Raw genomic sequence first — 144,179 nt, 5'->3', positions numbered from 1 at the left:
AGCGAATACCCTGTTCAAGAATTATAAGAGGAGGAGGTATACTTGGTAAAGGCCGGAAGAACGGGAAGATTTCAATTAGATTACATCATGGTCAGACAGAGATTCCGAAATCAGATACTGGATTGTAAGGCGTACCCAGGAGCAGATATAGACTCAGATCACAATATAGTAGTGATGAAGAGTAGGCTGAAGTTCAAGACATTAGTCAGGAAGAATCAATACGCAAAGAAGCGGGATACGGAGGTACTAAGGAATGACGAGATACGTTTGAAGTTCTCTAACGCTTTAGATACAGCAATAAGGAATAGCGCAGTAGGCAGTACAGTTGAAGAGGAATGGACATCTCTAAAAAGGGTCATCACAGAAGTTGGGAAGGAAAACACAGGTACAAAGAAGGTAGCTGCGAAGAAACCATGGGTAACAGAAGAAATACCTCAGCTGATTGATGAAAGGAGGAAGTACAAACATGTTCCGGGAAAATCAGGAATACAGAAATACAAGTCGCTGAGGAATGAAATAAACAGGAAGTGCAGGGAAGCTAAGAATAAATGGCTGCAGGAAAAATGTGACGACATCGAAAAAGATATGATTGTCGGAAGGACAGACTCAGCATACAGGAAAGTCAAAACAACCTTTGGTGACATTAAAAGCAACGGTGGTAACATTAAGAGGGCAACGGGAATCCACTGTTAAATGCGGAGGAGAGAGCAGATAGGTGGAAAGAATACATTGAAAGCCTCTATGTGGGTGAAGATTTGTGTGATGTGATAGAAGAAGAAACAGGAGTCGATTTAGAAGAGATAAGGGATCCAGTATTAGAATCGGAATTTAAAAGAGCTTTGGAGGACTAACGGTCAAATACGGTAGAAGGGATAGATAACATTCCATCAGAATTTCTAAAATCATTGGGGGAAGTGGCAACAAAACGACTATTCACGTTGGTGTGTAGAATTTATGAGTCTGGCGATATACCATCTGACTTTCGGAAAAGCATAATCCACACAATTCCCAAGACGGCAAGAGCTGACAAGTGTGAGAATTATCGCACAATCAGTTTAACAGCTCATGCATCGAAGCTGCTTACAAGAATAATATACAGAAGAATGGAAAAGAAAATTGAGAATGCGCTAGGTGACGATGAGTTTGGCTTTAGGAAAAGTAAAGGGACGAGATAGACAATTCTAACGTTACGGCTAATAATGGAAGCAAGGCTAAAGATAAATCAAGACACTTTCAGGATTTGTCGACCTGGAAAAAGCGTTCGACAATATAAAATGGTGCAAGCTGTTCGAGATTCTGAAAAAGGTACGGGGAAGCTATAGGGAGGGACGGGTCATATACAATATGTACAACAACCAAGAGAAAATAATAAGAGTGGACGATCAAGAACGAAGTGCTCGTATTAAGAAAGGTGTAAGAGAAGGCTGTAGCCTTTCGCCCCTACTCTTCAATCTGTACATCGAGGAAGCAATGATGGAAATAAAAGAAAGGTTCAGGAGTGGAATAAAAATTCAAGGTGAAAGGATATCAATGATACGATTCGCTGATGACATTGCTATCCTCAGTGAAAGTGAAGAAGAATTAAATGATTTGCTGAACGGAATGAATAGTCTAAAGAGTACGCAGTATGGTTTGAGAGTAAATCGGAGAAAGACGAAGGTAATGAGAAGTAGTAGAAATGAGAACAGCGAGAAACTTAACATCAGGATTGATGGTCACGAAGTCAATGAAGTTAAAGAATTCTGCTACCTAGGCAGTGAAATAACCAATGACGGTCGGAGCAAGGAGGACATCAAAAGCAGACTCGCTATGGCAAAAAAGGCATTTCTGGCCAAGAGAAGTCTACTAATATCAAATACCGGCCTTAATTTGAGGAAAAAATTTCTGAGGATGTACGTCTGGAGTACAGCATTGTATGGTAGTGAAACATGGACTGTGGGAAAACCGGAACAGAAGAGAATCGAAGCATTTGAGATGTGGTGCTATAGACGAATGTTGAAAATTAGGTGGATTGTTAAGGTAATAAATGAGGAGGTTCTACGCAGAATCGGAGAGGAAAGGAATATGTGGGAAACAATGATAAGGAGAAGGGACAGGATGATAGGACATCTGCTGAGACATGAAGGTATGACTTCCATGGTACTAGAGGGATCTGTAGAGGGCAAGAACTGTAGAGGAAGACAGTGATTGGAATACGTCAAGCAAATATTTGAGGACATAGATTGCAAGTGCTACTCTCAGATGAAGAGGTTAGCGCAGGAAAGGAATTCGTGGCGGGCCGCATCAAACCAGTCAGTAGACTGATGACCCAAAAGAAATAAGAATTGGATTGAGAAGAACAGCTTCATGCTTGGGAGTGTGGCACAAGCATATATCAAGCTGGCACCAACCAACCAAATGGAACTCGGCCCGAAATTAGTCACTGAATGAAAAATAAAATATTTGCAACTATGAATGTTTTTTTCGTTCTACTGGAAGAAACAGTAAGAGCAGCTACCATTGGTTAATATAAATTAATTATCGAGTGGGAGAATGGAGTTCCACTGTGCATGCGTGTAAGAACCCTTATTGGCTGGAGCATCCAATATAACAGAGAGTGGGAATCAGGTGCTACTTGTTTCTAGGCTCCAGCACTACAATTCCACACTGCTGGTTCTCCACATCAAAACTGAGTGTGAAAGGGAGAATCTTGCTTTATTAGGATGTATGTTATTGATCGGCACTTAGAGGAATCACCGTCGATGGAGGTTACAATCATGCACAAGGCTCACACTCACGAAGAAAGGGTAAAAGCTCATTTACTGTTGGGATTACCCTGTAGTGCGTTCTTTCACCCGATACTCGACAGCGGACAGTACATCCAGCAGATTTACTTAACCCCCAGACCATGCAAGACAACAGCTCTCTATGCGGTACAGATGACTTTAAGTTTTGCTTTCACCACAACAATCACTCGTGGCCACAGATTGATCTTAAATATAGTAAGCAATAGCAGCTTTCGCAAACTCAGTTGCAGGAGGTAAGAAGTCTTCAAAAGAACGTTAGGACCTGCACATTTTAAGTTTATGATTGCTTATTAGTAACAGCAGGCGCAGCATCGCTTGATTAAGGCAATAAGCGCATGAGTGATTCTTTCTGTTGTTCTTTCCTTCCTTCTTGGCTAACAGACTTACTATCTGACCTTCAACAAGGTGCAGCCAATATGGGTTATTCTGATGTCCACAGGGGTAGGCTTCATTCTCAGCCACAATTTCACATTTACTACGCTTTGACGTTTATATGCAGCAATGATACGTCTTAACCCAGAGTATCACATCCACATAACACACAGTGATACAAAACTTTTGTTCATTATAGAAGAAATTGTGGGCCAATAATACACTAAAACTGGGGATTACTGAGCCATTGCTGAAGCCATTTGTATAACGTGCCGCTCAGAAGTTACCCCATCCCTCCACTCTCCGCCGAAAGCGAACGATCATCACAGAACGTTGCTCTCGGCGCTGATAGTTACTTCGGAGAGTGGTCGTAACCTGTTGCCTGTTTTCCAGAGAAGTATTGTGGTCGTTGTTACAGCGAAGGACTAGAGCATATTAGATAACTAGAAATCTGAGTTTTTTGAATTTTTAAGGAAAGTAATACGCATATGAATCAAAGGTAGATAATTTGGCTTGTGGCGATTTTGTCTTCAGAAATGCACATTCTGGGACGACGCTTAATAAAATTACTGAGTTGAGTAATATACTCTTACGAGAGCCGTTTGAGTATCGTAAATATGGACGACCGTGGAAGAACGGAGAAAGACTCCACCTACTATATTACTACGTTGAAGAAACACTTTATAAATTTCAAAACAATTCTCTTTTGCTCGTATTTACATTACGAGGTAAAAAGGAGTGCCTAAAGCGTGGTGGTAGTTTTATGTACAGAGTGATGTAATCAGTTATTTATAGACATTTGTTGGACTATGTTCCTATGAAATTATGCTCTATAATGAGGGGATAGAAAGGAAAATTCAGCACACGTACGGTATCAGATACAGATGCTAAGGTTCGTCTTAAGGGGCGAAATTAATTCACAAAGCCAAACGAGTTTTGCAAATACCGTACGTTATGTTCAACTTAGGTTTGGACTTCTTTCTGGTCTGGTGTTCGAAACACCGCTTACCTTTCTTCTTGCCGATCCATGAGTGACGTGCCCCTAAACCCGTACCGTGGTCCTCCACTGCAAGTGGCATTATGAAAGAGTGAAGAAGATATTGCTTGTATGCTATGTACCATGAATGCACAATTTTAACATATTTTAACCATAGTTTGCATCCTTTGTGGAATCATATTTTAAAATGCACCTGAAGATGAAAGATATGTTCTGAAACCGGTAAGTTGTTTCCTTTTTAAAAGCAAATATCTTTTACGAGTGTAGCGGATATTATCATTGAAAACTGTAGCGGATTTTATCATTGACAATGAATAACAGTTGTCGATGTTCCGTCAAGAGATACGTGTGTTTTCATAAAATGACGAGACGTATTTAGAACGTAGCAGAAAACTGGGTGCACGGTTAAGTCTTACTGGTAGTATCAGCCAAGTAATGGAGGTACGCTCTCTGTGCTTCTCGTTAAGTAGTAATAATCCCTCTTGTATCTTAAGAGTGTCCTATAATGATAAAATCTTTGTCTCTTATCTAAGAATGCGGCTAGTGCTCACGTAGTGTGTTGGATTTATACGTGCTTCTGCAGGGTCCAATGGAAGGCACTGCTGCAGTTAGGAACAAGTGCCGCGAGGCTTACGAGAACCATTGCCCGTGAGATAAGCAGAAGACCATCACCTCTGCTGGCGACTGCTCGTTATCTGTGTCTGGCTAACCTCTCCGTGGGGAGATGGCTGGTTTTATGTTTGGTACACGCTGGATTCTGCGGTTAGTGCTTGGTCAAGGTCCTCAGTCTCATTACGACAGTTTTTTTAAGTGAAGTGAGCTTCGGTGATCGAGTATCTGCGACGCTGTAACACGGTACTCGAAATGATATACTAATCCGTAAGCCTCCTACAGATTTTAATAACTTCACAGTTACGTAAGTTACGTAACTGACTCCTAATGTCTTGTTACAACTCACAGATCCCATTGTTGATCCGGTTCTGATAATTGTATTTACTCTACTTTGACGAATTACATATACGAAAAGCGAAGGATTTTCGCCATCCCACAGACGATTCATCCATTTGTCTCTAATCCTTCATTGGACCGCAGCTGTGTTTGTGTATACTATAGGGAAACCACTTACTCTTTGAGTTAGCTTCGTTACGTATCATTGTTATACATGCAGCATCGTTTTTTTCTGTAAGCTTATACTTTTTTGTCTCGTTACATTGTACGTTCTCTACTTTGCTCTTCATATGAAATCGGAAATAATGCAAATGTACATCAGCGTGTAACTAGTGTACCTACATTTTTTCTTTCTTCATCATCAATATTTATTATGGCATTTCATATCTACGATTTGTGTGTCTCTAACTCATCAGTCTTCTTGGTACTTATTATTTCCTTATTTCTTACATAGTGTCCGTCTTCCCATTTTAATTACTATAGTTTATATTTTCTACAAAAATTATCAAGTTTTTTCGTTTGTTCTATCTTGCCTTTGCCTCATTTCTTTTTCTGCCAATTCGGAGAGCCATCCTTCCCTTCCTTGCTATGTGGCTACCATGCGAAAATACGTAGGTTTCATAGTGTCCGTTAAAGCTCAGTTTTGATGTTTTTAAACTTTGTCTATGCGTACCTTTCTATTCGAAGTATACTTTGTTTTCTTTTCGTGAAACTAGTAAATACTGTAGTGCTCAAAACATCTTTCTCGTGTATTATGATTCTTTCCGCTGGCCTTATTGCCGGTCTTCGTGGCTTCATGGAGTAAGTCGTTCGTATACTCCAATTCTACTTCATTATAAATGTCATTTATATATGTTAAAAAGTCACTATTTTATCACCAACTTTGAGTAGTAGAGATGAAATTTGCTATAATAGCTGCTTACATTATTTGCACCTTAATCCCGAAAATAGAGCACTCACTTCTTAGAAACTCGGTGTTTTAGGAAACCGTACTCTCAGCTATGTCGAGAAGCATTGTATACATCGCAGATGTTGATATGTTTCTGTCCTCCTACCATTACACTTCACTAGCGCTGGCACGGAAGGAATTGAGAGAAGAAATTTCATCTAAGCATTATACGTTAACGAAATATGTAGTAAGGATAAGTAATAGAACAATGGTAAGTTATTAACCCAAGTAAATTCAGTGGGGCTTGAGCAGTAGGGTTGTAGAGAGGGTGATATTTTATCCCAACTTTTCTAAATATCGTAATGTAGTCGTGTATTGTACACTAGGGTTGGAACTTTTAATGTGTCAATCATGTATATATAATTTAGACAAATAGATACATATTTCAAAGCTTCACTATCCTTAACTGTAGTCACCTGCGTTGTTTATAATCAGTTGTCAGTGGTGTGAAAGTACTAGGATACCTTTAGCAGTGCCATTTCTGTTGATAGTTCGAATGGAGCGGTCTTCTGGTCGACAAATCTCTATAGTAGTTCCAAGTGAATGTCATATATGCATCCTTCAATTCGGGAATCCACAATGATTAGTCATTAATCCACAATGATCCAGCCTAATGAATCCCAGAACTGGTAAATGTGATGAACTGTGATTATTCCACCATCGTGCAATGTTTGTATATAATGGGGAAGGTTCAAAATCTACGCATTTATGCACCAACCCAATATCTTCAAAGAGAGTATACCACATTCTTTTGTCTGCGTACTGGTAGGATTAAATTTGGATTGTATTGTGGTATTCTAATCGTAAGCCGATAAGCCGTAAAAACATCTTTCCTGTGTTCTCGTAAAGGCGACAGCGAGACAGTAAACAAACCAGCACATTGTCGTGTATACAAGTTTTGTACCAAATTATATATAAGGAGAATAAATACACTACATTGGAGAAACAGTTTGTCTAATTGTTTATAGGCCCTGTCATAACTTAAAACTGAGTGCGAGAAATAAAACAAAACAGTTTATTTTTCATAACACAGCACTGCACTTTCTTCCTCGCAGTTTGTTTTAACGGAAAATCTGTAGATTATTTTTAAAAAATGTGCAGCTTATATCCACGTGAATGTTTACTGGATTATCAGATAAAAACTTGAGAAGTCGGTCCAGAACGTTTCAGCATAATTGCTTTATATATATGTGATCTTTTACCGATTTTATTTGACGTGTCCCCTTTATATATATTTAAAAAAATAGCTCATGTTCATCCCAACGATTGTTAGAGTATCACGTAAAAATATGAGGTACATCATCCTTCCCGTTATTTTGGTGATGTTAAAAGTCTACTTGGAATAAAATAGCTGTACAGTATACAGATGTACAATTCCTATGGGACCAAACAGCTGATGTCATTGGTCCCTAGGCATACGCACTACTTACTCTAGCTTAAACTAACTTGTTCTAAGGAGAACACACACATCCATGCCCGCGGGCGGACTCAATCCCCGGCGGGGGATAGCCACGCGAACCGTGCAAGGCGCCCCGACCACGCGGCTACCCCGCACGGCACAGACATACAATGGCTATTCGGAAAGTAAGGGACGATCAGCTGCAAAATGGAATCACAATGAAAATCAGAACCGTTTTACTTTCATCAGTTAACGACACATTCCGGTCACTTCTCTACATATTCGCCGCTCCAATTGAGCCACCTTTCAGAGTTGTACCAACCGTTCGATACCCTCCCCATAGAATGCAGCCTCCTATGCTCTGAGACAATTTTCTACGCTGAGAATGAAATGTCGTGTGACTAGAACCTCCCGTTGGGTAGACCGTTCGCCGGCTGCAAGTCTTTCGATTTGACGATACTTCGGCGACTTGCGCGTCGATGGGGATGAAATGATGATGATTAAGAAAACACCCAATCCATGAGTGGACAAAAATCACCGACACAGCCGGTAATCGAACCCAGGCCCTTAGGATTGACATTTTGTCATGCCGACCACTCAGCTAAGTGGGGGGGGGGGGGGGGCATTTTCTACGCTAAACTGTACAACGTCTGTGTCATCTATACATCTATATCTACATCTACATGGATACACTGCAAATCACATTTAAGTGCCGGGCAGACGCTTCATCGAACCACCTTCACATTTCTCTATTATTCCAATCTCGTAAAGCGCGCGGAGAGAATCATCACCTGTATCTTTCCGTACGAGCTCTGATTTCCCTTATTTTATCTTTGTGATCGTTCCTCCCTATGTAAGTCGGTGTCAACAAAATATTTTTGCATTCGGAGGAGAAAGTTGGTGATTGGAATTTCGTGAGAAGTTCCGTCGCAACGAAAAACGTCTTTCTTTCAATGATGTCCATCCCAAAGTTGCGATGTATACAATGCTTCTCGACATAGCTGAGAGTACGGTTTCCTAAAACACCTTCTAAGAAGAAGTGAGTGCTCTATTTTCGGTATTAAGGTGCAAATGATGTAAGCAAATTTCATCTCTATTACTCAAAGTTGGTGATAAAATAGTGACTTTTTCAAATATATAAATGGCATTTATAATGAAGTAGAATTAGAGTATACGGACGACTAACTCCACGAAGCCACGAAGACCGGCAATAAGGCCAGCGGAAAGAACCATAATACACGAGAAAGATGTTTTGAGCACTACAGTATTTACTAGTTTCATGAAAAGAAAACAAAGTATACTTCGAATAGAAAGGTACGCATAGACAAAATTTAAAAACATCAAAACTGAGCTTCAGCGGACACCATGAAACCTATGTATTTTCGCATGGTAGCCACATAGCAAGGAAGGGAAGGATGGCTCTCCGAATTGACAGAAAAAGAAATGAGGCAAAGGCAAGATAGAACAAACGAAAAAACTTGATAATTTTTGTAGAAAATATAAACTATAGTAATTAAAATGGGAAGACGGACACTACGTGAGAAATAAGGACATAATAAGTACCACGAAGATTGATGAGTTAGAGACACACAAATCGTAGATATGAAATGCCACAATAAATATTGATGATGAAGAAAGAAAAAATGAACGTACACTAGTTACACGCTGATGTACATTTGCATTATTTCCGATTTCATATGAAGAGCAAAGTAGAGAACGTACAACGTAACGAGACAGATAGGTATAAGCTTAAAGAAAAAAACGATGCTGTATGTATAACAATGATAAGTAACGAAGCTACCTCAAAGAGTAAGTTGTTACCCTATTGTATACACAAACACAGCTGCGGTCCAATGAAGTATTAGAGACAAAGAGATGGATCGTCTGTGGAATGGCTTTTAGATTAGACTGATTTATCGTGTAACCGAAGTTTAACGCGTTCCTTTCAGCACTCATGTGGATGACCTCACACTTTTCGTTATTTAAGGCCAACTGCTACTTTTCTCACCATTCAGATATTTCTTCTATATCGTTTTTCAGTTTGTTTTGGTCTTCTGACAACTTTATTCGTAGACAAACGACAGTGTCATCTGCAAACAACCGAAGACGGCTGCTCAAATTGTCTCCCAAATCGTATATATCGATAAGGAACAGCGAAGGGCCTATAACACTACCTTGGGGAACGCTAGAAATCACTTCTGTTTTACTTGATGACTTTGAGTCAATTATAACGAACTGTGACCTCTCTGACAGGAAATCACAGATCCAGTCACATAACTGAGACGATATTCCATAAGCTCGCAATTTCACTACGATCCGCTTGTGTGGTACAGTGTCAAAAGCCTTCCGGAAATCCAGAAATACGGAATCGATCTGAAATCCCTTGTCAATAGTAGTCAGCACTTCATGTGAATAAAGAGCTAGTTGCGTTTCACAGGAACGATGTTTTCTAAACCCATGTTGACTGTGTGTCAATAGACCGTTTTCTTCGGGGTAATTCATTACCGTCGAACAAAATATATGTTCTAAAATACTGCTGCATATCGACGTTAACGATATGGGCCTGTAATTTAGTGGATTACTCCTACTTACAAAACTTTTTTTTCGTAGCTAGTGGTTTATCTGAGCAAAGACGAAAATCAGAGGGAGCCAAGTTGGGGCTGTATGATGAGTAATCATACACATCACATCGAAAACGCTGTAGGAACGTCCTCATTGCCCCCGCAGTGTGCGACCGAGAGCTGTCATGAAGAAGGAACTGCATGAATGTCACGTCATTGAGGACTGCATGAAATCACCCAAAATTTCACAGAATGCACCTATACTAGGCGGGGACACTGTTTTTGAGGCATCTTTACGCCCTCACTGTGTGTTCAGGAGTGAGAAGACCTATGTGACACTGCCCAGCACATTTGTGCAAAGATTCTTCGGATTTTCAAGGTAGTTTCCGTTTTGCGACCAATCGTTCCTTACTTGCCAAATAGCCCCCGTACATATTTGTATATTAAATATACTAAAAATATAAAGCCTATTACAAATTTGTTTACGTGGCCATTCTCCGCAGCAAGCAAAAAACAAGTATATAGCCTATGTCTATCCGAAAATTTATTAAAGTATTGTTTAAAAATATGGAGAAAACCAGTGAGAAACTTTTCGAGAATTTTGATAATGACGCTAAACGATGACTTGTCTTAATATAATATTGTATATTAAGAGACTTAGGTAGCGTAATTTAGTGTGGAGACCCGCTTCAAACCAGTCTCGGGACTGAAATTCACAATAACAGAGAAAGACAACACGAAACAGAGAAACGACTGTTATCAAATGACTTCGAAGAGATGAAGAAGATAGTGCTTTGCTTGCAGAATAGGCGGTTCGTTACTTGAGTGGATCGCGGGTTCAGGAATCAGATATGGAAAGGCGAAGGGAATGAGGAGGGTGTTGTTGCCAGCGAAAGAGCCGCTGGTAGCAGACAAAGCGCGTGGCGGCGGGAGAGATTGTGATCCGGGACAGGCCGTGCTGTGGGTGATGGAGGGGACGGTGGTGGGTGGCGCGTTGTGGCTGCCGCTCCCCCCTCCCCCTTCCCCTGGGCTGCTGCGGCTGCCACTGCCTGATTGCAGCCACACTGGCGGCCGCACGCGCTCGTTATCTGCGAGGCCAGCAGCGGACGGGAGGGCGGTCGCTAGGCTGCACGCGGCTGCATGGGTCGCATGCCCGCTACTGAAAGGCTGCTGCATCTACTCCAGTCCTCAGCGGCGCATTGGCACTATTTCGGACGTGACCTCACCTCAGTGGAACTGTGCTACCTCTGTCCTCCTGTGCCTCACTATCATGTTGAAACAATTTCTAGGTATTTGTCGCAAACTAATCTCTCATTCCTAACACATCACGTCATAAATGTGAAGCGCCCATAAGCAGAGGAGGTGAAGAAATGAAACTTCATAGATTGAGAGATTATGTGATGTTGCACTCCCGCTGGCATGGATTCATCCACCGTTTCCGTAGAAAAAGATATCGTAAAACCAAGCCCGCTGCCCGCTGTAACAGGTCCTTGTTATCCTTGATCCTGGCAATGACACCCAACTGGCATCCCACATCATCCCGAAACATGATCTATCGTAGACAGATCTGGTGATGTTACTGACCATGGGAAAACCTCAACACCACACACATATTATACTGGGTGTTCAGAAATTCCTCTTACAATCTTCTATGGCTTGTCGAGGGGGATGAGTACATAATATTTTGAAAAGCAGTCCACGTCCTGAAACCTACCGTTTACGTTCTACGACGTGATTGCAGTATTCTGAAACAAAAAAGAATCCGGCATACTGTACATACAGAACAGTAATGATGCATTGCCACGGCGGCCACATTTGGCAACCACCAACGTTATTACAGCCTTTGTACCTACGAAACATGTTCTCAGTCACACTCTATACCCCAGCTGGTGTCTCTTGAGTTTCTTGTGCCGCCAGCAGATCTTTCTCTGTCTCTCGTAAATTTGCATACGATCCAACAAGAAGCAGTCCGTAATAACGGCCACAAGGTTCCATCACCTCGGCCTATCCATCTGTCACCATACCATCCACTGAGATGCCTCCGAACCGCATATGAGAAGTGCACGATGAAACCACATTTCCTCACGGAAATTCGGTGGCACAGCTTCCAACAAGGAGTCCAATACGTTTTGCGGGAAGATCAAGTATGCAGGATCAGTTTGCTTCTGTGAAAGGCGGTATGGCCCAGTCACATGACTGCCCAGAATGCCTGCTCGCTTTTTAATACCAAACCGACACTGAAATCTTTGAACATGCATGTCAGAAGGCTTTCGTCTGCCTTATTGCATGCAAGGACAAACTACTTTTCTCTTTCGCTCATCAGAGATCAATGCGTTACACATCTGAATTAAAAGTGTTGTAGAACAGACACAGTACGTTTCCCGACATGGGTTGCCATTCAAAATATTATCTACTCTCTCCCCTCTGCAAGTACTAGCAGTTTATAAAAGGAATTCCAGAACACCCTGAATAGAGACACATGGCCTGTGTGGGGTAACAATGTCGTCCTGAAAAATAGCATCTCTATACATTCACATTAGAGGTAACACATGAGCATGTTAGACGTCGGTGATGTAGCATTGTCCTGCTTGAGTTCTAATAATTCATATCAGCCGTGTCCCGCTGTCATAGAACATGGAGCAAGAAGTAACACCAACATACCTTTCCAAAACATTGGAAGAGTAGGTCCTCTCCCCAGATCACCACCATAATCGCCGACGGTGGTCATCCGGGGAGTTGCAGAAACAAACGACCAAGATTTATCGACAAATTTAATGTGACGCCTGGTCTGGGTGGCACTGCAAACGCAGCTGTCTGAGTTGTGATCTTGACACCAGTCTATGCATGGGATGGTAGTTCCATAGACCGCATGAAACTAGCGTCCAACCAAAGGTGGCTGATCACACAGGTTATTTTAGGGAGTTTGTTACTTGTTTTTGGCTGGCAGGTGCAAATGTGAACGGGTTACGACGTGCCTGGTGCACAGTACAGTGCATCCTCCCTTATGGTGCAAGAAGTGGTCAACCGAAGCTATGACGGCGATTGTGCCTGCCCTCACGTTTCCATGCACTCTAACATCAGGCCACCTCCGAATGCCCCACGAATCTGAATATTTCACAGTTCGAACTTCCACTGAAATGGCAGTAAAGATTTTTATATATTTAAAATGTCCTACATAGTGAGGTGCCTAGAGTCATGGGATAGCGATATGCACATATACAGATGGAGGGAGTATCGCATACATAGTGTATAAAACGGCAATGCATTGGTGAAGATGTCATTTGCAGTCGGATGATTCATGTGAAAAGCTTTCCGACGTCATTATGGCCGCACGACGGGAATTAACTGACTTTGAAAGCGGTATGATAGTTGGAACTAGACGCTCGGGACAATGCTTCGGAAATTATTTGGGAATTCAGTATTATGTGATTCACACGGTGAACAACGTGAGGAGAATACCAAATTTCAGGCATTACCTATTACGACGTGCTGGGAAATTTGGTATTAACAGGCTATGGCAGTAAATGACCTTCGTTAGTCCCTTTGGTAACAGCACGACATAGTCGGCAGCGCCTCTCGTCGACTAGTGAACATATTGGTTGGACCCCACTATAATCGTATGGGGTGTGTTTACTTGGAACGGACTGCATTCTGGTTACGTTCAGCTCCGTGAAGGCCATTACTGGACTTGTGGTTCCCAAACAACGACCAAATTTTTATGGAATACAATGTACCGTGTCACCAGGCCACAACTGTTCGCATTTCGTTCTAACAAGGGAACCTCCCCATCGCACCCCCCTCAGATTTAGTTCTAAGTTGGCACAGTGGATAGACCTTGAAAAACTGAACACAGATCAATCGAGAAAACAGGAAGAAGTTGTGTGGAACTATGAAAAAAATTAGTAAAATATACAAACTGAGTAGTCCATGCGAAGATAGGCAACATCAGGGACAGTGGAAGGCAAGCTGCTCCGTGGTCTCTTGGTCAGCTAGAGCAGCTACAGAACGAGAGGTCCTAGGTTCCAGTCTTCCTTCGAGTGAAAATTTTAATTTTTTATTTTCAGTTTTTATGACAAACCCTTACGGTTTCATCACTACTTTGGGAGTGATTATCACATCTACAAGAAAACCTAAATCGGGCAAGGTAGAAGAATCTTTTTACCCATTCGCTAAGTGTACAAGTTAGGTGGGTCGACAACATATTCCTGTCATGTGACGCACATGCCGTCACCAGTGTCGTGTAGCATGTATCAGACGTGTTTTCCCGTGGAGGAATCGATTGACCTATGACCTTGCGATCAAATGTTTTCGGTTCCCATTGGAGAGGCACGTCCTTTCGTCTACTAATCGCACGGTTTTGCGGTGCGGTCGCAAAACACAGACGCTAAACTTATTGCAGTGAACAGAAACGTCAATGAACGAACGGACAGATCATAACTTTGCGAAAATAAAGCAAGTAAAATTTTCAGTCGAGGGAAGACTTGAACCAAAGACCTCTCGGTCTGCAGCTACTCACGCTGACCACGGGACCACGGCGCTGCTGAGCTAGCACTTTCCTTGATGTTGCCTATCTTGCCTATGGACTACTCAGTTTGTGTATTTTACTAATTTTTTTCACGGTTCCACATAACTTCTTCCTGTTTTCTCGATTGATCTGTGTTCAGTTTTTCAAGGCCTATCCACTGTGACAACTTATAACTATATCTGAGGAGGGTGCGATGGGGAGGTTCCCTTGTAAGAGTATTGTGGATAGTTCCAGCGAATGATCTAGCCCATCAGGTCGCCCAAAATAAATCCCATCGGCCATTCACGCGACACAATCGAGAGGTCAATTCGTGTACAAAATCCCGCACCCTCAACACCTTCGCAATTATGGACGGCTTTAGAGGCAGCATGGCTCAGTATTTAAGCCCCGCCACGTCGAGTTGCTACACAACGCCGGGAAAAAGAAGGTCCGACTCGATATGAAGTCTGGAATTTAGTCCAAGACATTCCGGAGAAACACGGGTGATTAGGAATTTTGCACCACCACCTTCCCACCTTCCCACCTTCCCCCCCCCCCCCCCCCCTTTTCCAGATAAATGATGTCGTTGAAAACTTTATCCTTCAGCAAGATTCGAAGCGGTTTACCTCCGAACGTAATGCCACCGCAGAAGCCTGCATTAGGGCCACGGCTCCGAACTTAAGTCGAAGCAAATAATTCAGCTTCAAATTCTGGTAACGACGTCCCTCACGAGTACACAGCACCTCCGAATCTTCACTATGCTCACCAGACACGTAACGCTGTTATACCCGTAATATAATCTAGAAGGTCTGGTAATAACACTAAACTCCACTAAACAACACTAATTCATTATAGTTGCGGTTCTACCTATCACTGCGTATACGGACTTACATTAACTTTCGGCTCCATCCTCTGATTGCATCACTTTTTTTCTTATACAGTGTATTTCTACACTCAGCATGTTCTTCACCTGCTTAATATCGTCCATTGTGGTATGTGAGGTAGTTATTGTTATACTTTATCAGTAATAACCAGTCACACATCGCACAATTCAACAACGCATTTCTCGAGTCAGTACATTCATCCTAGCGTTTGCAACCCTCGATCCATACGGGCAAGATGCCAAAAACTCCAGTTACCCAAATTTGTTGGGTTCATAACATAAAATAAAATAAAAATGCACTGGGCTCATCTCAGAATCGTACCTTCATTTCCTCAAAAGTCGCATCACACCCCAGAACCGCGCAACAGACCATGTCGTAGCATATGGTTATAAAGTTCGTTCCACGATCGGGGAGAACATTTTCGTTCATGGATGAGGAGCACAACGGCACTTACCGACTGAGGAAATACGACAGCTTAGCAGCAGCTATGAATAGGTTACTCCTTAACGGGACTAAAAGACGACTTACAATTACTGCACAAGAAAATTTAAGAAAGAAAACGTCACTTGCTGGAAAAGTTGAAAAAAGCTTATCGCGAGAAGTACTAAGGCAATAACATTATGTGGAAATAAATGACTATGAAATTAGATTTTTAAGCAGCTTTTCGGCTTAATTTCCGTGCAGATGGTTAATTGTGTGGTACTTTGTTCATGTAATAGTAGTACTTCGTTCAAATAATAGCTAGAGGTTGGCGATTGTAGACGTTAACATGCAAGTATGATCTCTGTAAGTAAAGGGAAAACAGGTGGCCTTGTGGCACAGTCAGTGGCTACGCCTACATTGTACAAACTCTGAACCTACAGCTGGTGAAGAGGACACGGCATGTTGTTTTGGTTGCAGTGTGTGCTGGGCTGTGATGTGACGGTTAAGAGCCGAGATGGACGATTTTACAACATGAGAAAAACCTATACGTCACACTGCTTTTATTTCAGTTTAGAGCCGTGTAACACTACTTAGTTACAGAACAAGCCAGCGTACGGAAGGCAGCTGCTGAGACGTCAAGCAAACGCCGTCGGTATTACCACTGTAGTATAAGTGGTAGTATGAACAAGAAAACAGGGTGTCAGGTACTGCTGATTCCTCACGGTTATGCTACATAACGATAATGTGTAAGCGTACTCTTAAGCTGATATTTCGCTTATTAATAAAGAATATAGTTTGTCAAGCATCATAACATACGATGGAGGTACTAGGGTTGTTGCAGTCTTACTAAGGTTTCGGTTCGCATTCACCCTACACGTTCCCGTTTAATCCACCATGTCCCGTTTATTCCACAGTGTTTTATTTAACTCCCTCAATACCCTGTTATTAATGCTCAAATTACCTGAGAATGGCGGTACATTTAGCCAACCTCCAGTAACATGGATTACTTATGCCAAGTGAAAGTATATTTACGCGCTATCGAATGATGTCTATACAGTCACTGTGAATCCGGAGGTATTAGTTGTCCAGATTTATCCACTGACGAGTTTCGAAGGTTCCCTTAGGTTACCCTATATTACCATACATTCTTACTATGTGTAAACTGAACTCGTGATAATGGTATTGGCCGCTCGTTCGCTTCCATCTGATCTCGATGCCTTCCATTATACGGGGAAATCTTTCGGATGTAGGAGAAGATCTGATCCACCTTTCTAAACTAAACCACCCATCTCAACCACGCCTGTCCGGAGGAGAGGCTGTGAAACTGTAATTAGTGTCAAATCCAAATAAAGGACGAAAGATGAGTGCCCTGGGAAAGGCAACAGTGCGCCATTAAGACCACTCCGCAGCCCCTTATTTGGATACTGTGTCAATGAGCTGGGTCGTTTTCAACAAATGGAATATCTTTTAAAGTTTCGCCAGGAGTTCCGGTCATCTCAGTGATCCCTGTTGAGTGGTCTGTTTCCGCAATCTGAGCCTTGGATTTAACGTGGCGACATACAGGTCTGTTTCGGAGGTGATGTGAGAGTTCAAACGTGAAGCAAACTGTAATTATTGTAATGTAATTTTTGTGCGATTGAGAAAGTAGAAACTACAGTATCACCGATGATGACCAGTCACGTAATGAACTTCACCAGATGACTAAACGCAGTGGCCGGCCGCTGTGGCCGAGCGGTTCTAGGCCCTTTATTCCGGAACCGCGCTGCTGCTACGGTCACAGGTTCGAATCCTGCCTCGGGTATGGATGTGTGCGATGTCCTTGGTTAGTTAGGTTTGAGTAGTTCTAAGTCTACAACTACATCTATACTCCGCGAGCCACCTTACGGTGTGTGGCGGAGGGTACTTATTGTACCACTATCTGATCCCCCCTTCCCTGTTCCATTCACGAATTGTGCGTGGAAAGAACGACTGCTTGTAAGTCTCCGTATTTGCTCTAATTTCTCGGATCTTTTCGTTGTGATCATTACGCGAGATATATGTGGGCGGTAGTAATATGTTGCCCATCTCTTCCCGGAATGTGCTCTCTCGTAATTTCGATAATAAACCTCTCCGTATTGCGTAACGCCTTTCTTGAAGTGTCCGCCACTGGAGCTTGTTCAGCATCTCCGTAACGCTCTCGCGCTGACTAAATGTCCCCATGATGAATCGCGCTGCTTTTCGCTGGATCATGTCTATCTCTTCTATTAATCCAACCTGGTAAGGGTCCCATACTGATGAGCAATACTCAAGAATCGGACGAACAAGCGTTTTGTAAGCTACTTCTTTCGTCGATGAGTCACATTTTCTTAGAATTCTTCCTATGAATCTCAACCTGGCGCCTGCTTTTCCCACTATTTGTTTTATGTGATCATTCCACTTCAGATCGCTCCGGATAGTAACTCCTAAGTATTTTACGGTCGTTACCGCTTCCAATGATTTACCACCTATGGCATAATCGTACTGGAATGGATTTCTGCCCCTATGTATGCGCATTATATTACATTTATCTACGTTTAGGGAAAGCTGCCAGCTGTCGCACCATGCATTAATCCTCTGCAGGTCCTCCTGGAGTACGTACGAGTCTTCTGATGTTGCTACTTTCTTGTAGACAACCGTGTCATCTGCAAATAGCCTCATGGAGCTACCGATGTTGTCAACTAAGTCATTTATGTATATTGTAAACAATAAAGGTCCTATCACGCTTCCCTGCGGTACTCCCGAAATTACCTCTACATCTGCAGATTTTGAACCGTTAAGAATGACATGTTGTGTTCTTTCTTCTAGGAAATCCTGAATCCAATCACAAACCTGGTCCGATATTCCGTAAGCTCGTATTTTTTTCACTAAACGTAAGTGCGGAACCGTATCAAATGCCTTCCTGAAGTCCAGGAATACGGCATCAATCTGCTCGCCAGTGTCTACGGCACTGTGAATTTCTTGGGCAAATAGGGCGAGCTGAGTTTCACATGATCTCTGTTTGCGGAATCCATGTTGGTTATGATGAAGGAGATTTGTATTATCTAAGAACGTCATAATACGAGAACACAAAACATGTTCCATTATTCTACAACAGATTGACGTAAGCGAAATAGGCCTATAATTATTCGCATCTGATTTATGACCCTTCTTGAAAATGGGAACGACCTGCGCTTTCTTCCAGTCGCTAGGTACTTTACGTTCTTCCAGCGATCTACGATAAATTGCTGATAGAAAGGGGGCAAGTTCTTTAGCATAATCACTGTAGAATCTTAAGGGTATCTCGTCTGGTCCGGATGCTTTTCCGCTACTAAGTGATAGCAGTTGTTTTTCAATTCCGATATCGTTTATTTCAATATTTTCCATTTTGGCGTCCGTGCGACGGCTGAAGTCAGGGACCGTGTTACGATTTTCCGCAGTGAAACAGTTTCGGAACACTGAATTCAGTATTTCTGCCTTTCTTCGGTCGTCCTCTGTTTCGGTTCCATCGTGGTCAACGAGTGACTGAATAGGGGATTTAGATCCGCTTACCGATTTTACATATGACCAAAACTTTTTAGGATTCTTGTTTAGATTGTTTGCCAATGTTTTATGTTCGAATTCGTTGAATGCTTCTCTCATTGCTCTCTTTACGCTCTTTTTCGCTTCGTTCAGCTTTTCCTTATCAGCTATGATTCGACTACTCTTAAACCTATGATGAAGCTTTCTTTGTTTCCGTAGTACCTTTCGTACATGATTGTTATACCACGGTGGATATTTCCCCTCACTTTGGACCTTAGTCGGTACGAACTTATCTAAGGCGTACTGGACGATGTTTCTGAATTTTTTCCATTTTTGTTCCACATCCTCTTGCTCAGAAATGAACGTTTGATGGTGGTCACTCAGATATTCTGCGATTTGTGCCCTATCACTCTTGTTAAGCAAATATATTTTCCTTCCTTTCTTGGCATTTCTTATTACACTTGTAGTCATTGATGCAACCACTGACTTATGATCACTGATACCCTCTTCTACATTCACGGAGTCGAAAAGTTCCGGTCTATTTGTTGCTATGAGGTCTAAAACGTTAGCTTCACGAGTTGGTTCTCTAACTATCTGCTCGAAGTAATTCTCGGACAAGGCAGTCAGGATAATGTCACAAGAGTCTCTGTCCAGTTCTGATTGTGTGACTATCCCATTCTATACCTGGTAGATTGAAGTCTCCCCCTATTACAATAGTATGATCACGAAACTTCTTCACGACGTTCTGCAGGTTCTCTCTGAGGCGCTCAACTACTACGGTTGCTGATGCAGGTGGTCTATAGAAGCATCCGACTATCATATCTGACCCACCTTTGATACTTAACTTAACCCAGATTATTTCACATTCGCATTCGCTAATAACTTCACTGGATATTATTGAATTCTTTACTGCTATAAATACTCCTCCACCATTGGCGTTTATCCTATCCTTGCGGTATATATTCCATTCTGTGTCTAGGATTTCGTTACTGTTCACTTCCGGTTTTAACCAACTTTCCGTTCCTAATACTATATGCGCACTATTTCCTTCAATAAGAGATACTAATTCAGGAACCTTGCCCTGGATACTCCTGCAGTTTACCAATATTACGTTAACTTTTCCTGTTTTTGGTCTCTGAGGACGAACATTCTTTATCAACGATGATAATGTCCTCTCTGGTAAGCCGTGAGGTATTTTATCGTTTCGCCCAAGGGGTGGTCCCTCTAACCTAAAAAACCCCGTGTGCACGCCACACGTACTCTGCTACCCTAGTAGCTGCTTCCGGTGTGTAGTGCACGCCTGACCTGTCTAGGGGGGCCCTACAGTTCTCCACCCAATAACGGAGGTCGATGAATTTGCAACCATTATAGTCGCAGAGTCGTCTGAGCCTCTGGTTTAGACCCTCCACACGGCTCCAAACCAGAGGACCGCGATCGACTCTGGGCACTATGCTGCAGATATTAAGCTCAGCTTGCACTCCGCGTGCGATGCTGGTTGTCTTCACCAAATCAGCCAGCCGCCGGAAGGAACCAAGGATGGCCTCAGAACCCAAGCGGCAGGCGTCATTCGTTCCGACATGGTGACTGATGACCTCAGATGTTAAGTTCCATAGTTCTTAGAGCCGTTTCAACAACTAAACGCTGTGGCAACTACAGCTTCACCTACTTCGCCATAGTTTTGAACGTGACGTAACTAAAACAGTTTTGCTTACAAGACTTAAGTATATTAGAAAAAAATTTTCGAGTTACAGCTGCAATTCTCAATCACATATTAATAAAATAACCATTTATAGGAAAGAAAACAAATCGGACATCGTAAAAAAAGCTCCCAAACTGTAGTGCAAACGAATTAAAAACAGTTGTATATAAACGAAAGTAGTATCTCAAAATAGCTATATAGTTGAATGGTAAACTATGATAAGCAGTTACGAATTTTTCTGCATATTAGGAGTAATGGTAAATAGCTAAAATTCTCAAAAATAAATTCCGTTATTCATTAAAAAGGAATAAACTCCATTATTCATTAAAAAGAAAAAAGGCGAATCGAGTGTCATCAAGGTAGTTCTAAAGCTGCAGGGGAGCCAAATGTTCATTGTGTGAATTCGTAAGAAAATCTTAGTATGAGAATATTGATATATCGACTATGTATTATAATTCACTAAGGAGCAGTGGCGATAGTACTTCGTTTCTCATTACAGCACAGACGAAAACAGTAATCTCTCTGTAATTCAAAGAATGTGTATGACACCAAGACACGCAACAAGAAGTGATTTCTCAGCAGCCATTACCATTACGCCACTGTTCAGGTTGTGTTGACCCCTTGGCCCTGTGCAGCGACGGTTGGCTCCGAAAACACATAGTGCAGTAGTCCGCATCAGCTACTTGTGGGTAGGCTTGAAGCATGTGGAATCCTGTACCTTAATATGAGAAATGATGGATTTGAAAACAAAAGGAAGGATACTGAACAACTTTACGAGGGGGATTATTCACTTCAGAGCCAAAGACATTCCATTTTCTCAATAAATTATTTTTTAATTTGTTTATTTCAGTCGAAGCCAAGTGTAATCCTTGGGACTACAATTTGCTTTCGCTGGAAAAACATTCCGTTTTGCAAGTAAAATTAATTACGAGGGCAATTCAATAAGTAATGCAACACATTTTTTTTCTCGACCAATTTTGGTTGAAAAAACCGGAAATTTCTTGTGGAATATTTTCAATCATTCCCGCTTCGTCTCGTATAGTTTCATTGACTTCCGACAGGTGGCAGCGCTGTACAGAGCTGTTAAAATGGCGTCTGTAACGGATGTGCGTTGCAAACAACGGGCAGTGATCGAGTTTCTTTTGGCGGAAAACCAGGGCATCTCAGATATTCATAGGCGCTTGCAGAATGTCTACGGTGATCTGGCAGTGGACAATAGCACGGTGAGTCGTTGGGCAAAGCGTGTGTCATCATCGCCGCAAGGTCAAGCAAGACTGATCTCCCGCGTGCGGGCCGGCCGTGCACAGCTGTGACTTCTGCAATGGCGGAGCGTGCGAACACACTCATTCGAGATGATCGACGGATCACCATCAAACAACTCAGTGCTCAACTTGACATCTCTGTTGGTAGTGCTGTCACAATTGTTCACCAGTTGGGATATTCAAAGGTTTGTTCCCGCTGGGTCCCTCGTTGTCTAACCGAACACCATAAAGAGCAAAGGAGAACCATCTGTGCGGAATTGCTTGCTCGTCATGTGGCTGAGGGTGACAATTTCTTGTCAAAGATTGTTACAGGCGATGAAACATGGGTTCATCACTTCGAACCTGAAACAAAACGGCAATCAATGAAGTGGCGCCACACCCACTCCCCTACCAAGAAAAAGTTTAAAGCCATACCCTCAGTCGGTAAAGTCATGGTTACAGTCTTCTGGGACGCTGAAGGGGTTATTCTGTTCGATGTCCTTCCCCATGGTCAAACAATCAACTCTGAAGTGTATTGTGCTACTCTTCAGAAATTGAAGAAACGACTTCAGCGTGTTCGTAGGCACAAAAATCTGAACGAACTTCTCCTTCTTCATGACAACGCAAGACCTCACACAAGTCTTCGCACCTGAGTGGAGCTCACAAAACTTCAGTGGACTGTTCTTCCTCATGCACCCTACAGCCCCGATGTCGCACCGTCGGATTTCCATAAGTTTGGCTCAATGAAGGACGCAATCCGTGGGAGGCACTACGCGGATGATGAAGAAGTTATTGATGCAGTACGACGTTGGCTCCGACATCGACCAGTGGAATGGTACCGTGCAGCCATACAGGCCCTCATTTCAAGATGGCGTAAGGCCGTAGCATTGAATGGAGATTACGTTGAAAAATAGTGTTGTGTAGCTAAAAGATTGGTGAATAACATGATGTATTTCAATGCTGAATGAAACAACCCCTTTTTCAGAAAAAAAATGTGTTGCATTACTTATTGAACTGCCCTCGTATATTATTTTATAAATTTTTTTAATCTGACAAATATTTAAATCCTCTAGCGCCACCTGCCTTTCGAATAGGTTATATTTCATCTGAGTGGCATGTTAAAGTACCTAGATTGCTGTTAACATTTATCAATATGGCACAGTTACATGATTCACGTGTCATAAGCTTTGTAACAGTTATAAACGAGTACCAAATTGGAGGTAAGTGTATTTCTGGATGGCAAAATACGTAAGTTTTGTTTCGTAAAGAGGACAAGTGTGTAAGATATCGATGCTGTATACTTAAATTTGGATACCGCCATCTGTAAAACATATTTGAACATTATTTGAGTTTAGCACAAGTGACAGAAACTTTCACTCAGAGTACGTTATATCCCACACCGAACATAAATCGGGAGTTTATTCTCTTTACCTCATGCCACTTACAAACAATTAAAATTGGACAGTAAAGTACATGATACTTTGTCTTATGGACAATAGTTTTGAATTTCGTTTGAGTATGCATCCCGTACTCATTTTCACAGCAAGATGGCAGCTACATGGAAGTTAGATCTGATAAAAGCTGAATTATTTTCATATGGAGTGCGGAAACAACAAACGGAATCTTCAAACTGACATTGTACAAGCCGGGACATGGTATCGAAGATCCCGGCTGCAGTCGAATATTGTGGATACTGGAAGGTCACCAAAAAGGAGGTGCTTCACGTACGCACATCGACTGCACAGAAAAAGTGGCCAAGTAATCTGCAACTGGACGAAAAATGGCCACAAAGAACGTAGTGAAATCGGATTACTTGTAACGAATTAAATTTCTGGTGTGGATCAGTAAAACTGAGATTCAGTTATTCAACTCAAGGAAATTGTAATGTAGTTTATAACATTGTGTTTCATATCAAATTAAATTAAGATCACAGTGTCATAATAAATACTTTCTTATTCATTCTGAGACAGCAAATCCTTCAAAATTTGGTAATATCACTTTTATTATCCACATTTACTGATTGTTTTAAGACAGAACGGTTACTAACTTCTCTCATACATTATTCAAGACCAGTCACTTATGAATCCCATGGTTAGAGTATGTTAATGTAGATATAAGACCGGAATTGCTTCTGTGCCACGGGGGCTCGTTTCACTGTCCCCTATCGATAGCTTCTACCTGGCATCCCACCAGGTGGCGCGGATCAATCCCTTGTACAATCATCGCTACCCCGCCTAGGCTTCAAAAGCGACCGCTGGAGTGGCGTCCAGGGGCTTTCGAACAGCACAGTGCAGGCAGGTTACGTAGAGTCTTCGGCGCAGTCTGGAGCTGGAGTCAGTGGCAGTGCTTTGGGCAAAGGACACGCGATGCGGATCGGCACTACGTCTTTTCCGGGTCCCCGTTCAATCTTCTTCGCCAGGCAGTGACTTCCCATTCAACACGGTTTTTGAGCAGATGTTCGTGTGTTTCATTGAATCGTCATGCACAGCTTTGTTATTTGATTCTGTATGATTCTAGGACCAGTTTATTGTTATGTCTGCTCTGTGTGATTTCGAAGTAACTTGTAGTAGTCTGCTGTCCTGCATGCTCGCTTGAATTTTGCTACGAGTAATGTTGGTATGGCTATGTAACGTGCGCAGTTTTCCGGTATAATTATTGTCAGGGGCCTATGAATTAAAGAGATTTTAAAAATTTTGTTTCTGTTTTTTAATTGTCTTATGCGGGAGAACAAATTGTTTCTTAATTTTAGTATTTGTTTTCACTATATTTTAGAAGCTGGTGGGTTCTCTGGTATTAGTATTATCGAGCCCTTCCTGGAATAACTGACAACTCCCTGTGAGCAGTTCTCTTTTAACCTAACATTCTTAGCGAAGCTTATTTCCTAGGGAGTATGACCTTATGGAAAGCGCTCTATAAGTGCAGTTTTGGTTAAATAATAACTTTCACTTGTAGAGTAATCCAGTGAGACATTAATGTTCGGTGTTTCTTAACAGCACCTACTAAGTTGGCGGGAGAGGTTCCCTGTGGGCGGCTTCTCGCGATGTGGACCTGCCTTACTTGCGGCCGTTATGACCGCTCTCGAGCGTTTCCTAGCACGGTTTGCTGTTTCTTTGCAGTCACGTCTCCTGACTGTCTGCACCTATCCTGAGTATCTTGTGTTATCTGACTTATACTATAAATGAAATTTTGCTGTCGGGAAACATACCTTTGAATAACTGGCTTCACACCGGAAATTTTCCTTTAAATTTTATTGTTTGTTTAATACATATTGTATGCTTGTACTAAATTTTATTGTAAATTATTCAGTGTAATCCCTTTGGGTAATGCGTAAAGACTTCAACCCACCTGAATAAATTAATCTATAACTCAATTTTCATTATTTTTATTGGCAGGTTAGATGAATTTTTTTTAATTTAAATTTTTTAAAGACCATTATTGTTAAAGTCTTTATTTCTTGAACTTTGTTTAAGGCCATTATTATTGTAATTCAATGACTGTGTCAATTACCATTTTGAACGCCTTAATGTCTGTAAACTGAACATGGAAAATAACTAAGAATTTTATTACTGGTTTGTCGAAACGATAAATGACTTAGTTAAAGGAGCCTAGTCCTTCCATGTCATTCCCCTGATCCTGGTAACTCCCGATTTAAGCTTCATTTTTTACTTACCAGGTATTTACGAAATAACACATTACCTGGAGTTGTAGATAATACTTAAATCACTGATGAATTACAGCGTGTGCTCCAGGGAATTAGAAGAATAAAAACTTTATGCCTGTTGGGATGTGCGTCTTAAATAATTATAAGTATAAAAATATTTGTGTGAACGTAATAGTGTGAATGTGTGCGTATGAAAAGACTACATGACGTCACACGTTATAAAAGTTAAATTGAGGTCTCGTACTAACACATCAATAGATGTCCGATCACATACTTTAATTTGCTGGTAAGTGCGCCAAGAGCGTGTGTTCGTTGTGCGTTTGCACATGCATACGAACTGCCCGAACATTGTCTAGCAGCTGTTCACTGACACAATCTTCGTAGTTGCAAGAGGGATAATCGTAGTGAAAAAGATATAGGTCACAAACACTGAAGGACAATCTCTGCACGTATTTTCAAACAATTGATGTTGAAGACTTGTGTAACACGGTACTGTACTGTCAGAATTTACCAGCAGGTATTAAACGCTAAATAAGGGAGTTAATACAAAAACGAGCAAATGTTCACGAAGAATGTACTCAGTGGTTGTCTTATACATAAACAAAGGACTTTAGCAGCAGACTAAACTGAATGCTTCTTCCATTCCATGTAAACATTCCTGTAGACTAGTAGATTTGCAAGGGGCCTAGCTAAATGTAACTGTGTTGGCTTATTCCGATTTACATGCCATGAAGTAATCTTCTCTTCAGCATCTGGAATGGCAGACGCTCGCGTCAGATAGGATGTATGAACGGAGGTTTATGCACATCATTTGAAACTTATGTACACGTATTGTCCTGTTAATACTGAAAGATGAAACTTAATTTTGCTTGATTAATGTCTTAAGTAAAGGAAAACTTTGAATAATCTCTTACGTAAAGGAGCCCTACGTGAATACGAAACTTAAAAATAGCAATTCCTCATAATGAATATATAAAATAAAAGGTATCGACCTTGAACTAAAGGCTGTAAAATGTTGTAAACTCGTAATGTAATGCTGAAAACGTCGGTGGGACGCAGAGGGTACAAATGAATGTATATAGTAGTGGTAGTTTATAGTGGTGCTAGTATGGAAAGAAATGTAAAACACACAAATTTATCGAAAATCTAGCGAGTAAACCCGGCTTGTCAGTGAGTCTATAAATGTAAATCCTTATATACCTCGCTTAAGACAATAATGATCCTTTGTAAAACTGATTTGTATGTATTCCATTGTACGACCAGGATCTCAAAACAGAACTGTGAAGTTATACGAACGCTTAACAAATGCAGCAAAGTGTTACAACCTTGCGTCAAATGCCGGCCGGTGTGGTCGAGCGGTTCTAGGCGCTACAGTCTGGAAACGCTCGACCGCTACGGTCGCTGGTTCAAATCCTGCCTCGGGAATGGATGTGTGTGATGTCCTTAGGTTAGTTAGGTTTAAGTAGTTATAAGTTATAGGGGACTGATGACCTCATATATTAAGTCCCCTTGTGCTCAGAGCCTTGCGTCGAAGTGCGGGTACTTACCAGAAACAAGACATTTCGACCTTCGCTAGAGTCGTGGGACGACAGACGTTTTACAAAAGAGAGGGTTCGGATTAAAGGAGAAAACATTTTAAATATACCTTGACCTCGCCTAAGAGTCGAAGTGGTGCTGAATGCACGAGTGTCAGATATTTCGCTGACAGTACAGATAGAACATGCAGAATGCTCAGCGGCCCTTCTCCATACTTCGTTGATGTTAAAAGTCGGAGGTTTCAAGAGGTTGTACAGTCCACCAAGGTGGTTTTCTTGACTTCAGACGCTGATGTTCTACTATTAATACATCGCTGTGTAGGGGTAGGTTACTCGCGTGCGTGACGTACCCTAAGTCACACGTACCTCCTGGGTGGTGCTAAAAAAGTAACAACAACTGGATGAGACCGGACTGCCCAGAAAGGCCTCCCGGTAATAGAATGCAGAGCAAACAACCAAAAAGTCCTTCTCAGGACGCACAAGTTCGTAAAATTGGACCATCTATTCGCATATGCCAATTTAACATCGAAGGAATAAGTAGGTCGAAATGAGTCTGTCCATCCAAACTATCGAAAAACGATGCAGTCGATGTCATTGCACTCCAAGAAACACACACAGCAGATGATCAACAGGTTGTAATCTCCCCACGGAAAATTACCCTCTACCACGCAATAATTAATAATGGTCAACCAAATCATCCACATGTATTTACGTTTGAAAAGTATCTGATCAGATTTTCTAGTAATATATGCGCCGACAGCTCGTCGACGCCAAGGTATTTTTCTAGTACGTTTATTCTTTGGAACAACAGAGGTACAGAAATGTATGCTCCATGGTTATTATAGAGAGAGAGAGAGAGGAACAGCTTCGGAAGTATCGGTTGGAAGATTGTCGGATTGCTAAAGGAGATTTATTTACTCTTCTTCGCGCTAAAGCGAGCTAGGAAAGTTTGTGCCGCTAGCGTGATAGATAAAGAGAAAGAAAAACCTGTAAAAGAAAATTACATGAGACTTGGAACCAACAGAAAACGGAACATGTACGGAAATGGATTCAATATACAATTTTCCTCAGAAATAAGGTTTGTGACCATTTTATTCTAGAGTGAATGACGAATGAGTTCTCTGTCTGAACCATTGATGATTGTCTGGGCCCTGTAATTAATTGGGAAGTTTCAGCTGTGACGAAGAGAGCCTGCAATCTCTGAGTTTTTTTGAAATCGTCCAAAAAGGCTTCGTCCACATCTGAAATTTTAGATCTCTCGTAAACTGAACGAATTGTTCAAACGATCGATTTTCCCAACTGAATGCAGCGCTTAATAATAACAACAAATGTAAAGATCTTTTCTAGCAAGCCAGCCGCTGAATATTAAGACGAAGGGCTCCACCAGATATTCTACTAGGCTGATTTCACGTAAATAATATATTTAAACTGTACATAGGTAAAGGACAGAGAGAGAGAGAGAGAGAGAGAGAGAGAGAGAGAGAGAGAGAGAGAATCCTCCATTAGCATAATTGTTTCTCTGTCTTTTCACGGATCAGCCTAACTAGAAAACACGAAGCCCTGACTTTATTGTACCGATTTGTGTGTGAGAGGGAAAGAGCGATAAAGGCGACAGATACACTTCTGTACAGACAAAACATTACACCAAGTTAGCGGCAAGCTGCATTCACATAGACTTTCATCATTATTTACAAAAGCAGAGTAGAGTTCATTATAAGGTAAGGAGCAGAGAGAAAATACCACGTTGGGAGTTGACCGTTCAAGAAACGGCAACATCAGTTTTTGGCGTACACCCATAGATCAACACCTAGAAGAGGAAGCGGATAGTTGTAGATGCTACAAGGTGGTCCGCATCATGTCAGTGACTGGCATGGCGCTGTTCTCGGCACGGTCAGTAGAAGATGCACAGTACTGCTAGGCTGGAGCGGCCAATGTTTATACTCACTCGACGAGACTTTATTATTATGAGAGGGTGCCACTTCTGGGAAAGCGGGGAGCTAAGACAGTGCTCCATCAGATAGCCCCATACACCACTGCGCCGAGATGATGTCTTTTACTGTGCGTACTCATCCCCCTGTAGGCTCTGACAACTGCTACAGAAGGCTGGTTTGCCTTCGCACCGACTGCGTAATCTGCCAGGAATAGTGTTGCGCAACGCTATTTAAACCATTCTGCATTTATTTATCTATTGATATGGCTACACTTTTGGAGTTAAGTGGCCCCACTCTGAGAAATATTTTGTGTATTGTTGAATAAGATGGCACCTTCTTCGGGGCACACGTTTCCATTCAACATTCACGATCTTGAAGGATAGGTTAGGTAAATGATATTCAATGGGTAATTCACCATGGAACAATTAATTTATGTACTGTTACACACTTCTGTATTAAAGGTTGTAACGTCACACAGACTTTAGAACTGATGCATATCATTAAGGAAGTATCTGCTGAGACTAGTCAGAAAACTTCTGGAATCTTAACAAGTGCTGCACAGTAGAGCTAATAGATATAGCCAAACAATCTGTATATTCACCTAAAGGATTTTGTCAGTACGAGTATTAACAGCATCGTTCCAAGTAATTGACCTATACTTATGGTCGAACATATCTTCGTGATATAGAGACATACTAGAAGAAACATGACCTACAAAAAATACGATCATATGGCTCAGGGATCAGCATACAAAATGTCTTGACACAAAACCGTATAGTATATGCCACCAAATATCAGTGTAACGGATAACGCGTGAAGCACGGCAATTATCTTCGTGAGTAAAGTTAAAGAGGATGGAGGTCTGTTTACTCAGTGTCTCTCTTTAGTGTATAAAGTCATTCACTCTACGTAATTTCTGTTTTCCATTCCCCCTAAATGGTCAGAGCGAATTGATGAGTTTGCTAAACGACACTCTCGTATTAAGAGGCGTTTCCTCACTGCAGCGATGACATCTGCTGCAATTATACAGCGACGCTGATGGCCAAAGTTGTTTCGTCATGCCAGCCGACAGAGACAGCTTTGAGGTGAGGCGTCGTGCCAGCAGTGTGTGGTTAATAGCGGAACCCTGCCTGGTCCGGATGAGGCCGGTACTTAACTGAAACCTCATTAAGGACAGATTTTAATTAAGATACCGAGGACATCAGCCACAGGTATACACTAAAAGCGGTTGCTTCATCCTCACCGTGTCTCGATGCGTGGCTGCTCGCTAAAACTGCAAGTTACTGTGAGGGCCTCTACACGGCAGCGAGCAAAGCGACGTCCCTTCAACTTTTACTGCATCTGCCTTAGCTGAGTCATCCGGGTCACTTTTAACGAAGAGGTGGATCCCATCGAATCTTTCGTGTGGTGGATACATACAGCTCTTCTGATAGTGTCCTTACTAGAGAGTGAAACAAAGTCTTCAGAGTTAATCAGAGGATCAAGTTAATCGTTTTGTCTCGTTGTTCCATTTTGATTCCCTGACACCCATAAAAACAGAGATTATGGCTACCGATCAGTCAATCTAGCTGACATTAACAATAATAACAATCTTCTGCAACGAAAAACAGAGTACTTCCTTGCCTATTATTGTAAAAAAGAGCAACCTGAAATATCCTGACTCGAGTGAGCGTTCTTCAGGCATCTTAGCCCTCTAATCTGATCTGTTTTAAATTTTAGAGGAACAGTTCTTATAGTGGTGATGGTTCTTATTTTTATTTAATTTAATTTCATTTTTATTTATTTACTAAAATTTTTTGGAGGGGTTGGAAATTTGAAGTATCCTGAATCGAACTTTTATAAATTTATTTTTAATTATGTAACGAATCACAAATACGACAGTGGCGATTTAAATGCACCTAGATTCAAAATTTTTGTAAAGTTGTATATAAATCAATGGAAACGTCCTACCTATTTTTCTCACAACTTCTCTCTCTGCAAGAGAACCTTTTATTAAGTATAACTGTGCTAATTTCTCTCTGTGCTCTTGGAATATACTCGTGTCATGTAGTAGGATTGGATTGGATTCACTAACATGCATTTCCTTGGAGAATTAGTGAAACCTTTAGGTGTAAAATTTATTAGATGTCTTTCTTACGGATAGAGCTTAGACCATTGTCGAGTCCAGTTTGGATAGCCATCTTGTTTAAACCTGGAGTCTACGAATGACTGTAACTGAAACAGTTTTGCTTAAAATCTCTAACACTGCTACAGATTTCTCCAATGACAGTTCTTTGTTGTGGATTTACATGTCAATACTTATGCATAAAAACTTCTTGTGTAAACGTCAGATGACATATACAACTTCCAAGGAAGCCTTAGTTTAAGGTAAGAGTTAATGTTTTGAGGATATCATCTAAATATCCGTCATACTGTGCGGAAATGAGATTAGTGAACCTCAGAATCAGCGGTCCCCACTTTCTGAAGTAATTTCCTCTTTCGGTCACTAAATTTCCGTGAACAACACCAGGCTATCAGGTAAGGCAGTGTAACTACTCGTAGCTTACAAGCAGAAGTCATAATTTTGAACAACAAGGGGCAGTCAAATGAAAACAAAACAGATGGAAAACAATAAGTAAACTACATTATTTCAAAAGTAGTCGCCGTATCTCATAATACATTTATTCCACTGTGAAACCTGACGTTCAATGCCAACAGGCAAAAAAATGTTAGCGTTTGCCTAAGGAACCATAATTGATCTCTGGTGAGCACCATTTCGTTCGAAGCAACTCGATGTCCATGATAATGTCTTTTTTTCAGAGCTCTAAAAATACAGAAATCACATGGGGGTGGGGGGTGGGGGGAATCGGGACTGTACAGAGGATATCTAAGGGCTTCACAGCGAAACTTTTGCATCGTAAACAGATTTCCGGTTTCTGGTTTTTGGGACGCATTTTTTTGCCCCAAAAACCAGTAACCGGAAATCTGTGGAAGACCCCGAGACGAGTGTAATCAGGCAACGCGCGAAAATGTAAAACTTTTAATTAATACGGATAGGAATCATCTTCGATTGCATGTTCTCCGATCTTTGGCATCTACCCTGGACTGTTCCCCGGTAACACATGGCCGAGAGACAATCATTTTTTGTAACTTCCTGGCAGATTAAAACTGTGTGCCCCACCGAGACTCTAACTCGAGACCTTTGCCTTTCGCGGGCAAGTGCTCTACCATCCGAGCAACCGAAGCACGACTCGCGCCCGGTACTCACAGCTTTACTTCTGCCAGTATCTCGTCTCCTCCCTTGCAAACTTTACAGAAACTCTCCTGCGAACCTTGCAGAACTAGTACTTCTGAAAGAAAGGGTATTGCGGAGACATGGCTTAGCCACAGCCTGTGGGATGTTTCCAGAATGAGATTTTCACTCTGCAGCGGAGTGTGCGCTGATATGAAACTTCCTGGCAGATTAAAACTGCGTGCCCGACCGAGACTCGAACTCGGGACCTTTGCTTTTCGCGGGAAAGTGCTCTACCATCTGAGCTACCGAAGCACGACTCACGCCCGGTACTCACAGCTCTACTGCTGCCAGTATCTCGTCTCCTACCTTCCAAGTACCGGACGTGAGTCGTGCCTCGGTAGCTCAGATGGTAGAGCACTTGCCCGCGAAAGGCAAAGGTCCCGAGTTCGAGTCTCGGTCGGGCACATGGTTCGAATCTGCCAGGAAGTTTCATATCAGCGCGCACTCCGCAGCAGAGTGAAAATCTCATTCTGGAAAGATCCCCTAGGCTGTGTCTAAGCCATGTCTCCGCAATATCCTTCCTTTCAGGAGTGCTAGTTCTGCAAGGTTCGCAGGAGAGCTTCTGTAAAGTTTGGAAGGTAGGAGACGAAATACTGGCAGAAGTACAGCTGTGTGTACCGGGCGTGAGTCTTGCTTCGGTAGCTCAGATGGTAGAGCACTTGCCCGCGAAAAGCAAAGGTCCCGAGTTCGAGTCTCGGTCTGGTACACAGTTTTAATCTGCCAGGAAGTTTCATATCAGCGCACAATCCGCTGCAGAGTGAAAATCTCATTCTGGAATCATTTTTTGTGTTGGAGTTCGTTTTTATTAATATTGAAGTTAAATATTCAGCTGCGGAGCTGCTTAGCATCGTTCTGTACACTGTGATAACACTATTTTTTAAAAAATCTCTTTAAGACTTTATAAACATTATTAAAATCCCTAGGTCAATAAAATTCACAATCCCCCAAAATACAAGAAAAGCTGGGAAGTCATACGATTTAAACGTGACTTCCAACTGGTACGCACCAGCATAAACATTAATAATTATGCTTAAACAAATGTAAATTCCCTCAAAATACAAGAAAGATGACAAATTACAGCAACCGATTATGGCACCAAACTGGCAGGAACCACAAAGGTTTCACAGTGACTGCAAACAAACAAACAAACAAAAACAAAAAAAATTGGCTCTGAGCGCTATGGGACTTAAAAAAAAATTGGCTCTGAGCGCTATGGGACTTATCTTCTGAGGTCATTAGTTCAAAAAAATGATTCAAATGGCTCTGAGCATAATGGGACTTAACATCTGAGGTCATCAGTCCCCTAGAACTTAGAACTACTTAAATCCAACTAACCTAAGGACATCACACACACATCCATGCACAAGACAGGGCTCGAACCTGCGACCGTAGAGGTCGTGCGGTTCGAGACTGTAGACCTTACCCAAATACATCAACTCAATTTGAAACACAGAGTATTCATACACTTGCATTGAATATGATCTGGAACAAACAGACTAAAATCATTTATACTAATACTGACCGGTGACCATCCACACAATCACTCGGAATTGTAATGAACATGACGAGTCAAATTCAACATTGACACACACGTAAGCTTCCGATAACAAGTAGCAGTAAAAGATAAACACTTAACTCCACTCAAGTGCGAAGGAACCATGACCTCCAGGATTGAAAGCAGGGGTGTTATTGCCTCCAGTCCGTGGAGATAATCTACACTGAGGTAATGAATGTTTAAGCCCCTAGATATGTCCTGGTGCTTGCTGACCAGGTTGCACGCGGCGTTAGCTGCCATTTCCGCAACTCACCCTATCAGTACTTTATCTAGCCGGAAAACTTTGGCTGCGACCAACTTAACAACTCGCGGCTTCACGAGGTGCACGCCCGGGCAGCAACAGTGCCACAAAAAGCAACTCGCCAGCCACGTGGTCTCCCGCTAACTGCCGGTACCATGACATGCCGAAACTAACATTACATTCCTCGATCAAAGACCCTAGCCCTGGCGAATGACAGGGATCGATACCGATTGTAGAAGTTCCTAGTGGCGCCAGTGAAGTGGGATGCCCGCCAAAATTAAAGCCACCGCGGCTCAATAGGATATGGATGTACTGAGTACTTACCGCCAGAAACCATTACTGCGGCTTCCAAAGATTAGTTGTAGACGTACACTGAGGTGCCAAAAGACATGGGATATCGATATGCACATATGCGAATGGCGGTGGTATCGAGTACGCAAGATGTAATATTTCAGTGCATTGTCGAAGCTGTGATATGTACTCAGGTGATTCGTGTGAAGAGGTTTCCGACGTGAGTATAGCCGCACGACAAAATTAAAAGACTTTCAACGCAGAGTGGTAGTTGGAGATAGATACATGGAACATTCCATTTCGGAAATCGTTAGGGAATTCAATATTCCGCGAGCCACAGTGTCAAGGGTGTGCTGTGAGAACACCACATATCAGACATTGACTCTCACCACGGACCACGCAGTAGCCGACACCCTTCATTTAAGGCAACACTATGTGAAATAACTGCAGATATCAATGTGGGACGAACGACGAACGTATCCATCAGGGCAATGTGGCGAACTTTGGCGTGAGTGGGCAATGGTAGCAGACGACGAACGAGAGTGCCTTTGCTAACAGCACGGTATCACCTGCAGCATCTCTCCTGGGCTCGTGATCACCTCGGTTGTAACCTAGACTATTGGAAAATCGTGAACTGGTCGGATGACTTCCTATTTCAGTTGATAGGAACTGTTGGTAGGTTTGGAATGTGGCGCAGTTCCTATGAAGCCGAGGTACTGTCAACAAAGTACTGTATAAACTTGTGGTCTCTGTTTAAATGGGTCCATCGGTCCGAGTGAACCGATTGATAACTGGGAAATATTATGTTCCGCTACTTGGAGACCATCTGCAGTCATTCATGAATTTCATTTTCCCAACTAACGGTGGAATTTTCATGAATGACAATGCACCCTGTCAGCTGACCACTGTTGTTCTCAACTTCAGTTCGTGCACAGAATCCAGCACCGAAGACCCTTCCACAATTTGGACGGCTATAGACGCTGCATGCCCTAATATTTCTGCTTTGCAGTTTCGACTTGCTGAGTCCATTCCACGTCGAGTTGCTGCACTACGTCGGGCAAAAGGAGGTCCGACACGATATTAGGAGGTATTTCATGATTTTTTAACTTCAGTGTAACTATGTGGAGACTAAGAACGGAGGTATCTCTCTGTTCAATGGACAGTTCTGACATGGCAAGCTTTATGTGTATTAGATCAGTCCTGGAAAGAAGGATTCATGTTTCCTGGTGGACTTTTGGGTCTCTTGTAATATGTTCGTGAACGAGATCTCGTCGTTTTCATTTATCGGAGTTTAGTTAGGATGTTTACGATTATAAGAAGAAATATTAGTGCAGAACTTTACGTTGACGGTGAACAACCATGTAAAGCGGAAATCTTTCATGAATTCAACCTCTGTAGATATTTGAATAATCGATGAATCTATTTCGTTAATATGAGTGCAAATCAAATATTTCAAACGTTTAGTCTCTATATGACCTCTTTCATATTTGTTGTAAAAGTAAACATTGTGAATATTGCTTATTACCCAACAGCGAAATTTTGATGTCTGCCGAATTTCAACAACTTTTACAACACTGTCGGAAATAAAATGCAGTATCCTCAAGGACTGTGTTCCGTGGCACCTGGGTAACATGTGATTCCTGAGTGATTCATTTGTTACGGTCATCGTCGATAAGATGGCGCTCAAGAAACCTGTCGGTGCTGCCTCTGTTTTGACGTAGGCTGTAACTGTACTGAGCTGTTAAAAGGAATTTGAAACATTCATTGTAGGATACAACGATGACCCGTCAACGTTGCTACTCCTACTGAAGAGCTTCAGCCATTTGAATGGGGTCACAATATAGACCAGCAGGGAAGTGGATAGAGGTATCGACTGAATGTTGCATATGTTTGGCTTAAGGTATCGGTCGTGTGTCACTGCTTTCAACAGTGGGTCTTGGAACAACCCCACACCAGCAGACCAGGTTCTGGACGTCCGTGTAGTTCAGGTGTACGTGAAGATCGACGCATTATGTAAGTAGTGGTGACCAACCTAACTTCATCCATGGACGAAATTCAGGCATATACAGCACCAGCTGTGTTACGAGGGATCATCGAGAGTCGTTTGCTTAGAGCGGGACTGAGATCACTTGTGTCTCTGGCCGTGATACCACTGAGACCACAACTCCCCAAGCATGGCTACTCTGGTATCGTGAAAGAGTTCGCTGTGTTAATGTCGGTGATGAGTGTAGGTTCTGTATTAATGCATGCGATGGATGTACACGTGTATAGTGTAGACCCGGTGAGCTGCTTTTAACGGAGTGTTTTTGCCCACAACAGGTCGCATCTCTGGTTTCATGGTGTGGTGGACCATCAACTATAACTCCTGATTACATCTGGTGTTTTTGCTGAGTAAAGTAACAAATGTCCGTTACATTACCCATGTTGTTATCCCCATGCTATTGCCATTTCTTGGACAGAAAAGTGATGTGCTTTTCCAGCAGGACAATGCACCTACACATACAGCTGCTGCGACGAAACGTGCTCTTCTAGCGTAAAATAACTGCTCTGGCTAGCAAGATCACCAGATCTCTCGCCAACTGAACACTTATGGGATATGATCAAGTGGGAACTTATTGAACACCAATGCCACAAAGAAGCATTGCCGAATTGCTGATAAAGGAGCAAGGTTTGAGGACAGTTTATCTCAGGATGCCATTCGGTCCCTTAATATCATTTGCTTGTGAGAATAAACGCCTGCTTATCCGCCAGAGGGGATACTCTGAGTTTTGATGCGACTGTTTGGACACGTTTTACTGCGGCATGCGTGTTTCATTTGGTCTATTTGTTATCGTATACCGCCAGCCAGTGTGGCCGAGCGGTTCTAGGCGCTTCAGTCAGGAACTGCGCTACCGCTACGGTCGCAGGCTCGAATCCTGCCTCGGGCATGGATGTGTGTAATGTCCTTAGGTTAGATAGGTTTAAGTAGTTTTAAGTTATAGGGGACTGATGACCTCAGATGTTAAGTCCCTTAGTGCTCAGAGCCATTTGAAGCATTTTATCCTATACCTCTACAATGATGGTATGCCTTCAGGAACGACATAAAGCCGTGCGAGAAGCCGGCAGCGATGACGTGAACTTGTGGATACTTCAGCACTGGTGTAAGTATCCTCATGAACCGGCTGGCACATTACTGTCAATAAAATGAACTCGTCATTTAGGGTGTTGCACTTTTTTTCTGTGCAGCGTACGTGTGCTGTCACACTGAAATACCGCTCCAGTTTTTAGTCAATATTCCCACTCTAGCGACTCTTTCCGATTGATCAGATTAAAGTGTGATCTCCTGTGTCCATATATCAGGGTAAATGCAAAGCGGTCCAGTAATAAAAAGAGACAGCGCTTGAAGCAATTGCTTTTTTTGCGTTTACAAATATACGCTCAGGAAATTTGTTGGTGCTGGAAATGCGAAACAAAAACTGTAAAAGGAAGGCGAGATTGCCTGTTCAACGATTGTAACTTCGTTACGTACGTGTATTTGCATCGGAGCGGCAGATATTGAGAAGTGGACGCGTTTTTAACAAAAAGGTACACTTTAGCTATACATTTCATCACTGAGCCCTCAAAGAAACAAATATGAAAACGATATTAAAGAGCGCATTGTTATATTGAGTACGAAATATTCTTCGAGAATATGCAATTTATAAATCAGACTTTATTCCTACATTGCACTCTCTGCAATAGTTTTCAATTTCTTAATTGGCATTACACCACATGTAACTTAAAACAAAGCAGTAAGACATTCAAAAGACATCCTTCGTTGTCTTATAGATCGCGTTAACTGTACTTGGGCTGCATGAACGAACTAAGTACTTGACGTACTGAGCAAAAAGTAAATTTTAGAATGACTCACTCACTTAATTGTGATATGAACATTCGAAACTTAACGCTCTGCCTTATAAAACGAATACGACCAGCTGGACGACGATTTGCGATTAAATCTTCTGTCTCACAGTATAGCCCTTTCTATTCAACTAGCTGTTAACCAGTTAATTTCCAAATTTGTAACTGTTCCGGCGTAACATCAGGCGTCGGCACGTTGACGTAGAACGTCACCGCAGAGAAGGTAGCGAGACGACGTCAGCAAATAGTACGCTGACTAGGGCCTCACGACGACAGGAGCACCACCTATAGGAAGAGAATTGCTTCAGACGCACTATAAGAGAGACTAGAAAACGAGCACTAGAAGATCCGCACTAGAAGACGAACTGTGACTTGTGATCTGCGTATTTACTTGCATGGAAGTTGTATACATTGAAGGACATTGATTATTTGCATGTCGCCAATTGCTTGTGACACGTCATTGTGTCAAGCTAAGTATTGTCAATTTAATTACTGTAATAAACTCAATTACTTTTATTTGCTTGTATGTTGGCTAGCTATCGGAGGAAAAAGCCTCCGGGGCACCCTATATTACATGAGTGGGCAGGATCCCACACTTATGATGATGGCACCTTGGTTTCAAATGCGTTTCATGTCTGGCCCTAAAATAACGGTAAGTATCAGGTACTTTATGTTCACTATCTTTTGTCGGGAACCTAGTTGAGTATATTCATGAAGTACACACACGGCAACCACGGCCTTTGATCTCGAGTTGGTTAAGCATGAAATTGTTGCCATCATTTTGCAAGGGATTAAACTGGAGAACCAATCCAGGCTCTCGTTTGTCGACAGGCCGACTACCTATAGCGATTTGGATAATTTAGTCACTCTTGTTGAGGGGGTCACGCCAAACCCACCGGGGCCGCGGTTTCAGCTACTAACATGTGGTTCTCCCAAGGTAGGTTTAATCGCTGTGGTCGGCAGGAGCATTGTGCTCGAAAGTGCGAGATCTCCACAGAAAGATGTTTGGCAGCTGATGCCATAGGCAGGGAAGGTGTGGCATCTCCTTCACGTTGCCGAGTGTATGTAATAAAGTAAAGAGTTTGACCCGTAATCCCCTTCCTTTTATGTGTACGTACGTCAGTCACGAGCCATCTGTGCACTGATAGACACCCGCTGCCGTCTTTTGAAAAGTATATGAGGTTTTCTGACACCAATTTAAAATGTATATGATCCCACTTCTGGTACTAATTGTAAATGTGTACAGGGTTTGGCAAAGTGGGGGAGGCTATTGTTGCATATGCCTCGTGACGACAGGGTGCAGGAGGTCGAGCGTTCAGGGTTAGAGAGTGGGCATACAGGACTACCGTTGAATGACAAAACAGGAACCTAGGTACAATAAAGAGGATCTATTTCAATGTACGGTGTACAATGGGTGCACCTAGGGTCGGAAGTTACCAGGTTTAGGCCAGTCTAGGAGGTCGGACAATTAACTGAAATGGGCAACGGAAGGGGAAGCGGTTCATGTTAACTTACGTTGGTGGCCGGTCACGAAGAGCAGAGCCAGAGGCTCTGACTTCCAAAAAGACGTCTGTGCTACTCAAAGTCTGGATTCAAAGAGAGAGAAGCAACTTTGTTCTGCACTGCAGAACCCTACAACGTCCACACACGTGATCGGTATCCCGTGCACGTTATGGGCTAAAACCAATGGCGTGAATTCGCTAGCAGATTCAGCAGAGGGCTGAAGGAGTCTCATGTCAGCAGCTTTAACTAGACAGAACTTCCTCGGTTTTGAAAGACAAGCGACTTGTGTCACATAGAACGGCGTAAGTTACTCGGGTAGAACACTTGTAAAGGTTTGACTGTGCCTTTGAAAAAAAATTTTTAAACCAATTCCCTTAAATATTCCTTGACTGGCTGTCACCATGTACATTCCTTCCCCCTTACAGAGAAGTGGTGACAAACATTGTTTACGAAACGGCATCAGTCAATCTCCGGAAAGACGGTTTGCCCCAGTAGGTGCGTTAGTACTATGGGAGGGATCTGTTCCAATATTTCATTTAGTGTATGTAACTGGAAGGGGACTTACAAGCAGTCAATTTTATCAAATTTCATGTATCAAGAACATAATATGAAAGGGAAGCAGTGGTTGGGAAGGGAGTAAGACAGGGTTGTAGCCTCTCCCCGATGTTGTTCAATCTGTATATTGAACAAGCAGTAAAGGAAACAAAAGAAAAATTCGGAGTAGGTATTAAAATTCATGGAGTAGAAATAAAAACTTTGAGGTTCGCCGATGACATTGTAATTCTGTCAGAGACAGCAAAGGACTTGGAAGAGCAGTTGAATGGAATGGACAGTGTCTTGAAAGGAGGATATAAGATGAACATCAACAAAAGCAAAACAAGGATAATGGAATGTAGTCTAATTAAGTCAGGTGATGCTGAGGGAATTAGATTAGGAAATGAGGCACTTAAAGTAGTAAAGGAGTTCTGCTATTTGGGGAGCAAAATAACTGATGATGGTCGAAGTAGAGAGGATATAAAATGTAGGCTGGCAATGGCAAGGAAAGCGTTTCTGAAGAAGAGAAATTTGTTAACATCCAGTATTGATTTAAGTGTCAGGAAGTCATTTCTGAAAGTATTCGTATGGAGTGTAGCCATGTATGGAAGTGAAACATGGACGATAAATAGTTTGGACAAGAAGAGAATAGAAGCTTTCGAAATGTGGTGCTACAGAAGAATGCTGAAGATTAGATGGGTAGATCACATAACTAATGAGGAGGTATTGAGTAGGATTGGGGAGAAGAGAAGTTTGTGGCACAACTTGACCAGAAGAAGGGATCGGTTGGTAGGACATGTTCTGAGGCATCAAGGGATCACCAATTTAGTATTGGAGGGGAGCGTGGAGGGTAAAAATCGTAGAGGGAGACCAAGAGATGAATACACTAAGCAGATTCAGAAGGATGTAGGTTGCAGTAGGTACTGGGAGATGAAAAAGCTTGCACAGGATAGAGTAGCATGGAGAGCTGCATCAAACCAGTCTCAGGACTGAAGACCACAACAACAACAACAAGAACATAATTAAATATTAACTGTTCAAATTACAATACAATATTTCCTGTAATAGTTGAAATCATCACTGTCTATATAATCAAGTCTTCAGACAAATGAAGTTAAAATGATGCTATAACGCTTCACTAAATAGGAATGAACTATCATGGTTACTGTTAGTTTGAGGGAAAAATGTGTTATTACAACAAAACACTTAATTCTATGGTAATCAGAGAACATAATAAATTGACTTACTGCAAAACATTAACACCTGGCTTGGTTGGAATTGGATTAAGTATATTTCAACCCCAGTAAAATCTTATGTTATCTGACTCTTTCTGGGAGTAGTAGTTGCACAAAGTTACTCAGGATATGAAATATTAACACATTTCAGTTTAATGGAGGATTCAAGTACAAAGTCCAAGAGATGGGGTAACATAAACACACATAATACAAACCTTATCTGTATTAGCACATGTTTAAATAAAAAGTACAATGCATTTTCTTATATTGGCAAAAGACTGGAATTAAGGATGAAATCAGGAGACTGTCATATGGCATAAAATAAGCTTGTGAAACAAATTTACAGGCATAGAGGACACGCAGGCAAAACTCTACAGATGGTAACTAAAAGGTTTGTCCATAGTGACAAAACAATTAATAATATTCTCGTCCTATTCATATAACTTCATATAAAGGAGGGGAGAGAATCCAGTGAGTGTTTAATCAATTCACAAAATACGAAAAGGTTCACATCTAGAATGTGGTTCTGTGCGGCATAAGCGCACGCACTGTTTATAAGCAAACTTTGACTGACAGGAGAAGAGCTCGTTGCTTGTCTGGCAAGGAAGAGTGACGTCGACAAACTTTACTGGCCGTTCTCTCTAGCAGGGTGATGGAGGTGTATTATCTGTGGCGTTACGCACGTCTTGTGGGAGGAGGAAGAGCGGGGAGATAAGCGAGAGAGTCGAGGAATGTCGAGACGGCCGAAGGGGAAGTGCAGTGGCACTTCCAGCACTCGGCACAGCTGGCGGCGTGTACCTCGGGTGGTATAATGCAAAGTATCCGTAAAAACAGAGAAAGACACTGTTGGCTAACAGACGGTCAAAAACCGGTAATGATGCACACAGAGCAACACCAAATTTGCACATGAAGAGACCCTAACTGTTATAGAACAAAACCAATTGCACGGTGGCACAGTAAAAAACATTTAAGGAGCCTCAGTTATGATCGTTAGTACAATACTTTCATTAATTCTTAAACAGATATTGGACGACAGACTGCATTTCAGTGTTGATTTTCAGCAAACATAAAATTCAGGAAACGCTGAAGTAACAGGGTGAGCTACGAAAACATCGGGCGCGAACTACTGCTACATTGTGCAATAAAGCTTTCATTCATTTGGATGGAAGTCTCTTGATAATTAAATTTTCATCAAAATAGCGCGTTACTGCGCTTTGGTGATGACGTCACGTCAAGGGTGCTAAACATCAACCAAATAGTGCTTACTTCAGCAGGAGCTTCAGTCTTGTAACATCATGGGTGTGTTTGTTTTAATAAACAAATGGGTGTCTCTCATTTCCTAAATACACGGCGGGGCACTGTATCCACATGGTAGCAGTGTCAATTTCCGTGCCTGCTCGTAACATCCTCATTTCGTCAGTAAATTACTTCATAAGAAGTAAGGTGAATAATAATGAAACTTGTGTTCATCTGGGTGAACCCTCTACAGCCAGCGGGTAGCGCACTTCTTCTCAACTTCAGGGGCGCATTCCACTCAAAAAATGGTTCAAATGGCTTTGAGCACTATGGGACTGAACTACTGAGTTCATCAGTCCCCTAGAACTTAGAACTACTTAAACCTAACTAACGTAAGTACATCACACACATCCATTCTCGAGGCAGGATTCCAACCTGCAACCGTAGCGGTCGCGCGGTTCCAGACTGTAGCGGCTAGAACCGCTCGGCCACCCCGGCCGGCTCATTCAACTCCTCTCTATTGAGAAGATAACTCGGGTACTTCATTTAGCAAGGATTTCCACGAAAATGCATATCGTAGCGGGCATGCTAACGGGTTTCGGAAGGTGGTATGGGCGTACTATACATCGGAGGAGGCTCGGAAGTGCAAAGCGCCACCAAGCTAAATGGTGGTTCACGGAAAGACACGCCATAACGGCCGGCTTTGTTATGGTAATGCATTTCCGTTTCAAATGGTTCAAATGGCTTGGAGCACTAAGGGACTTAACATCTGAGGTCATCAGTCCCCTAGACTTAGAACTACTTAAACCTAACTAACCTAAGGACAACACACACATCCATGTCTGCTCGGCCACTACGGCCAGCCATTTCTGTTTCGCGTTCCATCAGCTGGTGGTCGCTTGCCTCTAAACTCCACTTGGAATTACAGTGTGATTAACGGGCATGAGAGTGAAAAACTCGCAATCGTTTTTAATCTTAGGCAGCTTGAAAGAAAACAGGGAAATAAATGCTTCTAAAGCGATAATAGACTTAGCTCATCTGCAAAGCAGTGGAACAGTGGAGTATTAGTTGCAAAAGTTAGATGAAAATTCGAAGTATCTCAATCTATTGAACAAGAAAATACAAAGAGAAGGGACACGCAAGGAGGGGCTCCACATTCTAGGTTTGACAACAAACCGAAACGTTCAATGACATAGGCTTGCAAAGAGTAGCGTTGTAGAAATACTTTGGTAAGGTAAACTTGATGCAGTCTTTCGAAAGGCAAAACAAAATCATTGTCAGTAAAGGAGACCTAAAAGTGAAATACAGTACAGTAAAAAAATTGTGCAACGGAACTGAATAATACAAACAGCTTAATATCATCAAGTAACAAATACTTATACAGTAGTTGGGAGAGGTACCTTTAAACACTTAATACACTCTGTATATTATCACTCAAAACTTGCAATAAATGACTTATAAATCAAATGAAGATTAGACTTAATTTATTACAGGCAAGACGAAGTATAGGGAGAGAATTGGTAACGTTTGGGAACGTGATTGACTTATTGTAAGGCGACAGCCGTGCCAGTCCACGTGGTTGTGCCATGTGGTCTCTGCCTATATTTAGCGTTCACTGGGAATACAGACCGCATTTAAGAGGACTAAAAACATTGTCTCAACTGGAAACTCGCTGCACGGAAAAGTGAATCATGTTTAACAGTACTGCGCTGACCTCTGGGGTGGCAGCATAAAACAGACCATTTAACATCACATAAAACAACACACACATGACTTTTTACTTGCTCACCAATAATCTCAATAAAACAACCTCATACATCACTTCATATCGACAAAACTTGGCTACCCTCTGGGGGATAACAGCTGGAGTCGTCATATCCTCTCTTGTAAACTTACAGGGGAGAACAGATCAATTCTGTTTCATCACAACTTCGTGCATTGAGTTAACAATTTAAGGAACTACCACTTACGAAAAAAAGAAGGAATGGACAGAAACAGACTAAACTGTTAGGAAAGTAAATGCAGAGAGACGAGAAAGAAAAAAAAAGAGAAGGTAGAAAAAGTTAATTCCTTTCGTTCCGCAATCCGGCATGACACAACGTCCTATCGGTTTCGGCAACACAAGTGCTAATCGTGTAATTACGACTGTGTATGCGCTTGGGGCCTTAAGTCGCCTAGTACCAGTTGTAAACAACGGACATCACCAGGACTGAGACTCGAACTCGGGACCTTTGCCTTTCGCGGGCAAGTGCTCTACCAACTGAGCTACCCAAGCACGAATCACACCCCGTCCGCACTTGCCCCGCACATCTCGGTGGACTCAGCGAGCAAGTGTGGGTAAGGCACGCTGCGAGAGGCAAGGAGTGTGGACTTTGCCCTGGGCGCTGGTATGTATGGATGCGGCGTCTGGCATCGCGTCGCACCCGGTACGCTTTAGAACCCGGACTAGGCTTGTAGCGGAATAACAGCGGCGAATATTGAGCAACCATACAATGTCAAATATGAACCAAAAGAAACAGCCACCCTATGGACTGAATGGTGGGAACGGATCGCACTTCTGACACTAAATGTAAAGTGTACGGGGTTTTCTGCCACCAGCTGAAAATGTATACGATCCCACATCTTGTACCAATTGTAAATGTTTACAGGGTTTGGGAAAGGGGGAAGGCGGTTGTTGCGTATGTCTCGTGACGACAGTGTGCAGGAGGTCGAGCAGTCAGGATTAGAAACTGGGTATCCAGGGCTACAGTTAAATGACAAAACAGGAAATTAGGAACAATAAAGAGGCTGTATTTCAATGTACGTCGTACAACGGGCGCGCCTAGGGTCGGAAGTTACCAGGTCTAGGAGGTCGGACAATTAATTGAAATGGGCAACGGAAGAGAAGCGGTTCATGTAAACTTACGTTGGTTGCTGGTCACGAAGAGCAGAGCCAGAGGCTCTGTCTTACAAGAAGACGTCTGTGCTACTCGAAGTCTGGATTCCAAGAGAGAAAAGCAACTACGTTCAGCACTGCAGAACACTACAGCGTACACACAAATGTTCAGTATACAGCGCACGCAATTGTTAAAACCAATGGTGTGAATTCTCTAGCAGTTTCAGCAGAGGGCTGAAGGCGTCTCTTGTCAGCAGCTTTAACTGGACAAAACTGATTCAGTTGTGAAAGAAAAGCGAATTGTGTCATGTAGGCACGGATTAAGTTACTTGGGGAGAACACTGGCAAAGATTTGACTGTGCCTATGAAATAAATTTTTTAAATCAAAATATTCCATGACTGGCTGCCACCATCTAAACTTTAATTAATGAGTTGTAGGTGTTACTACCGAGGCCCTATCATTTGTAAGTTTCCCAATTTAAACAACACAGGTACAACTTGTGGAAATGTTCAAGGTCAATCTCTTTCTTTGACAGGATCCATGAACATGTATTGTCCTGTCGATCCATTTTCTTGACTGATGAAGGTGTTGGTGGCCCAGGGCCTAAGCACCGACCTCATCTTGGAGTGTGATTTTGTGAGTGGAGCAGGATTAGTTTCGGATTATGTTCAGAAATATTATTTTGTACTTCGGTCTGAGGTGAAGTTTAACTTGTACCACAATCCTAGAGGGGACATCTCTGTAACATTAACGTAAGCGGGTTGGAGTCCGAGTTTGCATATTGACCTCCTGATCAGGGTGCGGTTCTCCTCCAGATATTGCGTGGTTTCTCGGAGGTGTTGACAGATAAATTACGTACGATTAATCGTATCTAATATTAAATGTCACTTTCTGACCATCTTCCAGCTAGGAAATCCCCTTATTGGCTGTCTCCACCTAAGATGAAGGTATGTCATGACTCGCTGGATAAAATGCTCATTGATTGGGTTGTAATGCCGTCTACCTCGCGTATGCTTCACTGATATTTTTTATCACCGACGTTTTTAGTAAATTATAATAACCTTGTGGGGTGGTGAGGTTCAGACCTGTTGTGGACTATCGTGCCCTTAATCATAATGTAATCTTTGAGTGTGTCCGTCTTACTGGTCTACATGGACGTTTTCCATGATTTGCTGAGGCACCCATTTTTCCGTTCTCGATCTTAACCAGATGTATTACCAGAATCTAGGTTAATCGACTCCCTGCTCAGACATCTTAAGTTCAAGTGTTTGTATAACTACTTAGACGATGTTGTCATTTACAGTGGCACAAACTCTGAGCATTTGGAGAATTTGCAACTGGTTCTGGATCCTTTAAGTGAAGCGAGACCAACTGCCAAGCGAGACCAACTGGCTAAATTACCTTATCTCGTCTTGAGGTATTTTTTCTTCGGCATTTGGCTCGGCCGAAGGGGACATGAGTGAGCAGTCTTGGTTCTGAGGTATTCATAACTTCTGCCTTCCTAAGAAAGTGGTAGCCCATTTCGTTAGAACGACTATCTTCTTTCGAAAACTCATTTCGAAGTTTTCCGAGGTAGTCACTTTGTTCAACCAGTTGCGAAAGAAGGGTGAGCCATTTGTCTGGACCTAGAGTCAACAGGCTATGTTTGATGCACTTAAGATAGCTTTGAGTAATGACCGTGTTGTGGCTGCTTCTGACCTGTAAACAGTTCATGGTCCAAATCGACACCTCCAACGCAGAAATTGTCCCCATATTGTTTCAGGAGCAAGATGGCGAGTGAACACCTTTAACCTGCATCTTCAGGTGCCTCCACTTCCACTTCACGAAAATACAAATACTACCTCGAACACTGGGAATCACACTGGAGACAGATAGTCAGGCGCTAGATTGGGTTCTCGCTTGCCTGCGTGAAACTGGGCGTATTGCGAGGTGAGCTGTCCGAATTTCTGCCTTCCGCTTCACCGTGCGTCACATCAGGGGTCGAGATGATATTCTAGTGGATACCTTGATCAGAATGTTCGACGAGCTGAATGAGAATTCTTATCCCCATAATTCCGAGGTGGCAAGTCTTGTTGATATAGTGCTTATTGAGGTTCCGTTATTGTTTTCTGACCCTCCGTAACGACAAGAGGCGGGACCTCAAGTTGGGCTCCTTTAGGGAGCACTTGAGAGCCGGTTAGGTAGTTCTAGGGTACGAACTGCCGAAGGATATTCTCTGCGCCGGGACGAAGTGCTTAAAAACTGTCTGCCTGCTCCACTTGTTCTGTCTGTTTTTAAATATTCTGTTGTGGGGTTTATCTGGGGGCATATAAAACAATTCACAAGATCCACGAGTCGCTAATCTAGCCCACGCTGTATCATGATATTAGTATAATGGTTAATCAGTAACGCGAATGTAAGATTTCTAAGCCGAAATCCGACGGGCGTATTTATTTGCTTCATTCCCCTCCGGCAGAGGTCTCAATGGAGTGTCTTTTTATTGATTACGTCGGTCCTCTTTCGCAGACCAAAGATGGGCAGCGCTATATTTTAGTAGTGGTTGACGATTTTACTTGATTCAGCTGATTGTTCCACAGTAGTAACGGACAATGTATTATGCATATGAGTAAGATTTTATCTTGGATAGGTCCTACTAAGGTCATTGTCAGAGGGAGTTCAGGAACTTTTGTTTCCGATAATGGATTAAACACATCACCATGACACCTTATTACCCCCAGCCTTCCAGGGCCGGTTAATCAGAACATATGGTACTCTCTTATTGTTTTACACTCTGTGCCTAAATTTAAGTGATAACTTTCTTTACCATGGCTGAACCTGGACTTTAATACTGCCAGACATAAGGTGCTCAGAGCTTCTCCATTTCTCTCGTGTAATCGGATGAATTAAGCTTTTGTTCGTTTTACTTAAAAGTTACTTCTCTGTTCATCAGGCTACCACTGTATGTCGCCTCTTACGGCGTGTACCTGCTGATTGCTCAGAATAGGAGGAGGGTGCTAAGTCGCGTATCGGGCCTGTTCTAAGGAACTTCATGGCTGTTCGTCCAGACCACACTGCCCGTTACGTGGTGGTTTCATGTCAAACAGATTTAAGTGTTTTGGTTTCCTTTTACTGAACTACTTTTAAGTAAAAATGAATCATTTGTTTCCGGTAGTCAAAAACCTTCTAGAGGTGTTTATTGCTCACCTGTTTCCCAATCATGTTATATTTCTTATAAGACACTGTTTTTGGGGTAACCTTGAGTTTTCTACTCAAGTATTGATCCTTTCAACGAAGAAAAAGGACCTGTGAAGAGTTTGTTTTACATGTTATCAGTAAATTTTATTAACTTTCCTATTTTATTGGATGTTATTTTTATTAATGTGTCAAGCTGCTGTTGACCTAATTGGAAAAGATAATTTCCCTGAGGAGTGTTAATAAAAAACTTCATACGAATAATGATCAAGTATTATTTTGTCTGGTCCTTCGACTCCCAGGCGATCTTACCTTAGTACTGTGTAGAAGTGGTTATACATCGCTTGTATGTGGAGTCCTATGGAAAGAAAGCACAGCTCATTCCAGACTTCAAAAGTATTGTCGAACTGACGCACAAAACCGTAAGCATATGTCGCTGAGGTCAACGTTTGCTGAGTGTTTGAACAAAGTTGCTGTTAACGTACCGAAAGCCCCCGAGAAGAATCAACAAGTATTTGTCAAACAAGGAACATGTGAATTCCAGCTCGCTCAGTTCGTACATGAGAACCAATAGATAACGGAGCCAAGGTTGTTGCCGTTTACCCTGACTTCCAGAAGGTCTTCGGTACCATTCCGGACTGAAGAGTTCCTAGCAAACGGAACCCAGCAAGTCATTCTTGACAGAGAGAGATCTTCTTCACAAGTAAATGTACCTTCAGTCAAAACTAAATGGGGTGTTATTACGTTCGACAATATATGTATAAATAACCTGAAGTACTATTTTGGAATTCCACGAGGCTTTTCATGGATGATGCTGTTATATACATATAAATTGCTAGGCTAGAAAATCTTAGCGAAAGATCTGTGGAGCATATGACAGACGCTTGGTGCCGGGGTTGTCAGCTGCTAGACCCATCCTTGTACGATTATACAACTGTAAAAAATTACTGAAAGCAGTCGTATCCTTTAAAAATGAGGGATTACGACTACAGTTTCATTTAAAGCGAAACAAACATATAAAACTGGTATCAAGTAGGACGGTTCCATACTAAGATTCATTAGAAGCTTCCTGGGAGGACCTGTACCGTTTAGAAATTGATAATTTATAAGAAACATCATAAATAAAATATCTGAGTCGACTATCCATCATCAGCATAAATGACATAGCATACAAAACCTCCTTTCGACTGCACTGGAATAATGCTCACCATTCTGGGATTCGTACCAAGTAACACTGGTAGAGGAAACTCTAGATCCAAAGAAAAGCAGAATGTCTTGTCACTGATTCATTTAGCACAAGCGAAAGCACTCGGAGGTCAGCAGGCACTGTGCATTACGATTTTGTTTACTGTAAAGATTCCTAGAGCTTATGTTCCTACAAGGGTCAACTAATGTTTCGCTTCCTCCTGAAAATACGATGGCGATAAAATGAGGAAGATTGGAGCTTGCACGTAGTCTTACCGTTTCTTCCGTAGAGCATTCGCAACTGCGGCAGGGAAGGTTGGAAGTGAGGCTGGTACACAAAGTAGTTACCGCATCGTACCATAAGATAGCTTGCGGAGGATAGATACAGTTGTAGAGAATACAGATGCTGTGCATTTTCACCGCTCGCTAGCAACAAGGCAACCTTTGCCTACTCTCCTGCTAATAGGCTATTACGTGCTTCTCACAGTTCAAGTACCATCATAGTATTAGGAACAGATATTAAAATGTAATCATTTGTAGAAGGTTACTACTGTTCTCGTAGCATAGTACAATCAGAATATTTTTCTTTGTTATGGTTATTATTAACCGCCTCGTGGGTCCCTACCACCACGGCAAAGCGCGTCCCCAGATTGCGGATAGAGGATACGGCCTTCAGATACGAAGGGTAGCTGCGAATTCAAAAAATAAGCAGTCGCGGACAGCCGGTGGGGAGAAAGCGATGGCGTGATGAACCATCCCTGTTTCTTCTTCTCTTTCTATCAAATCTATTCATCAAGAATCAGCAAGATTAATGGGCATGGGTCCCTTTGAAGGGAGGTAAACTATGTTCCCATTCGGATCTCCGGGCGGAACCTACTTCGAAGAGATTCAGGCCGAATGGAACTTTCAGGTTGAGAACACGGAACGTTGAAAGTTTGAACAGACCAGTAACATTCCAGACATTATTAGTCGAATTAGATACGATGCAGACAGAAGAAACTCGGTGGCAGGGAGAGGGTAGCATAAAGAGGGGTAACTATACATTTTTCTATGGAGGTGCGGAAACTCACAGTTTCGGAACAGGTTTCGCAGTACAGAGAAAAGTGCTTCACGTAATCAGAGATATAAGGTTGAATAGTTATCGACTATCAGTTATGTTGTTGTCCGGCAGGTGGAATAGACTAGAAGTAATTAATGTACACGCACCAACTGAGGACACTGAAGAGTTTGTTAAAGACGGCTTTTATGAAGAACTAGATCAACTGTGGGATGAGTTCTCCTCGTATGATACAAAATTAATCATAGGTGATTTTAATGCGAAGATAGGGAAGGAGGAAGCATTCCGGCCTTCAATTGGGAAAGAAAGTTTGCATAACATTTCGAATGATAATGGCACAAGGGTGGTTAATTTTGCTGTTTCTAAAGAGATGATCGTTGAGAGCACATATTTCAAAAGGAAGGACATTCATAAAGCAACTTGTGTCTCTCCGGATGGACACACCCGCAACCACATTGATCATGTTCTTGTAGATCGGAGATGGCACACTAGTATAGAAAATGTTAGGTCTTTCAGGGGAGCAGACTGCGATTTTGATCATTTTCTTGTAGTTGCTAAAGTTCACCAACGGCTATCTACAGCAACCTCAAGGTGTCACAATGCAGAACTTGTAAGACTAGACGCTGGCAAGTTAAATGATGAAAACTTTAGAAGAAGGTACATGATAGAAATTTCAAATATGTTTCATGCTCTCAGGACACACGAAGATCATGACGAGGATGTAAATAAACAGTGGATCACTGTGACGAATAATATCAAAGAGGCAGCGAAAGTCACAATAGGTACAATTAAGAAGAACAGGAGGAAACCGTTGTTTGATGAGGAATACAAGAAATTGGTAGAGGAAAGAAGAAAAGCGCGATTAGATTGGGATAGAATGGGAGATAGGAAACGAGAGGAGTTCTTGAACTTGATAAGCGGAGTTGGTCGTAGGCTACGGGCAAAGGAAAGGGATTATTTGTACAATCAAATTACAAAAATGGTAACAAACAGTAAAACAAAAAACGTTAGGGAATTTTACCTAGATATAAATGGGTATAGGAAGGGTTTCAAGGCTAGGGAAAATGCACTTCGAGGGGATGCTGGGAGAATACTGACAGACCCCAGCGCTATATTAAGTAAATGGAGGGCGTATTTTGAGCATCTATTAAATGTCACCAGGAAGCAGGAAATGAGCAGGCGTACGAAATACATAGAGCAGAACCCCAGATACCTGAGCCAACGTTAAAGGAAGTAAAAGATGCAATCAACAAATTGAAAAACCATAAAGCACGAGGATCAGATTGCATTATTGCAGAATTAGTTAAAATTGGGGGACAGAAATTGGTGGAAGTAGTTCACAAAGTGATAACTAAAGTATGGAACTCAGAGATGATACCTGAAGAGTGGCAGTAGTCGATTGTGATCCGAAACTTTTAAGAAAGGTGACAAAATGGATTGTAGTAATTATAGAGGGATATCGCTATTACCAGTATGTTCCAAAATTTTCTCGAATATTCTGCTATGCAGGCTTACACCATATGCACATGAAATTGTGGGGGGTTACCAAGCCGGCTTTCGGAGGAACAGACCAACCATAGACCAGATATTCACCCTGGGTCAAATTTTGGAAAAGAAATGGGAATACAATAAACCAGTTCATAATCGTTTCATAGATTTTACAAAAGCATATGATTCAGTATTGCAGTCAAAATTGTACAGAATTCTTTTGTAACTTGGAATACCAAAGAAGTATGTTGGACTTATAGAAGCGAGTTTGAAAAACACAAAAGTAGAGTACGCGTGGGGTAATTTGAGTCAGAAGAATTTGTAATAAAAACGGACTTAAGCAGGGAGATGCCCTGCCTCCGTTACTTTTTAATTTAGTCCTAGAATATATTCTACGAATGGCAGCAGATAATTCAGAGGGTGTGGAGTTAAATGGAAATATTAAGATATTAGGATATGCAGATGATCTAAACATCATTAGCGATAGGAAGGATTCTGTAAAAGCAAATGCGAATGCGTTAATCAAAGCTAGTGAAGATGTGGGTCTAAGGATAAGTGCAGACAAAACTAAATACCTGGTTACTACTAGAGTGCCAACAGCAGTAGATCAGGAAATGTTAATAGTTGGAGACATGCAGTTTGAAAAACTGAACACATTTAAGTATCTAGGCGTTGGCATCACTTCGAGAAATGAGATTGAATCCGAACTGACGAAGAGATTACGGGCGGGAAATGCGTGCTACTTCACACTGAATACATTACTTTCATCACGGATATTGTCTGCGAATTTAAAGATTAGAATATACAAAACTATTATTCTACCAGTTATGATGTATGGAAGACTTGGTCTCTTACTGTGCAAAATGAAAAGCCGTTTCGAGTATTTGAAAACAAAATTTTGAGGAAAATTTTCGGAGCAAAAAGGGATGACATTATCGGAGAGTGGCGAAATCTGCATAACGAACTCTATTCGAGCCCTGACATAATCAGTATTATTAAATCAAGTAGGCTGCGATGGGAGGGTCACGTAGCTCGAATGGATGAGGGCAGGGCAGCGCGCAGAGTACTGGTAGGGCACCTAGAAGGAAATCGTCCTGTGGGGAGACCGAGGCGTAGATGGGAGGACAATGTGAAGACTGATTTGAGGAGCCTAGGTATTGAAGGTGAATGGAAGGGAACAGCCCAAGACAGGGATAGACGGCGAAAATATGTTGCTGCGGTAATGGACTCTCGAGTCCGGTATGACCAGTGAGTAAGTGAGTAAGTAAGTATGATTATTATTATTATGCACATATAGACACCTCATTCAGTCACATGCCATTCGGTACGCTAAATAAGAATATATTATTGCCCTTCCTCGATTGCTTATGACCATGCAGTGACAGCCTTGTCCTATAGGTAACAGCATAGTCAGCAGACAAACTGATGGTACCGATAACACTAACTGGTATTGCACAGCAATTTTTCCAAATGGGGCTACACTCTCTAACTGCAATATTCTATACTAATGAGTTGTTCAGATTCCAGACATGTCATGCAATAGAAGTAAATTTTATGTGTGACACTAAAAAATAAGTATATCCTAGAAAATTAATTGCTGGATGTATTCCAATCTCTGTCACTGACTACAGTTTTTACCTTCTATAGCACCATGTAGTACCATGAAAGTTATTACCTGATGTCTTAGGACACGTCCTATCATATTTCTTTTTTTCTTGTCTGTGTTTTTCATAACATCCTTTCTTCATTGATCCTGCGGAAAACCTCCACATTCCTTATTAGTCAATCTAATTACAAACATTCTTCTGCTGCATAAAATACTAAACGCTTCGATTCTCTTCTGTTATGGTTTTCCAACAGTCCATGAGTCACTAGCATATAGTGCTGTAACACAAGCTGCGACATGATTGCGACTTTAACAGTGACACGAATACAAACACGAAGTTTTGCATCACCGCGGCTCCGAGAGTTCCGGAACCTGTACAGAAAACTGGAATAGAAATCATCATAAACATCATTTCCGATATTTTTATTGCCCAATAAAATCAAACATTACATGATGTACTACCATACAGCGAGACCTTGAGAGGTGGTGGTCCGGACTGCTATACACACTGGTACCTCTATTACCCAGTAGCACGTCCTATTTCGTTGATGCACGTATGTATTCGTCGTGGCATATTATCCACAATTTCATGAACGCACTGTTGATTCAGATTGTTCCACTCCTCAACGGCGGTTTGGCGTAGATCCCTCAGAGTGGATGGTGGGTCACGACCTCCTTAAGCAGCCCTTTTCAATTTATCCCAGGTATGTTCGATAGCGTTCATGTCTGGAGAACATTCTGGCCGCTCTAGTAGAGCTATGTCGTTATCCTGAAGGAAGTCAAAATGTACGCGATGAGGGCGCGAATTGTCGTCCACGAAGACGAATGCCTCGCCAATATGCTGCCGATATGGCAGCAATATCGGTCGGAGGGTTTCATTCACGTATCGTACAGCCGTTACGGCGCCTTCTATGAGCACCAGCGGCGTACGTCGGCCCCACATAATGCCACCCCAAAACAGCTGGGAACTTCAACCTTGCTGCACTCGCTGGACAGTGTGTCTAGGGCTTTCAGCGTGGCCGGGTTGCCTCCAAACACGTCTGCGACGATTGTCTGGTTGAAGGCATATGCGACACTCATCAGTGGAGAGAATGTCATTCCAATCCTGAGCGGTCAATTCGGCCTGTTAATGGGCCTATCTGTACCGCGCTGCATGGTGTCGTGGTTGCAAAGATGGACCCCGCCATGGACGTCGGGAGTGAAGTTGCGCATCATGCAGCCTATTGTGCAAGGTTGGAGTAGAAACACGACGTCCTGTGGCTGCACGAAAAGCATTATTCAACATGGTGGCGTTACTTTCAGGGTTCCTCCGAGCCATAATCCGTAGATAGCGGTCATCCACTGCAGTAGTAACCCTTGGTAGCCTGCGCGAGGCATGTCATCGACAGTTCGTAACTCTGTCTCCTTCGTGTCCGAACAACGTCGCTTTAGTTCACTCGGAGATGCCTGGATACTTCCCTTGTTGAGAGCCCTTTCTTGCTCAAACTAACAACGCGGACGTGATCGAACCACGGTATTGACCGTCTAGGAATGGTTGAACTACAGACAACATGAGCCGTGTACCTCCTTCCTGTTGGATTGACTGGATTCCCTCTACGCGCTACTCATGGATGGTTGTTTACATCTTTGGGCTGGTTTACTGACATCTCTGAACAGTTAAAGGGACTGTGTCTGTGATACAATATCCACAATCAACGACTATCTTCAGGAGTTTTTGGAACCGGGGTGTAGAATAAATTTATATAAAACAGATCTGAAGATGGTCATTGTAGACCGAAATCGATAGTCTGATGATAAATAAAATTTGTGACCATGGACGTGAACTAAAGGAAATACAGCTGTTTTCCAAACTTACGTTCTCAAGAATTTATTTCTCAAATTGCGGGCTATACTCAAACACATTTCGTCCAGAAACACCTTGTTTGCCTCTGAAGGTCTGCTTTTTACTTCCTCTTCACTTCATGTGCCAAGTGTTATTTTGCTTCCGAGGTAGCAGTATTCCTTAACATTGTGTATTGGTGATCATCAAATCTGACGTTAACCTTCTCGTTATTCTCTTTTTGACTTCTCTTTTTGTTGCCCCCTCTCCCAGTCCCCCACACACCCGCATGCGGACGCCGATAGTCATATGTTTTATTGGAGAAGATCAAAGTTTTTGTTGAGTACTGGGAGTAGAATATAACATTCAGGATATTATTTAATCTTTTCGCGACTGGGATATGATTGCTGGTAATCTGCAACAATTACTGCACTGCATGGTAGATGAATCATGCGCACTGCTCATTTACTCTTGAATCATAAACTATTACTGATAATGCCTATAAGAGAAGGAATTAATAAGTAACAACCTGCATCACGAGTTTCATCCAATCCGCATAATTATCCAAATTCAGGAATAAAAGAGCGCCAACGTACCTTCAAAACACATGGCTGAAACAGATTCCGCCCTTCCGTCCTACCACAGCCGCTGTCTAATTCGGAGGCAGAGGAAAAGATAAAAAATTTAATATTTTTCTCTTTCAGCATCTCTGTAATTTAATAGAGACCATATGGGAAAGTTAAATCGCTGCTGTGTCACCTTCGTCACTCAGAACTAAAACTACCAAACATGTACTCAAATATTAGTGGCATTCTGTGATACTCAACGATGTGTCTCCCTTTTGCTTGCGGCGATAAGATCATCGGCGTGACAGAAGATCACAGGAAGCAGCCGGTCGTCATCAATTTATTGAATAATGGTGTAGGGAGCTCTTTAATGAGACATTACTTCTTTGCAAATTGTTGAAGGTGGGCTGACAGCTCGCCATTATGTGCTAAGAATGGGAAACATTCATGACCAGGATACGAAACAACGAATTCGAACAAGATAAAGTGGAAGTCCACAATGCTGCTCACAATACAAACGCCAGGACTGGCCATTACGCTGCCTTGTTTTTGCGTGCTGAGACCATATGTTGTCTGCGATGTGAAGATATATCCTTTGCTAGCAGCTTCAACACAGAAAGCTTGATGAAATAGCGCACTACGTGTTCAACCCAAGGCAATAAATTGCTGAAACTAAAATATGGTGGCTGTTTGTTTCCATGCCATGAGTGTATCCTTTTTCAAGCTAATCACGTCTTTTACTGATGATGAAGGACCATGGAATGAATGATTATCATTTGTAATCACATTATCAATAATGTCACAATGTTCAATGAATACGGGATTAGTGCTTCGTAGTGTAACAGTTTCTATTTCAGTCAGTGTAAGCACGGCATTGTGGCAGTGGACTATTGTTCGAGACAGTTGCGTGGATACAAGAAATGAGCTCCATATACCCGCTTTAAGCTAACCAGCGAGTCCTAGGAGGTCATCTCGGAACTCGTCGTCTGTGTGTGCTCCGAAATTCGACTCGCGAGTCTGCGCCGCTGCCTATGCAACTGAAAATTTATCACTTCAGTCAGATGCAAGAGCATTCGTATCGCTCAGCAAACAGTGGTCACATGAGTTCATTTGTACAATCGTGGATTCGCGGCATTGCCGCTACATACGCAACAGTTGGGCATTACGATTATTGATACCAATCCAATGTCATACCGGTTAGCAGTGAATACATATATAGTCACCGTCATCATTTTCTTTGCGCCGGATGCCCTCCCTGTCGCCACTCCAACAACCCTGGGAAGAAACTGGTGTGCCCCAGCTGTCTGCGTCCATTGTAAGCCATGTAATTGTGCGAACATTTTCAAATGTCTGCGAGTCGTGTAACTGAGGCGGAACGTGGAGAACAGCCTGGTATTCACGTAGCAGGATGTGGAAAACCGCCTAAAACGATATCCAGGTGGTGTCAGCAGGGAGTTGTCAGTGCTTACAGACAAATAACACTGCGAGAAATAACCGCAGATATCAGTGTGGGACTTACAACGAACGTATTCGTTACGACGGTGCGGTAATGCTTGGCAGTAAGCTGCCGATGAGAGTGCCTTTGCTAACAGCACATCCTCTGCAGCGTTTCTCCTGGGCTCGTAATCATATCGGTTGGACCCTATACGACTGGAAGACCGTCGCCTGGTCGCTTGAGCCCAGGTTTCAGTTGATAAGAGTTGATAGGCCTCGAGTGTCGCGGAGAGTCCACCAAGCCATGGACCCAAGTTGTTAATAGGGCATTGTACAAGCTGTTGATGGCTCCATGATCTACATCTACATCTAGATCTACATCTGCATCTACACAGTTACTCTGCAATTCACACCTAAGTTCCTGGCAGAGGGTTCATCGAACCATTTTCATACTACTTCTCTGCCATTCCACTCTCGAATGGCGCGTGGGAAGAAGGAAGACCTAAATCTTTTCGTTCAAGCTCTGATTTCTCTTATTTTATTAATATCATCATTTCTCCCTACGTAGGTGGGTGTCAACAAAATATTTTTGCATTTGGAAGAGAAAGTTAATCATTGAAATTTCGTAAATAGATCTAGCCGCAAAGAAAACCGCCTTTGTTTCAGTGACTGCCACCGCAACTCGTATATCATATCAGTGACACTCTCACACCTATTCCGCGATAACCGAAACGAGCTGCCCTTGTTTGCACTTTTTCGATGTCCTCCGTCAATCCTACCTGGTAAGGATCCCACTCTGCGAAGCACTATTCCAGCAGAAGATGGACAAGTGTAATGTAGGCTGTCTCTTTAGAGGGTGTTCTGCCAACAAAGCGCAGTCGTTGTTTCGCCTTCCCCACAATATTATCTATGTGATATTTCTAAATTAAGTTGCTCGTAATTGTAATTCCTAGGTATTTAGTCGCAGTGTCAGCCCTTAGATTTGTGCGATTTATTGTATACCCAAAATTTGTCGGATTTCTTTTAGTACCCATGTGAATAACCTCGCACTTTTCTTTGTTAAGTGCCAATTTCCAGTTATCGTGCCATACTGAATTTCTCTCTAGATCATTTTGTAATTGGATTTGACTGTCTGATAATTTTACTAAACGGTAAATTACAGCATCATCTGCAAACAATCTAAGGAGGTTGCTCAGATTATCACCTAGATCATTTATGTAAATCAGGAACAGCAGAGGGCCTGTGACACTACCTTACGGAACGCCGGATATCACTTCTGTTCTACTCGATTATCTACCGTCTATCACTATGAACTGTGACATCTCTGAGAGGAAATCACTAATCCAGACACACAACTGAGACGATAGTCCATATGAAGGCAATTTGATTAATAGTCGCTTGCGAGGAACGGTATCAAAAGCCTTCTGGATATCTAGAAATATGGAATAGATCTGAGATCCATTGTCGGCAGCACTCATTACTTCATGGGAATAAAGCTGTGTTGCACAAGAACGATATATTCTGGATCAGTATTGGTTAAGTATCAATAAGTCATTTCTTCAAGGTGATTCATAATGTTCGAGTACAGTATATGCTCCAAAATCCTACTGCAAATTTAGGCCAGTGATATGGGTCTGTATTTCAATGTAGTACTCCTATTTATTTTTCTGAATACTGGTGTGACCTGTACTACTTTCTAGTCTTTAGGAGCAGACATTTCGTCAAGTGAGCGGTTGTATATGATTACTAAGAAAGGCGCTATTGTGTCTGCATAATCTGAAAGGAACCTGATTGGTATACCATCTGAACCGGAAGACTTGCCTTTCTTAAGTGATTTGAGTTGTTTCGCAACACCTAAGATATCTACTTCTATGTCACTCATGCTAACAGCTGTTCTGGTTTCGAATTCTGGAATATTTACTTCGTCTTCTATCGTGAATAAATTACGGAAAACTGTATTTAGTAACACCGCTTTAGTGACACCATCATCGGTAACATACTATGGGCTGTGTTTACATGGAATGGACTGGGTCATCTGGCCCACCTGAACCGATCCTTGACTGAAAACGTGGAGACTATTTACAGCCATTCATGGACTTCATGTTCCCAAACAACGATGAAATTTCCGTGGGTCATAACACGCCTTGTCATAACATTCTGGGAAATTCTAGCTATTCATTTGTCCATCAGATCAACCGACATGAATGCCATGGTACATTTATAGGACATAATTGAGAAGTCAGTTCGCACACAAAATACTGCGCCGGCAACACTTCCCCCTTTATGGATGCCTATAGGGGCAGCATGGCTCAGTGCTAGTGCAAGGAGTTCTGATAACTAGTAGCGCCCTTAAAACGTCGAGTAACTGCACTGAGGCAGGAAACAAAGAGGTCCGACAAGATATTAGGAGGCATCCCACGACATTTGTCACCTCAGTGTATACAGGCTCTCAGAAATAGTCTACAAATCTATTTTGCTTCGGAGTTTAAACTGAGAAATAGTTGTTAAGAAAAAAATTAAATACTTTGTGCCGTATCTAATTTATTTAGTATTAATGTTACCCAATCATATCACCTCTCTGACAAATTCAAGCAGCCGACGAAAGGTACTGCCGCCGAACTTGTTCTTCGTTTGGTTTCCTCAAATCTAAGAAACGCATCTATTCCTCACCTAAGGGTGTCACCTCCGAAAAAGGGACATTTTAAATGATAATGAGTATTTCAACAAGTGGTTACTCACGTACCCACAGGTGTCTTTGCATTACCGCATTTTAGGGCGTGCAAGTATTTTAACCTGGGCGAGCAACGACGTGATTGTCTAAATTCAGTGATAAATAACTCGGAAACGGCTCAAAGCATCGAATTTTTTTCTTTATAATTATTTCCCAACGCAGTCTTCCGGGAAAAACCATTACAATCTTTCCCGTCTGCTTCTGACCACCCTATGTATACTCAGACGTATTTTCTCTGGTGTGTCAGGAGATATTTGCAATTTAGCTTTTGCTTTTCGTAACCGGAGTCAGATCAAACAATTAGTGTCTCGCGTGACAACGTGATTTTTTATTTTATGCACAAATTATGCACTGATAATGACTGAGTATTGTTATCGTAACGTGGTGGACTTTGCTCAAAATAATTGATAGTTTGGTTTCGGTTTCGAGTTACATTAAATTGTTTTGGTGGATATTGTCCGTTTGATCAGAGTTAATCTTTAGGAAAATTATTTGTCACTTTACTAACTATAAGACACACTGATCTTAGAACACGGACGTATAACTCGAAAAATGAAATAAACTTTTTCAGATTATTGCATCGACTAATTAGGGTTTTTAATCAAGCATGAGATCTTCAATTATTATTTGCGATTTGTCCACACACGCCGGACAGAATTATTTCTCACCACTTTTAGAATTTGCATTCTAGTTTGGGTCGTGGCTCTTGATCTATTTAACTGAAAATAGAAGTCTTAAAACTACGTACTGTGCTGCAAAGGCTGGCGGCAGTGAAAAAAAATGTTATTATAACTGTAGTGGGCGAGTTTTTCGCTTCCGCTAATTTTATATGTTAAGATTGCCACATAATGGCGTCGCTGGCTGCAACGGCCGCCGCAATTGTTGCGCTGTAAATTACTTAAAATGCAGGTTATTTCAAAGAAGCGGACATGAGATAGGGCCCACCTCTTACAAATTAAAAGTGAATAATAACTTGAAAGTAAAATATTATCTGATTAAAGATACGGTATTGCTTACATTCAACGGCACTCGCCAAGACGTCCGTCTACTCGCAACGAAGACAAGAGAAGAAGTGATAACGGATAAAATAAGACAAATGATAGCTCCTTTTTCAGCTATCTCGTCCATTCTTGTTTCGAGTGCATGTTTTTATTCTCTGCACTCAAAAATGATTCAAAGAATTTTATATTATAATAATAATACGCATGAGAGAAAATTGTATCTTGCCTGAGCGGTTAGTGTTCACTTATAATTTAATATTAAAATGTTTTGTTTCTGTAGCACAGTCATTTCTAAGTCATTTGTAATATTTCACTCGGGACGGTACAAGTGCTCGTCAGGTCTATCATGCGAGGGCCATTGTCGACGGAAAGTGTGGGTTAGTTTGCTGTCATTAAGTACATAATGATTTTAAAGCAAAATTTTGCATGCTCGTTCGATAAAGCATTCCCAGCTTACTCTAGTACGGTGCAGGATGACGAATAGTCTCTACTTCGGCAGCGTCAGCACTGACTTGGCCCGTGCTGAATGCTACTGCCAAGTACGCACCGCCACTGAGTCGCTCCTGGACTGTTACTTATACTTTGCGTTTTAGTGTCCCTTTTAATACATTATGATAAAGCAGGTATAGCACCAGATTAGTTTGGAACCTCTCTAACGATCTGGCACGTAAAATTCCGCTTTTTAACGGGAAACAAACTGCCGCTTTCCGTTGACATTGAGCGTTGAATGAAAGACGTGATGAGCTCAATTTGTGTTGGCTGACTCCAGCTACACAATGCCAAAACGAAACACCAGAGAAAATGTGCCTGACGACTCTTAAAGAGAAAATATTTATTTTCAGAGAATATCTATGTCTCTGAGCACTATGCGACTTAACATCTGAGGTCATCAGTCGCCTAGAACTTAGAACTAATTAAACCTTACTAACCCAAGGACAGCACACACATCCATGCCCGAGGCAGGATTCGAACCTGCGACCGTAGCAGTCCCGCGGTTCCGGACTGAGCGCCTAGAACCGCTAGACCACCGCGGCCGGCAGAGAATATCTAACAACTATGTTGGTTCAAATGGCTCTGAGCACTATGGGACTTAACATCTGTGGTCATCAGTCCCCTAGAACTTAGAACAACTTAAACCTAACCAACCTAAGTACATCACACACATCCATGCACGAAGAAGGATTCGAACCTGCGACCGCAGCGGCCACGCAGTTCCAGACTGAAGCGCCTAGAACCGCACGGCCACACAGGCCGGCTAACAACAATGTCGACGCATACACATTTCGTATGCTTTACCAAGTCCGCGACGACAGTACAAGGCAAATGAAACACGTATGAAAAACATCCGCTAAATAATGATCATTTATTAAAACAATTTTACAGTAATCTTCGGAGAAATTAATGGTAAGCTGCTACATTCACTGCTATTCCAGAAACACAATCTGCCATGACAAAAAGAATGAAGAAATAGAATGCTTTTTTTTTGTCCACAGGGACGTAATAGTGGTGGTGTTCTATGCACAGTTTTAGTTTCAGGCACGCACACTTTTTCTCATGTTGGAAGTGGAATAAACGAGATTGCAACCACTGTGTGGACTATAGCATAGAACTTGTTCCGGTGGCCACTCTTACTCTAGTGGAATGCATTTGTACTTGTATACATTGCCTCTCTTATGATTCGTCTTACACCATTGACTGTCTCACAAAACGCAACTTTATTGGATACCATTTGATCCCGACAATCGGTCATATCGGCTTGTCAGTGCTACTTTACAACAGCAATAGCGTTTACTCAACTCTCATACTACGGCACGATTATTGCAAACTGCAGTAAGAGAGAATGACAGCACGAGTATCAAGCGGCTGCAGCGTCATTCGTCAAACTCGCGGAGTACAGCGCCAAAGAACGCAGGCGGTATAGCACTGATATAACAGTGGCCTTTTCATTTGTAAGGTATGCAACCGGCAGCACTGGAATCCGACCGCACCGTTCTGTGCGTTACTGTATAGTGTTGTGTAGGCAGAAGAGCCAACACCGTGTTTCTAGAGGAGGCCGAAAGGCACGCGTTTTAGCTCACGCAGGCTAGCGTGAGGAGAGAAGAACTATACTGAGGTGAGATCTGGAACATGACAAGGAATTAGAATTCAGAAAGCGGACGTAGCTAGTTTGATACTTTAATCCATTAATGATGAGCGTCGCTCTTGACGGTACATGAGTCACAATATTATCTGTTCAGAAGACATAGTAACTGAATATGGGGCCTTGCTAGGTCGTAGCAAATGACGTAGCTGAAGGCTATGCTAAACTATCGTATCTGCAAATGAGAGCGTATGTAGGCAGTGAACCATCGCTAGCAAAGTCGGCTGTACAACTGGGGCGAATGCTAGGGAGTCTCTCCAGACTAGACCTGCCGTGTGGCGGCGCTCGGTCTACAATCACTGATAGTGGTGACACGCGGGGCCGACGTATACTAACGGACGGCGGCCGATTTACGTGCTACCACCTAGCAAGTGTGGTGTCTGGCGGTGACACCACAGTTTTCTTGTCTCACACATTAATGTACCTACCTGTATCAGCGTCTTTTCGAAATGTCGACATTTTTTAGTGAGATGATAAATAAAACCTTTTGGAAGCCAACCTCTTAATATCCTTCTGGCCTGACTATAGACAGAGTGCAGCCTTCGGTGTGGCAGTAGGATGGGGTTGGTTGGTGAGCCCAGTGCCCTGGTGCCTTCTACCCCCGGAATGGACACCAAGACACAATGTGATACGAGTGGATATGAGGCCATCCTGGAGGGTCTGGATCGTGGAAATTTCCCCACTACTTCCTGGCTTGTGGCAGGTATCTTCCAGGCCAGAGTCTCACCACGATCACGGTACAGTGAAGAAGTAACAGAAGGCGAAAATGGAAATTATTGCCTGATAGCCAAAAAATTTTTACCTTTCCTTCGTTACAAGCAACTCTGAGTCAACAAAATTAGCAATGATGCTAGATCCAATTGCCACAGTATAATGAAAACCATTTCAGTGCTTATTATGCGGTTCTGCACTTCAGTGATCAGTCAACCTCCCTGGAAGTATAACCTAGCCAGTCAGCTTAGAAATAATTTAAGCAAACTAATGGCATGTATTAATCCTTACTTTATATCGTGGGGAACTGGAGAAACAAGCGTATAACACAGCGATTTAGTAAGATACTTTTAGAGGCAGTAGTAAGGAGCATTTATTCCACTTCAGTATTTCCAAATACGTCTCTCCTACTGCAGAGTCCTTACTTTCCACTGTTTGGGACGTGCCAGAGTGTACCAAAAGAAGAAAATAGTGTCAAGTAAATATGGTTAATGAAATACATACCTTAAGAGCTATAAGCATCTATTCAGCACTATAGATGTGTTTTAATTTATATAAGATCGGCAGGTGCTCATACGTCTTAGGGTATGCACTTTAAGAGTTCATGTTTACTTGTCATTTTTTTACTTGTTCTGGTGCATACTGCTAGCCCTGAAAGCATGTCGGTGGATTTTTGGTTCACTATGTCTTTTTGTATACCTACATTATATATGCAGATATATTCAAGATGGATGGCTTTGAAGTGTGTACGACCAGCATCAATGCAGAGCCTACATCAGTATTACTGAGCCTCATGCACATGTGGCTGTCTTCAAAGTATTTCATTCAGTCTATCGACTCGAGCAGTAAGGTCTTCCACTGACGTTACAGGTGTGTCATACACTATACTCTTCATGCTATTCATACTACCAAACAGAAAATAATCGAGATGTATAAGATGTGGCGGCCATGCTGGCAATGGAACTGGTCCACCTCTACCACTCCATCGACTCAGATATGCGATTTTCAGGTGATTCCATACATCAACTTCAGAGTGTGCTGGAGCTCTGTCATGTTGCAACCACATGTGCATCCAAACATTTAGTAGCATTAATTCCATTAGGGTTGGCAAAACATCTCTATTAACTGTGTGGTAATTCGGTCCTGTTAGTCTGTTTGACAGCAGATGTTGTCCAATCTTGTAATTACCAATTATCCTGGCCCTGATGTTAATGCCAATCCTGTGTTGGTGATTTTAAATCGCCTTCAGACAAGGACTTTCGTCTGTCCAAACGTGCATCTTGTGAATGTTTAATATGCTGACCCTAGTAAATGTGCATTCATCCACGAGTAGCACCAAACTCAGGAATTGTGGTTGGAGTATGCATTACTGTAGATACCATGGCACACACTGTTAATGTCATTGGTAATCTTCCTTAAACTCCTTCGAAGCTAGGTGACACATACAAGTTTTGTCAGGTTAAAGTTGCGACGATGAGTTGACTATGAGACCCTTAGAACTGCCATTAGCGACTAGTAATCATCCAGGCGTATGAAGGGTAGAGAGAAAATTGGAGGATGGTGTAAGGTGGGGGCGAGAAACAGGTGTTATCTCGGGGTGGATTTCATCAATGCGGGTGGGAGTTGCCTAATATTACAGCAAGAGAGGCTGGGTAAGGCAAAAAGGTGCATGAGGGGTGAAATATGACTGTAATGGAGCCACAAGGCCCCTGGATTGATTATTAGTGGATGGGACAATGGGAGGTGCTCTAGGAAGAGAAGTTGGTTTGAGAAGTGGTTGAGTTGGTACAGGATGCAAGTTGGGGAAGGTGGATGGATACAGAAGACGAGATAGCATGCAGGTCTTTCCAGTATTTCAAGGGACTGGTAGAATTTAGCTGAGGCAGAGATCCGGGTTCAAATGGTTCAAATGGCTCTGAGCACTATGGGACTCAACTTCTAAGGTCATCAGTCCCCTAGAACTTAGAACTACTTAAACCTAACTAACCTAATGACATCACACACATCCATGCCCGAGGCAGGATTCGAACCTGCGACCGTAGTTGTCGCGCGGTTCCAGACTGCAACGCCTTTAACTGCTTGGCCACCCCGGCCTGCCAGAGATCCAGGCAATGCTGGCGTAGGTTAAGATGGAGAGGATGAGGGATTTATAGGTGAAGATAATGGTAGAAAGATGTAGACCCCAGGTGAGTCTTGTTAGTAGCTTTGGTAGTTTTAGTCGGTTTCAGGCTTTGTTTTGGATGGTAAGGAGACATGCATTCCATATTACTTTTCTGTTGAGACTTCATCCTAAATAATTAACTATGTTAATTATAACGATGGTTTGGAGGCAGATCAAGAGATGGGAATCTGGACGATGGAAATGCTGAGTGGTGCACCTGAAGATGGTGTCTTGTCTTTTCTGTGGATTTACTTGAAGTTTCCATGTATTATACCACTTAACTAGGACATTCAGGAGGCAGTGGAGGGAAGTATGGAGACTTGAAGGGTGAGATAAGTGGATAAGTAGGTGGTGTCATCAGAATATTGCAGGAGGTACGTTGGGGTGAGGATTTAGGAATGTCTGTTGTGTACAGGATGTTAAGGATGGGTGAGAGCACGGAGCGTTGAGGTACACTTACACTATGGTCATATATGTGGGAGCAGGCACAGTTGGTTGTGACATACGTAGGACAGTGTTAAAGGAATGATGCTATAAGGTGGACAGAGTTAACTGTGAGTGCATAGAGTTGTAGCCTGCAGTCCAGTATGCCATACATGATCGAAGGCTTTCTGGATGTCAAGGTAGATAAATATAGCGGAGCTCCATTATTTAGTTCACAGGAGATGATGTGGGTAAGGTAATGAAGTTGGCCATCGATGGAGTTGTTGGAATGAAGGTCACATTGGGTATTGGAAATGGGTAGGTGGGTTGCAAGATGATAATAAATTATCTGAATAAGATTGATTTCAAAAACTTTGCTGAAAATTGTCATGAGGATGGTAAGTCAATATGATGAAGTCAGCAAGGATGAGTCATCAGGTCTTGAGAAGACTTTGGACGTTTTTCACTGCTCTGGGTAACAACCTGTGAACAGGATGGCATATTGTACAGAACAGGAGGGGGTTTTTGATAGGCTATTTGACACTCTTTGAGAGGGCAGAAGATAACTGTATCATGACTGGGAGCAGTTTTTATCTTCTCAATGATGGTTAATATCGTCATCTGTTATTGGTGTGCTGAGTCTTGTGCATGGAATGTTGTATAAGTACTGGAAACTTGGGGCGAGAGGTGTGACCGCTGTTTTCTTATGTTCATACATCTAAAATTCCATAGTGTAATAAAAGTTCATGTGGTACCCTGGTACAATGTGAGGTGGTCTGTTGTTGTGTAGGATGGGATAGGTGGGAGTGGCGTTGTTTCTGGAGATTGTATGGAATGCTTTCAAATACTTTATGTAGTTTATAGGAGTTTAGTTTCGCGCAAGTTATGTGTGAGTCCTGAAGTCATTTGCGAACATCTCACTGGAGCTGTCAGTGGCATGTGACGGGGTCCAAATCATGAGCACAGAGGAATTCACTGTATGCATCACAGGATTCTTCGAGTTGAGCAAGAGCACGTGGAGGAAGAATAGTAGACAGTTTGGTGTGGGATGTGTTGGGAAAGTCATCCAACACACTTTTTTGTAGGATGTCAGCCTCACTTAAGATGTCGGTGGGATTTTGAAGTTTGGAATCATGGCTTTCGATTGTGGTGTGAATTAGGTTATTCTATGGATTCCAGTGTGCATGAGATTAATCCTATATATTCTGGGGTGGACGATTAGGAGTGGTGCAGGTTGGGTTTGGTACACAGTATGAGATCTGGAGGATCACTCAGGCGGGTAATCTAGGACTTCCAAGAGATGTGCCTCAAGAGGTGTGGGGAGACAATAATGATATTGGAGGTGGCGTGCCTTTAAGGGCGGGTGTGGACAGGGATGCGTATATTGTGGTTATTGAGGATATCTATGATAGGCACAACCACCATTTTTCGAATGTTGTGCTGGAGTGAAGGTTAAGATCAGCTGTTATTATGTGTATGGTAACGCTTCAGTCTGTATGGGTCAGAAAACTGTAAAGAATGTGTGTGTTTCGGGAAATAGATGGTGAGGATGAGGTGTTCAGTTGGATCATTAGGGACTGGTTAGTGAGTAGAGATGATGTTTCAGACACTGGCGATGGCCATTCTCCACCAGGCTATAGGGTGTGGGTTATAGGTGCGATGTAAGATATAAAGAGAATGCGGGTGGAATGACGTGGTTGCCAAAAGGTTCCATTGAGGAGGGCATAGGTTTCATGTTTTTGGAGGATATTGATAAGAAGATGTTATTGAAGTATTGGGAGCGGTTATTTTGGTATATGATCTGCATGTCTGGTGCACCACTTTCAATAAAACAAGGAGTTTGATGGGTAGGTTAGACTAATGTTTCGATACGATTGAAATTGAAATGAGTTGGATATTAGGGAATATGTGATGTAGGTACTGAGATGGTATGGGTGGCAAAAATCATTCGTTTTAGAGTTTGGGGTCTTTCAAAAGGATATTTTTTTTCAGAATAATGTTATGAAACAGATTATATCTTCAACATTGGGTGGAGGCTGGAGGAAGTTGTTTGTGTGGAGTGGTTGATCAACTGTGTTTATGGGGTTGGTGTAGGAGTAGATGAGGTCTGGTAGGTCGCACATGTTCGAGGTACGTGGGGAATTTATTTTCCAATATTGTTTGTTAAGGTAGTTTTGCTTGCAGTGAGGAAAGGTGGGTGGGTTCCTGCGGTGTTCTTCCTGCGGTAAATCAAGGTCCCAGGTTTGATAAGTGTATATGGTAACGCTTCAGTCTGTATGGGTCAGAAAACTGTGAAGAATGTAAAGTGTTTCTGAGAACGCTTCTACTTAGAAGTGAAGCCCATTATCATTTTGAATGCGGAGTGCCTTGCGCACATCGATTCCTGGCTGCTAGGTGAGTTCAGTTTCGGTGTCTTCGTCGGTGTACTCTAAGCTGACCTTTTTAATCATTGCTGTCAGTATGGAGATTCGCAAGGGGGCTGCATTTGTTCAGGCGCAACGTTGTAGAGATCGTAATGATAGCATTTCCTTCAAAAGAGGAGATAATTCGGAGGAGTGGTGAAAATAAATGAGAATAATTAGTTTTAATGATGCCCTAGAGATGAGCTGCACTTGCATTGCTGAAAGGTAGCGATGATTGTGATGAGTATCTCTGGATTGAGAAATTTGGGATCAAAGCTGTTAAGCAAAAAGGAAGTGTAGTGGACTAGGTGTTGCTGTTCTGAGATGGTTTCGACATGCAGTTCGTCAGTAAGTGAGAGTTAGCTGAGTTCTTTTAGCTTCATCATAACGATCAGTGGTTCTCGGCCATTTTAATTTTAGTGATAGTTCTTAGTTGGGTGTGGAAAGAAGGTTATGCGATGACTGGATGGTAGGAAAGTTAACCTGCTCAAGGATAGCGGTGTCCGGATTGCTACAGGTAATGGTGTGTCTGCTGTTTTTGCTGCTGATTCTGCAACTGACGATGCACCTGGCGTTGAGGTGGCTGATACTGTGACGGCTGGCGGTGATGATGATGGTGCTGTGTCCTGGGCTGTCGGCGGTGCAGTTGGTGGTACCAGGGTACTGTGACGACGTCCTGAAGAAGTTCTAGAGACGTTTTACAGGTATTTGTTACCCATATTGTTGTCCACATAGCAAGCGGTTTTGTGTACATTGCGACTTTATCTGTTGTGGCCATAGATACTGGGGACATCATCATTCTGAAGCCTTGGTCATCGTATAGCAGTCCGGTGATGGAAGCAGCGTTCGTCCGCAACAGAATAAGGTGACCTCTTGGCCACGATTTTGCGAACATTTTTGGCGATGGGTGTCGTGGCACCGGTGACAGTCCCATGCAATAATAGAGCGGACTTACAGAATCCTAATCTATAAGAGTAGTTTCTAGAGATCCAGTCAATATGAGTTAAGGGACTTCATCTTTGCAGTGTGACGAAGACTTGTTCCGTTCCGCTCTGAATAGTGCGCTGCGAGTATTACGCGTATGCGTCAACACTCAGCTGTCCTCTGCGTTCTGCGGTTCCACCAGCGGGGGCGCTGCCGCCAGGATGTGTGGTTCGTCTGTCAACTTGAATTAGGACGCACATGCGGAACACTCGCTCAGTGCTATATACAGATGGATGGAACAAATTTTCGTCAGCATTCGATGGCTCACCTGAAGGTGACTGGCAAATGCTTAGTCGAAAGACCGTGCAATACGTTAAACGACGACCGCCTACAAGCCCGAAATTTGTTCGAACATTTAATTTGGCATGAGAACTTGAAAATTCACATCGGTTCAACATTTCGGAATCCCACAAGCACGTCTGATAATAAGATTGTTCCGATATGTATGATATCTATGGTAACTTAATGGACTGGTTCAAATGGCTCTGAGCACTATGGGACTTAACATCTCAGGTCATCAGTCCCATTGAACTTAGAACTACTTAAACCTAACTAACCTAAGGACATCACACACATCCATGCCCGAGGCAGGATTCGAACCTGCGACCGTAGCGGACGAGCGGTTCCAGACTGAAGCGCCTAGAACCGCTCGGCCAGCAGCGGCCGGCCTTAATGGACTATCCAGTATCAATATAAATCAGGTGAATTGACTGTGCGGTATCGGTATATTAACCATGTCACTTTACCGACTGAACACGCTAAATGAATGTCTACGAAATGTGTTATTTCCCTTAAGAACGAATACAGTTTTTCGTTAAGATTAAAATTAACTCCCCCAAGAAATCGTAAAAGAACAATGGAAAAAATGTTCCGAGAAGAAACAGAGGAAAGACACTTGAATACACATTAAACTCAATGGTTTTTTTATCCTTTGCTGGCTGAGGTTAATGAACTATATTGGAACAAATAAGAGGAACTAAATGTAATGTTCGTAAGGCAATGACTCAATATTCTAAAACAGAAGCACCTCTGGAGGCAGATACGAGAGGAGCTCTCTGAGGCGCGGCGTTCCTGCCAAGGACGACAGTTTGTCGTCCTAATTGCGCGTCTCTAAAGACACCGCCTGGAAGGATGGTCGGTCCCCAGGCGGCATGCAGGCGTTATGAATCCGGCATAAATCACCTCTCACCTTGCCACTGCCTTGAGACACGAAATTACCTTCATAAATTAAATACCCCTTGAAAAGCGGGCCCACCTCAACATCTGTAGGGAAATCTTGGGTCTCCGAGAGGGAGGCGGGCCACGGTATACTGCCGTGTTTAATTCCACCGTGACGGATCGCGCAATCTTAGCACCCGAGGAGCTAAAATTCCTCGTATCCTCATCGAAACATCTAGTGACTCTGAAATCTTCAGTAAATTTCCCAGGAGAGGCTCTGCTAGTTATCAAATAATTTTCGAGAAAATCTGTGCATTGCGTACATATTTTATCTGCCCTAAAACCATGTACTTATTGGTTAAGTCACTACGAGCTGCATAAGCACCATTAACGGAATTAAATGCTCTCATATTCAACAGTAAATGATATCTTCAAGCAGAAGATTTATCAGGCTAACGCTTATCGTATGATGTAAAATTAATTCCACTTGAATTATGGGACAGAAATGAATGCGATCCTCTACCATGAAATAGGATGCTGAGGGCAAATCCCGTGGAGGCCCATTCAAGATACATAGTTACATTAAGATGTCTAGCAGGTACAATTAATTTGTCACAAGAGGTTGAAGATTGAACGTTTATCACTGAGCTCGTGATTATTTTCTAGCGGGGTTTTTGAGAGTTGACATAAATTATAAAGTAAGCAACAGTGTGACCCACGAATCAATTATAGTAACGGGTATGTGAGCAAATAATTTGTATCTAACACTGCTTTATGGCTTTAATGTCTCATCGCTGATGGGAATATTTTGTGTTTGCCTTCCCATGCAGTTTTTAGTTTTCATGTGTCCTACTCCTTCTCGTTGTCGCTGTGTTGAAATTAAAACACAGTTCTTTACTACGGCTGTGGCAAACTAATTGTCAACGAATATCATTGACCGAGGTAACAGAAGTAACAATGAACTGGTTGCCTTTAGTCCGACAGGGGCAAAAAATGAAATGTAAGTATATTCAGGTAACTAAAGGCTAACAAGATTGGAATTGCTGGTTTCCGTATTAAGGAACTTTATTTGATGCTGCAGTTATCGTGCAGCTCAGCCAGCCTAGATTATGATTTGAAGTAGAAGCGAAGAAAAATGAATCTAACAAGCAATAACTGAAATGAGATCAGAGGAAAAAATTTTCAGAATTAGGGACAACGAAGGAGAGAAAGTACAAGTGCTCTGGTAACTTGGGAGCAAAGTAACCCATAACTAAAGAAATATGTAGGACATAGACAGGAAACTAGCACAGCAAAGAATGTATTGCCGGCGAAGTTTACTTGTGTAATTTATTGGCCTTAAGTTTACGATTAGGATACTCCACAGCATGGAACTAGATCAGTTACTTTGAGAAAAAGAGTAAATGGTGATGGTCGAAGATTCTGAGATGCAGTGGTATGGAAGGATGTTGAAAAATAAGTAGAATTGTAATGTAAGAATGAGGAGAATCTCTGCAAAATCGGTGAGGAGAGGAGTATGTGGCAAACACTGACAAAAAGAAGGGACAGGGTAACAGGATGTAAGACATCAATAAATAATTCACTCAACAACAATCGCGACTGCTGCTAAATAGAGCGAACTGTCAGACACTAAAGGATACTATTGAAGAATTCCTCTTGCAAGGCTCGCGAGGTGATATTCATCACAGGGCACATATATTAACTGATCTACTACAAAAAGCTCAAATATCTACAGTCCCAAAAATCAGTGATTTACGTAAACAAAGTATACCATGGACGACATTATTAACAAATACTAAGGGAGGACTAGCTAGGGAAAAGACGATACTACCAGTCAGCAGAGACAACTCAAGAAGTAAAGTCGAACTGCAGCAACACTTTGAGGCAAACGATATAAAGACGAATTACAAAAAGCATAGAAGGACCATTGGAACGATTTTGTCAGGACCAGGTTACATATAACACATGGGGAGAGGCCTTGAAAACACAAACTGAGAGAATAAAGTCACCAACATTAAGGCGACGAAACGGTACAATGGCGCAGGGCTGCAAGTGTTCTACAGAGAACCTGCTAAACAAGCCACTACCAGACGATGACCCTACACGCTGCCAAAACTACCTAACGGACCTACACAGACAAATGGACATTAACTGAATAAGTGGTAGTATCATTACTCCTTTCGCTACTGAGGAGGTTGCGCTGGCAATAACGAATCTTAAAGACAGAAAACCTCTGGGCCTAGATGGAGTTGACACAGAAACCATCAAAACCCCTGCACCACAGATCGTTCCCTAGGTGTCGAAGTTATTTGATGGCTCTTTACTGCCAGGGTTAATATTTGCCTGTTGGAAGACCGCCAATGCAGTGATTACCAAAGAATCAGAGGACAATTACTCAACAGACACAAAATCATACATACCATTGTGTCAACTGAACGTACAATGAAAGGTCTAGGAGAGGTTAACGTGTGACAGACTGTTGTCACACAAACAGCTTCTGGGCTTCAGTGCATATCAGTATGGGCTCAGGCCGCACAAGTCTGTCGACGACGCAGTAAACAGGGCTTTACACATAATTCAGAGAGCCCGGGACAAATATGTGGTGACAAAATTAATTGATAAATGTGGCGCTTTTGACAACCTTTGGTGGCCGGCGCTACTCGCGAAGTTAAGACTAATGCAGATCCCAACAGCTTTGTATTAGAGCTTCTTTGACTACTGCGGAGACAGACGTGAAGGATTAGCGAGCGGACCACCAAAGAGCTGACAGCAAAATCACCAGAGGATGCCCACAGGAGTCCGTAAATGGACTCTTATTCTAAAACATTGCTATTGAGCCGGTGACAGACAGCTTATACACAGAAGGTACAGCAATGGGGGATAATAGCGTACGTCGATGATTCGCCCGTAGTGGTCCAGGAAACTCAAGAAGACACTTAGTACTAAAGACTACGCAACTCCTTCTAGACATCAATAATTATTGCAACAATAATAAACTAACAATTGCAGTTAATAAAACGGTGTACTTACTACTGAAGGCGAACTAAAAGGCTATCTCAGCATCAAGCTAAATAGCACAACCTGCAACGCTGAAGAGTGACAAGATACTAAGGTGTACACTTCGTCCATAAACTGAAGTTCTCTGCTCATATCAGGCTCAACTGGCAAACAATGAAAATCATGCATAAATTAGCAAGACTAAATATCACAAATTTTGACTATCTATATAGATAAAACGTACATAAAACATCGCACTACTCGAATACACAGTGCGCTTTGCAGCGAGCGCCTGGGTACATCTACTGGGGCATGCAACACGTAAAATTATGAGATGTGGCCAAAGAAGAGTTCTCGTCAGGATGTCGGGTGCCGCCGGCACAACATCGGCGGGGGCAATACGCATGGTGATGGGACTGTATCATTGAGCTAATCACAGAAACACGCCAACTACAGCGCTGGCGAAATGATACGTGGCAGTGAGAAAGGAAATCGACAGAAAAGGGCTGTCGTATCTACACCTTTTTCCCTAACATCAAGGAACGAATGAGGCTGAAACATATAGATCCGGCTCGTGGTATGGTCCATTTCCTCGTGGGCCATTCTCCATACCCAGAACACCTCCATCGGTTTGGTCTCAGCCGAACAACCACGTGCACGTGCAGAGAATTAGGAACTCATGACATGTCACTTTACACTATGACAGACTGAAACATATAGGACCCCGATCTGATTCTGACAAATTCTACTACAGCCGGACGATTGAAGCATACTGAATAAAATAATCAATAATGTGTCACGTACGTTAACGAATTATACAAATAACAACAAACACTTACTCAAATAAGAGCAAATAAACATACATGATAACAAAATACTTGGAATGACACAGACACGAACGTATACACGAAATAATCTAAGATGCTGGAACAGATACAGACAGTGAAATTAACATGCAGATGTAGATGTAAAATTAGACTAAATTAAGGAACACAGAAATGGATCAATTGTCATTTTAGTAGATGTAGAAACGTCTTCAGTAATATGTGTAATTTAAATGATTCATTTGTTATGAAACCTTGATAAAATAGGACATGTTGTGAAAATGATGCTACTGGTCATTAAACTTAGATAATGTTTTACGTTTCATACAACAAAAGCACCATGCCCATAACAAGTAGAAGTAAGGAAGTCAGAGATGCACAAATAATGTACTGATTACGGCATTGTGTAAAGCACTTATGACTCGTAACAAATGTAGTATAAAAACAATACAACACAGGTCTGTACACATAAATCTACGAATGAGCGTTAAAGATATTTCTGGACGCTACCCCGAATGCGACAGGCTCGATGATTTGTTGAGCCCTCATATCCGAGAGAGCTGAGTGGTGAGGTCTCTAATAGAAACCTATGTGCTTTCTTGTCATATTTTATTTCTCCTTCTTAAATGCAAAATTCTTGTCATTTTAGATAAATTTTCCGAATTTATAACGTGTCATAAAGCGATTATCTGTCATAACCTCTCTTCATCTTCCTGAATGTCTATCTTCAATTCATAAACCGATAAGTTTAAAATTTTATTTCTTAATTACTTTTAAGTCTATATTTCTATCTTCAATTCATAAACCGATAAGTTTAAAATTTTATTTCTTAATTACTTTTAAGTCTATATGTATTTGACGGTGAAATTTTATTAAGCCTTATCAACTGTTGCACTTTCTGTGCAGGTAAAGTTCCATTTTGGGGAATTACGACCTGTCCTAGAAACTAAGTGGCATATAATTTGTAAACAACGGTAACAAATAAATAAATGACCGAATACCTTTCTAGGAATGATGGAAGAAGGTATTTTGAGAAGATTTTTACTTAAAAGTCACACACTAGGAATTTTTATAACGCTCATGACTTGTTTCATAATACGAAGTATTTACACACTACACAATACGACCAAAGATGATGGTTCAACAAGACACAGATCTAATGTGACCAAAGTTAATGGTGGAAACAGATAGAGATGAAATTTCACTCTCTCCAAAGCAAAAGCTTAACCACTAAAATAAAAATATTTCCCCCTCTCACTCTCTCTCTCTCTCTCTCTCTCTCTCTCTCTCTCTCTGTCTCTGACACACACACACACACACACACACACACACACACACACACACAAACACATAAAACACATGGGTCACTTATCGTTACTCGTTAGAGTAAATATAGATCTATAATCACAAAAGAAAATTCCAATCTCAAACCGAAATAAAGTTGCATTATTTCTCAAATTATATGAGACTTCAAGCACAAAACACTTATTGGACTACTATTGTAGCTTAATTTATCTTTGACATTTAAAAGAATACACATGGCTTTCATAATGGTGCTACTGATATAATTTATTTGTTAAGCAGCACTTGTTGAATAAGACAGGAATTATTAAATAAGAAATTTTTGTACGAAATTTAATGTCGTGATGTTTGTACTGAGATATTTTCGCTAGAGGTTCCTGTTTGTGAGGAATTCAAGGGAACGTACAAAGCTACGACAGTTTCAGCTCGACTCCCCAAAACCAACTCCTACCATTCGCGATTTTTAGTATGCTATTCGTGGCATCCCTCCTACGTCCGAATAAAAATTTGCAGTCGCTCCTACCTCTGTAAAAAAAATTCCAACTATATCAATTATTCCCCCCCCCCCCCCCCACCCCCCCCATGAACCATGGACCTTGCCGTTGGTGGGGAGGCTTGCGTGCCTCAACGATACACATAGCCGTACCGTAGGTGCAACCACAATGGAGGGGTGTCTGTTGAGAGGCCAGACAAATGTGTGATTCCTGAAGAGGGGCAGCAGCCTTTTCCGTAGCTGCAGGCGCAACAGTCTGGATGATTGACTGATCTGGCCTTGTAACACTAACCAAAATGGCCTTGCTGTTATGGTACTGCTAACGGCTGAAAGCAAGGGGAAACTACAGCTGTAATTTTTTCCCGAGGGCATGCAGCTTTAATGTATGGTTAAATGACGATGGCGTCCTCTTGGGTAAAATATTCCGGAGGTAAAACAGTCCCCCATTCGGATCTCCGGGGGACGGACTACTCAAGAGGACGTCGTTATCAGGAGAAAGAAAACTGGCGTTCTACGGATCGGAGCGTGGAATGTCAGATCCCTTAATCGGGCAGGTAGGTTAGAAAATTTAAAAAGGGAAATGCATAGGTTAAAGTTAGATATAGTGGGAATTAGTGAAGTTCGGTGGCAGGAGGAACAAGACTTTTGGTCAGGTGAATACAGGATTACAAATACAAAATCAAATAGGGGTAATGCTGGAGTACGTTTAATAATGAATAAAAATATAGGAGTACGCGTAAGCTACTACAAAAGCATAGTGAACGCATTATTGTGGCCAAGATAGACACGAAGCCCACGCCTGCTACAGTAGTATAAGTTTATATGCCAACAAGCTCTGCAGATGACGAAGAAATTGATGAAATGTATGATGAGATAAAAGAAATAATTCAGGTAGTGAACGGAGACGAAAATTTAATAGTCGTGGGTGACTGGAATTCAAGAGTAGGAAAAGGGAGAGAAGGAAACATAGTAGGTGAATATGGATTGGGGCTAAGAAAGGAAACACGAGGCCCTCTGGTAAAATTTTACACAGAGCACAACTTAATCATAGCTAACACATGGTTCATGAATCACAAAGATTGTATACATGGATGAATTCTGGAGATACTAAAAGGCATCAGATAGATTATATAATGGTAAGACAGAGATTTACGAACCAGGTTTTAAATTGTAAGACTTTCCTAGGGGCAGATATGTACTCTGACCACAATCTATTGGTTATGAACGGAAGATTGAAATTGAAGAAACAGCAAAAAGTTGGGAATTTAAGGAGATGGGACCTGGATAAACTGAAAGAACCAGAGGTTGTACAGAGCTTCAGGCAGACCATAAGGGAACAACTGACAGCAATGGGGGAAAGAAATACAGTAGAAGAAGAATGGGTAGCTCTGAGGGATGAAGTAGTGAAGGCAGCAGTGTATCAAGTAGGTAAAAAGACAAGGGCTAGTAGGAATCCTTGGGTAACAGAAGAGATATTGAATTTAATTGATGAAAGGAGAAAATATAAAAATGCAGTAAATGAAGCAGGCAAAAAGGAATACAAACGTCTCAAAAATGAGATCGACATAAAGTGCAAAATGGCTAAGCAGGGATGGCTAGAGGACAAATGTAAGGATGTAGAGGCTTATCTCACGAGGGGTAAGATAGATACTGCCAACAGGAAAATTAAAGAGACCTTTCGAGAAAGGAGAACCACTTGCATGAATATCAAGAGCTTTGATGGAAACCCAGTTCTAAGCAAAGAAGGGTAAGCAGAAAGGTGGAAGGAGTATATAGAGGGTCTATACAAGGGCGATGTACTTGACGACAATATTATGGAAATGGAAGAAGATGTAGATGAAGATGAAATAGGAGGTATGATACAGCGTGAAGAGTTTGACAGAGCACTGAAGGACCTGAGTCCAAACAAGGCCCCAGGAGTAGACAACATTGCATTAGAACTACTGATAGCCTCCTGACAAAACTCTACCATCTGGTGAACAAGGTTAATGAGACAGGCGATATACCCTCAGACTTCAAGAAGAATATAATAATCCCAATCCCAAAGAAAGCAGGTGTTGACAGATGTGAAAAATACCGAACTATCAGTTTAATAAGTCACAGCTGCCATATTCATACGCGAATTCTGTACAGACGAATTGAAAAACTGATAGAAGCCGACCTTGGGGAAGAACAGTTTGGATTCCGTAGTAATGTTGGAACACGTGTGAAAATACTGACCTTACGACTTAGCTTAGAAGAAAGATTAAGGAAAGCCAAACCTACGTTTCTAGCATTTGTAGACTTAGAGAAGGCTTTTGACAATGTTGATTGGAACACTCTCTCTCAAATTCAGAAGGTGGCAGGGAGCGAAAGGCTAATTCCAATTTGTACAGAAAGCAGATGGCAGTTATTAGAGTCGAGGGGTAGGAAAGGGAAGCAGTGGTAGGGAAGAGAGTGAGACAGGGTTGTAGCCTATCCCCGATGTTAATCAATTTCTATATTGAGCAAGCAGTAAAGGAAACAAAAGGAAAGTTCGGAGTAGGTATTAAAATCCATGGAGAAGAAATAAAAACTTTGAGGTTCGCCGATGGCATTGCAATTCTGTCACAGACAGCAAAGGACTTACAAGAGCAGTTGAACGGAATGGAGAGTGTCTTGAAAGGAGGGTACAAAATGAACATCGACAAAAGCAAAAGAGAATAATGGAATGCAGTCGAATTAAGTCGGGTGAAGCTGAGGGAATTAGATTAGGAAATGAGACACTTAAAGTAGTAAAGGAGTTTTGCTATTTGGGGAGAAAAATAACTGATGATGGTCGCAGTGGAGAGGATATAAAATGTAGACTGGCAATGCCAAGGAAAGCGTTTCTGAAGAAGAAAAATTTGTTAACATCTAGTATAAATTTAAATGTCAGGAAGTCGTTTCTGAAAGTATTTGTATGGAGTGTAGCCATGTATGGAAGTGAAACGTGGACTATAAGTAGTTTGGACAAAAAGAGAATAGAAGCTTATGAAATGTGGTGCTACAGAAGAATGCTGAAGATTAGATGGGTAGATCGCATTGCTAATGAGGAGTTATTGAATAGAATTAGGGAGAAGAGGAGCTTGTGGCACAACTTGACTAGAAGAAGGGATCGGTTGGTAGGACATGTTCTGAGACATCGAGGGATCACAAATTTATCATTGGAGGGCAGCGTGGAGGGTAAAAATCGTAGAGGGAGACCAAGAGCTGAATACACTAAGCAGATACAGAAGGATGTAGGTTGCATTAGGTACTGGGTATGAAGAAGCAACTTGCACAGGATAGAGTAGCTTGGAGAGCTGCATGAAACCAGTCTCAAGACTGAAGACCACAACAACACAACAACAACAACAACAACAATTAGTTCCCGTAATGGTGCACTTACAAATTGTAAAGTTCATGTATTTTAACTCACCTTCGTGACTTTTAACACTGTAATATTAAGAATTTAGTAGTTTTATTTGTCTAGCTAACTACGAATTTACTGTGCTTGTCCGGTGAAAAGTTATCGACCTGCAAACGCTATTACTTTTTACATAACGCTTAGAAAAGTATTTTTTCTGTTATTACCCTCACAGTTAGTTTAAATTAGTAATGTTAAAGAAATCGCTGAAGACCCCGGTAGCATAACTGTCCAGTCAATAAAGCCTTAGCGAAGCCGAATAGACGATGTATACATCAACAACTACATGTACTACTCTGCAATTGACACTGGCAGAGGCTTCTTCCGACCATCTTCGAACGATTTCACTGTCACACTCTCCAACGGAGTGTGAGATAAAGAACACATAAGTATTTCTGTGCGGTATCAGAGCTCTCTTGTTTTATTACGACGATAATTTCGCCCTTTGTAGGTTGCTGACACTAAAATACTTCCACGTTCGAGGAAAAAGCTGGTGATCGAAATTTCGTGAAAACATTTCGCCGCAACGAAAAACGCCTTTGTTTTAATGATTGTCATCCCAACTCGCTTACCATACATATGCCACTCTCTCCCCTATTTGCCGAGGTCCTCCGTCAATCCATGTCTTCCGTCAATCCTATCTGGTAAGGATTCCATACAGCATACCAGTGCTCTAGCAGAGGACAGAGAAGCGTACTGTAGACAGTCGCTTTATTAATCCTGCTGCATCTTCTAAGCTTTCTGATAATAAAACACAGACTTCGGTTTTTATTCCAGGAAATGTTATCAAGTAGTTCCGATTTAAGTTACTCCTAATTGTAATTGCTAATTATTTAATTGAGGTGGTAGCATTTAATTTTGTGTAATTTATCGTGTAAACCAAACTTAACGAATATATTTATGTAGTCATGCGAATTACCTCACATTATTCCTTATTCAGAGGAAACCGCCCATTTTCACACCATACAGATACCATGTATGAGTCATTTTTTTAACTGGTTTGTAACTTCTGATGACTGTTCTAGACGGTATATGCACCATCACCTGCAAACAATCTAAGGTGGCTGGCCAAATAGTATTCTAAATCGTTTACATAGATTTTGCAACGCTGAGAGCCTATAAAACTTCCAAGAACGGCAGATGTCACTTTTGTTTCATTCGATATTTTTTTATTTTTTATCTAATATACCCCAAGTTCTGTAGGACCAAATTGAGGAGCAATTCTCCAAGGTCATGGAACGTGTCAGTACACGAAATTACAATATAAAAGTAATATCAGATACAAGTAAAATGTTTATGAACACGAAAAAAGTCAAGCCATAAGTTTAAGTAAACGCAATCAATTGTACAACAAGAATCAGCTTAATTTTTGAAGGAACTCCTCGATAGAATAGAAGGAATGACACATGAGAAAACTCATCAGTTTCGATTTGAAAGCGTTCGGATAACTGCTAAGATTTTTGAATTCTAGTGGTAGCTTATTGAAAATGGGTGCAGCAGTATATTGCACACCGTTTTACATAAAACTTAAGGAAGTGAGATCCAAACGCAGGTTTGATTTCTGCCGAGTATAAACTGAATGAAAGCTGCTTATTATTGGGAATAAGCTAATATTGTTAACAACAAATGACAGTAAGAAATATATATTTTAATATATATATATATATATATATATATATATATATATATATATATATATATATATATATATGCATTTATGTATTGAGAGGCCAGTGTCAAAATACCGATACAAGTGAACAGGGGTCGACAAGCGGTTAGTGAACTTACAACACCTATTGGCCAAACTGCCCATCTCTGAGCCAAAAATATACTTATCGAATGGGAAGAGTTACTTAAAAATATAATAATACGACATAAGCGAAGGGAAATAAGCAAAGTATACAAATTTTCTTGTCGAACGATCACTCACTTCAGATACCGTTCGAATAGTAAAAAGGCAGCATTAAATATTTTAACAAGGTCCTGAATGTGGGCTTTCCACGACAGCTTACTATCTATCTAAACACCTATAAATTTGAACTTATCAGTTTCTCTGATCATATGCCCATCCTGTGAAACTAAAACGTCAGGTTGTGTTGAATTGTGTGTCAGAAACTGTAAAAACTAGGTCTTACTATCATTTAGTTTAAATTTATTTTCTACAAGCCATGAATTACACTATTTGAAACCGAGCCAATGTGGCACACAACATCCTTTGCTAAAAAGCTAGTGTCATCAGCAAACGGAAATACTATAGTGTTACCCATAATACTAGGGATCATATCATTTATATATATAAGGAAAGCGAGTGGGCCCAACACTGATCCCTGGGGCACCCCCCACTTTACTGTACCCCACTCAGACCCCACATCGCAGCCATTCTCAACACTGTAAATAATGAACTTCTGCAGTCTGTTGCTGAGGTATGAGGTGAACCAACTGTGAGCTACACCCTGTATTCCGTAATGGTCCAACTTCTGGAGAAATATTTTGTGATCAACACAATCAAACGCCTTAGTTAAATAAAAAACTAAGCCTGGCGTTCGAAACCTTTTGTTTAACCCATCGAGTACCTCACAGAGAAGTGAGAATATAGCAATTTCAGTTGTTAAACGACTTCTAAAGCCGAACTTTACATTAGATAGCAAATCGTGTGATATAAAATGATCAATTACCCTTACATACACAGCTTTTTCAATAACTTTAGCAAACATTGATGGCATAGAAATATGTCTAAAGTTGTCTACATCATCCCTTCCTCCCTTTTTATAAAGCAGCTTCGATAATCAATAGTTTAATCCTTCAGGAAACTGACCATTCCCAAAGGAAAAATTACAACTATGGTTAAATACAGAGCTAACGTGTGCAGCACAGAACATTAATATTCTGCAAGGCATTTCATGATATCTGTGAGAGATCAAAGTCTTCAGTCATTTAATTATTGACTCAGTCTCTCACTTGTCTGTATCGCAGAGGAATATTTCAGACATCAATCTGGTAAAGGCGTTTGCCAAAAGAGTTATATGATACCCTGTAGAAACTAGATCTTTAATTCGCCACCAATGCTCAGGAAATGATTGTGACATACTGTACATATATATATGATTAATCAGTAACAGAAATATTTTTACTATGGACTGACATTATGTCGTCGAACTTGCGCTGCTGACCAGACACTTCCTTCACAACTGACCATATTGTTTTAATTTTCTGTCAATTACTATGTATTGTGACCAGGTATCACGAATGTACTTGTACAACTAAAGCGATATTCCATAGGCACTCAGTTTGATTAGAAGTTCCAATCAAAGTAATTCATAATGTTCTAGTACTGTGTATGTTCCAAATTCCTACTGTAAATCGACGTTATTGATAGGAGTCAGTAATTCCTTGGATTACTTCAATTTTCCTTTCTGGAGTTCTTGTGCGAACTGTGCAACTTTTCAGTTTTCTGGTACAGGTCTTACGTCTAGTGACCTGTAGTAAATGACTGGTAGGTATGAAGCTACTTTATCAGCAAGCCTAGATGGTATACTATCTAGATCGGAAAATTGGCCTTTATTAATAGATTTAGCTACTTCGCAACAGCGAGGATATTCGCTGCTAAGTTACTCGTGTTGGCAGATGTTACTAATTCGAAGTGTGGAATATTTACTTCGTCTTCCGTGGTGAAGGCAGTTCAGGACACTAAATTGAATAACACTGCGTTTGTGGCGCTGTCATCGAAAATATTACGATTGATACAGTATAGTGAAGGTATTGAATGTTGCTGTGCATTGTGTATGATCGGAATCTCTTCGAATTTTCTGTCAGATTTCAGGACAGTGCGTTGTAGTGGAAACTATTAAAGCGTTTCACATTGTTGCCCGTGCAGAGGTTCAGTAAAAATCGCAAGTATTGGAGATTTACTGTTCTCTTAAACCTGGCACGAATTATTAGTTGCTCCAGCAACAGTGTTGTGACCTGTTTTGTGTATCGTAGAGGATCGGTATCTTCTTTTATCAATTTGTTAAGCGTTAATTTTTCAGCGGCCACAGTCGCTACTTCTCTGCATCCAGGCCACATCTTGTCTACACTTACGTAAATACTGGGGAAGCTGCCAAGCGATTTTTTTATCTGTTTGTAAAATGTGCATACTTTAAGTTTACTAATGGTGGATATGGATGTTATGGTGGTCTGTCTCGCTACAACTATTATGTGTCACTAATGTTTGTACCTTTCATTGTCCTACCTATTTGCTAAGGGTTATTTGTTGCTATATGTTCAAATATGATTTTGCAGAGATTTGCACTTCGAATAGCCTCCTGAACTAACTGCTCAAAATAATTTTCGGAGAAAGCATTTAGTATAAGATCTTACGATGATACATACCTACCACATTCTTTGAAACGGTTTTCACCAGCATATCAAGGGTAGATACAATAACTGCATGAGTGGGGCATCTATTTCTTTGAACTGTTCCACAACTGAATTATCTGAACCTGGAGGTCGGTGAAAGGAAGCAATTATTAGTTTATTTCGATTGTCAAGTATAGCCTCGACCCTTATAACGATATTCCACCTATATTTTCTTAACACTGTTAGATAACTTGCAACAATTTTGAGTAAACTTATCTCCTGCCACAGGCAGCTTTCTGTTCCTATAATGATTTGAGGTTCAAACCTTACATTAGCGCTTGGAGGTCTGGTTCTTTCCCAACACAGGCATGACAGTCTACAGCACCAATTGTTGCTATGTCTACCATCTTCCTGTGCTTGTCCTGTACCATTTCAGACTGAAGCCATTCTCTACTTTTCCGACACCCTCTAACTGGAACCCGCGCAGTCCATTTCACACTTCCCCTGCTACCCGTCTGACCACCTCCTACGTGTAGTTGACCCCTGACCTATAAGGTGGAGTCACAAATAACTGTAGAGTTTTACATTTGAGTGCCGTGAGCAACAAACCATAAATCCTTATCGGTGGGGGTTGAGTCTGTGGTGATAGCGCGATTCAGAGTCACTTTGGTACGTTTTTCTTGAAATAATCGAAAACTACGAATCCTAGCGAAACATATCCCAGTACTAAGTGAAGCTACAGCAAACTTTCTGTTTGAAGGTCCTGCTTACTGAACCTTTAGGATCAATAGTCACCACCTCGCAACTGCTGCAGCTTAGGTTGTTCAGTACGACAGTTTGTGGTAGTTTCCTCAATTCATTAATCACAAGTGTAGCATCTAATATTGTTCGTCTTAGTTTACTCTACAGCACGGTCGCAATTGGAAACAATCGTTACTCACACCCTATATAACTAGGAACTTTTAAACTGCTGAACTCGAAGATTTGGTTCCTGAATTTTTCTCTGAACATTAGTCCTGTTTTTCTTTCGAATGACGTATACTGCATTCATATCATGATTTACTTCTACAGATGCTTATGTTCATGTTCAGTAAATACTTTGAATCGAACTATATGGACAGCTTACTCAGTGCCAAGGTTGGATTTCCTCGAGTGGCAATGTTTCCATGAGATTAGAAATTTTCATAATGGCTTTCTGAACAGCTGTAGAGATATACTGAAATTACAATGAAATCAACTGTCTTACCTGCTTAAAGGCGTTGACACACGTCAACAGGGCAGATGAAAATGTGTGCCCCGACCGGAACTCGAACTCGGGATCTCCTGCTTACATGGCAGACGTTCTATCCATCTGAGCCACCGAGGACACAGAGGATAGCGCGGCTGCAGGGATTTATCTCCCGCGCGCCTCCCGCGACACCCACATTCTCGACTTATTGTCCCGCACTGCATTGGAATTCCCCCCCCCCCCCCCCCCGTTATACTCATTACTCGCGGCGCAGTAACAGAAAAAATTTCCCAATCTCTTTTCCTTTATTCAAACAGCTGAATAAATTCCAATCTTCTTTGTTTGTTTATAATGGTAGTGACGCAGCACTGCTGGGTTATTCACCTCACATGGTATGCATTTTCAAGAAAGAGTAATTCTCTGACGATTATTGTAATAGTTTTCCGGCTGACAAGGTGGACATCCAGAGTTACATTCGCTGGGGAGGTCTCCATAGTTTCTTACCCCTTCCGCTCCAACTCCAAATACAGTGTCATTAATACCTCCAGAATTTCACAAGGAAATGGCATGGACATAGACGTATCAGGGAACAGATCAATTATTGAAATATTTAACTCACATCACAGTTGCTCAATATGAGGACCATTTATAACGTGGCCAACTTCAGTGTGTGCTGCAGTTCATTGCTGTCACTGGTATGAACTGCCGAGTAAGACACGACAACGTGCCACTTTGGATATGAGCTCATTGGGTTGTCTATCTGCAGATACAAACTAAATTTAAGGATGTCCATCTTAGTGCATAGCTCAGTTCAGCTTATAACATGTATGAGAAAGAGTACCACCACAGTTCTATCTTGAAAATGTCTTTATTCTATCACACAAATAGAGTCAGCCACACATAACCGCCATCTTCAGGCCATGTTTACCAAAGGACAACAACGCAATGCCAGTACTTGAAAACTAAAGAGCTATAAAGCAACATAAAATTATGCCATTGTAATGTATTAGCTGAAGTAACCTTATGGTAATATTCTACGAAGTAACAATAGAGCACATAAGTCGATACGTACATTTTTTTCCCTCTAGTTCGGAAATGTATAATCGTATAAAACCTAAACACAGTCACAAAACGTATGGATGTCGTCATATGTAAAAAACAATGGACATCTAAAAAGGAAGATTTTCGCACCTTCAAAACCAAATCATTAAAACAACACGATGTACCACTGTTATAAATTTAATGAAGGATCTAAAGTATCATACATGATATGAATAAAAACGTTCATTAATATTTGAACGTTTATGCCAAAGATGTACAGCTGACGGCCAGTATTGGTATCTTATTTATCTGACAAACGCTGATCCACGTTTATGGATATGTTATCGACCTATCAAGTGGCATTTTTTTCTGCTTCTTATCTTACCATCATGGTGTAATTTTGATGACGAGTTCAGCTGTGATTTGTATTTTAGCAGACACTCCTTCTGTAGCACATTATGCTTTCCAGAGTACGCACCGGGGTTTTTAAAGTTAGCAATTTTTAATAGGGCATACTGCACAGTTTCTAGAATAAGGGTTTGGAACACCTCTCAAGTTGTTTATGTCTACTTATGCCGTAGATTTTTATTACGTGTTCGTTTTCCCATATCCTCCTTCTTACGGCGTGATACTTTCTGGTTTGGTATCATGGAGGTAAAGGTGCCGCTTGTTTTTCATCTTTTCCCTCTGATTTCATATACATTAAATCGGTATGTCAAAGCATGAGACGCTGCAGATATTGTGGTTTACAGTTTTGTAACAAGTAATGGGTGTTTCAGAAGGGACTGTACCACATTTCTATTGTTTTTGCACTTTATCTGACGGCGTACTACCCTACATATTTATGTTTAGTGTGTGATTAGAGATTAGCGGGTAGCAGATGTTCTTAGGCACCCGTGCCCAACACTCATACAATGTATTTGTAGCAGTTAAGATGCAGGTATCCAATGTGTTTTCGGCTCCCTAGGATTTGTTTCTAGGAGGGTTTTTACTATGGAGTGTTTTAGTTTTGTTTCTTGCGGTTAGGTTTTTGTGTTATCACACAAGGATGTAATAGTGAACATAGTAACTGAGGCATTTTGTATTTGTTTATTTAACACATTTATCAAGGATTTTGAGAGGAGAGCATTTTCAGTTCTTGGAGACAGATTGTCAGAAAATCGTGTGGTTCAAGCTCAGCTACAATAGGTCTGTGGCTAGCCCCAACAGATTTGTTTCACTTTTACCGTTAGGTTCTTAAATCACGTATACACGTTTGGCATACGACTTTAACCATTGATGAACATTTTTAGTTAGATTATGTCTGATTCTTGGGAGCCTTTGTTAAATTTATAGCCGTGGTACTTTTTGTTGTTTTAATGATTTGGTTTTTAAGGGGCGAAAATTGCCTTCTGAGGTGTCCATTGCCTTATGGCGACAGTCTTGCGTTTTGTGACTGTGATTCAGGCTTATACGCTTATACATTTCTGGACTCGGTAAAATGGAGGTATTGACATACGTGCTCTATTGGTACTTACCTTAAGGTTAACTCAACTAATACACTAGAATATCATAATTTTATGTGTTCATTGTTTTATATTTGTTTAATCTTAAGTGTTGTTCTTTGGTAAACGGAGCCTGGGGATGGTGGTAATGTGACGCTGAAATTAGTCGTGTGATAGAATAAAGACATGTATAAGATACTGCTGTGGTGGTACTTTTTCTTATAGAAACAAAATCGATGCGACGCTGTGGGATGGAAATTAGTCTGTAAGTTTTGACACGTGTTCCCTAGTGCAACTACACCACTGCACATTTAATGATATTACATTTGGGGAGATACTCTGTCGAGTGTTGTGTGTACTTTTTTCAGTATGTCTAATTGTCTTCATGTAATCTTCTTGTGATACCGTAAAGATAATAGTAACAATAACCATAAAATATATAAAACATTTTACTACAATAACATTAATTTCATGAGAGCCATAATGACTATTATTGGAAAATCCGGGACACTGCAGTGGAGGTCCTTACATAAGATCCATACCCCTGGTGATGAATCTATGACGTAAAAAAGTCCCTCTGAAAAGACAGTATATGTACTTTAAAATTTAACTTTTCAATAACGACGGTATTAATAGCAATGAATGTAATAAAAATAGTTATAACAGTAAAGATTCGTATGTACCAGAGCAAAATACTTCGCTTTCCTTTCGTTGTTCTCACTGCTCACATGCAGACATTAATGTACTTTTATTGAACGACACTGCGGATCACAAAGGCGATTACTTCCCATACGGTTACATTTACGCAAATTAATTTAATTTTTTTTTAAACAAGTGATGTGCAGCATGCTGCATATCTTATATTTGTACTTATTTTCCCACTTCACGCTTTTTCATGATTACTCTGTAACCCACAATTAAGTTCCTGACAAAGGATATATCGAAGTACCTTCAAATCATGTCTCTACAGTTTCACTCTCGAAGAGCTCGTGGGAAAAAACAAACACTTAATGCTCTCTGTGCAAGCTGTAATTTCTCCCATTTTATTATAATGATTTCCCTCTGTGCACGTGGGCACCAAAAAAAGCATTTTCGCATCCGGAAGACAATGTTTGTGATTCACCTTTCATAAGAAGATCCCGCAGCAACGAAATACGCCTTTGCTTAAATGTCTGCCACCGCAATTCGAGTGTTATATCGTCGACATTCACGTTGCTATTTCGCCATGATACAAAACAACCTCCCCTTTTATGAACTTCTGGATGTCCTGCACCAATGCCGACTCATGATGATCCCACACCGCGCAGTAACAATACAGAAGAGGACCGACATGCACAGTGTATGCAGTCTGTTCAGTAAACCTGTTGCATTATCTAAGAGTTCCGTTGATAAATTGCAGCCTTTGGTTCGCTTTCCCCACACTTCCATCTATGTTGTCGTGTCAAATTACGTTCACTGTAATTGTAATCCCCAAGTGTGTACTTGAATTCACAACAGTTAATTTGTGTGATTAGTTGTGTAATCGAAATTTAGGGGATTCCTATTGGCATTCATATGGAAGAATTCCCCCCCATGAACCATGGACCTTGCCGTTGGTGGGGAGGCTTGCGTGCCTCAACGATACAGATAGCCGTACCGTAGGTGCAACCACAACGGAGGGGTATCTGTTGATAGGCCAGACAAACGTATGGTTCCTGAAGAGGGGCAGCAGCCTTTTCAGTAGTTGCAGGGGCTACAGCCTGGATGATTGACTGATCTGGCCTTGTAACACTAACCAAAACGGCCTTGCTGTGCTGGTACTGCGAACGGCTCAAAGCAAGGGGAAACTACAGCTGTAATTTTTCCCGAGAACATCCAACTTTACTGTATGGTTAAATGATGATGGCGTCCTCTTGGATAAAATATTCCGGAGGTAAAACAGTCCCCCATTCGGATCTCCGGGGGACGGACTACTCAAGAGGACGTCGTTATCAGGAGAAAGAGAACTGGGGTTCTACGGATCGGAGTGTGGAATGTCAGATTCCTTAATCGGGCAGGTAGGTTAGAAAATTTAAAAAGAGAAATGGATAGGTTAAAGTTAAATGTAGTGGGAATTAGTGAAATTCGGTGGCAGGAGGAATAAGACTTCTGGTCAGGTGAATACACGGTTATAAATACAAGTTAAAATAGGGGTAATGCTGGAGTAGGTTTAAAAATGAATAAAAAATTAGGTTTGCGGGTAAGCTACTACAAACAGCATAGTGAACGTATTATTATGGCCAAGATAGACACGAAGCCCAAGCCTACTACAATAGTACAAGTTTATATGCCAACTAGCTCTGCAGATGACAAAGAAATTGAACAAATGTATGATGAGATGAAAGAAATTATTCATGTATTGGAGGAAGACGAAAATTTAATAGTCATGAGTGACTGGAATTCGAGCGTAGGAAAAGGGAGAGAAGGAAACATAGTAGGTGAATATGGATTGGGGGTAAGAAATGAAAGAGGAAGCCGTCTGGTAGAATTTTATAGAGAGCATAACTTAATCATAGCTAACACTTGGTTCAAGAATCCGAAAAGAAGGTTTTATACATGGAAGAACCCTGGAGACACTAAAAGGTATCAGGTAGATTATATAATGGTAAGACAGATTTAGAAACCAGGTTTTAAATTGTAAGACATTTCCAGAGGCAGATGTGTGCTCTGACCACAACCTATTGGTTATTAACTGTAGATTAAAACTGAAGAAACTGCAAAACGGTGGCAATTTATGGAGATGGGACCTGGATAAACTGAAAGAACCAGAGGTTGTACAGAGTTTCACGGAAAGCATAGGGGAACAATTGACAGGAATGGGGCAAAGAAATACAGTAGAAGAAGAATGAGTAGCTCTGAGGGATGAAGTAGTGAAGGCAGCAGAGTATCAAGTAGGTAAAAAGACGAGGGCTAGTAGAATTCCTTGGGTACAGAATATATATTGAATTTAACTTATGAAAAGAGAAGATATAAAAATGCAGTAAATGAAGCAGGCAAAAAGGAATACAAACGTCTCAAAAATGAGATCGACAGGAAGTGCAAAATGGCTAAGCAGGGTTGGCTAGAGGACAAATGTAAGGATGTAGAGGCTTATCTCACTAGGGGTAAGATAGGTACTGCCTACAGGTAAATTAAAGAGACCTTTGGAGAAAGGAGAACCACTTGTATGAATATTAAGATCTCAGATGGAAACTCAGTTCTAAGCAAAGTAGGGAAAGCAGAAAGGTGGAAGGAGTATATAGAGGGTCTATACAAGGGCGATGTACTTGACGACAATATTATGGATATGGATGAGGATGTAGATGAAGAGAAAATGGGAGATACGATACTGCGTGAAGAGTTTGACAGAGCCCTGAAAGACCTGAGTCGAAACAAGGCCCCGGGAGTAGACAACATTCCATTAGGACAATTGACGGCCACGGGATAGCCAGTCCTGACAAAACTCTACCATCTGGTGAGCAAGATGTATGAGACAGGGAAAATACCGTCTTACTTCAAGAAGAATATAATAATTCTAATCCCAAAAAAAAAGCAGGTGTTGACAGATGTGAAAATTACCGAACTATCAGTTTAATAAGTCACAACTGCAAAATACTAACGCGAATTCCTTACAGACGAATGGAAAAATATGTAGAAGCCGACCTCGGGGAGGATCAGTTTGGATTCCGTAGAAATGTTGTAACACGTGAGGCAATACTGACCCTACGACTTATCTTAGAAGGAAGTTTAAGGAAAGGCAAACCTACGTTTCTAGCATTTGTAGACTTAGAGAAAGCTTTTGACAATGTTGACTGGAATACTCTCTTTCAAATTTTAAAGGTGGCAGGGGTAAAATACAGGGAGCGAAAGGCTATTTACAATTTGTACAGAAACCAGATGACAGCTATAAGAGTCGAGGGGCATGAAAGGGAAGCAGTGGTTGGGAAGGGAGTGAGGCAGGGTTGTAGCCTCTCCCCGATGTTATTCAATCTGTATATTGAGCAAGAAGTAAAGGAAACAAAAGAAAAATGTGGAGTAGGTATTAAAATCCAGGGAGAAGAAATAAAACCTTTGAGGTTCGCCGATGACATTGTAATTCTGTCAGAGACGGAAAAGGACTTGGAAGAGCAGTTGAATGGAATGGACAGTGTCTTGAAAGGAGGATATAAGATGAACATCAACAAAAGGAAAACGAGGTTGATGGAATGTAGTCGAATTAAGTCGGGTGATGCTGAGGGAATTAGATTAGTAAATGAGACTCTTAAAGTAGTAAAGGAGTTTTGCTAATTGGGGAGCAAAATAACATGATGGTCGAAGTAGAGAGGATATAAAATGTAGACTGGCAATGGCAAGGAAAGCGTTTCTGAAGAAGTGAAATTTGTTAACCTCGAATATAGATGTAAGTGTCAGGAAGTCGTTTCTGAAAGTATTATATGGAGTGTAGCCATGTATGGAAGTGAGACATGGACGATAAATAGTCCGGACAAGAAGAGAATAGAAGCTTTCGAAATGTGGTGCTACAGAAGAATGCTGAAGATTAGATGGGTAGATCACATAACTAATGGGGAGGTATTGTATAGGATTGGGGAGAAGAGAAGTGTGTGGCATAACCTGATTAGAAGAAGGGATCGGTTGGTAGGACATGTTCTGAGGCATCAAGGAATCACCAATTTAGTATTGGAGGGCAGCGTGGAGGGTAAAAATCGTAGAGGGAGACTAAGAGATGAATACACTGAAGAGATTCAGAAGGAGGTACTGGGAGATGAAGAAGCTTGCACAGGTTAGAGTAGCATGGAGAGCTTCATCAAACCAGTCTCAGGACTGAAGACCACAACAACAACATCAATGGAAGAATTCACACTTTTCATGATTTAGAGTCTATTTACTCTGGCGTTGTGCAGATGTACAAAACGAGACTTTTTTTAACTTTCTGTGCAAAGGTAATGTCCTAGATCCACTCGTCCTCTTTTTTTTAAAAAAAAATATACTGAAATGTGTACTAGGAGACGACGCAGCTGAGATCGGGTGGCAATCTAGACGTCAGGTCGCTGGCAACTTATTGGTAGCACGTTGCGAGTGATTTACGTTTGAGCTATTCCACAATCGAGCCGCCTATAGAGAGCTATTAAGCTCCAGAGAAAATGATTTGCAAGCGGCCAGTTACCTACTGGCCATATCAACAAGTTTCATTGGAGTTGCTCCGTGTGCAGAGCCCGAGAACTGAATACGTTCGAATAAGCTCCGGCTGTAAACAAGACATGGAACAAACAGCGAGACACCTTGTCGTCGTTCCGCAGTGAGCACTGTGATGGACTGTGAACCGCAGGAGAGACGTGGGCACGGACGGACGAGCAGTTACCGCGAGGAAGTCATGCGGAAGCGCAGAGCACGGCGTTATCTGTGTCGCGGGTTGCCGGCTGCGCCTTCGCGCCCCGGGACACGCGATAGCAGTGTACCGGTAACAGGCGGCGCTGCCACACGGGACCACGAGCGTATCGGCCCTTCAGCGCCAGTGGCTGGGAGCAGTGCTAATTTATCGCTCTGTTGTTCCGTGCCGGCTGCGCCGTGCCGCGGCGACAGATACGGTCCCCGTGACACCCGCCGCTTCCCGACTCGCTGTTCCGCGGTAATACCGTACTACGGTGGTCAAGCCAACCGACTACTACGAACTGCAACCCGAAAAGCAATGGCATTTGCAGACGTAATTACAGAACAAGCTATGAGAGCATTTTCTCAGTTATTTATTTGAACCGTTTATCTGACCAACCTAGATCGGGACACGATGTTAAGTAACAGAGTTTTAATTACCGCTTAGAACAAGTCAGATAATGACCATGGAAACTGGTGATCGTATTTCTATGCACATTCACCATCAATACGACGAAAATTCCTTAACGATGCCCAAGTTGGTTGAAAACTTTGATGCAGATGTCAGTATTTCGTCGTTCAGATAATGTTCGACCTAAGGATTCACTTCTAAAGAGACAGCACACAGGATACGGTGTAGGTAGAATAGAAGAGTGAAACAAAATTGGTAGCCCACGGAAACGGTATGTAGGGATATGTCGTATGTAGAATGAGTTACGTTACTGCCCCGGAGCAAAGACACCTCCACAGACGTTTGCCTGCGACACTTCATCTTGAATCTCTCTCGTAGCCGCGTCGCAGGCAACCGCCAGAGGAAGTGTCTTTCCGCCACGGCAACAACGTAACTTACTCTGCATAAGACATAGCCCCACATTCTGGTTTCGTGGCCTATCGTGGCTTCGATAATTTGCTCCTCTGATGGTTTCATCCTTACTATCGTAATCCACCAGCACCACGCAGTGACATTCGAAAAAACAGTCAACGTCACCTTGTCTGTGGGTGGTTGAGCTGTTCCCTTCCTGGGGGTTGGTGAGTCCACGTGCTTCCATTGATTCCTATGATCATTATGCCACTGAAGAAGTCATATAGATTGGCAAGATGTTGCTGCAAAACGCAAAGGCGCCGCTGGCTTTATGGATATGAATGTGTGTGAGAGGTGGCAGAACTCTTCTGGCGGCGATTTCTGTCATGTTCAAACACGGCCAAATCTTAATGAACGCATAAAGCAATCCACGAAACCTGAAATTATATAAGTTTATTTACTTTCGTGCTACATTCACATGAATCTACGTATGTGATAGATGCTCCAATTGAAATCATTTATGTATTTCGCATACGACTCCAGATTCTTCACAGACAAATGTTTTGGCACTCCGTTATTCACCATTTAGACGTGGTTGAAACACTATAAGATTATCTGTTGTGCTGCCATTGCAGAAACGTCAGATGAGAATGTTACGACACCAGCTGTCAAATCTGTGATATTTTTAGCACAAAATATTTCGGCACTTCGTATCCGGGAACCAATTGTTGTAAAACAGGGAAACCAGTCGATAAATCACATTAAATTTACAGAAACCCATTAAATTTACAGAAACCCATGCAAAGGTACTTATATCGTCCTGAGTGTTGTGTTGGCTGAAGAGCCAACACCGTGTTGCTAGAGGAGGCCGAAATGCACGCGTTTTAGCTAAAGCAGTCTGGCGTGAGAAGGGAAGGACTATACTGACGTGAGGTCTGGAACATGACAAGGAATTATAATTCAGAAAGCGGACATTAGTTCATACTTAACTTTAATCCATTAATGATTAACGTCGCTCCTGACGGTACATGATTCGCAATAATATCCAGAATACATTCTTGATGAATATGGCGCCTTGCTAGGTCGTAGCAAAATGACGTAGCTGAAGGCTATGCTAAACTGTCGTCTCGGCAATTGAGAGCGTCTGTAGACAGTGAACCATCGCTAGCAAAGTCGGCTGTACAACTGGGGCGAGTGCTAGGGAGTCTCTCTAGACCTGCTGAGTGGCGGCGCTCGGTCTGCAATCACTGATAGTGGCGACACGCGGGTCCGACGTATACTAACGCACCGCGACCGATTTAAAGGCTACCACCTAGCAAGTGTGGTGTCTGGCAGTGACACCACACTGAGTTCTTAGAAAAAGGATGAAGATGTGAAAACACGCAAATGCAGTGGAAAACGGTTTTGACGTGGGTTTAATAGATGGGATGGATGTAACGGCAGGACACAGAAATCAGCAGAACGAGAAAAATTCACAGACATGTAGAGTAATGCCATATTGGCCAATTTATAAACTGGCGAGGAGTGAAAACTGCTTTTACGACGAGTAACAACCTGGAGCATAGGCTGAAGCATAAAACTGGTATAGTGCAGATATGGATGATTAAAACGATAGTTTATGAAATAAAGTGTCGAGATTGTGTAATGAAGTGTGTGAGGCAAACGAGAAGAAATTTTAAAGAAAAGTCTAAATAGAAGAGTAACAAAGAGAATAGCTAAATGGCTCAACAGAGGTGGTGAAGCACCTCAAGAGTGGACGACATTCGTTTGGTAACATTATAAATGGCGTGAGGGTTTTGCACTTTATAAATAAATGGTTGTTGTAGTCAAATTTAGAGGGAGGGGAGATTTTTTGCATTTTGAGAAAGGATAGTGTCACTGTGTTAAACCAAAAGATAGATGTGTCCTAGGGGCACTTCTGGGCCCACTTTAAAGATGTTCTCTGTGGAAAAAACTCACCAACTTACTCGAATTAGAGGCCATAGGTTTTACGTTTGCTGTTGGCAGTTCTATATGGATGCAATATTTTTTTGTGCAATGTACTGGACTTGACATATTACGTTAACAGTTTTTGTAATAGACAGTAGCACTGTTGATGGTTATGAAATACGCATCTTTAGTTCGTGAAAGCAGCTGCCTATAGATTACAACTGTGCGTCGAGCATACAGAAGCATTATGACGTGTTATACTACAGGACGATATAAAAATCTTCATAATGACACCAGTATGTGTAGTTTTGGGATTTATTCCTTTTTTATAATGTTTGATAAAGGGATAATGTAGTTGTAAAACACTTTGAGTTAAAACGATTGCACAATTGACAACTGGTGGCCTAATATTATCAGTACCGAGCACTTGACGACTCTGGACTCTTACCTACTGTGTCATGCGTTGGTGCAATCTTGCCATACAAATGCATCAGGTCAACATTGATTATTGGAGCGTTGTTCTCCTTCGAATACATAAATTTGCACTTTATCAGTAACCTGCACCATTTCCTTTCGAATCCTCTAGCGGCGTACTACGGTACATAGGCATGCTAATTCTGATTTTTAATAAGGCTGCAGGCTTGTATCTGCGAACAGTCAAAATTTAAATCGGAATAACTTGGCAAAGCGAACAGTAGATCCTAGGTAACGGGTGCTACCTTTATCACGTGACTAGGTACACACGTGGCCTTTGTCAGTGCACTCTAGCTTCAAGCAAAATTACATTCAATAGCGATAAGACTGACAATGAAGTAACAGTACAAATGGGAAAGACGACGGAACACACACGCAAAATATTAAATCTGAAGTCAATGGTGTGCAAATTGTGGCAGGAGGAATGCTACCCAGAGGCGTGTAAATTTGATCTACTGGGTTATCAAAGTCAGTATAAATTTGAAATCTGAGTAAACCACGGAATAATGTAGATAGAGAGGTAAAAATTGACACACATGCTTGAAATTACATGCGGTTTTCTTAGATCAAAAAAAAAAACAAAGTTCACAAAATGTCCGACAGATCTCATGCGCGCGTCGTTTGGTGATCATCGTGTGCTCAGCCACCACTTTCGTCACGCTTGTCCTCCCAGGTACCCAGACCTCAGTCCGTGCGATTGTTGGCTTTAGGGTTACCTGAAGTCCAAGTGTATCGTGATCGACCGACATCTCTAGGGATGCTGAAAGAGAACATCCGACGCAAATACCTCACCATAACTCCGGACATGTTTTGCATTGCTGTTCTCAACATTATTCCTCGACTACAGCTATTGCTGAGGAATGATGGTGGACATATTGAGCATTTCACCTTTGCCTTGTCTTACTTTGTTATGCTAATTATTGCTATTCTGATCAGATCGAGCGCCATCTGTCGGACATTTTTTGAACGTTTGTATCTTTTATGTTCTAATAAAACCCCATGTCATTCCAAGCATGTGTGTGAATATGTATCTCTCTATCTACATTATTCCGTGATTTATTCAGTTTTGAAATTTATACTGACTGTTTGATCACCTGATACGTAGCCCAAAGATAAACCTGCAAAGGGAAGACAATACATACGTCATTAACCATACAGATATATGGATTGCTAAACAGCACTTGTGGCAGTATTACGAGCAATATAACAAAATAACAGTTTTGCAAAAGCTTTACAACCTATGTCTTATAGAGTGGAATTCAATGCTAGCATGCTAGCAAGGAAATTCTATAAAAGGAGGGCAATAGGAGAAAGAACATATGACGCTGTTCAAGGTGCATCTCAAGAGATATTGTCCTCGACATTTGGACGAGACCAGCTTCCTTACCATCCGTCTAAGTGAGTGCACGGCATGTGCACGGTATGTGTAAGGTTGCAAGGTGACACACTGAGAATCTTGGTCACCGCAGATGAACTTATATTTCCTTCATTCATTTCCCGTATTCTTGCTCCGTAATCATGTTATTACGTTGATTATAGAATAATTGAGTGAAAGTAAAATTCATGTAATTTAATGTTTTATGTGTCACAGGTGGATACAACACTATTTATTCCGTTACGATGTTGAATTTTTACAATGATAGTTGACTTAGAACTTTGGTAATGGTAATTAATTTCATGCTATAAACTCAGTAAGAAAACGTCATCAAAGTGGCATTTAACTATTCTATAAATTTCAGGGGAATTTTGCAAAAATCTTTTTGCCATTGGTAATTTTTCTTATTGAACCACTTTTACAGCATTCTGTCTACTGTTCCCCAATCAGTTGCCTGTGGCTGCACTTTAGAATTTATTATAAAGTATTCATGATTTTATTGATCTGGGGATAATATCTTCCGCTAGTAATAAAAATGCCCTGATCATGGGTTCCAATCAAGCCACTGCTTACATTTTGAATAAAAATAGTCGGTGATGGCAGCCGAAGATTTTCACAATAAACAGTCCTGCTGATTCTGCCAACGGCCTTGTCAAAGCGGTTGGAGGAGCCGGCAGAGTTTCGGAGAACACTCCTGCCTGAAAACCGAGAGAACCAGCTATGATCAATGGCATAAGGATGCATAAAGCAGTCAAAACTGTCGCATTACAGTTAAATTACGTGTAACCACAAGACATGAGGTCTGTAACCGACAAAATAGTCAAGATCATCTCTTCATTGGTAAATGGTTTCAGATTATTCTCTCAGTCGAATCTCTGTGATGGGACTGCCAAGGAGGAACGTAACCATAGCATAGAAATAGAAAAACGAACGAAAGGGTAACTTTCTACGAGTTGGGGTGCTCAATGTCAGAAGACTGAAGGCAATAGTGAAGCTGAAACATCATAAAAGGGAAACTCAGAGGTTCTGTGAGTTAGGGAGTACGAATCCCTTTGTAAAGGAAGTAAGACAGGGTGCGAGCTACTTCAAACAGTTAAATGATGTGAAATTGAGAGAAAAAATGTCAATAACACAGTCGTACATACCGACCCCACAAGTGAAGACAGAAAGAAAGTATATGAGGATACTGAACGGGTTCTATGGAAGCTTATTTGCGCTCTGCAAAATTATCAACAACTGAAAGCTAACACACGTTTCAAAATGCACGAGAATAGGGCGTATACCTGAGGAAACTCTGGAGGGTCAGGAAGATTCCGGTTATACTACAGTGTGGTCAGAGACAGATTCTGAAATGAGATATTGGATTGTCAGACATACCAAGAAGCATATATAATAATAATAGGTCGTGATTTAGTAACGATGAAGAGTAGGCTGAAATTTTAGAGAAACACCTGGAAGAGTCAATGTGTGATGAAGGCCCACAAAGGAAATAGTTCAAATGATCGACGCAAGAAGGAACCACTGTATATAAATGGTAGGTTCATTTAGAAATACAGAAATGTGAGACACTTAAGTATGAAAAAACTGGGAAATGCATTGAAGCCAAGGCAAAAAAAGCTGCAAGCGGAATGTGAAGAAATTGTAAAAGAAGTCGTCGTCAATACCACTGATTCAGCATACAGGAAAGTCAAAGATACAGACTTCCGTGATATTAAAAGCGAGGGAGTCAGTATTAAAGGTATAATCGAAATTCCACAGTTAAACACAGAGCGGATCCAGTATGAGAGTCAGACTTGATGAGTTCAAATAAATCAGAAGGTGTAAAAAACAATCATTTGCATTTTGTGATATCATTTGGGGAAGTGGCAACAAAATAACTATTCAAGTTAGTGTATAAAATCAGTGAGACGGGAGACATACAATCAAATTTTCAGAAATCGTCATCCAGACTATCCAGAAGGAAGCAAGAACAATTAAGTGCGAGAACTATGGCACAATAAGCATTACAGCGCATGCCAAGTTTCTGACAAGAGAAATGCGCTGAAACTGAAACAAATGACTAAGTTTTGGCTGTAGGAGAGGTAAATGCACCAGAGAGGCAGTTTTTAGGCCGAAATTGTTAACTGACGCTAGAATGAAGAATATTCAAGATTCTAGTATAGTTTTAGAGGACCTAGGAGGAGCTCTTGACACTCTAATATAGTGTAAATGCTCTAAATTTGGAGATAAACGGGAGGAAGCTATAGGGAAAGATGCGTATTACATGTGCAGCAACCAAGAGGGAATAATGGAAGTGAAATACCAAGAACGAATTTCTCGGATTGATAAAATTGGGGGTTTAGTCTGTCCTCGTTCTGTTCAATCAATGCATCGAGAATCAGTGAGGGTAATAAAAGTGTGTCATATGACTCTCTAAACTTTTTAACTTACTGGTGATGTCATTGTCAATTTCATAACTCGTATCACTCTGTAATAAGTGGAAACGAGATACCTGGTTAATTGATTTTTCATTTAACATTATTTTAAACATACTCTGTGTTTTCCATTAAAAGCAACACCTTTGGTATTTCTGAGAATTAAGCCGGCCGGTGTGGCCGTGCGGTTAAAGGCGCTTCAGTCTGGAACCGCGTGACCGCTACGGTTGCAGGTTCGAATCCTGCCTCGGGCATTGATGTGTGTGATGTCCTTAGGTTAGTTAGGTTTAATTAGTTCTAAGTTCTAGGCGACTAATGACCTCAGAAGTTAAGTCGCATAGTGCTCAGAGCCAATCTGAGAATTAATTTTATTCCTGAGTTAACTCCTTCTTTCCATCGTCTAACAATGTCGTCAACTCCTTCTTTCCATCGTCTAACAATGTCGTCAATATGTATGTTAAATAATGTGCGTAGCAGACAGCATCTTTGTCGTACACGACTGCTGAATGCGGCTGGTCCTATTCTCTCTCTTCTTGCATTAATTAAAATTTCGTAATTTAAATACAACCTTATTATCACTTGTATTCAGTGTTTAATATAACTTCTTCTTCCGATATATTCCACAGCATATGTCTGTTCACTTTACCGAACGCTTTTTGAAATCTACAAGTGCAGTAACAGACTCCAGGTTGCTTATCAGTAGAGTAATATTATTTCTGCCTCTCCCAAGAGTCAAGATTATCTTCCATTTCCAGTATTCATTTAAGAACTCCCACATCCTCACTTCTAAGATTAATCCTCCGCATTAATCCTCTGCTTCTGCTAAGTTCCACATTATTATTATCGATACCTAATACTTTTCTGTTGTTCAACAGCTCTAATGCTTGTTGTATCGTGCAGTGTAGCATTATCTCCCAGGTTTATTTTAACATCTTGTTCTCTGGCCTGGTCTACTTTCGCTTGTTCAGTTTTGTAATTGCTTTCTATCTATAATGCATGATGGTGTTTTATTCATCTTTTTCTGTTGAACGTAATCGTGCAGACATTTTTTTCCCTGTTTGCTAAGTTTTCTCACGATTTTGTGAGCTATCTCGTATCTACCATGTAGATGATTTTCATTGTTTGATATCATTCTACACCAGGATTCTTGATGGACGTCTTTCATATCTTCTTAGCATAGTTTCGTTTTCCTTTATGACTAGATTTTGTTTCGTCTGTATTAAGATGCTCAAGTGTAATGTAAGCTTTATGTTTCTGTTTCATTGCATACGCTATATCTTCATTTCATATTTTGATCCCTTTTTCTCCTAAATTTCTTTTTCTTCCGTATAATCTCTGTCGCCACTTGGATCACACGCGCTTTTATGTTTTCACGTTCTATATTTATATTATTTTCTGCAAATGTATTTTGAAAATAAAGAGCGAGTCGCTATTGAAATAGACTTTTCACAATGTCTTGTTGTAGAAGATAGAGTTCGAAAACTTCACCTTCGAGTTGACTCCTCGCAGTAGTTTCTTCCCTCTACTAATGGGGTTTACCTTGGCAATCACCAGGGTTACCAAGACCTTGTTCCAAAATCATCTTCTAATAGTGTGAGTACAAGCCATAAAAAGTTGTAGGAAAAGAAAATGCTAAATCAGTACAGAATTTCCGACTTCAGAGAGATGGAAAGTAGAACACATTAAACCTGACATCACCATTAAAGATTAAAGGAAAATGTGGGTCATTTATATTACCATCCCACATGATAGCAGACTCGTCAAGAAACACATGAAGAAGCCTAGGAGATACGATAACTTGAAACTGGACCATCAGCGATTCTCGTCAAAACCACTGAAATTGGTCTCAATGGTTCTTGGCACACTGATAGCAGTACCAAAATTCTTGATGGATACTTGAAACCTTTTCGTACTGATATAACACCCATATGTCAAGTACAGTAAGAGTAACCCTCTTACCGGTATCTAATTATCCGCCGAAACATAACGCGGTCCTGAACCTTTTAGAATAGTCCAGGTAGTGAGAAAATACCAGAACCAGCATATCGATCTCATTTGCTCCATTTTTTGTTGAAATAATAGTGGTTATAGTGACAATAATGTCTTGGATCCAGCACAAAACTAGCAGACTGGACTCTACTGAACTAGGTGCGCACTGTTGAGAACAGTTAACTTCTACTCCAGAGAACGTCGGTTCTAAATCACTTGGACAATTCAGATTTGGGTTTACTACAATTCTCTAAATCGTTCGAATGCTCCTATAGTTTCCTTGAATAGGTATAGCTGATTTTCTCTCCTTTATTCCCCAGTCAGAAGTTATACTGCGCCTCTCACAACCTTGTCGTTGATGTTCCTTCAGCAGTCTTTTCAACAAGAGAAAATGATAGTAATACGACGGCATGCTATAAGGTAATGCCTCTGAATTATGTATGTGGAAATTGTTGAAAGAATACAAACGTTATTAATATACTACATATTTTTCCTTAAAGTCTACGTATGTGCAGCCCTATGCCGCTAGTGAGAAACAGCAGGCTGTAATCGAGTTTCAGATTCGAAGAGTTTGGCCATACAAGGAGAATACTCTCCTTTAGCACGACGGTGCCAGGCCACACACAAGTGATGAGACTTCTATTTTTCACTGTCACCGATCATCCACCATTCGGTCTCGACTTCGCCCCATCCGATTCTTCTTCGCTCCTTTTAAGAACATCTTCGAGGACATCACTATGATGATGAAGCTACGCGATCAGAGATAAGATTTTACCTCCATTAACAAAGACAAACATTCTAAAGTAATGATATAAAGAAACTGGTCTCTCGCTGGGAGAAACGTGTTCGTCATCAGGAAATAAGAGAGAATGAATGTGTGGACATGAAGAATAAAGATTTAAAATGATAAATACGAATGTAGGCTTCCGCTTCCATTATCATAGTCAATAAAATTCTTTTGGGTTAGGTACCGCATTGTCATCTATAAAATTCCGACGTTAAGGCGACTAGTGCAAGAGGCCTTCCTCGGAGTGTATCGCAATACGCCCCGAGGAAGGCGTCTTGCAATAGTTGCCAAAACGTCGGAATTTTATATTTGGCAATTTGGTCCAAATTACAGAAGAATTTTACTGCCCGCTTTAAGTTACTTCACATAAATAATTCGAAGGCCTTGCTTTTCAACATGCCCTCAGATGTACACTAGCCAATTTGGAGCGCTGTAAGGCAGCAGTGAAGACCTTCGCACGTTGCTAGCGGTGCTGTCCTAATTAGCAATGACTGGCTGCAGCTGAATTTAGAGTACCTGAGGAAACTTGAGAACTTGTTTTCTCCAAACTGAGGCCATTACCATGGCTATAGACATTGTTATACCTTATTACCATAACATCTCCTGAGACAAACTGTTTTTTTATACTTATCCATTTTATACTTGTCCACTTTGCTGTCCCTTACCATCTTCTCCCTTTGCAAGTAGCCAGACTGCCCTCAGTCACCCTTGGCCTTATGCACAAGGTTATTTCATTCTTTCACATTTAGTGTCGAACTCCTCTGATTCTCAATTCAAATTTAGCTTATGTTCTCTCTAATATCCTCTTCTTACCACAGGTAGGAACTCTCCTCCTTCCTTCAGGCACTGCGATGACTATATTCTTAATATTTCTTTCAGTACATCTATTTACAGCAGATACTGTGGAACCCACCGTATGGCCTCTTAATCTGAATGTAACTGATACAATATTATTTGTTGTATAGATTATATAATTCATAAGTGCATCTCCTCCTATAGACATCATATTCTTCCAGTGCCCTACGTATTTTTCTCAAGACCTTTCTTTCAAACGTCAGATTGCTTTCCACAGAATTTAGTTAACGACCATGTTTCCGCACTGGTCTCAGTAGTTACACACGCCGTAAGTTTAGTTTCCCTGAACAGCAACTTAAAAATGTTTTCTGAAACTATAAGGAAAGTGTCACTATGCACGATATGAATCTTATATGAACAAGTTCTAAGCATGGAGGTTCATTAGAATTATCTTGCTTAGCTACAGGCATATATTTGATTTAACCTTCACTTATCTCTAGGCTCACCTTTTTAACGGTCCCTTCAAGGCCTGTTTAACTGCTTTCGGCTTTGCAGCAATAACAACGTAATCCCAGCGTCTGGACTGGTTTGCACAAGACAGTTGCCCTTGTAATGACTCCCGACCTGTTATAACCCTTACTAAGGCTACGTCAACAGAAGAAGAAACCACATTTCTGTCTTATTCTATCATTCGTGGATAGAGCACTTGGCAACATATTCTGTTCCTTAATTTGACTGTGAGTGTTTTTAAAAGTAGCTTTAATTAAGGTGATCTACTTTTTAGAAATCTCTAACTCTTCCATTGATTTATACATCTCCCTTTTGTTACTACCGTCATAGATTTATTTGAATTGTATAAAGATGTAATACTAGAGAGAGACAGAAAGAGAGTGAGGGGGGGGGGGGGATGAAAAGAGAGGGATCCTGATCAGCCTGTGTGTGTGTGTGTGTGTGTGTGTGTGTGTGTGTGTGTAACAGCCTCTCGCTGACGTCAGGTCCATTTCTTGCTGCTTAATTAAACTCAGGTTCGCCTGGTGATTAGTACCTTTTGTAAGGTAATCCGTTGCTAATTCTGGGCTAAACTCTGCAGTATTACCGTTCTCTGGCTCCTGCGTTAATTACAAAAGTGTTCTAAATGAACGTACTTTTCCCGTCATTGGGGAACAAAAGTTTGATCCTACCATTACCGTCGCCGTGGGACAATTAACGCTGTGCAGCGTAACTGCAGATACTCTCCGGATATTAAATAAAAAGGCACAAAATTTCATGAACTAATGAGGATGTAGTGAGACCCTGTCATTCAGGAACGACCCATTTTAATAAATCAGTTGTTAATTGGTACAAACTATAAACAGGATGAGAGTGATAACCATAAACATAATACGTCTGTAGATTTGGTCCAATGCGAGGGAAAAATAACACAAAAATAAACAACTAACGTATCACAATGAAATGTCGTATTACTTGTACCTACATTATTTCACAAAATATAAATGCCAGATATTGAAATGTTGTCTATTGTCACGATTATTTTCACTTTTATCACCAGTTTTGTTCTATGATTTGGCTATATGCAGTTGCAGAAGTACCAGTCGGTTTAATGTGCTGCGTACTTGTTTGTGCCTTGCCAGCATTAACGCCTGTTAGATAAATTTTCCCATGAAAACGTAAAGTTCAAATGTTTGAATTATGTTGCTGTGGAAGAATGTCATTAATTAAGTACTATGGAATAATAACCACGGACTACGAAGCGTAGATATCAGAGGACTGTTACCAGAAGTGCGTATCACGTGTGAAGAGTTATAGGATTGCCAATTTCATGCCACCTCTGTGAGTGGTCTGCTTCGTTGCCCATTACACTGAAATTTCTTTCAGGCATAAAAACCTTTAGTCCACGATTTGGTGTTTCACGGATTCACTAACATACCTTTCAAAAGAGCAGCCCGAGTGATATTCCATCAGCTGCCTGTAACATCTTTGGAAACCCACCACAATGAAGCGTTATCAAACTGTTACTCTGTATCTAGCTCATGGTTCCCTTCGCAAAACTGCCTCCAAAGAAGATCAGTATCCCAAATAGAGTAAGTATGTATTTAATAATGAAACCAGTTTTTCGTGCCTCTGGTAATCCATCAAGGACAGTGGAACAGCAGCCGGACATGAAGTATTCGAATAATGATGAGTGAAACCAACTGCTGTACTGTAATCCAACGTCATTTATTCAAAACATGCTACCAGCTTCAACAACAAAAAGCTTCATCTTGAGGCCTCAAGCATAATCTACCATTAACGTACAAACCACAATGTTGAAGACCTACGGTGTCTTCAGATGGTAACAATCCAATTTATTAAACATTTTAGGCCAGCAAGTTCAGCCAACAAAGCCGAGTGCAGCGGGGCCAAAATCAACTTGATTCCTTAACTACCTGTAACAAGCCAACCAGTGATCAGATATATTGTGCTGTTTCAATTTGAAGACTCTGTTGGTCTTTGTCCTTGTGATTCGTACTTCGATGGCAGATTGCACTTGTAGTCTGGAGATGACGCTTTTTGGCTTTGAAACCGGCTGCATATTTTGAATAAACGACGTTCGAATACAATACAACTATCATTACCGAGGGATTCCTTGTGGCTTTGTTCTGTCAAGGTATTATTATCTGGAGCGTGTAACTGCATCTGCATACTCGACATAGCAGACAATTTTTTACTAGCGCCGATTGAAGCCTAAAATGCTGTCACAATATACAGTATAAGGCACGTCCATAATTTACGAAAGGTCACTAATGTAAGTCACAGAGCGAATTTATTTCGGTTTGCTAACATCAGAGGATCAAGTAAGCGAGCTATCCGCAGTGAATCACTCTGTATGTATACTGACATCTGATAAATGCTTTTTTTCCGGTTGTGATTTCCTTATTATCTTTGAAGGATAGTACCCCTTGTTGATAGAATAGTGGTTTCGACCACGTGCTTGTTCCGTTTCCTCTAGTGATGTGTTCCGACGTAGCTTCAGATAACCCGTTACAACAAAACAACTGAATTAATTCCTTTTCATCGCGAATTGTAGAGGAGTATTTAAACTGCGCGAAATAATGGAGGTTAAGGCGACGACAGTTCTAAGGAATTAGTTGCTAGGTAAAGTGTCGACTGCTCCAGCTGTAGTGCAGTCAAGCGATATTTTTTTATCTATTAGCTGCTCCCCGCGATTAAACAATTATTTACAAATAAATTTAATGCCGACCCTCACTATCCATGTTAAGCGCCATCACAAAAGTTATCTGTTAAGGAAAAAATTTACGTGGCCGAGATGCGTGTTGTAAAATGTGCCGGGAAAGAAAGTAAATAATTTCGCAACTGTTTGCGACATGCTTACCGCAGAAAAGATAATAATTGTACTGGTGTGTATGGCGAGCCAGAATGCTATTGTAATACGACCCTGTAAACAACGTTGAGAAAATTCTTGTTCTCTGCGTGTATGAAGAGATTTCTGTCTGTCAATTCAATTCATGAAAACAGCCAACGAAGAGCTGTGTGTGCGAAAAACACTGTTTTAATGTTTGCACTTCACGCTAATTTATGGTGATCCCGATAATATCACAATCCAACACATTTCCATAGCATTATGCGGGCTGCGAAATATTTTCATGAGCATACGTTACATCTCTACCAAGCTCAGTGTTTCTTTCATTCTACAGAAATATTTCTGTTGTCCTGTATTTATGTTTGTACTTACTTCATTTGCAAAACAGTTTAAAAACTAACCTCTATGCTAAGATTAATACGTTCAGTTGACAGCAAATTTTCATGGATGGCTTTTCAGTCACGTTACCCATCCCACTGGAATAATAGTCACGTTGACCATCCCACGGGAATACTACATCTTTTCGAAATGAAAGGTAGCTTATGTGTTAATTTCTGGTATAGGCTTTATTCATTCCAAAATTTATCCATATCCCTACAGCTGCTTCACATCGAAAAAGAAGAAAAAAGCAATTTATAGTTCCGTGCGACGCAAATGCTTTAATATCTGTACGTACAGTAATGCCTTCTGCCTTGATGTGAGTAGCTGTCATCTGAGGATACGCTTACATATCATAAACAAATCCAGCCTAACTAGGTGCCTATGACGTTCTACATATGAAGACACCACGTCTCTCTGTATTACACAACGCAAATGACACCGTCGTTGTAAGTCTTCAAGAGTCTCAGAAGCTACAAGTAACGCCCGACGCTCATCTATAAAATGCAATGGCCTTGTATTTATTACGTAGAATCACTCATAATGTTGAATCCTATTATGTACGACATATTAAACAATAGAAGCAATTTCAAAAATACGATCCAGTTCAAAAGTCAAAGCGTAAGTAGCTGTTTCTAAGCGTGATTATTGATCGAATTTAGGCGTTTTATTCTTCAAATCAATCTTGTGCGTTATACTTTCAGAGGTAGCTTATGTATTGATTCCGGGTGTAAACTAATTCCATTCCAAATTTCTCCCAAATTCGTCCAGCCCTTACAGCGTGTAGTAGTAACGAACACACATAAAAACTTTCGCTTTTATAATGCACTACCTGTTACCCGCTGTTTCAGTCGCGTACCTGTAGTTTTGTTATGATGTCTGATGCTGAGTAAGTAAGCTATTAATTTCACGATATGTCTGCGTATATAGTGGTGTGGAGACGTATATATTAAAAACGTGTGCACTGCCAGTGTGTAGGTACATAGCGAATGTGTTCCCACTATTGCTGTATCTCGAATCTAAAAGCACGCGTTATATTTCCTGATTATACTTAAAACTTGTCCCGATTCATTACATTTGTGCATAAGTAGAGGTTTTAGGGGTCTGTCTGGCTCAGTTAGTATTTGATGGGAGATTTTGCCACCAGAGCAACACATATCAACTGTTCCGTTCTTTCGTTTTGATACATCATGGCGCCTACATTTTTACATATCCTATTATGATGACTAATTTATGATTAACACAGTCTTTTTTAATAGATCGTAACCAAAAGCAGCCTCACCAACACCTTCCCACGTTCCACATGTCAGGTTACGACGACTTTCTGTTTATCGTTCAGCTTTTAAATGAGGCCGTCGTTGAGGGTCTTCAAGCGCCTTGGAAGCTGTAAGAGACACGTAACGTTCAGCGTGTAAAGTGCGATCCTTGTGACTGCTGTAAAGTCGCTCTATTACTTAAGGTTGCCTGACGTTCTGCATCCAAGTTCCGGCGGACATGAGATTGCTCTAAGGTTTGAGGAGTCAAGTAACTTTTACAGTTAGAACACCATTAGAACTATGCAGTAAATCAGACTTACAGTTATGATGCTTATGGTAATAATTTTAAATACTGTTTTCGGGCTTACAGTCCGATTTTATTATTATATCTACACCAAAACTGTCCATCTATGCCAGGTCGTCTGCATGACACTCACGTGTACTATATTTAAAAATGTTAATAACACTGAAAAATTTACTATTTTCTAAGACACTATTTTCATGGATATCGATGGTTTCAGGTATTTAGTCTTGCAAACGTAACAGATGGAGTTACTTTCGCATTCGTAATACTAATATGGAAGTATGGATTGGCGAGGGTTAAACACGTCGAGGATTGCGTATGCATTGAATTCTAGCTGTTACCGACGACTGCGGTCGTATATCAGTAAAATGAAATGAAATGCGGTTATGGCTTTATTGAATGTGAGTCCCCGATTGGGCAGTTTGGGAGTTGGGTGAAAGTCTTTTTATTTGACGCCACTTCGGTGACTTTCATGTCGATGATGATAAAATAATGATAAGGGTAACACACACATCCAGAGGCGAGCAGAAAAAGACGACCCAGGAGATAACTGAGTCCAGTAACTGATGACCCTGATGACCACGAGCTACTAGCAGAAAACAGAATGCAACTAAGATACATAGCGCATGGCGCTCAGCAGCTGAAATGTGATGGGTCTGTGACTGATGTTAATATGCATGTAAGGATTTAACACGTAGAGGATCGTATAAATATTGTATTCACTTCGTTGAATCGTATTACATAGAACATATGAAACAATAAAAGCAGTTTCAAAAATATGATAAAGCTCAAAAGGCAAAGAGCGAACAGCTGTTACAAAGGGTAATTATTGTTCAATACTTGGCGCTATGTTCTTCAAATCAACAAATATGTTGCGCTACACACTTTCTAAAGTAGCCAAGCTATCTCCATATCATATTTTACCAAACTCGATTTGGCGGTTTATTCGTGTAAAAGCAACAAAGGGAATTACTTTTGCATTCATAGTATTAGTCCAGAAGTATGGACTAGCTGACAAACCCGGCATTTTCCAAGTATTTATCTTGTTACTTTTCCATTAGAAAGAGACAAGTAAACTGTGTTTGTAGTGTACTATGGGAAAACCTTCATTTGCATGTATTGAGGAAAACACCATTGAAATTATGAAAAAGTCGTACAAAGAAATATACATAATTACATATGTGTAAGTACAGTAACCCAGACTACTTTTGTACGCTGGGTACAGCTGCTTTGCGTATCTACAAAGTGATTTTGCAAAGGTATCTATCGCAACACCTCTTCCAAGTTCTATAGACTGTTATTATTGTCGCCTGCAGCCGTTTGTACTTCACAGTTGAAAGTTGTCAAAAGCGCTACCATGTGTCAGGGATTTCCTTAAGTTGACTCGACTGTAGGAGCGTCTTAATAGCAAAGAGTAAATGTATCGACCCTTCATGTATGATACGGCATTGTTATACGTATCTCAGCATATGACGCTATATCTCTTCAACTGTCATACAATTACACATATCTGTAGTGACTTTCAGCAGCATATGTGAATCTGTCGTCGAAATGCGTTGCAAATAGTGTTAGTAATAGAGAAATAATAAAGCTAAGGGTAATGCAGAATGCGACAGTCTTTTACGCATCTCATTGTGCATGACACTATAGCTGAACTATGTGTGGAACCATGCCCTAATTTCGTAGGTGCATTTGGCAGATTAACTGCATACTGTCTGTGAAGTTTATTACGAATATAGTAGTTCATAAGTACCAATTTTAAACGTGAAGCTCAATGCGGCAGTTTTTTACGCATGCTCAGTGTTCGTGACGTCATATCTCCTGAACAGTAATAAGTGGGTGTTTCATAATACGATAACTAATGGTGTTTGAAATTAACAGATATTTGTTCAAGTTTGGTTGAAATCGGTCCCGCGGTTTAGGATGAAATGAACACACAAACTCACACACACTCATTCACATACATTTTTATAATATGTATGAATATGGCATCTTGGCAAGATCAGGGTTGTCATGCCATCACTACCATCTCATCAAGCATATCTTATTCCACAGTTGTTCATATAACGACATAAATGTTATTAAAAAAACTTGATAGGGTTCTATATGATGTGAATTGGCAGTATTCTTGTAATCTTTGCCTCAGGAAGTTTTGTTCTTGAGCACATCCTTGGAAGCAATCTCTTTGACAAGCTAACTTAATGTTCTTATGAGTAGAGGTCATGGCTTGCTTCCTCCTTCCAAGCAGGCGGTTTACTTGTTCTGTTGGCAGCGATAGTGTGGAAAACTTTTCCGATATGCTGTTTCCCATGTCGAATGAGGTAATACGCACCAATGCGTTTTCTGCTATCGCACATATTTGAATGGCAACATAAAGATTTTCGTGAGTCATAATGTAGAACACTAGTTGTTTAACAGAACATTGTATGGCCAGTTATTTCTCGATGACCTTACATTAGCTTAGGAAACTATTACATCGCTCTGCATCCTTTTCAATGCACTGAATGCCGAAATCACGTCTTGTTTATTGCGTCAGTACAGCTTCCTTTTAAATACTCATATCCATGTCATTGCCACTATTAACGCCTAAAAGATGCTCGCATCTTTAATTCGTATGTAACTGAAATACTTTATCTGCCTGTTATCTGAGCTATAATATAACTTCAGAATGAAGATTTTGAATATATCTACGCTGAAATACTACATTTCGGTTTAACAACGAGAATTTTCCTGTCTCTTTTGCTTTTTATTGTTCTCTTTTACCTTGGCCGCCGGCCGTCGTGGCCGACCGGCTCTAGGCGCTTCAATCTGGAACCTCGCGACCACTACGGTCGCAGGCTCGAATCCTGCCTCGGATTTTGAATATATCTACGCTGAAATACTACATTTCGGTTTAACAACGAGAATTTTCCTGTCTCTTTTGCTTTTTTTTGTTCTCTTTTACCTTGGCCGCCGGCCGTCGTGGCCGAGCGGCTCTAGGCGCTTCAATCTGGAACCTCGCGACCACTACGGTCGCAGGCTCGAATCCTGCCTCGGGCATGGATGTGTGTGATGTCCTTAGGTTAGTTAGGTTTAAGTAGTTCTACGTTGTAGGCGACTGATGACCTCAGATGTTAAGTCCCATAGTACTCAGAGTCATTTTTTTTGTACCTTGGCCACTATTACATCCATTGCGCAATCATTTATTATCGAGCATACTCACCATGCGTGATTTACTTTAAGAATCACCTGCCTGAACCACGTGATTAATTTCAGGTCAACACGCCGGAAATTATTTTATTATGGGCGCTACTGCACAACAGAGCAGATCTCTGTTGCACAGGTAACAGTTAAAATCAGGGTCATGAAAAACATTGTTTGGAGTATTTGTAGAAGAATGAACACAACTACACTCCTGGAAATTGAAATAAGAACACCGTGAATTCATTGTCCCAGGAAGGGAAGACTTTATTGACACATTCCTGGGGTCAGATACATCACATGATCACACTGACAGAACCACAGGCACATAGACACAGGCAACAGAGCATGCACAATGTCGGCACTAGTACAGTGTATATACACCTTTCGCAGCAATGCAGGCTGCTATTCTCCCATGGAGACGATCGTAGAGATGCTGCATGTAGTCCTGTGGAACGGCTTGCCATGCCATTTCCACCTGGCGCCTCAGTTGGACCAGCGTTCGTGCTCGACGTGCAGACCGCGTGAGACGACGCTTCATCCAGTCCCAAACATGCTCAATGGGGGACAGATCCGGAGATTTTGCTGGCCAGGGTAGTTGACTTACACCTTCTAGAGCACGTTGGGTGGCACGGGATACATGCGGACGTGCATTGTCCTGTTGGAACAGCAAGTTCCCTTGCCGGTCTAGGAATGGTAGAACGATGGGTTCGATGACGGTTTGGATGTACCGTGCACTATTCAGTGTCCCCTCGACGATCACCAGTGGTGTACGGCCAGTGTAGGAGAACGCTCCCCACACCATGATGCCGGGTGTTGGCCCTGTGTGCCTCGGTCGTATGCAGTCCTGATTGTGGCGCTCACCTGCACGGCGCCAAACACGCATACGACCATCATTGGCACCAAGGCAGAAGCGACTCTCATCGCTGAAGACGACACGTCTCCATTCGTCCCTCCATTCACGCCGTGTCGCGACACCACTGGAGGCGGGCTGCACGATGTTGAGGCGTCAGCGGAAGACGGCCTAACGGTGTGCGGGACCGTAGCCCAGCTTCATGGAGACGGTTGCGAATGGTCCTCGCTGATACCCCAGGAACAACAGTGTCCCTAATTTGCTGGGAAGTGGCGGTGCGGTCCCCTACGGCACTGCGTAGGATCCTACGGTCTTGGCGTGCATCCGTGCGTCGCTGCGGTCCGGTCCCAGGTTGACGGGCACGTGCACCTTCCGCCGACCACGGGCGACAACATCGATGTACTGTGGAGACCTCACGCCCCACGTGTTGAGCAATTCGGCGGTACGTCCACCCGGCCTCCCGCATGCCCACTATACGCCCTCGCTCAAAGTCCGTCAACTGCACATACGGTTCACGTCCACGCTGTCGCGGCATGCTACCAGTGTTAAAGACTGCGATGGAGCTCAGTATGCCACGGCAAACTGGCTGACACTGACGGCGGCGGTGCACAAATGCTGCGCAGCTAGCGCCATTCGACGGCCAACACCGCGGTTCCTGGTGTGTCCCCTGTGCCGTGCGTGTGATCATTGCTTGTACAGCCCTCTCGCAGTGTCCGGAGCAAGTATGGTGGGTCTGACACACCGGTGTCAATGTGTTCTTTTTTCCATTTCCAGGAGTTTATTTCAGTATAAATTGGTGTTAGTATCAGTATCTGCACAAAGATGTATTATGCGCACGCCTTTGGTTGTGAGAGACTTGACTGCAGATGAATTTTCTCTATTAGGTGGTAAGTTTCATTTCTGGCAATATTTAGAACATTGTTTTTTGAAAATTTTGTACCATTCTATGTTAAGAGTTTTGCATAGGGACACCCGATGTTCAGAAATTAATACAGTATTCACGCAAAGACACAACACAGTCGCACACGAAAGTAATAATTAGAAGTTTAAACCTAGAGGGCTTCATAAACATAGATGATACCTTTTAATTAAATTATATATACAAAACCTATGTATTAGGAGATCCATTATAGAAGTTACACAATTAAAAGCACAAACCTGAAGTTTACTATCTTATAATAAAAGAATGCATAACCTCAAGAAGTAACTATACTCTAATTTTTGAAAGTGAGTGCTAATTTTAGAAGAAAAAAGTGAAGAATATATTAGTTACTGAGAAGCATAATTATTAATAAAGATTAAGCAAGGAGGATATTAACTGAGGAAACGATCAACAAAGGCTGTGAGACGAGGGGTGGGAGAACGTGAGTTGCATGTACGTGATACAGTTAATGAGAAGAGGGGAGAAGGAAGCGTACGTTTCGTGACTATTTCAGTAATGAGGCGAAAAGAAGACTTACAGCAAGACGATGGAATCTTTCGTATAAGTGTTTGACAGAATAGTATTGGTCCTATGAACAAAATTTGGAGGAGAGCTATGAGGCGGAGGCAAGGAAATAATTTATTCACAAAATTCAGTACACTGAATTGTGCGCACAGGCTATACCAGAGGCTGACAGCGACAGCAGGAAGGGGTTCGCGAATGTTTGTGTTTCATTCAAGGGCTCACTTTGGGTCCGAGGTACGTGAGACTTTTTGCTGCAACTTATGATTTTTGAAGAATCAGTATGGAATAAATATGATGAGTAGCGCCAAATAATTAATTTATATACGGTTTACGGGCGTAAGAGATAGGGTCTAAGATAATGTTTCTAAAACAAAAGACAAAAATTTACTCTTCTGAAGTTTGAAGAGAAAGGTATTACCGTAATATATCATACGCTGTACACTTATTTAGTTGATAAACAAGTCACCAAAAATATCGGTGTTTTATTTAGAAAAGACAGTATACCGACTGTGTTTGCTCTTGTCATGACGTGTTTGTATTTGCATACTAGTATTTCGCAGCAGTTAGCCAATTTCGTTGATGTAGCACTGTGGCGCTTAACTGACATTTTATCAGCGGTCTTGTATTGTAGTATCTCTCCTTTCAGACCACCAACGTGTAACTTCTAAAAATCTAAGTCTGATTTTCGCTGTCTGGCGACCGTAGAAATTCTAATTTGTGAGACCGCAACTAAAACCTGTAGTAAATATAAATGTTAATTCACCAATAAGGCAACCTTTATTGGCGAAGTGCGTAAAACGACTTTTGTAATTTTGGACTAATGTTTCTTTTATTTATGGTTTTGTGCTACAAAACTGTTTACGTATGGAGAACCACTGGAACCGAAAATTAAAATTTATCTGACGAGAAAATTAAAAATAGACTTGACAAGAGAAGAACCAGAGAAGGTAAGGCTGCAGCAATTCTTAGCGGCAACACATTATCAAGAGCACATATTTGTTGCAGATTTTATAACATGAAATGATATATAATTTGAAGCTGATGCAGTACTTTCCATTTCAAAATTCATATAACATACACTCACAGTACAATACAGTATAACAGTAATACGTAGAACACTGTTCCAACAGATTGCTTCGTTTCAAATAATGGCGAGCCGCCATTAAGAAATAATGTTGGGATAGCAAAAAATTTTATAATTTAAATTTATGAATTTTCGAGCAAGCGATGTTTAAAAGTCAAACGTTTGCTATCAAAATATAATTATATTAATAGAGTTTTTGTACAGGGGTGGTTAAAACACCAGGACAATCTGCAAAAACGGAGCTCAACAATGAAAATGCAGATCCTGACACAGACAGTTTTGTAGATGAGGAAATCATCATTGTGTTAATAGTACCACAGTAACTACATAAAACATAGCCAATAATGAGAATTTGATAGGAAGTATGTTTATTAGCATGAATGAAGCCACGTCGGAGCTTTTGATGGAAGCCGACATAATATTGTTAGACACGATGGCTTTGGTACAGCTTGTGCCGCCCACAGACGTCACCGATCAATTGCATATCATTGTAATCGAACTGGGGATAATCCAAACTACACCGAATAACATACAGATTGATCTCACAACCTTAAAAACCGCACGAGATTAAAGCATAATTAGCCACACTGCAAGACAATAACACTGCAGTAATCACCATAGTTGACTAAATAAATACTCAACTCCCTGATAAGATTTCAGGCTTACAAAGACAAATTAAAACACTTAGTGAGCAACAGGGCGAGTCAGCTGCTGAAATTCAAACATTGTTTAATCAGAATAAGAAATATGAGCATCAGCGAAAGCTACTTTTGTCTGATGTTGAGAGACTGTGATCTGATCATGATACATGAAGCACTCAAGTAGTAAGTGTTGCTTAGACGCACGCTTTTTAAACACACGTATCACTGAGCTAAATAGCTTAGGAAATACTTTGAAAGTCTTGCAATTAGAACAGTCACTTTAGTCAAGTTAACAAAGATTTTCACATTTGGCTGGAGGAAAAGTGTAAGCATTTTGAAAGTTATTTACAACAAAATTTGCTGCGGTTCTCAATGATTAAGTTAAATAAATTTTGAAGAGTGGTACACATACTGTATATTTTCCACCGCGAACCGATAGACACATACATAAATAGTCAAATGATTACATAGCAAATGAGCACCCCAGACATACGAATAGTAACTCATATGTAAATGAACAGAAGTTATGGTTTTTATGCTAGACATTCATGTGAGCCGGTTGAGCAAGATAAGTGTATAAACATGTACCACCCTCTTACAGCAGTAATCAAGTAGCATACCGTCTCCAGTGTATATCGCAAACGAGCATATTTTGAATAAGTGGGTAGAAAGTGCATTAACAGAAATGTTACAGAATGAAACTTTATTAAAATACAGAGAATTCCAAATCCTCATCCATGAAAAGGGAACAGTCCTGTGAAATGTTTTCACATAGCGTTTAGAAATGCTTGTCCTCGTGCATGGACAGATTGGTAAAAGATATGTTATGTCATCGGATTCATATAGGTTGAAGCAACAGTATGGGCATGTAACGTTGCCGATCGTTGTATATTATTATGAAAAATTCGAGCGAGCTTTTCTGAACTAATTCTAGTCAACTTCGGCTCAATACAGGATTCTAAGTTGGTGTTCGAACCAGAACCGTTCAATTCATAGTAAGGTAATCTTCGTCGTTACTTTGAAAAATATTTCAACATACATTAATGGGATGATCCAGTTACTTCGTGAGGCGAAATCCGTGTATTATGACCATGATTACCATTATGCATAAGCGAAGAGAAAATACAGGTACAAGATCGTGATGTAGAACAATTTCTTTCTGTCTTAGATCCACTTGGCTTCATTAATGAAGACATGCGGTGTGCGTAACAGTTACAGTATAACTCAGTCAGAAATGCAAACAACGCAGGTTAGCCAACCTAGTCCAGACGAAAAGAATAATGTCAACTGCATAGCACAGAAAAACACACAGCCCTATATGAAAGCGTACAATAAAAAAATGGGACGCATTCAAATGGAGACAATCCAAACAAAATTCGAAAAGCTGATAGCAATAACAACTACTGTAGACGTGGGAGTAATCACAGTCACAGTCAACATAACACGCAAAACTCATCGTATGAAAATAATCCGCAACCATAGTATTACGGAAACAATTAAGGACACGGTGGTTGTTCATACTTTAATAACTGGCAAAGTCATTGGCAACCACCAACCGGTGTTACACAGCAAATCAGTAATTTAATGAATCATGGTCAGCCAAGTAACAATAATACGACAAATCAAAACAGCTATTGACTGACGAATGCGTGGGGGACGATGATACAATTACAGACGCGTTTGACGCACCGAATGGAAAACAGTACACAAACACAACTAGCAATGTAAAAAAGCCACACATACTGTTTCTAAGGTATAACAGACGTGCTACTCGAGGATCGTAATCAGTCCCAATCAACAGTAAAAGAGATCGTTCTAGCAACCGACGAGTATTATGATTGATTACGCTAGCAACGATTAGCGCCGTATCTCGTAATATTTGTAAACAAATGGTTAAATTAGGATCGATACTTGAATTTTCGATTAAAAAAGGCCGAATCTTCTCTGCGGTTGGATGTAAATCAAACAGAGTAAGTAAGCAAATATTTGTGACTATTGAAGAAGGAAATGGTACAATAGAATGGCCGTTGCTTGCTGTCGATAATCTAGTCATTAACTGCCTGACAGGCATAGATTTATTAAAGAAGAAGGACAGTACAATCGACTTCTCACAAGGTAATATTTGATGAAGCACAATGGCCCTCAAATCCATATTAGTCCGGATAAACAGACACTGAACCATAATAATCAGTGATCATGATAAAAGATCCAGTTAGCATGCGAACAAGATGACAACTACAAGCAATGAACCTGAATTTGATATGTGGTGGAAGACCTACAATCCCTAATTAATGGTAAAATAAATGAAACTACAGCTATTAACAAGGAAATACAAGAAACACTACTCAAACTATTGTTAAACTACATGTACCTATCTACAGAGAAACCAGGTGTCATCGGTACTTATGTATGTAACAGGGAAGTTAAACCTCACGAAACCTTTTGTTATAACACATATTAGATTCCTCTGTCCAAGCAGCCGGTGGTGCGTGAAGAAATCAAGCAAATTCGTAAATGGAATGTCAGAGAACCATCAGTATCTCTTTACTACAGTCCTCATTAACTGCAATCAAACCAAACGGAAATATATGCTTAGTTGTGAATGCACGTGCGATCAAAAAAATCATCGTGCCAGTTCCAGTAAAACAAAAACATCTCAAAGAGCAATTTCAGAAATTTTTAGGGGTAAAGTACTTATCAACTGTTGATTTAAGAAATTCGTTTTGGCAAGTACCGTTAAGCAAACGGGATGTATAGGACGTTTATTTTTTGTGGCCACAGTTACCAATTTTGGTTTCTTCCATTCAGACTCAACGTATGTTCAAGCGTTTTCCATCTGCTCTAGACCCGAAATTACTAGAAAAAATAACGTTGTTCGTTTATGTCATCGTTATGGCCACACAGACATGGGAAGGTCACATATACATTTTAGAAGAGACATTAAGTAAAATAGCACAAGTTAGTGGTACAGAAAGTCTACAAAAGTCAAAGTTTGCTCGAAATGAGATTAAGACTTTGGGAAACATAATCAGTTTTGAAGGTATTAGACCAGATCCTAGTAAAATGGACGCAATATGAATTTTCCCTAGCGCGTACCAGGAAACAAACTCTCGTCTTTACTTGGCGCTTGATGCCAAATCAATTACTCAACAGCAAATACTTGCTAGCGCTTTTAAAGAAGAATCACGCTTGGGTTTGGACGGTTTACCATTACACTAGATTTTAACAGAATAAAGGAATCCTTGATAAAGCCAAACACTTTGTGTCATCGTGATCTTTATGAAGATTTCTACATTCTAAGCGATGCATCATGCACAGGGTTTGGACCATGTCTTTTCAGGTAATAGGAAGTGGGGAGAACCAAGAGGTAAATAATATTGATCTTACTTATCGAAGTCTAAGTGAGTGCGAATGTACTTATTCAACCATAGAGTTGGAAACCTTGGGAGCCATAAGGGCTTTTAATGAATTTGACTATTATGTTTTTGGAAGACATGTGAACGTACATACCGTCAAACACACGTTAACCATTTTAATGACATGCTTACTCGTAGATCCACGATTACATCGATGGGCAATGACCTTGCAGGACTACTCGTTCGAAATAGTATTCATTAAACGCAAAGACCATGTAACTGCAGAGGCGTGGTCACGTCTATCTCAAGGACTATATATTATGGTTGGTTGGTTTGGGAGGAGAGGACCAAACAGCGAGGTCATCGTCCCATAGGACTGAAGAAGGATGGGGAAGGATGTCGGCAGCGATCTTTCAGAGGAGCCATCCCGGCATTTCCTGGAGCGATTTAGGGAAATCATGGAAAACCTAAACCAACGCGAGTTGGAACTGTCGTCCTCCCGAATGCGAGTCCAGTGTTCTAACCATTGCGCCACCTCGCCCGACTATGTCATGACGTAGATGATCTAGAGCATATGAATGATTATCGGATGATGTTGATGTAGGACAAACAGTACCGTCAATATAATCTAGACTTGTTTAGAATTATGTCAATACTGCACAAGGCTGACAGTGGGTGGAGCAAACTAAGATCGACAATAACAAAGAACTATGACCATCCTATGTGAAAGCATTATAAACTATATGAGGACGTCTTATCCTACCGTCGACGTTCAGGCGATAATCAACGGTGCGTCCGTATTCCACAAGAATCACATCCAAATCTAATTTGGCATACGCATTTCACTTGGGGGACACTACAGCACAAAGAAATGCATTCTGAAACTAAACACTTACTGCTATTTCACAAAATTCAGAGGAAATTTCGTAACCTTATCAAAACTTTTCAAAAGGCAAAGCCTGAGTATCTAGGTTGTGAAGTAGAATTGCATCCGATTATTCCAAGTAAACCTAAAGAAGTCGTAGGGACAGACATAGGTGGACCGTACCCCAGAAGTAGAGGCGGTTCAAGTATGTATCCGCTCTCTAAAACCATTTCTCAAAATTTATCAATGTAATTAGAATGAAATGTACACCCTTAGCTGCTACAGGCGTTGACATGCGTCAACGGGGACAGATGAAAATATGTGCCCTGGACTCGAACCCGGGATCTCCTTCTTACATGGCAGACGCTCTATCCATCTGATCCATCGAGGATACAGAGGATAGCGCTACTGCAGGGATTTATCTCTACACGCCACCCGCGAAACCCACATTCTCAAAGTATTGTCCCGCACTACATTCGTAGTGCCCCCGCCCATTATACTCATTACTCGCGGCGCGTTGCCGATTCCCGTAAGAGTTCGGGCACTGTTTGTGCATTCGCACAGAAGAAGAAGATGGTCAAGTGGCCGGTGAGCCATAACTATATATTTACTAAGATTGTTCTTTCGGACATGTCGGAAAGAACAGATACCATCGGTGACCAAGCAGTTCGTTAGAATGAAATTACAATGAAATGTACACCTTTGGTTAAGGTTCACCGGCCACTTGACCATCTTCTTCTTCTGTGCGAATGCACAAACAGTGCCCGAACTCTTAAGGGAATCGTCAACGCACCGCGAGTAATGAGTATAATGGGCGGGGGTACTACGAATGTAGTGCGGGACAATACGTTCAGAACGTGGGTTTCGCGGGAACAGATACCATCGTAGTAAAATAAAAATTTGTGAATGTGTTTGCCATAAAATACGCAAAAGCCAATTCAATCATCAAACGTGTAAGCAGAGATTATATACCTAGCGACGGCAAACCTGTGGCCATCCTTTCGAACAATGCATCATACAAAGGTTATAATCTGTGTGAAACGTATTCAACGAACTAAACCGTTTTATGCAAACATGCATATCAGGAATTCATTCCAAGCGAGTGAACAATTTGTCTCTTTTCGAGAACGTTTACAGTAATTGGTCAATATATAACTCTAATTATACACTTACAGAAATTATGGTAGACGTAAAGGAAAGCAACGAATGGTGTGATTCTATTCCGAAGATTGCTGGACAACCGGAATATTACGATAACAACATACGAGATGTATTACTTACCCTAGCAAAGAACGCCAGAATCATGAAACACGAATCTGAAAAAACTGTAAAACAAACTCAGGAATTTACAATATGTATGCAAGTGCTTTTGCGTACTCACCCAAAATCTTGTGCGCTGAAGCAACCTAAAGCTAAGTGGGCGCTTCTTTATGAAAATCCATACATCATTGCTCGCATTCCGCACGCTGAGTCGTATTTGTTACAGAATCCTAGATCAAACAGAATAGTTGGATTACACCATCATAGAGATTTAGGTAAGTTTCATAAAAAGCGTAAACGAAGTCATTAAGAGACAAGCATGTAAGTGAATAACAAGCCACGAATGTAAACCACAACGCCATGTCTGCAACTTACAAATATGCAAAGACGTCTAACATTTTATTTAAGGTCCGCATTGAAGAAAAAAAAAAGAAGGGATGGCAAAGAAGAAAAAAATACTATGATTTGAATGATGTCTATATGATAGATAATTTATTTAATTTATTACTCTGAACAATGAAGTTTATGCCGATAATTGAGTAATATTGTATGTATCAGCAGTGACATAAGAGTGAGCATGAACCTGGCACGAACACAAAGCATTCTTAGAAACAAAGTACGTTTCAAACCAGAGGGTGGAGCCACATACTTTCGCAGTTTAATATAAAATGTCGAAGAAAGCAGAAAAATGGTTTAGAAGAAGGAAATCATTACACAACTTTGGAAAACAGATTACAACCCACAAACACATTAAGTGCTCTAACTTGTAGATGGATTTAGAGCAGCTTTAATTCATACTTCAACTGCAGTATTTGATCCATAGAGATGCGCTTCAGCTCATGTGTTGTTGTGCGGCTTGTGCCGGGCCTAATATTTTCTTTCAGGTTCCAGTAGTAATTAAAAAAGAAAAAAAGAAATCGTATGGTTACATTATAAAACATAAAATTGCTCCATATACAAATATGTAGTAGAATGATTAGAGTGACGGAAGTAGTTAGACAGGAAAAGATTTAAAACAACGAACGAAATCGTATAAATGACGACAGGAATATTCTAAGGTACCATAAACTGTGATAAATTGAAACAGTGAACTTCAACTTAGTGTACAGCGAAACATGTGCAAAGCTGCAGCATGTAGCAAAAACAAATGTAAACCGAGGGAATACTACGGGTGTGAGAAGTAGTGTGAAACTGGGAGGGCCAAATGTTCTCGGAAACGCGACAACAGACGTCGACGCAGTTTCACAGAGAACAAGTGTGTTATGGCACTTGTTCCCCAATGAATCAGCACCACGAAGACCACCAGATGGATATCGTTACGTGCGTGTGCTATTCTGCCAAAAAAAGGAGCATCGTAAAAAAAAAAACATTGTATGTAAAGCATCGGTAAAGCATGGAGTGGACATAGATTGTGAGAAAAGACTCTCTTATCAATTATATCGAATAAACAGTTAACATCAACAATACTAACCTTAGAACGATTAAAAGGATGACATCCGTATATATATATATATATATATATATATATATATATATATATATATATATATATATATATATATACAAAATAAGCAATATTTATTTTGTGACTAGAAAAACCAATTGCATTTATCCTACAATCTTTTATTCATTTATCTTGTTATTTCTATGTTAAACTGTATGATTTCCTCTTCTATTGGGATCTTGATGTGACAAGCCAAATGTTTAACCACGTGTGATACAGCATCAAACCATTGCACGTTGTACTGTGGAAAGTCTGGCATACAGCGAGCTAATGTGCATATCAAAGACCGTTGAAATATGAACGTTGCGTAACGTCGGCTGTAACCTATTGTGCTCAGACTGAGACTAAAATAAGAGCCCAAGAAATACGGCGCGACAATTTATATTGGATTTTTGTATAAAAAGTAAAAGAGAACTGGTATATCTGTGTTTTTGAAGACCATTGTAAACACACCTATGAAGTAAATAGTTCGGCAGTAGTTCGACACACAGCCTCATTCTTTAGCGGGCAATATAATAGAGCATTTAAAAAAATCTGTATGGAATAAATACGCCGAGTAGCAGCAAGGAATTAATTTATATACATGAGACAGGCGTAAGAGATTGTATCTCACATAATTTTCTTTCTAAAATAAAAGACAAAACATCAATAAGTTGGGAGAGGAAGGTATTAGCGGAATCTAGCAGACGCTGCGTACTTATTTAGTTCATAAAGTAAGTCACCAAAAAGTCAATGTCTTATTTAAAATGACAATATCCGGACTCTGTTTCTATCACGACGAGTTTCTATTTGTGTTTTAATATTTCGCTGCAATCAGCCAAGATCATTGATGTAGTATTATGGTGCTTTACTAACATTTTATCACCGGTCTCGTATTCCAGTAATTCTCCTTTCAGATCAGTAACCTGTGTCCTTTAAATATCAACGTCCGATATTTCGTTGTCCGGCGACCATAGATACTCTAATTTGTAAGACCGTAAGTCAGACCTGCAATAATTATAATAATGTCATTTTATCAATAAATCAACCTTTAAACTGTGATTTGATTTCAGCTCTGATGGTAGGTATTGCGGTAAAGACACACTAAATGAGTGAATGAATGAGGCGTAATACTGGTAGTTACCTAGTTGTCTGGTTGCGGTCAATAATTGGGCGTATGAGGTTCTGACATGGTCAATTAGATGAATGACACAGATGTCACGCGCACCAACATTCATTCTTAGTTGGAAATATATACTCTGTAATAGTGGACACTTCCCATAACGAGTGATTACACAAATGAGTGTTTCATATGGTACAGAAATATATTAAGAATAGGGAGAGGAATTAGATTTGATATGGAAAGCATAGGGGAACCAGTATTAGAGTCAAATAAAGTTTTGGAAGGCTTGCTATTGTAGAAGGTGGAACGCATGGGTAACATTCTTTCAGCATTTCTGTTACCGTGGGGGTGGGAGGGAGGGAGGGTAGACAGCGACAGTGATTTTTCAAGCTAATATGTAGAATCTATGAGTCTCGATAAAGACCATTAGATTTTCGGAAATATTTTATTCACACCGCCCCTTACAAAGGCTTGTAAGTATGAGAGCTATAGTACCTTAGCAGCTAAAGTTTCCAAGTTCCTCATAAAAACGATATACAGAAGAATGGAAAAGCATATTAAGAATCTCTTAGATGACCGTCAGTTTCATTTTCGGAAAGATAAAGTCACCACAGAAGCAATTCAGGCGATTGATAATAGAATCAACAAACGTTCATATTATGTGTTGGCCTGTAAATAGGGTTCGAGAATGGAAAGTGGTACAATGTTGAAATTCTGAGAAAAATGGGAGTAAGGTATATGAAAACGTGGGTAATGTATGACATATGCATAAACCAAGAGGGAACTATAAGAATGAGATAGCAGTACCAAGTCTTTGGATTAAAGAGTGCCATTGAAATGGTTGTTGGTTGATTTGGGGGAGGGAACCAAACAGCGAGGTCATCGGTCCCATCGGTTTACGTAATGGCTGGGGGAGGAAATTGGCCGTGCCCTTTCAAAGAAACTAACCAGGTATTTGCCTGAAGTGATTTAGGGAAAACACGAAAACCTAAATCAGGATGTTCGAATGCGGATTTGAACCATCGTCCTCCCGAATACGAATCCAATGTGCCAACCACTGTGCCACCTCACTCGGGTATCATTGAAACGGTGTTGTCTCTCACGTCTAGCCTTCCATCTTCACACCAAAGGAAGAATATCGTAAAAAAGGTACCAGAGAGGGGTTAAATTTCAGGGTGAAAGGCTATCACTGATAATACTCGCATATGATGTGAAGAGGAATTGCATCGTAACCCATGGAAAGCACATGATTAAGCTATCTTCATTACTGGATGGATGTGAGGTACGCCAGTTATGCAAATACCGTTTTTTCTCAGTACCCATACATGTTTTGGCACCACTGTGCCATCACTTGCGGGCCTCACATCCAACAATTTTTTCTGCAAACATGGCAAACACATAGAGCTGCAAATCAAAATGATGAATAATTTAATTACGTTACAAACTTCATTAAAAACGATAGAAAAAGTATACATGCACCTCAATAGTAATTATGACGAAATAATAATAACAGAATGTCCAATGTCTAAACAGATGCAGTTTCACCAAGTCCCATATTTTAGGTAGTGTTTTGCACATATACTCCTCCACCATATTTTTGTTAAGCGTATCTGTGAACTGTGATTAAACCATTCATGCAGAACGATGAATAATCCTACAAATATAACCATATGCTTATACATTCCTGACATTTTACTTATAGCTAGTCATGATCGGAAATATTCAAGAATTACATAACCTGTATAGCAGTAGGGTTAATGTCTGTAGACTGGAAGGTGAACCTCACTATGACAGATCCAGATGTTTGGCAGTTCACATTTCAAGTCACGGCTGCACTGTACTGGTATCAAGTGTCATGTGGTGATCCAACATGGAAACAATGCTATCTGAATTAGTGCTTTATTGGAGAACATCTACAGCAGAGGAGTCAAGCTGTGGCCTCCGTTATGGCTAATGATTGTGCGTGTCTACATTTTGGATGTACAGCGACAGTGTTTGGCTACACAAGTTAATTACAGCTGTACAGCTAAATGGCCCAAGCTCGAGCTCTGGACTTCCTGAAAGGTGACCAGCAGCAGGTGACACTCACCTAGCAGCTGACCCTGCAGTGGATAGGCGTCACATCGAGAAAATTTGAACTCAGCTCAATCAGTAACCTGAAGATACTGATGGCAGTATCCAGCTATGGTTATTGGCTAGGCAATTTTGGATAATCGACTAGCATGGAACTCCCTTCAGCTAGCAGTAGTTAGCTGACTGATGAAGCACCTAGATTTTGCAGTATTTTGCCAGAACCACTGTCATTCCTACAGCGGTCACAACTTTCCTCCCTAATCCAAGGCCTGAGGCCTGGCCTCTAAGCAGCTGTGACATTATGCTTCAGTTCTTCCATCATATCGGATGCTTTACAACCCTTGTACTACTGTAGATGTGTCGCAATTTCTGCTTTCAGAAGCCCTATTCTCTGACTTCCGCAGTATCACCTTGCTGACTGCTGGTTCTTGCACATTGAATGTGTGTTCTTGCAACATGGTACCTAGTTACAGAGGCGGCCAGTGGTGCCCTCGTTATGACATCGTTTTGGATAAAAACACAAGAAATGCCAGCTTCTCCATGTCGATCACTGTCATATCACAAAAAATGATCTGTAATTGCTACAAAATGGTATTACCTGCTGGTGCCTGGCCATGATGTCAATCCAAATCATCTCGAATAGGTTGGTTGCCTTCAGAAACATCTGAAGTGATGCATGCTGACGGCAAGTTTGCACCTCATACACATGGCACACAATTGCTCACATATTCTTCAATACCTTTTTTATGACTTTCACCGATAACATTTGATGTGTCCAGATAACACATGGCCATACACTTTTAACACTTCATCTCATAGTGAGCAGACACTACAATATTCAACCCAGTCATTGCTGCCCTCCATAACGGGCAACTGAATAGCTCACAATTTGCATCAGCATATAATGCCTTCTGCCATTTCCCACAACTGCAACTAAGTGGCATGTGATGCTTGTCTTCACGCTGGATTCATGTGTGTTACAACGATTCGTACCTGGTTTGTGAATCACTTCAAACTTTGCTTATTTCAACACCGAATCAGTCAGCCATAGGTACACCCCCTGAAGTATATGACACCATATGCTAATGGCATCATTTCCTTTTCTGTGGTCGAATAACTCCTCCCAGTGAAAGGTGTAAGCCACACAATGCCCCTTGCCATGTATTTCTCACACACTGTTTCCCATTAGAAGCATTGCATTACAAAAATACCATTTCCCTAATTCGAGTATATCAGCTCAGGGCTAGTTGCTATTGCCTATTTCCGTTTCTTAAACATATTTGACATTTGGCTGTCGACTGGAACTTTACACCCTTCTTAAACAACGAAGTTATAAGTATTGCAAAATCCACAAATCTCAATACAAATTTTCTGTGCTCATTAGCTAATCATAAAAATGACTAGCTCTTAGACCATCTGCTGTAGGAGTAACTATGCACTGCACGCACCAACCCCGGATCAGATTTTACTTCATCCTGAATAATCACATGTCCTTGGTCATTAGCTTCTGTTAGTGCAAATTGGCAATTTTCGATATTCAGCATGAGACATGTGAAATACAACCCTTCTGAAAGATCATTCATTCCTTTTGTATGTTCCTTTATATCTTTCGCAAACATAGTAATGCCATCCCGGTACATCATACACTGGTGCATTTCATATAGGAATCACTGCGTGTAGCTGCCACATTGTTCTGTCGGATGGCATTCAATGATTTGAGTAATAACCTCAAGGACCTGTAAACAAAGCTTTGGGCGCTCCTCTAGCACTACCTCAAATAGATTATCACAGTTCTCAGGTCTACCGTCGAAAAGTGTTTGCACTGAACCAGGTCGTCCAGTATCTCCACAATATTCGTATCTGTAATCGTCTTAGTGTCGTAAAGCTGATAATCACAACAGAATTTACACCTTCTTGAAAGTTTCTGGTAGGTTAAGAGTGTGCGAATCAGTATGAGACTCGAACTCAGGGGTTTTGCCTTTTACATGCAAGTGCTCTATCGATGGAGCCACCAAACTACGACTAACGACCAGTAATCACAGCTGTACTTCAGCCAGTACCTCGTCTCCTACCTTCCAAACTTATTCAATACCGTTTTGTCCCACATGGCAATTGTCTTAGTATGATGAAAACTGGTGATCCGCAGGAATTTCCTTCTATTGCATCACCGTTCAACAGCTGATGAATAAAATCCCCATAATTGACTGCTGTGATGGGGTACTACATACAGCTTCTAATTGACAGGAGATTTGTTCCCAATCAGAATCCTATTTTGTGTTATGGGTGCTGTGGCAGTAGTCCATAAGTCTGCAAACTTCACTAACTCCTTCACCATGCAATATCGTGTCTTCTCCTTCCAAATGTTCGACTTTTGCATGTAATGAAATTGTATTAAAGGTTTGCTTATTTGACCTGTTTGAATCGCTCTTACCCAGAGCGTCCAACGTGGTAAATAACAATCCTTTTGCCAAAGTCACTTCGTTGGCGCCAAAATCATCTACACTGTGAGAACCCATACTTTATCTATCTACTTCCTGTATGTGTACGATACTCTTTTGCGTAAAACACTGCAGTGCATCTAATTCATCATTGTTTATTGTTTACTAATGCCTGTAACATAAAAAGACCTTAATAGATCTCATTAGTAGGTCTCCACCTATGAAAATCCACTGTAGGTAGAAATTTAAATCCGAATTATGACTCTGTAAACAGTTTAATTGCCTCTTTCCTGAGGACAGGAAAGTCTTGTGATAGTGTTTCATTAGCAGAAGTATACACAGGCCAGAACAATGTTTCACTGAGTTCCACAGTGTACTGTGAAGGATCAATTTTCGCCTGATGTTTCATTAAGAAGTCCAACAACAAAACTGCGCAGTACCCTGTATCCACATGAGCAAAAATTCTGTACACCCTGTGAATTATTTTGTACCATTTAACGTAGCGTTCCCTCATCGTAGTTCCTTGACTCATATTACCTACAACGTGAATAACTCAGTCACCTCTTAACAAAGAGGATCGTACTCGCCCCGGACGTATGTGTCCTATAATAACTGACACTTTTTACCGTTTATTACGTCAAATAAACTACACTCCAGTTATCCATACGTTTTTGCACAATTTAAAATTTTTTGAAACCATGTTTGGCTTCTTTTGATTTCCCTTTGGCGTTAAACGACCAATTATTGCGTGACTGCTCAGTTCACTTTTTACTTCTACGATACTACTCACAGTGCCCAACCACTACAAAATTTGTGGCTCGTCACACTGCTTCTAATCGTCGCTCAAGTCCCCATATCTGTGACACCTTATGGGCGTAGAGAAGACACTCTTGCCTCGCATTGCTGTCGCCAAATCTATTTCTTGTAACTCCTTGGCAATCCTGATGGTGGCGGTCAACTGCTTCCGGTCTTCTGTATGCACTTTCCTCGACTTATCGGGTGGAAGCCAGCTTCTAAAAGCTTCCAATTCACCTTCATCTACTCCTGATGTATGCTTGCTTCATCAATGATTGATCTGAGCATTTACCTTCCTTATTCTGTCAATAAAACTATCTACCGATTCATTCTGCTCCTGATATACTTGAATGGTCACAAAAGAACCTCGTACTATTATGATTTGTGTATGCTGCATGAGCACTTCTTTAGTTGCTGAAATGTGTACTCATATTTGCTCTTGATACGCTACATAAGCCTTTGTTCCACCATTATGTGCAATTTTGGCATATGCATTAACCAATCATCTGTGTTCTACACAGCAGTGCGGCTGCTTCCAGCTCATCCACGAATACCAACACATTCTCTGTTGTTTTGTAAGATAAGTGGGTAATCAGACTGGCAACACGTGAATATAATAAGGGTGATATTATACTGCATGAGACGTTACCTTTCCTCATAGCAGAAAATTACATCTGCTTATTGATTAACTTTAGAACTACATGATATATCGAAGCTTTGTACGCCCACTGTCAGGAAAAACGATGTGAATCTCACTCTGACACTGAGTGAACTTTATCCACATAATTTAAAAAAAAACAATGAAGAACAAAAAAATACAACAATAATACTGGTACTCGCTATAGTGAGACATCATTTCCTAGTCGTTTCGTCTAATCGTCATCGACCTTAACACACTGCACTGCTTTGCAAAATGACCAGAACACCAACACCGATGACTCTTAACAGACAGTGACTGTGCACTCGTCATACTGCGGCCTACCATGTCGCACTGTGTGTATCTCACAGGTTGCATGTTGGCATAATTTTCCCTAGTATTTCCTGTGAAGTGAAAGAGGTCGGCAAGTTCCTCCACCCTCAAGCACTGCACTTCTATGTTTCTGTGTCAGTTTTCCCAACCGTCCCCTTGGATACCAGCAGCAGACCGAGGTAGTTACGTCCACTCAACGAATTGCACTGTTGACGCTGCGAGGTGGAGCTGCTAATGACATCCACACTCCAGCTGCTGGTAGCAGTGAAGAACTACTGACACAACTGATAGTGACGGAACATATGGTGGAAGCGAAGATGGCTGTGATGGGTCAGTATTTAAAGCAGTTGACCTCCAAGGGCGTGGCTGCAGTGCAGTCGTGGTAGCAGTGGGGATCGATCCGAGTTAGTAGTCAGTGGCCTCTGTGATGTGGCGTGCGTCAGCCAGTGTGACTTGCAGGAGATAGTGGGTGCTGTGCTGCGTGACCCCAGGTCTATGTTGGAGGCTGGTTGGCGAGGTGGTGCGTTCAGCACAGTATCAGAGGCGGTGAGACAGAGCTGCGGCAATGGGGGCGGTGGAACACACTGGACACCAGAAAGGGGGTTGTGTCTGTTGGACTACTTCTGCCACGTGGTGGCAAGCACAGTGACGAAGGCGAAGAGTGTCTTCTAGGAAGGTTGCCGACAATGGTGTGTGCCCTCATTGGACGATGCGCAAGAACAATGTTTGCTAGCACAAGGTGTTGACAGCTGAAGCTAGATTGCTCAGGCTTGAACTCCAGCGAGTGGCAAATGATAGCCTGCAGGTGATTCACCGATGGAAATGTGCCAGATACGCAGAATTCGGAGTCAGCTGGGGCAGTAGCATCTAGTTATTGACGGCAGAGTCTTGTGATGGCAACTGAGTGGTTCAGTTTGGTACTTTGACTGGGTCGAGACTCCACTCGGCAAGCAGCCTGTGATTACTGAGAATCTTTTGTAACATTAGCGATTTTTCCATCAAAGCCAAAGCGCGAAGCCTGTCAGTTGAGCAACCATGACATTCTGGTGCACTCCTTCCGTCATATCAGCAAGTTCACAGAAGTGACTGTAGTGAAATGGTGTTGGCCCGCTACTGCATTGGCGGCTTGCTGAGTAAGGATTGTTTTATTCTGTACATGTGTTTTCGCAGCATCGTACCTAGTTACAGAGATGGCCTGCGGTGTCATCATTAAGACGTCATTTCAGTGAGTCCTCAACATACGCCGTCTGCTTCACCAGGCGGTACCCTGGCACAACATCTGTAATAGGCACAGGCTTATCATATCAGACTGCAGTTTTGCGTAAGTTTCCACTCAGCAGCTTAAATTCAGAAGCCCTTCAGTGAAGGTTGAATTCAATAAGAGTACATCAAACACAAGGCAGCTTTTTCTTAAAGTCGTAGTAGGTGACTCTGTATATCATAAAAAAGAAATTACGACCTTATTGCAACTGAACAAAACTTTCTGTCCATCATATTAGGGATACACAGTTATTAAGATCATACTGAGGTATTTTTCCTTTACCAGACCATTTCTCAGACAGTCTACCATGTCGTATGTGGCAACCAACAGCACGCACAAGCGCAGTAGCAGGAGCCCAACACAGCCCTGTTTGCCATGTACGCATGCGCCGTGTGGCGGGACCGGAACGCCAGCCCTGCCTGGCTGATACGGCAACAGCTGCCGGGATGGGGGCCATACAATGAGCGGCCGACGAGCTGCCAGCAAACTTGGCGCATTATGATCTCCGAGCGAGATTTCATTAGCAGCTGCGCCTGTTCCGGCGGCTGCCTTCCATCCGAGCTTCCGCACCGCAACACCGGCGCAAACTCACGCATACCAGATGCGTCTGCGCGTTCAAAGCACATAGATAGATGCGGCTGCACACTTAGAAGCACGCACACAGCGACTCACAAACACAACACACACACACATGACACATACACACGAACCCAAAATTCGTGGAATAACTTTCCCGGCCAGGTTGATCGGTGGAAGAACATATTAATGCGTATTTTGGGATTACACTTCGATCTTCCAATGAAACGATACTTATGATACATACGATGCCACGAAACATGCCGGTGACTTTCACTTCAAACATTATTCCCTCCATGTGTTGCGGAAATGAATGAATCTACTAACAGTGATAGGATGTCACCCAAGTAGCCTCAAATCATAGTTCTGTACAGGCCGGACACAGTCTTACGTATGGAACCTCTCAGTAGAAGGGTTCAGATTTTAAGACTACAGCCCAAAGCAGCAACACTCTCTGGTAATAAAACCATTGGACAGCTGTACTCATTAGTCACAGATATAACACCGTTGGCGTGAATATGAAATTCATTGCTTAAGCTTTTGTTTATTTCTATTTGGTACAAAGTAGACTGTGAACCAATAACAACAAAAATTTCCGTCTGTATTAGGTAACGTTTTATTTTATAATTTGCTTGTTACAGGGAAAATGTATTTCCACCTGTTTTGCCAATTTAAGTAATGTGTTGGGATTGCTTTCTTGTGTTATCTAAAAGTTTCTTCCACGTCTCTGCAATATTTTTGCAATGTTTTCTGAGACTGCTGATCAACGACAAAAACCACTCAGTACACTACTCACCTTTTCTTTATGTTTATCGTAGGGCAACACATGTTGACAGTACTTTTGAATATTGAGGAAACACAACGAAATCGTCACTTACTCCATGACTGGCACTTTTTACGCGTCATCAGTCTTCTGCCTCGTTTGATGCAGCACACCACGATTCCCTCTCCAGTACTAGTCTCTTAATTTTATGCTGTCGACCTCATTCAGTTTGGATGCATTACAAATAAATCACGACCAATTTTGCTGTTGGCTTACCTAAGCACTCCTGATAAAACTATAGTCAAACCTAGGAGGTATCAAAATTCCTTGCACAATAAAACTGTGATCTGGACGGAGACTGTAACTAAGAATTTTTGCCCTTCGCGGGCAAGTGCTCTACCACTGTAATATCCGAGCATGACTCACGACCAGTCCTCACAGCTGTTGACAACAGTAATGCTCACTATACTCGTGGTAGCAATGTTCTACTCTCTTCTGTGTCTTTTTTCCCTATAACGTGACATGTAAATTAACATTATTTGCAGTAGTATGAATAGGTTTGCTAGTGGAAGAGATGGCCGATATTCAACTCCTGTATGGTTCCATTGAAAGAACTGGAAGAATTGCTCAACTACGCAACGGTGAAGTGTTCACACAATGACCGCAACTAGATCACATTACCTTCGTGTCTGTCTCACGGTTATTGGGTTACTCACATCAGTATCTTTTGCTGCATGTTTCGATGTTAGCTTATTACAAGCATTTTCTCTGTTCGAAATATTAAGAAGCAAAGGTAACTTGACAAATAAATCGAGTAAACTATAATCATTTTATCACACCACAACTCCACCAGAGATCACGAATTCTTTACCCCAAAATGCTCAAAATAAATCTCTGCAAAATCTTCGAAATCTTGCCGAAGAATACTACACTGAAGAGGCAAAGAAACTGGTACACCTGCCTAATATAATGTAGGGCACCCGTGAGCACGCAGATGTGCCGCAACATGACTTGGCATGGACGCGACTAGTGTCTGAAGTAGTGCAGGAGAGAACTGATATCATGAATCCCGCAGGGCTCTCCATAAATCTGTAAGAGTACGAGGAGGTGGCGCTCTCTTTTGAATGGCACGTTGCAAGGCATCCCAGATATGCTTAATAACGTCCATGTCTGGAGAGTTTGGAGGCCAGCGGAAGTGCTTGAGGGGACCACACGCTGCCTATCTAACCCATGTTAATTTAGGCAAGTATTTGACCCATTTCTGGGAAAAAAACTATTTGATGCGGGGCCTTAATATTTTTACTGTATTATGATGCTAATAGAGTCAACTGTACTAAAATCTACTTTATCCATTTTATAGTTTTTATGAAATACTTTTTAAATTTATTAACAAAAAATATTACGTTTTTCCCGCAGAAAATATTTTTAGTCAGCTTCCTAATGGGGGAATATTAATGAATGTAGTACCAGAGGTGGCTTTTTATGCTATGCACAGTCTTTGAAAATTTCATTCATTTATCTATGATAGTTTCTGATATAATGGAGCATATGTACTGAAAATTTTAGTTTGCAGGAAATTGACTTTAAAGAAAAATTGAAATTTGTTACTTACAGTTAATTGAAACTGTCCTGCTGCATATGATGGCCCTTCTTTGGCCTCCAACAGGTCTTCCAGTTTCTTTTTCACCTTCCTGAATGTTGGTCTTGCTTTCTTGGCCATATTAGATGCAGACCTGTCTGCATCAGCTATCCTCATTTTGTCGCAATGTTGCAGCCCAGTGGTCATATTTTCACCAGGATTAATTCCCAGCTTTTCAGTACCCAATACTTTCCAATATTACCACAACTGAATGTAATAACAGCATCATGAACTACTAGTTTCATTGTATGCGTGCCTACAAATACAGTTTTATGGAGGAAGGCTGTGACTAATTATGCTGTTGAAACATTCATTTGGGTTCTACGTCTGTCAATGCAGACATTTCCTTAGGTCAGAATGAGCCAAGTCTCTGAACATAGGTTTAATTGCTGTAATAACAGCAGCAGGAAGAGAATGCTGGTGAGAATAAGATTCTCCAGTTGTTTGAGCCCTATTGTATTTGCACCACGAATTTTCTCCTGATGGACACTATGCATGACGTGGCTTATCATCAGTAGAGGACTTATGGAAGAATATGGCCCAAACATCTCTCTTCATTGCCTCCAGATTTTCTTTATTTTTCCTAATTGCCTGCCCATAGTATACCTGCAAGTTTTCTATTTCAGTTCTAGTTAACCGACCCTGCCCAGTCAACAATTTTCCATCTTCAAATTTTTTCCTCTCATATAAACAGTTAGTTTTCATAGCCTTGTTCCCAAACGTTTTTGAACATGGCCTACACATTCTATTTTGCTAATAGTGGCATCTCCATATGACTTAAATTTCACCACATTGTTGTATGCCTTACTGTCACCATCGCATGCCTCTTCTTTCTACAGAGCGATGAAATATTTGTTGTACTCCATGAACTTCCATAGCACCACTTGTTCCTCTAAAATTAGTCACACAGTAGTGTGTGTGTATTCGTTCATTGAATTTACAACATTTGCAATATTTAGACATTATCTCCACATCTAAAACTTTACTGGTGTCTACACTCGTGGCAGTCACTACAACATTCAGAGAATTATGTCCTCTTTTCTGCCAACTTCCATCAAGTGCAACAGCAATATCCGAACATCCATAATTTTCTTCCACTGCTACCCTAGCAGCCAGTTTCATGCTTTTCTCACTGACCTCACATACAGCTTTCTCTAACGTTGCAGTCAGTTTTTCAAATTTATTTGGTGGTTGATGTAAGCTCACCACTGAACAAAATGTTCTCCCGGCAGCCATGCCCTTGCCAATGGATCGTAAGGCATAAACTAATATAGTATTGATTTCGTAAGGGCCACTTGCATCTGAGTTTGAAGAACTCATAAATGATATCACAGCTGAGCACTTAGTGCAAATTAAAGCCTAAGCAATTGCCAGGCCTATTCTCCCACTGGCACTGTTACAAATTTTCACACTCTGTGATTCAACACACTGTCTACATTGTACACATTTAGAAATTACATCTGATACTATTCTCAAATTTATAATAATGTTACTGCACCCCTTGTCACTTACAGTAAATTCGTTGTAACTCTCTTGAAATGGTGAGAGCTTCTTTGATCACGCACTTGTTAAAGAATTACCATTAGAAACATCGTAGCCAAGCGACATTAACTCTTGTACAGAAATCTTTCTAAACTTGTTTCTTCTAAATTGCCGTTTCTTGGAAATGCCTTTACGTTTCGTCATCTTCAATAAACTCAACAAAACACACTGCAAACGTAGGTACAACAACTACTCGCAATCACAATTGAAAAAACTAACCGCGTGTTTGAAAGCGTGTTGTTTACAAACAGCAGAAACAGAAGAATACCGACCGTTGCATTCCAAGGATAGCTAGTACACTCCGGAGTAAAAAAAAAAAAAAGTCCCTAACGTGCAATGTAGGGGATATAAAGATCTAAAATATACGCAGAAAACCGAGCGAGGTGGCGCAGTTGTTAGACACTGGACTCGCATTCGGGAGGACGACGGTTCAATCCCGCGTCCGGCCATCCTGATTTAGGTTTTCCGTGAGTTCCCTAAATGCCGGGATGGTTCCTTTCAAAGGGCACGGCCGACTTCCTTCTCCATCCCACCCTAATACGATGAGACCGATGACCTCACTGCCTGGTCTCCTTCCCCAAAACAACCCAACCCTATACGCAGAAATGTGGGTGACAGAAACGTGGGCGTGACACAGAAACACACGTGGCAGGAGAATGCTCTTTAAATATTCCAAAAAAATATTTTACAGCAAAATCTTTTTCAGAGTACTTAAATAAAACCTTAACGTATCGAAATATGATGAAAACCGAAAATCGATTTTTTTCGACCTGAACCACGGTGTGGTCCCCTTAAACTCAGAAGAGTGTTCCTGGAGGTACTCTGTAGCAGTTCCGGACATATGAGATGTCGCATTGTCCTGCTGGAATTCCTGAGTTCGTCGGAATGCACAATGGACAAGAATCGATGAAGGCATGAATATTTCTAGACACAATTGGTTGTCGGTATGCTTAAGTACGTTTCACCTGACAGAGTCGTATCTAGACCTGTCAGGAGTCCCGTACCACACGGACTGCAACCGCCCCACACCATTACAGAGCCTCCACCACCTTTAACAGTCGTCTGCTGACAAGCAGGGTCCATGGATTCATCAGGTGGTCTCCATACACATAGGCGAACATCTGCTCGATACAATTTGAAACGAGACCAGTCCGACCAGGCAATATGTTTCGTTGGATTGTTTTCACGCAGGCATTTGTTGATGAACCAGCACTGGAATCCGCAGCAATTTGCGGAAGTGTTGCACTTCTGTCACGCTGAAAGATTGTCTTCAGCTGTCTTTGGTCCCGTTGTTGCAGGATCTTTCACAGCCCACCGCGATGTCGGAGATCTGATGCTTTAGAGGATTCCTGATATTCACGATATGCTCGTGACATGGTCGAACGAGAAAATCCCCACTTCATCGTTAAATCGGAGGTGCTGTGTGGGCCTACTATGATATCACGTCCAAATTCATTTAACTCTTCCAAAACTGCCTTTGTAGCAGCAGTAGCCGATCCAACAACTGCGCCAAACACTTTTCGTCTTATACATGCATTGTCCACTTCAGCACCGTATTGTGCCTGTTTACGTATGTATTTGAATACGCATACGTTTCTTTGGCACTTCAGTGTAGTTCACCCGGTCTAAGCCAGTGAACACATACTTCCTGGTTTGGTCCCTCCAGGACTTATGTAAGTATATTTCCTGATCATGTAAATTTTGAACAGAGTATAAGCTGCTACTCTCTATTAGTCCTTCCTGTATAATAATACAACCACCAAACACCTAATGCTTACTAACTCTGTCATCTGTTTCATGCACTAGTACAGCCTTACCATCTTCCGCGATCATTATTTGTTATAAAATGATACTTAATTTCTGCTTTACAGCGTTGGTAGAGGATATGTGATGGAATACTACCAAATCTTTGATAAAAACTCCTATGTTGAAAGTAATTTCAGCAGTTTACTTAACCATACTGCTGCCATGCATAATAATGGTCTTAAGTGGTTCTTTGACTATTTATTTGAGAGAAATGTATAAACGGACTCACTTTGGGCTCTAACATAAGTTTCTTCATGCCTTCAGCGTTATAACAATGTGACATCATTATACTCGTAAAAAAAAAAAAAAATGCAAAAAACATGTAACTAATAAGAAAATTAATTTCGTTTTTCTATTTGAGCAAAGATTTAATTAAAATGTAAACATGAAATAATTGGTTTGTTTCGCGTTCATGTTTTAGTTAAATGTTTGCTCAAATAGAAAAGCGAAATAAATGTTCTTACTATTTACATGTTTTTTCTAATTTTTTTTTTTTTTTTTTTTTTTTTGTTTACGAGTATGATGATGTCGAAAGTTAACCCATGGTGCTGACTATATAAAATGATTGAGAATGTTATTAAATTTACACACAACATTTATTTTTCAAAAGAAAAGACAGACATACATGGCGCTGTAAGCATCTTAACGTAAATGGAGTCGGCTGCGAATGACACACGAACCGCAGTACGACGCCTATGGTTTGAGCTGCACATCAAACAATCTGTAGTGTTCAATGCACATATGTTCGTCAATCAGCACTACACCAATGTCAGTTAGGCAGACCGATTCGCCAAGACAAGATTGTTCCACATTGGATGGAAAAAATCAGTTTTTAATTGTCTAGAGTCCAAAAACAGAATAACAATTCAAAGAACATCAGTTTTTAATTGCACTGGGGCTACAAACAGCACTAAAAGCTAAATGGCATTGCTTCCTAATTGTCTTTATCGGGAAACTGAACATAACATTTTTCAGATAACCCACGGCCAAAAGTCACTCTGATTAAGATTTGGTTATCTGGAGGACATGCTAAAGGGAAATGAGGGCTGATCACTCTAACATTTCCGAAATGTCTCTGCAGCAGCCACTTCACTGGCTGTGGAATGTGTAGAGAAGCGATATCTTGCATAAACATGATCCTACGCATGCATCCACAGTGTTGAAAGGTTGCAAGACGTTGCTGCGCAAAAGACTCCCATAGCGTTTACCAGTGACGGTACACGTAACAGGACTCACAGGACTAATCTCCTCGTAAAAGACGGTCCTGCGCTAAACGATGCCCTTAACCCGCATCACACAGTCCCCTTATGTAGAATGAGATGGAAGACCCTACTGGTTGATGTACGTTTGCGTTTTTCGTTCCCCATATTCTGCAGCTCTGCATATTGACATATCCTTGGAAACGGGAATGGGCTTCCTCTGCCCATAGAATGCACCATAGCCACTCATCGTCCACTTCAGTGCGAGCGGGAAACTCCAGGGTGAACGTTTGTCCAGCTGCCAGGTCATCGGGAAGCAACTTCTAAACTTGGATGATTTTGTACGGATAGAAATGCAGTATGTTTCACAGTACTCGTAGTTTGTGGAACGTGCTCGTGGGCATGTCTAAACCTCGGGCCATTTCCCGTGCACTGTATGTTTGTACTCGAGCACTGCACACCACCAGCAGTGCTGTGACCAAATCTTAACTGCTTTCCTCTCTGGGCCACATTGCACATCAAAAGAACTTGTCTTTTCGAATTTAGTAATAAATTTCTCGTCACCTTAGCAGACATCGGACGGAAGCCCTTCTTCATACCCTTGAGTGGCCGGAACTTCTGGAGGGCTACTGATGCACAGTCACCGTTATTGTAAAAGAGGTTTACCAGCAAGCGCAGTCCTTCATGGTAACAGTCAGGTTGGGTGTCTCAGACGTAAACTGGGGAGAAGTAGTGTGGCGCATTTGTGTTGGTGTGCATATTCTGACGCTTACAGTGCCAAATATTGGTCTCTTTTTCCCATAACCTTTCTGCCTCCGTCAATAATGTGCTGTTCAAACTTGGCTTCATTCTAAGCAGTGGTTCTCTTTCTACAGCGTTTCAAAACTGGAACGTTAACTATGCACATTCTGTTAGAGAACCTAATTATCGCCAGCTTTCAAGGTAAAAGCAAAGCCGATACGGAAACAGTGAGCTCTTTGGTATCTCACATTCGTACTTGCTTTAGGTTGTGAATTAAATGCTACTACGATTTCAAAATGTGCTTCTCGGATAAAACGGAAATTCAAACTGCTTAAACAAAGAAATTTACCTGTTCGCTTGTCGAGACTAGTTATGATGGTATTCGTTTCAGTTTTGTCACACAAGTGCGTGACTTATTCAGCAGAAGTCACACAGCACCAAGGCAAAACAGAAAATATGTGGCTAGAGATTCCTGAGATAACACAGCCTCGAATATAAGGTCGTATCCCCGTCGCAGCCGCCCCGAGTTGGCTACGTATTGTCCCTGCCGACAGACTGGACTCTATCTCCCGTGTTTTCTGCACAAAGAGAGAAACGGAGAAGTAGGGGACGGCTGCAGACGGCGACGGAAAAACTTGGGTGACTTCGCCGCCCGGCGACGCCCGGTAACTTATCTGGACTGCCGCAGTGTGCCCAGCTTGTCACTGGACCCTGTGCTTTCAGCAAAGTGGATCAGACTGGCGACCGCCGCCTTGTTTACAGAGGCAGGCTCACAGCGCCAATAGACTGTGTGGAGACTCGCAAAACAGATCCCAGCTGGGATTTGCAAGACAATCGAAGATCGGCGGTGGTCTATCCGATAAGTGAACAGACGTTGCCGGACACAGGTGCTGCCTTACAGAGACGTAAATTTTGCTCGTACCCCTTGGGTTCTACCTGTCTAGCAAGTTCTTCTCCTAAACTGGGAGATCAACGTATTGTCTTTTGCCGCATACATTACCAATGTAGCGTTGCGACGGAGCGATCATCCTTTTTATATTATTATCACGCAATACAGAGGGTTACATCAAACTAACGTTAATGTTATTATGGTGAGGCAAACACAGACAATTGCAAGCGAGATACACGAACCGAATGTTAACGTTATGATAGTGAGACAAACAAAGACAGTTGCAAGTTCGCCCACACCGTCTAGAGGTATTCCGTAACGTCTAAGTGGAAAACAGGCTCCAGATAGCAAGAAAACATTCAAGAAAATTTACCCGAAATAATCATTATCTATCATTTCTTCTTTATCTTTTAAAAAGCTATTTAAGATACTCTACCACCTGTGCTATTTTCAGTCTCTAGTACTGAGATCACAGGTATACTATTATAGCATAATACGCATAAAATACATAAATACTCGACGCCATAGGGATTAGTCTGAAGACTGGTTTGACTTAGATCGCCTGCTGGTCTGTCCTGCGCAAGTGTCTTCATTTCTGCATTGCTAATACTTCCCACATTCATTTGAAATCGCTTACTGTACTCAACATTTCGGCTCCCTCTACATTCAATTCATTATGTCTGTTTATACTGCATTCTGTCATCTGCTTCTATAATACGCAGGAAAAGGGTTCGTAAGAATTACACCAATCTGCATATATCAGATGACTGAAAAATACTTTTTATGCTGATTCCAACTCTGTTTCCTGTTTATTCCTGTCACGTACAGCTTTGCCACAGTTTAATGTCAAAAGTATGTTACTACGCCAGTGGGTAAGTTTCTCAATACGGCACAATATACCTTTAAGTTGTTACAGCTTTTATGCTAGTTATTATTGAGTGACCTTGAAAGTGTTCTTTATCTCGCAAGTTTGCATCATCGGTGCTATACTGTGATTATTCTGTACATTTAAGTCAGTATTAATAAATCAGTTTGCCTATTGTTTGTAATCAGATGTATGTCAACACGCAAGTGTGTCAATAACCCAAATGTTTCCTATTACGCTAGTAAAAATTGCACAGTGCCCAAACAGAAAATTGTATAACAGACTCTGTGAAGCTTAGTTTAAAATGAAACTTGGTGACCAGTGTGAGGGATGGGCGCAAAAGACAGTTTACTGCCACTGTGCTGAGAGGTTAAAATTGCGGTTGAAAGAGAACAAACATGTGATTTTTGATTCCAGTGGTGCGGAGGGAGCCTAAAAGTCATATTAATGAACGTCACTTCTGTTTAATTAATGTTCGTGCGTGCATCTCAAATAATAAGGAACGTATCGTGTATCCAAGCGTTGATTCAGCCATTTCGCCATTTGCACCTGGAGTAGATTTTGTGCTCCTCTTCCTCCAGTTGTTTCAGAGAATGTGGCAGAAAATGATGATTGTTATATCCTAGCCAGTAATGCCACCCGAGCCCGCTGCCAAAAGGTTGGCAGCATCGAAGTCCGGACGCTGTCCGCATAAGCAGCGCCAGCGAGACAGGAAATCGCCGCAAGTCTGCGCGCGCCACCGCTGGCTTCTGATTTCTTAAGCGCTGAAGTCGCGAGCGCTAGGACAGTTCTGTATTCGCCGCTCAGTTGTATATTCGCCACCGAATTGTGTACTTGCTAGTCAGTTGTGTGTTCATCGCAGCAGAGTTGTTGTTTGTCGTCAGCCGACGTTGGCCTAGCCGCTCCGACTCGAACTAGACAG

The sequence above is a fragment of the Schistocerca serialis genome, chromosome 2 (genome assembly GCF_023864345.2).
Source record: "Schistocerca serialis cubense isolate TAMUIC-IGC-003099 chromosome 2, iqSchSeri2.2, whole genome shotgun sequence".
NCBI classification, from domain to species: domain Eukaryota; kingdom Metazoa; phylum Arthropoda; class Insecta; order Orthoptera; family Acrididae; genus Schistocerca; species Schistocerca serialis.
The sequence above is the reverse complement of the archived record's forward strand: the minus strand, read 5'-3'. Positions refer to the sequence as shown.